This window comes from Ochotona princeps, chromosome 9, assembly GCF_030435755.1.
Source record: "Ochotona princeps isolate mOchPri1 chromosome 9, mOchPri1.hap1, whole genome shotgun sequence".
Taxonomy (NCBI): Eukaryota; Metazoa; Chordata; class Mammalia; order Lagomorpha; family Ochotonidae; genus Ochotona; species Ochotona princeps.
The window spans coordinates 45,123,597-45,245,492 of record NC_080840.1 but is presented as its reverse complement, the minus strand read 5'-3'; the positions used below and the strand labels follow the sequence as shown (position 1 = coordinate 45,245,492).

At 40.2% G+C, this 121,896-nt stretch overlaps 1 long non-coding RNA gene across 1 annotated transcript; it reads right to left on the bottom strand.

Annotated features, from left to right (window-relative positions):
* Window positions 1–4,109: 4,109 nt before the first annotated feature.
* Window positions 4,110–62,488, bottom strand: LOC131481143 (uncharacterized). The gene is made up of 3 exons (XR_009246078.1): window positions 62,158–62,488; window positions 30,711–30,806; window positions 4,110–4,203 (listed from the first exon to the last, which is right to left on the bottom strand). It is a non-coding gene; the product is annotated as an uncharacterized LOC131481143 (long non-coding RNA).
* Window positions 62,489–121,896: the final 59,408 nt, after the last annotated feature.

Sequence of the window (121,896 nt, the reverse complement as noted above, 5' to 3'; positions counted from 1 at the left end):
AACAACTGAAACACACAAACACCACCAATGAGAAAGCCTAATGGTATCTTATAAATTGACCCAAATGCCACTTGTATTATCCAAAACAGAGGCAAAAATACGTTCATAAAAAGCTTTATTCAACAATATTTGTAACAAATTTATTCAAAGCACACAACTGGAAATAACTGAAATGTGTATTCAACAGGAAGATTGTAGTACATTCACACAATGAGTGTACACACACAATACAAGTGTGCGTGAAAGGCATGACTTACAGATTCAGCACAGAAAATGAACCCCAAAGGCAGAATAATGAATAAAGGAATCAGCACAGAAAGTACTTAGTGCACGACTCCGATCACATAATACAAAGACACTTCCAACAATTTATGTAACAGATTGAAGAACAATGATTTCAAGCGCTAACAGGAAGAAAAACCTAGAAAGTGCTAAGAGAGAATTTACTGGGAGATGGAATTGTCCTTTATTAATGTGATTATTGAAATGTGCATATTCATCAGAGCTAACTGAACTTTGCATTTAAGATTGGTAAATTATACCTTTAAAAACTACTGTTGTATAAAAGACCAATATAGTACTACCACAAAATTTTAAAGAAGATTTTCTTCCTGCTTTTACAATCCTATAGCTTTCCCAGGCCACAAGCAGGGAGACAGATGGGAAGTAGAGCAGCCCGGATACAAACCAGTGTCCATATATGGGATCCTGGCAGATGCAAGGCAAGGATTTCGCCCCTAGGCTATTGCACCAGGCCCACTTTTATAATCCTAACAAAAAATATTTCAAATTTTACTGAATCCTTCTCTCTCTTATTAACATACAATGTATTATAAAATGAATGCCATTATATAGAAAAATACACGACTCAATCACATACAGCAATGAGTTTATGGGTTTGACTGTTCTATTGGGCTTTTAAAAAAAGTTTTACTTTAATTTTTAAATTTTACATCTTTTTATTTTTTTAAGGGATTTATTAATACATGAGATTTGCAGGGTCACAGTAAACTCATGATGATTACAACAACTCCAGTATACAAACAGAACAGATTCAATGTAGTTCATAGATATCCATCAAGCCTTTACACTGAATTTAAATTAAAATGACTTCAGGGGCCCGGCGGCATGGCCTAGCGGCTAAAGTTCTCGCCTTGAAAGCCCCGGGATCCCATATGGGCACTGGTTCTAATCCCGGCAGCTCCACTTCCCATCCAGCTCCCTGCTTGTGGCCTGGGAAAGCAGGAGAGGATGGCCTAATGCATTGGGACACTGCACCCGCGTGGGAGACCCGGAAGAGGTTCCAGGTTCCTGGCTTCGGATCGGCGTGCACCGTCCGTTGCGGCTCACTTGGGGAGTGAATCATCGGACAGAAGATCTTCCTCTCTGTCTCTCCTCCTCTGTGTATATCTGGCTGTAATAAAAAATTAATAAATCTTTAAAAAAAATAACTTCAGAATAATTTTTCCCAATTTCTACACAGGCCTTATTTCAGCACTAACTACTATTAACATGCATTTAAAACACTTTTTAGTTTTATATTAGTTGGAAACATAATATAAAACTAAAGAGACAAATACAAGTTGAAAACACAAACTAAAAAGTGTTTCTCATCTGTCCTATGTTTGTAATAAAGCAGTTTTTCTTTGAGAAATGAAAGCATATTTTGTGCAAATATAGCATACTCAATAGCACAACTCAATGTTGAGCATCTTAAATTAGCTTTCAAAACAGTCTGGGGTCCTATTCCACACCAGGTACCTGAATTTAGACTCACTTCGTAAAGACGTAGTTGCTTCATAAATAGAGTTGTCACAAAAGCTATGTGGTAGCTTCAAGATGGGAGGGGAGGGGGAAGCCACACCCCTCAGAACTGAGGGAAAAAGTAGAGATTTCAGAAAACAATGATAAAGACACAATGTAGACCTTTTAAAACATGCTAGGGACTAAAGCCTATCCATGTGATAAACCGTTCCCCATTACCTGATAAGGGAGGACACAGGGCAATTCAAAGTGGTGCAAGCTGGCAGCCACCTACGCTGAGTGAAGGTGCCTGTGCAGAGTAGCACAAGCTCCAGGTGAGTTATTCATTCAGCCACAGGACAGGAATAGCTGACCTGTGCCTGTGCTAAAACGTATTGATCATTTAATTTCTGCAACTTTCCTACCAAGCAGACACTCTCACCATTTCAGAGTCAAGGAAACTAATGGAGGAAAGATCGCTGCCTTTCTCAAGGCCACCAACTTGATCAGGATAGAGTGGGGGTCTACACAGTGAGCCCCAAGGCATGCCTTTGAACCAGAAGCCACAGGAATGCTGCCTTGGCCTTCCCAGGAGCTCAGTAGATGTCCTGGAAGGGAACAGGATGGGGAAAGAAAATTCACAACTTATAACAATCCATTTAAGAGAATATGGACCCTTAAAGAGAATAACAGAAGTACAATAAATAAGAGAAAGTAAATTAGGAATAAAAATCCTAATTATTACCAAAGTACTGTGATTTTTCTAGGAATTACAGATAAGCAGACTTACTAAAAATGGTGTGTTTTGCTCAGTAAACACATGCTGTGTGTGCAAGTGTGTTAGTTTTTCTTGGACCTTTTAGAAGTGCTGTATCTCCTTTTCCTTACAGCAGGTGTTGTTCCCAGGGTCCTCGGCTGGCTGCCAGGGAGAAGGAGCCTGCCAGGGAGCGTCTCTGTGAATTTCCCACTTGTGCTCATGAAAAGGAGAGCAGGACCCAGACAGGACTGGCAATGGGGAGAGAGCCCTCCATGCAACCTGCCACGGCAGGGAGGCAAGCCCAGTCCATTTTCAAGGCAGTGTCCTTGCCATTCCTCAGTCATGGTGTAAATAGGTAATTTACACCAAGAAGTAATTCAGTTTCATGGCACTGAACACAATTCTCTGTTGTCCTCACTGACCAGCTTTAGAGTAGAAATAAAGGCAGCTTATTATTCTCCCTAAAAATGTTAGCCTTTACCACTTTGAGCTTTGCATTCCACCTGAGCCCAGAAAGTGTAAGACAGAACTTGCAATGATATTACTGGATTCCAGACTATGTGACAACACTCCACAATGACAGTGAGGTGGGAATAGAAATTGCCCTGGGAGAGAGAGGACGGGATCCTCTGTCACCACTTTCAAGACACACTGCCATCAAAATCTATAATAAACTGAACATCAGTTCAAATATGTTGTGCATTGGCATTCAAACTCAACTGACTTACCAGTTATAAAGTTGAAATATTTGCAGACACAAACACACATACACATGTGCACATACACACGCCTACTTGTACAGGAACCTGAGCAAAGTAAGTCCCCAACATATTTTAACCAAACTAAATTCAATCTTCATGTTAGGCCATAAACATGTCTTCATGGGTGATAATGTAAGACAGATCTGAAGCGATATGTGAATTACACTTTCATTAAGATTTGAGTCTTAAATATTATCAAGCTCTATGGGAATGCAACCTAATATTTTGATATAAAATGCTGGTGTTCTATTTTAGACACACTCAATGCCTTTTATCTTACTAGATACTAAAATAATAGTTGAATTTGTAAAGTTTAAACACCTGTGAAAATCAAAATGCTACTAGAAAGTCAAACATTTATATTTTATTTATTTTAACCCACTGGTTAAATCCCTCCTACTAAATTTAAAAATTGAGTGATATCTGTTATTCCAAACTTATTTAAGGACTGAAAAACTTTAAATGGAAAAGACCTCTGGCTGGCACTTTTTCTAAAGAGCCAGAGAGTAAGTACATTATGTTGTACAGATCACTGTTAAAGCAACCAGTTGATACACAAAGGATTGCTAGTATCTGTATGCCAATAACATTTTACTTATAAAAAAAAGGGCTGGAGTTGGACCATGGGCCACGGTTTGGCAATCTTCAACCTGCACTGGACTAAATTATTGTGTGGACTTAATGTCTTGAAAATTGAGCATAACAGAACCATAAATAAGCAACTCCTTTTTTCCAACAGTGCAATACTCAGTATGGACCACGGTCCCCTGAGTTTCTGAAAAGTGTCAATCTTTCAACCGCGAAACCTAAGACTTGAGAGCATCTTATCTTTTCTTGCCCAGAGCATGTCCCATGTGTGACTCTTGATGGCTAAAGAGAGGGTTCTACTTACAAAAGGACGCTTCATTTAACCAGGAATGGCTCTCAACAGGCCCAGCGCACCTGCAAAAGAAAACAGTCACTTCTGTCATTTTAGAATACAATTGGTTCACTCAACTTCAAAAGGATACTGAAAATGTCATGCTTTTCAAAGACACAGAAAACAGTAAGGGAAGCAGACAAAGTGTGTTGAATCCTTCTCAAATGACAGGAAGAAATTTCTGTCTACAGGCTAAAGTTAAATTATCTAAAATGCAGTCTTTAAATCAGGAGTAATAAAATTTATATGCCTAAAAAGGAACATATCCTGACATAGGAAAAAATGAAAAACACAAAAAGTGCTGTGTGGAGGACAAGAAGAGTGAACACATTTAAAATGGAACATGCTTGAACAAGACCAATAGCATTACATATCCACCCACTGGTCAGACCTGAGCAAATGCTCATGGTGGGACAAGTGAATATTTCATGGGAGACCACAAACTGTGCAAATCCAGGTGCCTACTCTCTGGCCACACCACTAACTCATCCTAGGTAACAAGATAGTTGAAAGCCTCGGGTTGGTGACTTCATACTAGATCGCAAACCACCAGAGACACAAACTCTGAAAGGTCACTGTATGGAGTTTTCTTTTAGAGCAGGAGAGGGTATGAGTAATTATCTTAGTTTCCAAAGATCTCAATCCACCTTCTCTGTGATTCTTTTCAAAAATTACTCACTCTAAGAATTACCAGTCATGTGGAGCAATTCAAGACTGAACAGACCACGTGATACCATTATGTGGAAAAATGGGAAAGCAACAAGAAAAGAAGCCAAGAAGTTGCTAAGAAATACTTGACAACTTTTCAAAAGTTTATTTACTTATTTATTTGAAAGGCAGAGACAGAAAGAATCAGACAGCAACTTTCCATTGACTGATTCACCCTCTAAAGACTATAATAGCTGGGTTGAACCGGGCTAATGCTAGGAGCCAGAAACTCAATCCAGATCTCCCCACACGAGTGTCAAGGATCCAATTATCTGAGTCATCACCTGCTACCTCACAGATTTTACACTAACAGGAAACTGGAATCAAAGGCAGAGCCAGGATTTTAACCAAAGGACTCCCGTGTTGGACATGGGCATACAACTGATGTCTTAATTGCTATGTCAAATGCTTCATCTTAATTTCTAAGATACATACACACAAACATGCAACAACTTGAAAAAGAAATGGGTGAAATAAAGGGACTACTTATGCAAAAATGTATCTATCCACAGGTACAAGTCTTTCACTTTGCGGGACATAATTCTTCCACTGCCTAGCATCCATCCAAGCCTCTAGACAGAGACATACTGTCCACGGTTACTCAGACAGGAAATACTCTCACTGTCAAATATTCTGGGTTTGCAGTGTCAGTCGTTTCCACTAAATCCAGCTGTGAGTAATAAAAGTAATGTAGCAAATTGTATCCAGCTAACAATGGATCTTGTAAATCCCATTTTGAAGTTTAGGGCGAAATAAAGTTCCCCTGTCACATACATATAGACTCCACATTTTTTGATTCAACCAACCATGGACAGAAACAATAAAAAAAGTGTGTCTATACTGAATGTGTGCAGAATTTTTTATCATCCCCTAAATAACAAAACAATTTTTAAAATGGCTCTTCAAATAATTTGTGGAAAATTTATTTTTTAAAAAAAATGCATGTTCATCAAATGTTATGAATCAAAATGTTTCTTCTAAATTCCATTTTCCATATACGTTTGTTGATGTACACTCATGTTCACAAAGCATTTACACTATAATGTGTGCTCTACACATATGTTGTAGAGATGACTATTTGGGAGTTGTCTATGTGTTATATGCAAATAGTGTTATATGCAAATACTTTGTCATTTTTAAGGGACTTGAGCACTGAAGGATTTTGGTATTCAAGAAAGTTAAAGAACTAGGCTCTGGTGTATACCCAGGATGACTATATATGAATGCTTGCTCTTATTCACCTAAGGTTGGAAGAAGACTTCTGATTTGTGCTTTGTTTCAGGAAGCGGGGATCTGGCCTCTTGGTACTGACTACTCCTAGCTGGGGTAGAATCTTCCCATCAGAGGTCAAGTCCAGATTCATACTACCAATCCTTAGGTATGATATTTCAGAATGTATACTTAACAAAAATGTAAATTTTGTAAGTGAACTGAAATTCCAGAAAGGAATAGATGAGCATTTTAAGTCAAGCGAAGTACTTTATAAGGATATATATTAGAAGACAGAAAAAATGTTGTGATTGTGCCTGGTTTGATAGCCTAGTGGCTAAATCCTTGCCTTGCACATGAGCCAATATGGATGTTGGTTCATGTTCCAGATGCCTCAGTTAGCATCCAGCTACCTGCTTGTGGCCTGAGAAATCAGTAGAGGATGGCCTAAAGCCCTGGGATCCTGCATATATGTGGGAGACCCTGAAGAAGCACCAGTTCCTGGCTTTGGATTGGCTCAGGTCTGGCAGTTGTGGCCATCTGGGGAGTGAAATGGTGGATGCAAGATCTTTCTTTCTGTATCTTCTTCTCCCTGTATATCTGCCTTCCCAACAAAAATCAGTAAATCATTAAACAAAATCATTGTGATTGACAGGCCCTGCATTTTGGCAAAGTGGATGGGCCCACTGACTACGACATTCCATCCCATATAGGCACCGGTTTGACTCTGAGCCACTCCACTTCTGACTCAGTGTCCTGTTGATGCACCTGGAAAGGCAGTGAGGAGGGCCCACGTGCTTGGCTACTGCATCCACCATGGGAGGTCAGGGAAAGCCCCGGCTTGGTTTTGGCCTGATCCAACCCTGGACACTGTGGCCATTTGGTCGAGTATACTAGAGAATGGAGGATGTCTCTCTTTCCCTCTCTCTTTCTCTCTGCTTATCAAATAAATCTTGAAAAACTAATTGAGATTAAACAGCCTGAGAACATTTTTAACAGCACCAGGAACCTGGCCTTAAGCTTTTTATCTATATGTCTACAGTGACTTCCTTAGGAACACTGATTCATGGCTTTCAATGCCATACATGTGCTCAGAACACCATACTAGTCTCTCCCAAAGTCAACTCACTCCTTTCTCCATTTTCATGTGATTCACATCTCAACCAGAAAACTACTCCAGAAACTCTGCATAGTACACTCATCTCTATCTAGGTATCGGTAGTGTCTTTTTTCACTACCAGAAACACTAGCACCACCATTCACGTTCCTTCCATCCAACACAAGTTGTCATGAAACCCCACCCACACCCTCAATTTTGAAAATGTTCCTGGACTCTGACTCTCCTCATCACTTGATACCAATCATCACTCCCAGTTCCTGCACCCATCCCAGCGGTCTCTTGATCCTAACCCCTCAAGGTTCTAGCCCCTCTGCAGTCATAGCACAGAAACCTCAGTGGAGCCTCTCAAAACCAAGGCCAGAGCATGTTACTGCTCTGTCCAACACCTCAAGAGATTCCTACCACCTTCATGCAAAAATCACACCCACAACTATCCAATGGCTCTTTCCCCTCTGGCTCTAAGTGAACATTCCAACTTCACCTCCATCAGTAGAATATTGTCCCTCCCACTCTATAACCCAAAATTTCAATGCTCCTTCAACCTCTGCCACCTCTGCCAATACCTCCTACTCCAAGGGCTTCTTCTACTGCCCGAAACATACTCCCACAACTTGCCTTGACCCACACATCCCACCCTGAAAAGTTTTCTGTGACTCCATCTCTATTAATTTTCTACTGCTGAATAACCACCTCTGCCACTCAAAACACCATCAATTATTATCATATTGTTTCCAAGGATCAAGGGCCAGTTGTGTCTTACTGGGTTCTAGAATCAAGATATCATCTGGGTTGCTCCACTTTTAGAATGCCCCATGTTAGTACAGGTGCTCGATGATTGCAGTCCTTCCATGCCAGACTGTGTGCATCTGAATGTGAGCCAAAGCCACATTCAGCAAAGTCCCCACTACAGTGGTCCCCAAAGGCCCACTGGATGGAACACTAATAAGTTTGGCAAGACCAGCATACATACTCCAGGCTGCTGAAACATGGTCCTCTAGAAAATAATCTCGTCGAGCAGTGAAATCCATCACCCTCACCACATTCCACTCAACTTCACACCAAGGCCACCCAAGACTCTGCTTACCAGACTTTATCAAATCACCATTAGGGTTTTAAATCATCCAGGTCCCTGTTTTATTTTTTATTGATCATACTATTTTACCACTTGCAGCATCAAACACATTCTGTTTCTTCTTCTTCTTTTTTTTTTTTAAAGATTTATTTTATTTTTATTACAAAGTCAGATATACTGAGAGGAGGAGAGATAGAGAGGAAGTGGAGCTGCCGGGATTAGAACCAGCAGCCATATGGGATCAAGGCGAGGACCTTAGCCACTAGGCCACACTGCCAAGCCCTTTTCTGTTTCTTCTTCTATGTTCCCTGTTCCATCTGACTGAAAGACAGTCATGCAGGGCTTAAGGACAAGGATGTGCTCTGAGAAGTGTGTCATTAAGCACACCCATCACTGTGTGGACACTGCAGAGTGCACTTACACAAAACTAACTGGGTTAGGTCAATCACTCTGCGATTCAGAGACACAGTAAATATGAGCTGCATGAAGCTGCTGCCAGGTCACATTGTGCAGTTTTACAGTCAACTTTATTTTCATTAAGTAGAAGGTATAAACTGAAGTAATGATTTGGTAGAAACATAAATCAATAACATGGTCACTTATTATCACTACTCAAGTACTATGTACTATATACAATTATATGTGCCCTACTTTCATCTTAGTGGCCATGTAATAAATGTGTTTATACCAGCATCACCACAAACAGGTGAGGAAGGTTATGTTGGCATGACGTTGGGTGATATGAATGTTTCAGTTTCACTGTAACCCTAAGGGACCACTACTGCACATGTGTTTTTTCATCAACAGAAACACTGCATGCACTGCATGCATGTGCAAGCTTCACATGGATGTTACACTGCATTGCAATGCTCTCAGCCTGCAGAACAATGCCTGGTTCAGGGAAGGTGATCAATACACAAGGCTGCTGTAAAAATATCAGCATCTCAGTATCTCGGGTTTTACTCTTCATCTACAGATTACTGTGAACTGTTTCTACTGTCATTACACTGCATCAGAACTTTCAGTCACCAAAGATGAAATTAAATGTGATCCCTCCCATGGTAACAAAGCGATCTAGTTTTATTTTCATTTCAACTTCCATTGCAAACGTGGAAAATATCAGTCAACTATGCAGTGAGAACTCCACACTGAATATTTGTAAAGACAGCATTTTATACTTATGTGAAAACAGATGTGCTCACTCTCCTATTCCCAGGCTCACAATTTTTTTTTTTTTTAAATTTGCAATCCCACAGTGGAAAGAATGGGAAGTCAAAGCCAGGATTCTATGCAATGTTGACACTGTGAGTATGTGATGAGGCTGGTGGTTCAGCAAAGGAGTACAGCATTCAGAAGCAATGAACATCCTATCACTGGAGTAATAAATGTTATAGACCCATTACCCATCTCATTTAAAGAACTGTTGCTCTTTTACAAGAGATAGAGGAGCATGTAAGGCCAAATGCCATAAACGCGAAGTAAAGCTCCTTATAAATTACACATTTGGTATTCATTTTAACCACATATGTCTCTGGCTAACAACTGTTTTTAGATGATTTTAGAATCCCCAAATGTATATGCACTTAAAATGATACTCATAAACCCAAGTGCCATTGCATGATTCACAATCAATTCATAATTTATCTACAATGCACCCTGAAAGTAACAACCATTTCTCACAAAAGAAAGGCAAGGTAGATGATCCCAGGTCTAAAACAATCGCCTGGTTTTCTCTTTCACAAAACTCTTCATCATCCGTAGTTTTGCTTTCCATAATTCCAGTCAACCCTGGCTAACCACATTCCAAAAATAATAACTGGAAAACTTTAGAAATACACAATCCCTAAATTTTAAATCCCATGCTACTCTGAGTAGTATGCTTGTTCAGTGCCACCCAGGATGTAAATTAACTCTTTGTATAATGTACCCACACAGCATATGCCACCTGTCTGTTACTCGCTTTGGAACTGGCTTTGCAGATCCACTGTTGTGGTATCTCAGTGCTGTGTTCATGTAGCCCTTATTTTTTTAAAAGATTTATTTATTTTTATTACAAAGTCAGATGTATAGAGAGGAGGAGACAGAGGAAGATCTTTCTTCCGATGATTCACTCCCCAAGTGACCACAACAGCTGGTGCTGCGCTGATCCCAAGCTGGGAACCAGGAACTTCATCCGGGTCTCCCACATGGGTGCAGGGTCCCTAGGCTTTGGGCCGTCCTTGACTGCTTTCCCAGGCCACAATCAGGGAGCTGGATGGGAAGTGGAGTTGCCGGGATTAGAACCGGCGCCCACATGGGATCCCGGCGCGTTCAAGGTGAGGACTTTAGTTACTAGGCCACGCTGCTGGGCCCTAGCCCTTATTTTTTTTAAAGGCAACTTTTATTTTCATTACACTCCAAATCCTAAGAGTAGTGATGGCTGCAAATCAACTATGCCAAAGAGAAGCCATTAGGCACCCTTTAAGTGGAAAGTTCTTAACTTCACAGGGAATACAATATATTTTGGGCTGTGGTACCATCTTGGTTTCAGGCATCAACTGGAGATCCCGGAATATATCCCCAGTGGTTAAACGGAAACTTCCAGATTTTATCTAACTTCCCCACATCTTAGTATCTTTGCTACTACTAATGCTTCTCAAGAATCATGATGTTTTTCTAAGTCTTTTTTGCCCACAGATCTATGAACATTCACTTGGAACTCTCAGCAGATTTTTACTACCGACATTCCCCCTCCTACAATCTGTAAAAATTTCTGTATCAATTGCTATAAGCAGTGTTTTAGTTAAGTCATTTTCCTTTCTAAAAAAACTCAAGGCAACCCTCAATGGCCCAGCTGGCACAATACAGTGCACTGCTCTGGCCTCACACAGCAAGTTCTTAGCCTAGCTTAAGCTCTTCACCTGAGCCAGCTTGGTTTGTGTGCTCACTGAAGGATGCATAATTAACAACTCCTCATCCAGCCACAATTAGTCTGAGGTGATGGTTCAAATTATAAGATCAGTTAAAGAAAATCACAGGCAACAGGCACAGACGTTTGGAGCAGCAGCAAAAGTGCTGACTTATGGAGTGCTCACATCCCGTAGATCACGTGCTGGAAGAGGAGCTCTGACTCCACTTATTCCACTCTACTGCCAGTGTGCACCATGGGCAACTGCAGATGAATTAAGTAGCCAGGTCTCTGCCACCCACATGGGAGACCTGGATTGAAATTTGCGCTCTTGGCCTCAGACTGACCCAACATGGGCCATTACAGGCATTTGCGGGGTGAATCAGCAGATGGCAAATTTCTCTCCTGCCTCTCTCCTTCTCTCTACATTTCAAATAAGAAAACATTCAAATATTTAATTAGCAAGTCACAGGTGTCAGTTCTCCTGCCCTACTATGAATTACTAACATCCCTGCACACAAAAGGCAAAATTACTTTTTCTTTCTTTCCTTCCTTTTCTTTCTTTCTTTCTTTCTTTCTTTCTTTCTTTCTTTCTTTCTTTCTTTCTTTCTTTCTTCCCCTTCCTTCCTTCCTTCCTTCCTTCCTTCCTTCCTTCCTTCCTTCCTTCCTTCTTTCCTTCCTTTCTTTCTCTTTCTAACAGAGCAATGTTAGGAAAAAATCCATGAAGTATGGTGTCCAAGAATCTCAGAACTAGCATTTTCAGAACATCTAAACTGAAGTTACTGTGCAGGCAGGATCTAAGAAGGACCAGGACTTTCCATGTGTTGGGTGTCCTGTGTCATCTTTAGGACAGTAAATATCACAGATTTTTCTCTGTGATTAGTGAAAACCAGGATCTTTGCAGCACAAGAGAGACTTCACAAGAGGTCCTATTGTTTGGTACAGTGTTACTAAGGACACATATAAAAAGTACTAATAACATATACAAAGGCAAGTGATTGTAAGTGGCTCCTAGAAAAATCTAAAACCTGACAGCAGCACTGACTGCACAGAGACCACCACCTTCTCAACACCAGAATGAGCTTAGGTGCAGGTTCTTCGCCACGGCCTCACCAGGCCAATCTTCCCTTTGAGGTCTTGACAGGGAGAGCCCAGTTGAGATACTGTGGATATCAGGCATACAGTGTGGCTGAGAGATGGATGCTATTTGTGGAAATGTGTTAGACAACCAGCGAAAACACACATGCTTTTCCTCTCAGCCTCTCCTTATGGCACAAAAAACGACATTGTCCTAAAAGTGTTTCATAGCACTGTCAGCTGTCCTAGACAAGATTGTACAGTCCACAAAGGGACAAGGAAGAAGAGAAAGGCGCCCTCCAAGGAAAAGTCCATCCTGCCCACAACACCATGGAACCTGAGTAGGACAGCTCTCAAGATTACCAAACAGACATTTTTTCAGACATGTTAAGATGGGGTTTAGACACTCTGTGACATTTGAATGTTAATATCAATGGTAGGAACATCAGCAATATAATTTACTTAAGCTTCAATGAGACATACTGTTAAACTATTCATTGTTTATTCAACAAAACATTAGCCAGTACTCTGCTACAGATACAGGATACTTGGTAAGTATTTATGAAAAATTCCTAGAGAACATTAGTTAAAAATATGCCATAAACAGATTTTTACAAGAAAAGGAAATAGTAGAGGATGTTTTGCCATTGCTTTGCCTTAGGAGTAAACAGTAACTAAATATAATATTCCTATAGTTCTGGAGAACTAATAGGATAGATATCTTGTGTGTGTTCTTTGACTCTCAACACTGATCATTTCCACCTCCCTTACCAGGGTACTTGGGTTTAATCAATCCCTGAATCTAATTCCCAATCCCAGCCTCTACCTAATGTACATCTTGGCAGGTAGTGACGAGGGCTCATTTAATTGGGTCCCTGCCACCAACACAGTATACTGGGACTGAGTTACCAGGTTCTGCTTCTGGCTGCAGCCAGGCCCTGACTGCTGTGAACAGTTGGGGAGTAAGCCAACAGATGGGCACTCTGTTTCTCTCTCTGCCTCCTAAATTAAACAGGCAGCTTTTTACCATACATAAAAATCTCCACAATCACATTTACGAAGGATTTGACAAGTTCTTGGAAAAGAATATCATGAAAAAAAAACTATGCATGGATTTCCATTTTTTGCACAAAAATAATTCTATTTTTAATACCATCTTTTACAAACTATTTGAAGCTCCCTCATAAATCCTACAACTCTGACATGATAAATCAGTGATAAGATAAATATGAGATTTTGCAACAATGAAAAAGGGAGCAAGAGTTGAGGGATATAGCAGGCAAGAATCGTGAAGAAGGAGGGCAGAGCACATAGCACTGCAGGCTCTGTCAGGAGGGGAGGTGGTAAAGTACACCTCCTCTGAAGCAATGGGGAATTTCCCTGGTGACACAGTGTCCTGGATCAATGGCTTAACCATTCCAAGTACTGCAATGGTGAGATAGAAGTTCATAATATTCACTTCTCTTAAACGAAGAATATTCTGCAGCACCAGAACAGCCTCTGAAACTGGCAATAATGACAGAGTAAATAGTCCTATCTTCAATTATCATAAGGGCGAGAGATAATTTTTCAGCATATGCTGAAAATTTGAAAAATGCATCAAAGTGCAAGAAAAGCCATTGCAAAATCAAGGCTGCTGCATGCTTTACAGCTGCCTTACTTTTTTGTAGCCTGAAGTATAGCTAAGTACCCTCGAGTTTCATGTGGAGTTGAAGAATAACTAAGCCAAGTATTTGGAATGAACACTAAATTTCCTCAGCACACACATAACCTAAGGAATGCATATCTTGAAGCTTTTATGGCAATAACTGTTCTGGAGAAGTTGAAAGGGATTTAAAACAAGGAATCACAAGCTTAAACGAAGTCCTTCTTTGATGTAATTTTTTTCTAAAGTCTCAAATCGGTCACCAAGCATACTAACGCCTACATAGAAGAGCTATTTTTAACCACTCTAAAAGCTCAGGATTCTTTATGCACAGTCAACAGCCTAGAAAAAGCTCTCACTCTTACAAGAGGTAAGTCATTTACCCAAACAAGTATAAACTGTGCAAACTTAGCATTCCTCTACTACTGATGGATAGGAATTACTCTGCCAAATGCTTACTGATCACCATGATTGATCTGCATGACTGGAAAAAAAAAATGGGGGTGGAAGGACAAAGAGACAAAGAAAGATGATGCAGTACAACGCATCCAGTGAGGTCCATAGCATCTCTGATCAGCTTCTGGTCATCAGAGCCTAGACCACAATCCAGACCCAGTGGGCTCTGATGGATACATGGAAAACAGGAAGAGATCATGTTTTCATTTTACACTGAAACTTTTGCAGCAAACAAAAACAGTGACTTCCAGGAATACCCTTTATGCAGCTCCAGTGTATGAGAACAGCACTTAGTGCCCAAGCTTACGGCACATGTACTCAGCAAACACAGAGCGCAGAGCCAAAGCTTCAGGCACGAAATTCCATCTCCCGTTAAACACAGGATGGCAGCCCTTGCCTAGGACATAAGAATTACCTTCCCATTTGAACTCCTGTGGAATGTTTGTGCTACTCCTTAAGAAAAAAAAATGCCCAGTATTGCATCTTTCTGTTGTTTTCACTGTTTCACTGTGTACATTAGAAAGAAATCTGCAGTGTTTTCACTTTCAACCTAATGAGCTTCATTCCTAGAATGCAATGTCAGTATTGTTTGGCAATGTCCCTGCCATTACCAGTACTTTCTCTTCCTAATTCTTACATCTGACTTAGTCTTACTTTGAAAGTTTGTTAACACTGAGTCTGTGGGGAGCAGCAGCTCTCTGTTTTTGTTTTTGTTTTTTAATTTGAAAAGCAAAGAGAGATTCTCACACACACACACACACAGAGACAGAGAGAGAGAAAGAGAGAGAGAGAGAGAGAGAGTGTGTGTATGAGTGAGGGAGAAATCTTACAACCATTGTTACACTGCTCAAATGTGCATGACGGCCAAGGCTGGCCCAGGCCAGAGCCAGGGGCCCAAACACTTACGCCATCTTCAGCTGCTTTCCCAACCACGTTAGCAGGGAGCTGGATCAGCAGCAAAGCAGCCAAGACGTGAACTGGAGCTCTTATATGAAACACTAGGTTCCAAGTGATGGTTTATCCCACTACACCACAAAACTGGCCCTAGCTCTACAAATCTTGTATCTCATAATTACAAGACATAACAGTCTCTTCAATTCTAATAGATCATAAGACCGTATTTACGATGAGACCAATTCTCCACTATTCATAAAACATATGAATAAAAGTATATTATACACTTGGACCATGAAAGGCATAGTTAACTACACAATAATACAGTTCACCCTAAGACTACATTTAGTTGTAGCATTTAGAAATAGCCCTAAGTGGCTGCCCGATCCACTCACTGCTGACCACTTCCTTAAAAAGTGAGTATAAACTAGTGATACAAATTTAAGATTTAAGAAATGCTCCTGTTCCATCGTAAATATACGCATCTTTGTTTCTCCACTCTGAAACTTCAAAGTTCAACTGGCAAATAAATTACACACACACACAAACACACACACACACACACAGAGGCACTGCAAAAAGTTCATGAAAAATGAAATTAAGCATTTATTTTGCTGCAAGAAAATTTAAAAATACATGAAGCATTTCTTCTTTTTAAAGATTTGTTTATTTGAAAATCAGAATTAGAAAGTAGATACAGATAGAAAGCAATCCATTGACTTGCTTCCCAAATGACCACAATGGTAGGGGCTGAAATAACATCAAATTAGGAGCCTAGAACTCCATTTGGGTCTCCCTTGTGACTGCAGGTGCCCAAGCACTTACATCATCTCCCATTGCTTTCCCAGATGCATTTTCAAGGAACTCCTTTTGAAGAGAGCACCTTGGACTTGAACTGGCACCCATAGGGAATTCCTGCATTGCAGGTAGCAGCTTAAAGCACTACACCATAACACCAGTTCCAGTTTTGTCAAGGTAAGTATTGTCCATTAACTTCTTAAAAGGTTTTATTTACTGATTTTTGTGTTTGTTTAAAAGACAACACTAGGGCCCGGCGGCGTGGCCTAGTGGCTAAAGTCCTTGCCTTGAATGCCCCGGAATCCCATATGGGCGCCGGTTCTAATCCCGGCAGCTCCACTTCCCATCCAGCTCCCTGCTTGTGGCCTCGGAAAGCAGTTGAGGACTGCCCAATGCATTGGGACCCTGTACCCGCGTGGGAGACCCGGAAGAGGTTCCAGGTTCCCGGCTTCAGATCAGCGCAGCACCGGCTGTTGAGGCTCACTTGGGGAGTGAGTCATCGGACAGAAGATCTTCCTCTCTGTCTCTCCTCCTCTCTTTATATCTGACTTTGTAATAAAATAAATAAATCTTAAAAAAAAAAAAAAATAAAAGACAACACTACAGAGAGATCTTTCATCCACTGGTTTACAATTGCCAGGGCTAGGCCAAGAGGAGGCCGGAAGCTTGGCACTCCATTCAGTCTCAGAGTTTCGGAAATCATTTGCTGTGTTCCCAGGCGCATCAGTCAGGATTAGAAGTGGAGAATCCAGGATTTAGACTGCATCCATAGAACATGCTGGTATGGTAAGTGATAGCTCAACCAAGTGAAGCAATGGGTTTCACTTCACTTTTAAAGATCCAACCTGTGTATTCATATGTTTGATTGTGTGTGTGTGTGTGTGTGTGATTAAGGATTTCTATATCTTATGTTTGTTAATAGGTGACTATATTGAACTTGATAAGTAGTCTTGGTGTATAAAAAGCAGAATGAAAATAATGCATATAATCATGAATCTTGACTTTACATGTGACATTTAATGCCTCTGTGCCTCAGTTTCCTCACTTGTGAGATGGATGATTCTCAGAATGTCCACACAATATACAAAAGTTTGGGACTGGCACTATGGAATATTGAGGCTAATCCTCTGCCTGTAGTGCTAGCATTCCATATGGGCACCAGTTTGTGTCCCAACTGCTCCACTTCAGATCCAGCTCCCTGCTAAAAGCCTGGGAAAGCAACAGAAAATGATCCAAGCCCTTGGGCCCTTGTACCCATGTGGTAGATGTGGAAGAAGCTCCTGGTTCCCAGCTTTGGATAAGCCCAGCTCTGGACCTTTGGCCACTTCGGGAGGGAATTAGTGGATGCAAAATCTGTCTCTCTCAATCTGTTACTCTGACTTTCAAGTAAAATAAATAAATATATTAAAGTATGTACAAAAGACTTGAAAATCTACAAATTTTAGACTTGCTGATACTAATTTTTAAAGATTGTTGATACTATTTTTTATTTTAAATCTTTAGTTGTACATTAACATACAAGGTTACATCTAAGGATTGATGAAAAAATTGAATATGAAGGTTAAGTTTATTTTGGTACAAAAGCTTTTGAAATCCATACAGTTTTTTCAAATGTACAGTTTCAATAACTTTTTGAAGAACCCTCATATACATGGATTTCAAACACTTTTAATAAAACACCTTTTAATTCAATTTTCTGTGAGCTTTTTGGAGTAACTTTATATAGTACAGATTAGTGTAGACAATTTAACTGCATGAAACAGAAACTCAGTTACACCTAATCTGGTGACATTATGTCTTATGTGTCATAATGTGGCAAGCAATGCTCAACAAATAGCAAATATTTTCTTCTTTATGATGTTTTTGCTAAAAGGAGGAAAAATTCTCTGATAATGCCTGAAAAGTTTACATCCTACAAAAGTCCTACACTGAACCCTAGTAACCAAGTGATGATAAATGTGATTTGTAGAAAATGATTAGACTCCCGAATAGAAGAAACCAATGCCAAAAAACGTGGCTCCAGCGGCCGCCCCTTTCCCCTATAGGAGAGCACACAGAAGGAGGTATCTCTTATGAACAAGCCAGACAATGAACCTGCTATTGCCTTGATCTTACACTTCAGTCTCCAGAACTGTGAACAATACATTTTGATTTATATAAACTTTGCAGACTAAGATATTTTGTCAACAATCTAATTACACAATAACACAAGCTTTAGAGGAATGCTTCCCTTTGGCATTACAACTTTTGACATAACCCCTTCAGACAAGAACAGCCCTCAATGCACACCCCATACTAGAGTGATACCTGAGTTTTAATCATTAGATAAAATATGAATTTCTGTAACTGACTAGTAGAGATGACCATCATAATTCAGGACTCTGCGGCTTCAAGGCCCAATATAGAATGGGTCTGATTTCTTAGAAGGACCAAATAGTGAGCCTATAGTGTTGTCCACAACTTATATCAGTTTTTCTGGGCTGTAAGTCCACCTCTGGTTTCCAAATCCCACTCCCTGTTTATGTTCGCTTGAGGAGGCCACAATGGAGACTCAAATAATTGGCTACTACGACCAATGTAGGAGCCTTGGATTAAGCTCCAAGCTTCAGTACTTCTCTGACTCTGGCCAATGCCAGTAAATGAGGATGAAATAATCAACCAGCATTCTCTCTCATGTTCTCCATAGCTCCCAAATAAACAGTAAGTTTCAAAAGATAGCATTTATAAATGTGAGAATTCACAGGAAACAGGTAAGATGTAGGCCTCCAGATGTCACAGATTACAGTCCAATGAGTAAATAGCTCAATTCCTTCATTACCTGACTATCCTTGAGTACCCGCTATATACCAGGACCTGGGGTTAGAGCAGGCAAATCAAAGAACTCTCCATCTTCAAGACACCTAAGTTTCTCCTAGTTAGCTTTCTAGCTAAAGAAAAATACAGCAGGGGCATGCATTTATCTCCAGGTTTAAGTTACTAATTGAGATACCCCTATCCTATTATCAATGACCTTTGTCAAGTGTTGGCTACTCTATTTTTGGTCCAGCTTCCTACTAAAGCACATATGGAAGACAGGGATTGGGGTCTTGTTCATGTGGAAGATAGACTGAGTTCCATGCACTTCACTTCAGCCTGCTCAACCCTGGGTGTTGCGAGGATTTGTGAAATGAATGAGTGGATGCAAAATCAGTTCTCTCTCTCTCTCTCTCTTTCTCTGTCTTTCAACAACAACAACAACAACAAAATTCAAGAGAGAGAAAGGAGAATGTGATAATGCTGTCAGACACAAGACACCACTGACTTCCTGCTGGGTCGTCCTGATTCCTGTTGACATACACAACCCAATTTTGAGCCGTTAATAGAGGGGAATTCACGTGTGCTACACATTGTAGGCCAAATGCTATGACCTCCTTCCTAAATAAATGTAGCAATAACCACCCTATTTGCAATGACTTACACCACGTCGCCTACCAACAGAATACAATTAATTTCACCCCACTGATTTTTAAAACAACTTTTTAGCAGACTATTAAGCTTTGCCTTTTAACTAATTAAAGCTGCCTCCAAAGAGAGCCTTTTTATGTTAGCCGGTTAACTCATTATTTCCTAAAACTTAAAAGAGTAAGTGCTATGTAGACATCAGTTAATACTGAATACACCTGATAAAACAGATGTAAAGATTTGTTTCAGTTCATTCACACAATACTCTGCCATGTCTCATGAGAGGTGTGCTTCATCAAAGAGCATCTACGAATCTCTAAAGCCCAATACAAGGAAGAGTTTGGTTCCTTTATATCTGAATGATGCCTGAACTCTTTCAAAACAGTTTTCCATTTGTAATTGGATGAACTTTTAGTTTGTAAAAATTATTACTCTGGTTGCTTTGTTACATGTAACATCCACAATCTGCTCCATTGCTGCTCATATAAATTACACATGAGCATATGTGCTTATCTTGATCATTCTGTTGTGATTCTAACAGCTTCCTTACCTAGTTGCTGTTGCATTTATGTGGACATTTTAATATCCAGAAACTTACTCTGTACAATAGTACACTTATTTTTTAATTCACACATTTTAACCGATTGGTAGCTTTGATGCATTGAAGCGAACTTACAAAACATGAACTGTTATCACAAAAAAAATCAGTTTCTCACATAGCCAGGAAACGATGCACAGACAGCTGTTCACTGCATAAGCCCGGATGTCATCACCATGGTGTTCTAGGGGAGTAACACTACAGGACAGCGTGTGATTCCCTTGTCTAAGTGTACCTGCTATGTCTCAGCAGCACAAATGCACAGCTAGGAACTTAGGTTAAGCATCACTCCCCAGCAGCAAAGACACTGCATTCTATGGAAGACCCCAAGACAAATGCAAGCACCACAGAAATAAAACCAATTCTCACTAATAAATTTCTCCCATAAGAGGGCAAATATCTACTCATATAGTCAAACCAAATGAAAACTCAGGAAACTACATATTAATTTTTGAAGAGACAGAAGAACAAAACTCTGCAGCCAGTCTGTGTTCACACCTTCTCTCACTACATAAATCCTACAACCCAGGATAAGCTGTTTTACCCCTTTGTGCCTTACTTGCTTCATCTAAAATATGGCTTAGCAGAAGAATTTCAGTGAGAGCTGCAATGAGAATGTTATGGCACATGAAACAACGAGAACAGAATCTGAAGAGCCAAGTATTCAGATTGGTTGTCAGTACCAACGATTCAGAAACGCAAAGCAGGAAGGGCTGAAGTAACTTCTCAAGTGTTCACTAGTGCGTGATTTCTCCCAGTCTGGAAAAGAAGGCTCGTAATATACAGGAAGGTTTTTATGAGACCACATCATTTCACATTTGAACATCCTGACTTAACACAGTAGCAGTTCTGCCTTCTCTGTGGTTTCAGTCACCCACAATCAGCCATGCTCCAAAAATCAATGGAAAACTCCAGAAGTGAGCAATTCATAAGCTTTAAATTGTGCTGCATTCAGAGAAAGAACACATCCACTTAACTTTTATTATGGAATATTATTATAACTTTTCTAGATTGTTTTTTAATCTCTTCCTGTATCTACCTAATAAATTCAATTTCATCATTGATATGTATATAAAACACACAGTATAGTATATACATGAATTGATACTAGCCTAAATTTTTGGCATCTACTGGGTTCTCATACAACTCATTCCAGGGACAAGGGAGCACTAGAATATTTGGTGTGAAAAGCAAACTCCCAAACAACTGAGTACACTGGTTCCTGACAGAGCCTTCGTCATGCCACACCTGGACCTAGGCATCATTGCTGCTACACCTGGGCAGGCCTTTATCAGCCGCCACTCCTCTTGAGTAGGGACACTCCCTATAGACAAACAGACCCTGCTTACATAAATAACTGCCAGTAAGTCTCCAGTCCTGGGAGTCAAAACTGTGCAAAGGCTTTGCATATTGTACTGGTGAGATGTTTGCTGCTTTCATTCATGTTCTCTAAATATCAGCCAATCCCTGGTGCACTGCACGCCCACCTCAGAAAATCAGCTCATTCAGTGCAGTGCAAACAGTGCCCAGTCCTGGTGGCCTGAGAGAGGAGGGTATCTTCCTGAAGACTGCCAAGTGCCCCAGGTGGGAGGGCCCTGGGCACTTCTGTAGATTCTTGTGGTACAGCTAGAAAGGAGGAAGTGCTGAAAAGTTGACTAGCAGATACTTTCTGTCTGCTTCAATTCTCATACAAGGCTACCAAGAGAGGCTAACCCATTTTGATACATGTTAATAATATTTTTTAAAAGATTTATTTATTTTTTTATTACAAAGTCAGATATACAGAGAGCAGAGACACAGAGGAAGATCTTCCGTCCGATGATTCACTCCCCAAGTGAGCACAACGGCCGGTCCTGCGCCAATCCGAAGCCAGGAACCTGGAACCTCTTCCAGGTCTCCCACATAGGTGCAGGGTTCCAAGGCTTTGGGCTGTCCTCGACTGCTTTCCCAGGCCACAAGCAGGGAGCTGGATAGGAAGTGGAGCTGCTGGGATTAGAACCGGCGCCCATTTGGGATCCCGGGGTGTTCAAGGCGAGGACTTTAGCTGCTAGGCCATGCCACCGGGCCCAACATGTTAATAATATTTTAAGCTTGCAGGAAAGAGAACCACACACAGAAACATTTCCTTAAACAGAATTAATTATAGGCAACATGCTTGACTCACACCTGTTCTTATGGACTCAACAAATGCAGTTCTATCAACAATGGTGCATATATTTACTGCCCCAAGTTCCTCTTTATCGCTGATTATCTCTCCTAAGAATAAGACAGGAAAATCCTATTGGGAAAAAAGTTAAAATCCTATTGTATAAAAACAAGGTAAACCTCAAAAAGAGGAGGTGTGTTGTGTTAATCTGTGCATATGCAGCCCAAGGAACAAAGTACGCCACACCACCTTGTGTGCCTAATGCTGACATAGCATTCACAATCGTCAATATTGTTGGATCTAGCCAGAAAATCAGGAAGAAATGTCTAAACGATATATCTCAACAGCTTAATAAAAATGCATAAGCTCTATTTTTAAATTAATTAACATCTGTGATTTTAAAATGTCTTCATCATAAATGCAATTAGTGCAATCCACTGGATCAAGTGCATGAAAAAGAAAGAACATGAGCTTCTGGTCCAATGGCATTCCCTGTTCAAATTCACTGCCTGATTATAATAGTCAAATGAAAATTTCTAAGTCTTGAGGAAACACAGAAATTAAAATCTATTTTCATCATTCTCTTCACATTGAACAAGAGGAAATTGTGGCTTGCAAAGTTCATAGAGTGCGCCCGAGGCCACGGTCTACATAGAAGAGAGATAGACTCTTACTTGTTTCATACAAGAAAGCCAGAGTACAAAAAATTCCTTTCAGTCCTTAATTCTACCAGCACAAATTTCCTGGCTAACAGCACAAATGAGCTGACTGTTAACCATCTGGAAGGCAGGTCACTACGGGACTACCAAAACCTACAGGTGAAATTGAAACAGTGGAGACAAATGCATTAATTTATGGAAATACTTATCAAATGGTTAATACCAGGAATCTCTATTGAACCCAAATCTTTTTCCACAAATCAGTGTAGCACAAGACAGCAATGCCGCAGGAGGACGACAATTGCTGAGCCCCAGCTTGGGTGAATTTCACCATCTAGGGTAATACCCTTAGTGTCTTCTCCACTGGGCAACAGGACTCCCACACAAAGCATTTCTGTGACTGTGGTTCACACCACATAGGCAGGAGCTGGAGAGAAGTGACAACCCCAGCTTTGGGACAGGACATGCAGCATCATAAAAGGACATTTCTTAACGCACTTATGGGATTATCACTTGTTAAAGCTACACAGCCATGAAAGCTTGCTTTGAATGCAGACAGAAAGAACAAGATAAGAGAGTGGGCAGTATCATCAAGTTACAGAATAAAGGGAGGTCTGACTACTTGGTGAACAGAATACTTTTCACTTACTTCTGAGGTTTTTCTGAGCAATTAGTATTTTCCTTTTTATAAATCTTTGCTTTTAAAAAATCTTCATTCATCATTATACTATATTTTTTCACAGTAAACCATTATATGCCTGTATGTAACTCAAAGAAGGATAGTAGTAAAAGAGAGTATTTCCTAAGTGGACATTTGCAGCCTCATGAAAAAACAGGTATAAACCCATACGTGTGTACACACACACACACACACACACACACACACAAACACACACACACAGGTCTGCTTTTTAACTCACCTCCCATGATCTTAATGGAAGTCTCTAGATTGCCAAATTAAATAGTTTTTAAAATATTTGCTTGCTTGTTAGAGAGAACCACCTAGTGAGAGAATTTCTGTTCCCTGGTTCACTTCCCAAATGCTTACAACAGATCCTGCCTGGGGCAGAGGCCAAGAGCTGGGAACTAAACATAGATTACCCTCCTATGTGGCAGGAATGTCATCACTAAAGTTATCAGCAGTGCCCCACAGGGTTCTGCAGTAGCAAGAAGGTAGTTAGGAGTCAAGCAAAATACTAAACCTAGACACTCCATTAAGAGATATGGGCATCCTAAGCAGCATCTAAACCGCTAGGCAAAACTCATACCCCTTTACTATAGTTTTAAAATTCATAATGTAAATATTTAAAAATAGAAGCACATCCTTTTAGACTACATGGAAGTAAGCAAGGATCCCTAAAGCAGGAATGCTTGTGTTTTCTGGTGCAAACAGTCTTCCTATGTGGCCACTGTTATCCACATTCAAGTCTCTTTCTCCAGGACCAATCTATGGGACACTACTCCAAAGCTTGTGACTTCCAAGTATGCCTGCGACAGTGATAAGATGATGGGCAGCAACCATAATGTAGTATATACACACATCAAGTGCTCACCAAACCCCTCACATGAGCTTTTCTTCATGAAGATATTTCAGACATCAGGAAAATAAAATGCTTTAAAAAATCTAACTGCTTCTGCTGGCTTTATATTCAATAAATAGTCACAAAATGCAGAAGAGTTTTGGACAAGTTGGGTCCAAATCAAGAAAAAGACATTATTTGGCAGGAGTCAGAAAAAAGCAGGAGGGTGGAGTTCATCCAGAGACAACAGAATTGGGTGTAGGACAAAAGATGACCTTTAAAGTAGGAGGATGACCCAGCTTTAGGAACCCTGAACTTGAACCACCACCAAAGGAAGGACAGAGATTCTACTCTGAGATTCCAGCCCGCACTAGTCATCAACAGATAGACCTGGTACCTAAATGGCTTATGAAACAGAAATTATTTCTTAACTGCGGGGAGTGGGGTGCTAAAGCCACTCCTGGGATTGGGAGGGGCCGTTGCAAGATGGTGGCTGGCCCAGGGCCAGGAGGCAGAACTGGTCTTGCCAGCAGGTAAACAGGATAGGCTAGTTCCCCCCACAGTGATTACTGGCCTATCACGTAGCGCCAAGTGGACCCACGGGGAGAAGTGATTGGTGGAGAACTATATAAAAGTAGCCAGTAAAAGCTAGTGGGAGGACTGACAGATGAAGACAGATGAAAATGGACAGACGGATGGATGGACAGACGGAACAGACTAAGAAAGACTGGAGGCAACGAGGAGACTGGGGGGCGATGAGGAGAGAGACTGGGGAATGAAGCAGAGAGTACGGGAAGAAATGTGGGAAGAAGGGTGGCGGAAAATGGGAGGAAGGGTGGAGGAAGAAGCGGGTAGGAAAGCTTAGACCAGCAGAGCGGAGAGAAGGCGCAGCGGAGAGAAGGTTTTAAACGCAGCCGCTTTTGGCAGTGAGAGGTCTGGTTGCCAGCTTTTTCCGGACCCTCAAGAGTTTGCGGCGGCGACACTTAATAACTTTTTTCATTGTGTCAAAGGAGCAACCAGTGAATGAGATTTCATGATCATGGATATATGAAGGGATCCTACATAGACACAATTTTTCCTACATATACTGAGAAGTTTCACAGGGAAGGGAAGGAAAGTGGAGATTGAGACAAAGACCCTGGTCATGAGCACAAACTTAGGTAGTTGAGGTTAACATCTACCCCTGCCTTGGACAACCAGACAAGAAGTTGAACACATGCCACCTATTTAGGGGAAGATAAGTCTTTGCAGTGTGAGCATGATTCAGAAACAAGAGGCTCTCAGAGTGAAAATGACTCCAGGCCACAAGAGAGGTTGGTCCTGATCCCAAACAAAGCATCCAACAGCAGGGATGGATAAGGCCTTCATCAGCTCCCTCCTGGGCTTTCTGATAAAAAGAAACTAACCAGGCCAACAAGGTGCTAAATTTATAGAAGCACAGAATTATATAGCAACTCTGTGGAATGAACTGTATGCTTCTCAAAGACCAGGGCCATGTCCTTTCAGCAGGGTATTGTGGATACTCCATGTGCACCTGTTACAAGAACCAATGAATAAGCACCTACACACAATAAGGCTGTTCAGGAAATTCACGAATGGTGAACATTTTCCAGGACCAGCAAAATCTCTGCATTTTGGTTCAGCTGCTAAGGTAAGTCATTATGACTTGGTGCACTTACTATTTTTCATAAATATTTGTTTGTTTTTAGTTTTACTAGTTCATTCTCTAGATGTCCACAACTGAAGATGTACTAAGCCAAAATCAAGAACCAGAGTAGCTCTCCCATGCTGGTGGCAAGGACTCCAGTTCTTTTGCTATCACCTTCTTGCTTTCAAGCACAAGTAGCAGGAAATTGAAATCAGAGTGGAAGCAGCATTTAAACCCAGGCACCCCAAGCATCTTAAGCACTAGACCAAATGCTTACTGCCCTTCATAGATATTTTAGTTAGACAAAGTATATGTCTATTAAAAATAAATAAAGGAGAGGCCTATGCAATGGTTATAATTGGCTAATTCTCCACCTGTAAGCACCAGGATCCTACATGGATACCAGTTCCTATTCTGGCTGCTAAACTTCCTATCCAGTTCCCTGCTTGTGGCCTGGGAAAGCAGTGGAGGATGGCCTAAAAGGTTGAGACGCTGTAACTGTGTGTGAGAGCCAGAGGAAGCGCCTGGCTTCAGGTCAGCTAATCTCTGGCCAATGCAGCCATCTGGGGACTGAACCAGTGGATGAAAGATCTTTCTCTTTACCTCTCCTCTCTGCAAAAATCTGCATGTTCTAAATAAATAAATAAATAAAGTCAGAAGAAATAGCAAAAAAATTTAAAAACTCAAGCAGGTAAATTTTCAGTTTTCCCTTTTAGACACTTCCTGATTTCATTTGTGAAGTATGATACACTTTGGAACAAAAGAAGAGTCACCAACAAACAACCCAGTTCTGATGGTGAGGAATAACAGCATCTTTGACAACCGATCAAGAATAAATTATACCTGAGCCTTAATATTTAAGGATAAAGAGGCTCAAATTCACAAATACGTCATCAATCATCAATCAGCTAGGGCAGGAGGGCCTGCTTTCTGAAGAAGTAACACCAAACTCCTAACAGCACCTTTTGAAGATTAATTTGCAAAAACTGGATGAGCTAGCAAGCAGAACAATCTGGAATTCATTTTGTCCAGTACACCCTGTATGTCAACCCCAGACAGTCCTTGGTTATATCATGCCTCTTTGATGCCTATCTGTGCAGCTAACAGACTGCAAAGAAAGCAGAGCTGCCTGAGATGAAATGCTACCTGCTGCGGGTGGAGGCAGCGGGAGAAATCAAGATGATCCCAAGGCCTGGAGGCCTGGACAGCAATGAGAAAGGGAGAAAAGCAATGTTTGGTTTTCAATTCTAATCAACTGAGAAGCCATGTTGGGAATCACTGCCAGGGACAGTTAGGTCATTAAAACAATTAAAAGGGACTATGAACGGCCCCCCCTTGCATCATAGTGACTACCAGGTGCAACTTAAACTGGAAACACCATAAATTAAACCAAATTTAAAGCTCTTTTTTAGAGAATGACACATTCTCTAAATGATACATTTACAAGTGTGTGACATAAAGCAGGCTTTGTAGAAGGTTCATCAGCCTAGACTATAGACTCTGGTGAGAAACATTTGACATTTCTGCACTTTAATGCATTGACATAAAAAAAAGAACAACTTTAGTGGTGTCACTAATGGTTTCAAAAAGCTTAAAAATCTTAATATCATCAGATATTTCTTTCCTTTTACAAAACAATGAAACTAATGATAATACATGAGAAGATAATTAGATACCAATCAGGGAAACTATTTAGAAAAATCTAACTTGCACTAATTGAAAAAAAATGCATATACTCAGTCCTTAGAAAAGAAAAAGTTAAACTTAGGAGTTTGAAGAATTTGTACATGACTCCATATTAAACTATATTCATCCTTATATTGTTTGTCTTTAGTTGCCAAAGGCAGATAAGCAAATTCAACGAGAGTTGCAACTAAAGGTTCCCCCTGCAGTGTGTATTTGTGTGTGTGTGTGTGTGTGTGTGTGTGAGAGAGAGAGAGAGAGAGAGAGACAGAGAGAGAGAGACAGAGAGTCAGGATAGAGGGAGATCTCACCAACTTATATCATCACCATTCAGAGGAATGATGTATCTATATTTCTTGGTTTCAGAAACTTTCAGCATAGACTCCCATGAAAGGATGTCAAAAGGCATTATCACAAGAGAGAGTAAAACCATGACACAAACACATGTGTATTTCAACCAAAGACATGTGTAGATAATGGATTCTAATGTTAATCGAAATATTGTATCTCTATTCTTATTGGTGTTGAAATTTAATAATTTTCCAAAGATATACTTTCCTTTATGTTTACAAAATGGACACTAATAAGAACTAAGCAGTTTTCACAAAATTTAACAGTTTTACATGTTTGTGCATCTTATTATGTGTAAACGGAGAAGGAAAGAGGGGCAAGGAGAGAAAGAATGAGAGAAAGGGAAAGACAAAGAGAGAGGCAGGAACTGAGGGAGAGACAGATGGCTCTTCCACCTCCGGGGGCACTCCTCAATGCCTGTAACAGCCATGTCTGCTACAGGCCAAAGCCAGGAAACTGGAACTCTGCCCAGAACTCCCACAAGTACAGCAGGACCCCATTCACTCACTGCAGTCCCAGGAACATTAGCAGGAAGCTGGATGAGAAGCAGAACAGCTAGGACCCAAATTTGGAATGCTTGCATTTAAAGAAGTGGTGCTGCAACTTGGGTCCCAGAATTTAGCTTTTTACAACAGCCAAAGTTTTCATGAATGAATATTTGTGTTCTAAATATAAACAGTGATTTAATGAACTACTGTTGAAATTACAGAATTTGCAACTGTTCTTTCCCTTAATTGTTAGATATTAGCCTGCATTCCATGTCATCATATTCATCCTGTTCTGAACACAGCTGTCAACACCATTATTATCCTGCCATGGTGACTGAGGACTCATCTGAAAGTACATGCACTGTGCCCTCCCAACATATTGTACAGATATCACCTCATTCAATGCCTACTGAGGTCCGGAGAGGCACATATCAGTATCTCTGTTCTGCAGAACATCACAGTAACAAAAATGATTGCACAAGCTCAGTGCCCCTAACCTGAACTGCTTAGATGAAGTGGTATTTAGATTATGGGATGTTTACATATACACAACGAAAACTGCTTCATATGCACATCATGTACACAGGTGGAAGTTAGTTCTCTATTGTACAGCACTGACACTGTAACTCAGCAGAGGTGTAGAATTCACCACTTGTGGTCACGTTGGTGCTCAGGAAGAAGTTTTTAAGGATTTATTTATTTATATTGGAACAGTAGATTTACAGAGAAAAAGATCTTTCATCCATTGCTTCACTCTCCAAATGGTCGCAACAGTCAGAGCTGAGCCAATGTGAAACCAAGAGCCAAAAGCTTTCTTCTGCCTCTAACACAGGTGCAGGGGTCCAAGGCTTGGGTCATTCTCCACTGCTCTCCTAGGACACAAGCAGGGAGCTGAAAGGGAAGTAGAACAGTCAGGACACAGACTGGCACCCATATGGGATCCTGGTGCTTGCAAGGTGAGGATCAGCCAGTTAAGATATGGTGCTCTGGGTCTGGTGCAGTAGACTAGCAGCTAAAGTCCTCGCCTTGCATGTGCTGAGATCCCATAAGGCCACTGGGATCCCAGCGGCCCCACTTCCCATTCAGCTTCCTGCTTGTGGCCTGGGAAAGCAGTTGAGGATGGCACAAAGCTTTGCAATCCTGCACCCGCATGGGAGACCCAAAAACGGCTCCAGGCTCCTTACTTTGGACTGGCTCAGCTCCAACTACTGCGGCTGCTTGGGGAGTGAATCAATGAATGTAAGTCTCTATCTTCTTCCCTGTCTCTCCTATCTATATATGTAACTTTGTAATAAAAATAAAATAAATCTCCTAAAAAAAGATATTATGATATAAAATTTTTGATTTTGGAGAATATTTTGGATTTCAGCTCTACAGACTGGGGAGGTTCAACTTATATTAACTACTTCAAATATGCCAAACCCTGTGGTAGCTTGGTTCCCTAATTTTCACAGTAATTCTAGAATAGTTCTGCTTTGTTTTTATTTTTTGTTTTACTATTATCTTACAACCTATATATCATGTTAGTCTTTGAACAAAAATCTACCAGTCTACATTCAGTGGGGATGTTCATATATTCACTAGTTGGGGAATAAATAACACACTGATGTAGTTCACCTACTCCCATGGATTCTGATGCCAACTGTCTAAATTGCAGATGTTAACTATCTAGTGTTCAGAATTGCAAACAATACTCAGGGAATCCCAGAGAGGGTTGGGAAAAGTGCGTGCATCTTGGGACTAATGAGGGGCAGGAGCCAGGTCCAGCCTCTGCATCCAGCCATGGCACTATGGCAGCAGCATCTGCACTATCCCAGCAAACACCAAAGTTGAGGGCAGGGCGTAGCCAGCTCTTTTAACCAAGTTGCTCCTGCCAGGGCATGAGATGTAAGGCTAAAACACAAGCACTGAGAACCAACACACAAAGGGTAGACTCCAGAAATGCTTGCTAGTGTCAACCGATGAAGGGAAAAAGAGAGGGAGGCAATGGAGGAGAGAAGGAAGGCAAAGTGAGGAAGAACGACAAAGTAGAGAAACACAGGGGTGGGATATGGAATTTTCTGCGCAGCTAAGGATGAGGTATATTTAAGATCAGACAGATACATCTTTAAAAATTATAAATGTAATTACCTTGTTATTTCCCTTTTAGCTTTATGGAGTCTTCTCAGTTTGTAATCCAAGATGTAAAAAGAGGAGCAGTGTTCTGCACGTCTGCTTTTGGAACTCCTAAAAGGAAAAGAACACAGATTAAAAATTATGCTGGGGAATGAAATTGATTAAAAAGTATCACTCAAGAGAAACTGGTTGAGTAATGGAGACAGTTTCCTAATAAACCAGGGAAAACTTAGATTCCAAATCCTTTTCTCTAATTTAGCTGCCCTAACAAACTTTAAATTGGTTCCAGAAGAAAACAAACAATGGAGTATTAGGTAGCCTTTGTTTGTGTGTTTAATGGAAAGGAAACCAAATGAGAGCCTGTGTGACGACGCTAGCCTGGGAAGCCCAGGCTTGCAACACTCCAATGTCAACATCACTAAATGGGACTCCTCCATCTGCCCGATTTACAGAACTTGTAGGAAATGACAGCCTCCCACAAATCAGAAAAGGGAAAGAACTGTGAGCCATTAATGTTTGAAAGGAAAGAAAATACTAAAAGGTACTTTGCTCACCCTATCTCTCAAATGCAGTTTGCATTTAAACTCCCGAACAAGGACAAATTCCTGCATCTCTAGGAGCTGCTTCCTGGGACACATGCTGGAGTCCACAGTAAGCAATTTTCAAGTACACAATTTAACAATTTCAAGAGAAAAAAAAATTGCTTACCCAGCTCAGTCTGAGTTCAAGCAATAATGTGACTCCAAGTTACAGAGAGGGAAATAAACTGAAGCTCTTTGAGGGGAAGTGGCTTGCCTAGGCCCAACTAGCAGACATGTGACTGCTTTGCATGTACTTATAGATACTTGGATAAACCATGAAAGTGACTGTTTTACAGACATCTGGTAACTCTAGAGAAAACACTGTGGTAGCAGTTAAAACTGGCTTGTTCTCCTGCATCTGCTTTTAGTACCAATGCCATCAGTGCTAACGAGTGTATCTTTGTTTACTTGGGAGTGGGAGCAAGCAGAAGGGAGTGAAAGGGTGCTGAGTGTCAACCGAAACCCCTTTAGGAGATTCCCTATGTATTTTGCATAGTTAGAGAAGAACCAATATAAAACATTTTAATGAAGTACCTAGGATTCCAACAGTTGATGGCAAAAGTCAGTTCACTCAGATTTGTGTCAGATTCCTAACCAGCATCATCTTTCCAGGGTAATGTGTAACAAACATTATGCAAAATGTTTATGATTCAGACTGCAAATCTTGACCTAAATTTTGTCAAAATATCTTCAAATAACAACATAGACTAATACTTCTAACTGTCACTTTTTAACTTTCGAAACAGACTTCTCTCCTGCACAAGGCTGAATAAGCACGTTAAACATCACTGTTAACATTGAAGTAGAAACCCTAAATTCTATGGAGCTGATTGCTTTGATACTTATACTTGCAAAACTCATCCACTTGCTAAAATAAAATGCCAAGGGTACTTTCAAACACTTGTGGAAAATCAGCTTCAAAGGCAAGTTTTTTCTAGTGTGAAAAATTTTTAAATCTATGGATAGCTTTTTCATTATACATATTTTCCATGAAACCTACTCAGATTTCAGAAATCAAAATTAATAAAAAAATCACACTGTTACAAAAAAATAATCAAAAATATGTTTGATTCCCATTCAAATAATTTTGACTCTCCACAACAAAACAGAGGGGCTTGTACTAATACAATGTACACTCGGGATTTTTTTGTTTGGGCCAAAAATTTTAAACAAAATTTCCTTTCCATTTACTTTTTTGTTGTCTCCTCCACTGTTTACATGGTGTGGTGAGGTGCATGGGAATTGAAAAAAAGCACAAGATGGTCACCTGCTTCTTGCAGAAAGACAACTGGAGTACGCAAGAGAGGCAATCCCAGGGGCATTAGAGGCAGGGATTCCACAGAGAGGTATGTGTCGGAGTGTAGCAAGCTAGTAAAGTTACATGTGGTTTTCCCAAGAAACTGAGTTCACAGATGTGGCTGAAGGAAAATGCATATGCAAGGAAACAAGAAAGATAAACCAAAGCAGGCCAACACAACAGGAGAACGGCTCCACAAATGTCCAAAAAGGGAAAAAACAAAACAAACAAACAAAAAAAACCATCAGGAAACCAAAAAATCATGAGGGAGATTCCTTTCTTGAAACTGCCACAGCAAAAAAATAAAAGTGTTGTTCCTATATTTCTTCACACAAACCCATTAACAGTATTAAAATCCACTGCTAAACAACCCACACTAACGGGATGCAGGTGGGGTGTAGCGAGGGGGCAGGGCACGGCAAGACGTCCAAATACATTTTCAACAAAGAAAAAAAAAATGCCAAGTATGCACACGTAGACATCTTCATTGGGTAATTCATACTAAAGTCTTAATTAGATACTATAACACACCAGTAAGAATTGCTAAACTTTAAAAAAGATTTGAAAATACCCAGTATTTGGAAGGATAACAGAGCAACTGGTATTCACATTTAATTATGTTAGAAAGTACAAACAAGCACATTGGGAAACAATTTGGCAGTTTCTTATTGAGTTAAGCTCATATTTATCTATGACCTAGCAATTCCACTTCTCAGTATATACCCATGAGAAACTCAAACACTGATTCCACACAAAGATAAAAATGCTCATAGCAGCCTTAGTCATGAGAGCCCTAAACTGAAAGAACGCAAATGTTCACCAAGTGGTGAATGAATAGCCAAATTTTTGACGTGTTACACATGCAACTACTCACTGATAAAAATGCAACAGTTATTGATACACAAAACAACATAAAATTTTCACCACAAAAAATGATAAATGCGAATATAGGTATGTTTACTATAGTGTCAACATTAGACAATTTATGTATGTCAAAATATTGGCTGGTACCACACAAATATTTACAATTTTATGTACCAATTAAAAACAAAAGCAGCAAAAAAAAAACCCCACAAAAGAACCTCAAGAGATGTATATCAAAGCAAAGAAGGAACAAAAATTATAATGCATAATATCAATAATATGAAATTTTGCAAAAGACATCACTAATGCAGTAAGAAGGAAAGAAATTAACTGCAAAGAGACATAACATGACAGGCTGAGGTGAGAGAAACAGTTCAGATGTAATGGGCACAGGATCCTGCACATTCTGCAAATTCACTGCCTGTACTGTATCTTTAAAAATCATTAAATTAATGAGTTAGTGCCATGGCCTGTTAGACTGAGCCTCTGTTTGCAGCACCAGCATTTCGTATTGGTCTTGGTTCATGTTCAGCTGCTCCACTTCTAATCTAGGTTCTTTCTTGGGGCCTGGGAAAGCAGCGGAGGAGGACTCAAGTCTTTGGGGCTCCGTACCCACATGGAAGACCTGAAAGAAGCTACTGGCTCCTGCCCAGCTCCAGCTGTTAGGCCCGTTTTGGGAATGAACCAACAGTCAGCCTCTCTCTCTCTCGTTTTCCCTCTCTCCCTCCTTCCCCCTTCCCTCCTTTTCTCTGTGCTTTCAAATATTTAATCTTTTTAAAGAATCATTAAATCTAACTTCATGTATATTATACTTCACAGGGGTGATTCTAAAGGAATTCAGTGCAGCCACTATTTATCTTCACAATTTTTTGACTTCCTAATAAGACCTTACATTCCTTCAGCTATAGCCTAATATCTCCAACTGCATAAGGATTATCATTAATGATGGCCAAGTATTTAAAGTCCATCAAGAAATAAAAATGGGCAGTTACACCTACAGGGAGACTTTGTTATTCCATTGTTCTATGCTTTCTGGTAGGCTATAGATTTCAACAAAAACAGCCTGATAATATTCAGTCAATTATCTCTCTTCTATGTGAAAGTATAAACTTCCTACAGCTTTGGTGATAGAGAAATGGTAGCATCCAGAACAGAGAAAACTTAACAAAACATGTATAGAAAACAAACCAAAAAAAGAAGTGCAGATACTTAAAGGAATAAAAGCATTTTTATATTAACTTCAAAACTATTCTTAAAAGTACTTTGATGAGGTAAGTGGGAAACATCTCTCAAGTAGCCACAGACTTTGTCCTTCATTATACTAGGCATGCTACTATAACGTAAACGAAGATTAAAGACAAGAACATTGAAATCATAGGTGATGAAGGCAAGCTTAAAAATGGATAGATTGTTATGCAATAGAATCACAATTCTGAATTGATAAGTTGGAACAATATTGTAATATTGATGTGAAATATTAGTCAAAAAACCATTATGCTATGTTTATTCAATAAATCTTTCCTGAGGGGTATCACCAACCATACCAGATGGAGACAAAAATGTAGTCTCAAAAAAAATCAAAGCACGTATTTGTTCTGACCTGCAGGGCACGATGCTCAAACCCTGAGGGTGGACTGGGAATGCCCGGCTGCTAGCCCCCGGACTGCTGGACCAAGAAACACACAGACACAGTACTTGGTGGAAAAGAGTGCCTCATACTCTTTATTTGACTCCTCACATGTATACCTTCTCTAGGGGAGAAGGAGAAGGGGAGGGGTTTCCTGGAAGTAATTATCTTCATTGAAGCAGGGAAGGAACTAATCATCCATATTGAAACAGGGGAGGAACTAATCATCTGAACAGGAACAAGGGTGGAGGTTCTATTCAACTTGCTTTACACAGGATGTTCTGGCCTAGTGTCCTGCTTGCTGTGGCCCTGCTTGCCCAAGGCAGGTTGTCAGGCATGCCAAGTTTAAGGCCCATAAGTCTGTGGCTCCTAACACATATTTGGAAGATTTATTCATTCATTTATTCAAAATGTAAGACAACATAGCAGAGACATAGAGGGGGAGCTCTTCCATCAGCTGGTTCATTCTCCAGATGGCCACAACAGCCAAGGTTGTACCAGGTCAATACCAGGAACCAGGAACTCCGAACTCCATCCAGGTCTCTCACGTGGATGACAGGGACCCAAGCAATTGAGCCACTTCTGCTGCCTTCACAAGGGCATTATTAGGAAGTTGAACTGGAAACACAGCAGCAAGGTCTCAAACTGCCCCTGGTATGTGGGATTCCAGTGTCACAATCAGCAGCTTTATACCACTGTACAACAGCATCAGTCTTCCCTTACCAAAAAATTAAGTAACCACTTTCCACAATGGAAGTTAAAACATATGTGAGGAAAAGTCTACAAATTTGAGTTTAACACTAAATTGTGATCTCACTAAGTATAGCAAAAAACAAAAACAAACAGTGAAATACTAGAAATACTAGGCTGAACTATCAGACATACTGCTTTCAGTACAAATACATATAATTATTCTCTGTGTGCTGTAAACTGATCAACCTGTTGAAGGGTTCAGGCAATTTCTACCTTGTTCTTGAATGACTAATGGGAAGCCCCCTTCCAAAGCCAGCTTACCATTATTATGTAGCCAACCCTCCAGAGCTAAAGTTCTTAGACGACATACCTATCACTCCAAACTATAAATGCTGAAGATGATTAATCCTGAAAAACTAAGGTGTAGAACATATGAAGGGGACCAAGAAATATTGGTATCAATCAGAGAAAGACCTGGTAAATGGTGCAAGGTAAATGGCCTTGAGGCAGAAGACATATCATTTGCAGTAGTTTAAGTTACAGAGAAGGAATCTGGCTCCTGATCACAGCATTCCAGCGACTGGACTATCTCAAATTTTAACAAACTACCTCAAAGGTAGGCAGGCCTGGCAGCAACTAGAATTATGAATACTACAATTGTTATAGCTAATCTTAATTTGCCACCTAAGATCATTACCATTGTTTTGCAAGCATCTCCCAACACCCAGGCTTTCAACCTCCACTCTTTGTCATATGCAGCTATGATCATGCCCCTTGCCCCTCTGCCAATATATTAGCGCTGCAGTCTTACAGCACATTCTGTCACTTATAGCAGGATAGGAAGCTCTTTTCCTGCCAAGGTCCATTTGGGTAATTGTAACATCATTCACTAGTCACAGAAAATTGTCAACTTAAAAATGAGCCTGATACAGATGTATTGTGTGTAGAAGTTCCACATGTGGTTGCCTTGGTAGGGCCAAGCTACATGATTCCATGGGCCTTATGTGGCCAATGGAGCTAGCACTGCACATCCCCTCCCTGACCTAGGTGATCAAAGCCGCAGATCTCAAGATTATAGCAAGGCCCCTATAGATTTAGCAACATCTGCTCTTGGCACAGCTGTTCTGATGTACTGCGGTGCCCTTTCAATCGACACATGCATTCCCAAATAACTCCCCGTCTGAACTTGTCCTCATGTATGTCTGAACACACAAACCCTTTTATTCTTAGTCCAATCAATCACATTTTTGAGAATCCTTTCCTGTCTCTCCAACGTTTTATCCCCTTTCCCTCTTTATACCCACTTTACTTGTCTCATCAAAACATTCACCCCAAATAGAAAAATTACCTACAGCTGGATCCACTCAACCATGAACCCCTGCCTAGTTATCTTAATCCCCACAATGTGAAACTTCATGTATATATTCTGAATGAGTCAGGGATTCTAAGATAGAACAGTTAGCTTTTTTTTTTCCTTTTAACATCTAGTCTGATGTTATAACCTTCACCAGTGCATCAGCACGGGTAATGCAGCAGGCCCAACAAATGCGCTGCCATCTTGAAGTCACAAGGTGAACAACTTGAAATCAGAAGGTGACCAACTTTCTGAAGGATCCAGGCTGTTCTAACTTTCAGGAATAGGTAGAGAAACCAAAATGATTACCTAGTGAATGTCCCTGGACATTTCAATTTCAGTTTGGTTCAAATCCCGCCAAGACATCTGACCCTGAGTAAACAACTTAATGTCTCAAATGCCCCACTTTCACATCCACAAAATAAAGGCGATTAAGTGCCTGCCACAAAGAATCATTGAAATATTTAAATGTTAGTATATTACACAAGAGGATATAAAATAGTATGTAGTTATCAAAATACTAGAAATAGAATTGCTGTGTGATCTAGCAATCCCACCACTGGGTATATACTAAAAAGACACGAAATCTTTCTATCAAAGACACACCTGTTTCACCATGTTTATCATACCACTATTCACACAATCAACCATACAGCCAAGATACTAACTCAACCGAGGTATCCATCATCAGATGAATGGGCAAAGAAATGTTGGTATATATACACAATGGGATACCTACCGTTCATCCATTAAAAAATTAAATCCCATTATTTGCAGCAAATTAATGGAACTGGTAGACATCAAACCAAGTGAACTAAACAAGAAACATAAGGACAAATATTGTATGATCTTTCTTAGTGTGGAAGTCAATTTTTATACCTAAAAATCCTTTTAAATCTATTCAAACACAGACAGTTGACTACCACAGGCTTTGAGGGATACAAAGAGTCTGAATTATAAAAACGAAAGGAAGCTGGCTAAAGTTCATCCAAGTATTTATCAATAACAGGGAAAATTAGATGTTGGGTACATTGGAACTCTACTATGTAATTTTGATTTTGTAAATTTAAAAATATTCTAAACTTTAAAAATAAAACATTGAAAGAACTAACTAACAAGAGATTTACACAGAGCAAATGCTCACTGAAAGTTGGCTGACTTCTCAGAAGCAGTGTAGTACATGACCAAGGAGTGAGGTCCTGGCCACTATTACTCATCATGAACTTTGGGTAAAGTGATATCAGGAAATCCATTTTTTCATAGAATAATGAAAAGAATATCTATTTTGGAGGAAGGTATTATTAACAAATTAATACATGTAAAAATGTCAAGCACACACGCATCAATGCAAAGATATTTCTTCTATTCCACTTTCTTCATGAATCACAGATTTCTACCTAATCAGAGAACTTTTCTTTCCAACACAGGCAGAATTATACAATGCAAGGTATTTCCTTGAGGTTCAAACCAAACTACCTTACTGTAATTCACCTCATATACCACAATGACCCCTAAAAAGGAGACTTTTATGTATTCCAATATTTTATTCATCTGGACTCGGATGAAACAGATGCCTGGATTTCTCTGCATTTGACAAAGGAGAAAGGCAGCACTGAAAAGTTCCATTAAATTTAGCCCAATATAGCCCATCACTTTTGCTTATTGATTCTCTATAAACAGTAACACTTAAGAGGCCTACATATGGACAGAGAAATGTTGGATCCAAGACATTTCTGAAAAATAACATGATGGAAAAACCCATAAAATGCTTACTGCAGTGTCTGTATCGCACATTTTATAAAGGATAAGTGTATCTGGTTGCAAATCAAAGATAAATGGACCTTGTTGCAAAACATACCATTTATACAAGAGTGCTAAGCATCTCATCTATTCCTTTTTAACACTCATAAAAGCAACACATAAAGACAAACATAAATCTAGCACACTTCAACTGAGTATGAACAATTAATAATTGCCATTTACTAGGATTCCAAAGATTGTGAGTCAGTGGCTAGAAATAACAACTCAAAAAATTTATAAAATCACAAAACAATCCAAGATTCCCAGCCCACATTCTACGAGCAGCTGGGTAGCACTGCTATTACAATTCTGATATATGAATACAAATCCGAGTAACTGTGATGTATTCCATGGGGTCACTTCGCTATTCCAGGAGTTGGAGAGAGACAAGGGGAGCCACCACCTTTGAAAATCTTTGTAAGAGGCAGGTGTTAAGACTTGGCTGGTTTTTCCATCCCTTGGGACACCTGCACACCACCACAGAGTACCTGCTTCAGTCCCAGCTCTGCTGCTTGTGATCCAAGGACAAAACATGATGGCTTAAATGCTTGGGAGCCTTACACATACATGGAAGACCCAGATGGACGCCAGGACTGGGTTGCAGACTTCAGCCCAGTTCAGTTTTGGCCATCTAGGAAGTAACCTAGCTGATGTAAGATCATTTTGTCTCTGGAAATAAATATCTTTTGAAAACATTGTTGAACTTCAATAACACCAGAGATGTTCTAAATCCAAAATACATTAATGAAGATTTACTCTTTGGTCACTCCAGCTCTTTCTAAATACTTCTCTGCCCAGAGGAAAGTGGCAAAAACCATGTACTTTGTAGTTAAACACATTTCTACATTCAAAATCCCTTATTAACTTCCATTATGGAAGTTATTTCCCTAAGGAAAAAAAAAAGAGTTAAACTCCCCACCACCTAAGACAGAAAGCATTTATCTCATCTGGCAGCTGATCTTTGCATTTCTATTTTTAAAATGACAATGTATTAAATCTAGTCACTCTCTTGCTTGCAAAATAAAAATAAAAGTTGCATAATATTTTTTCAGCAATGCGATAATATCTTGCCAAGAAATTATGTCAATAAGTTGTTTTCCACTCTGATAATAAACTGGCAATTTCCCATCACTCAAAGCATTGTCAAACACCAAAGAAAGTTTTGGTGAAATTTAAGTATACCTTTTCTATCTTCTTCCAAAAATAAAGAAAATCTCCACAATATCATGATCCTTGGGACGAGGGGTTCGAAGCCTCACCTAAGCTTTCTGAAAGATACACAGGCTGCTCTGCACGTGGCAGCTTTCCCACGCTTCCCTCTGCTCCGAGACTAACTGCCATCGAACATTCCCTCGGCATGGACTCTCAAGTTAGAAGTGCAGTCGGGGCCCTCTTCCCGTGCTTTCCAAATGGCAAAGATTTCAGAGCAGAGAATCTCTACACCTGCTGCTCTTTAAGAAAAATAATTTACCTCAAGAAGCCAAAGTAGTACAACACCAACATCAACAGCGGCATTCTCTGCTATCCTAGACAATCTATTACACACTTTTGTTAAAGGATGTTTTGTTGAAACATGCTTTCCTTACATTTCTCAAACTGTAATAAAATATACATATTACAAAATTTATCATTGCAGCCATTTTTAAGTAGCATTCAGTGCACCGACTCTATTGTGCCATCATCACCACCATCTACCCCCAGAACTGTCTTCTGTAGTTTTGTAACCCACTAGTCCCAGATTCCCCAGGCTCTGGCAATCATCTCTCTACTTTCTGCCTATAAGAATCAGATACTGCACACCACCAGAATCCCTTTGTGACTGGCCAATTTCACTCAGCTTGACATCTCAAAGTTTCGTCATGGTATAGCATATGCCTGCTGTGCTTGTCCTCCTACTCTTGGCATTAAGAACAGAAACACAGAGCCAAAGTCTTCTCACCATTGAAACCCTTTATATCACACTAAATATAAAGCCCCATGCTCATGAACCAAAGCCTGGCTACAGGCAAGACCAACACTGAGTCCCCACAAGCAGAATAGTGCTCATGTTCCCTTCTCAGAGAACATCTCAGGAGTCTTCAATGCCTGCTCCCAGCAACTGAAGGATGCCAGTGAGCCTAACCACACAGCATATCTGTCAGATCAGTTGGGGTTAGATTTTCTGGGTCACTGAACATTCCATGTTTAAAGTCGGCTGTTCGCATTAGTGATATTAATGCCAACAGAAATGACTTGCAAAAAGTTTTTACAATGAATAAATTTCCAGTTAATGTCCCCATTACATTACAGTCAACTTTACTATCTTAATGGTGACACTAAATTGTACAAAATATAATACAAGCTACTCCATAGGATATAAATATGTATTATACCATCCTTTCTAGCATCCTTTAGCTGTAAAGCCTTAGTGTCTCAACTCTATATGTTCCACAGTAACTGAATTTCTCCATGTCCATCATGCTCTACTCTCAAATCAATAAATCTAATAACTACAATAAAGTAGGTATCAGATAAAACACTACTGGTTCATCAATAAGTGGTTGAAAATGCAATAATTATAGCTTAGAGCTTCAAAGTGCACATTTCCAGCCAAATGGTCCCAAACTGGAATCTCATTTCTTCTAGTCATAGTTTTTCTGAATATTAAATGACACTGCATTTAATATCATTGCTAGAATATTTGAAAGTTAGTAAACAGTTACAATTCATCAATTAGAAGCAGAAATGCAGGGGTCGGTGCTGTGGCACAATGAGCTAAGCCTCTGCATGTGGCACTAGCATCCCACATGGGCACTGTCTGTGTCCTAGATGCTTCACTACAATTCAGCTACCAGCTTGTGGCTTGGGAAAATCCTTGGGACCCTGCATCCACCAGGGAGCCCTGGAAGACACTGCTGGCTCCTGCCTCAAATCTGCTTAGCTCCCGCCATTGCGGCCATTTGGGAAGTGAGGCAGCAGATGGAAGACCTTTCCCTCGGTGTCCCTCCTCTCTCTGTAAAATCTGACTTGCAAACATAAATAAATAAAATTTGTAAAAAGAAACAGAAAGTCAGTCAACCCATTTTATGCATGTGTCTAGTTTTTATGTTTTGTAACTCAAATGAGAACAAACAGCTTCATAACTAAAAAGCATTCCAGGGCAATCCAAAAGACCCACATTTGGTTCTATTTTTCCCCTTTTAGATTTTCCAATTTTGTTGGAAGAACTAGTAACCAGTGGTGGCTCTTCAGCACAGACACAGATAAAAAGGAAACAACTGGAAGACTGTTACTTTAGTTCATTCATCTAGGAAATGTTTCCTATTGTTCAACAAGAACCCACAGACAGACAGACATTTCACACTGATGGGGACTCCAGAAGCTCCTGGGAAGGAAAAGAAGAAACATACATGGGTAACCCTCCAGGAGCCCTGAGACACAAGAGAAAGACATACAATGCAACCTTCAAATGTCATCATGCCTGGTCTTACCTATTTTCCAGCTGACTGAGTGCTGTGCAAGCTTCTAGACAAAACAGGCTACTAAAACATCAGGCACCAAACACGGCTCACTTGAACGCTTCATTAGAATGAATTTCAAACAATCAGAGAAACTTTCTCCTTTTGAACCATAAAACCCCCATTCACAGCCCTTCGCTGGCAGCCCCATCAGGCACAGCACCTCCAGGCTACCAGCATCTTTTCTTGGCTTTTTAAAATAAACTTATTTTGCTTTGTTTATTCTTCCTTGTCTATGTACCTTGTTCTTCAAGGTCATAGCTAAAGAACCTAGCAGAGAGGAGAAGCAGTGACATAGAAACCTACAGCATTCCTTCATAAATCTGGCAGAATAGCTGTGACCCAAGAGAGGAGAGGCTGTTAACACAGAGCTGCAACACATAGATTTGTACAATGGGAGCTGTGCCATTCCTAAGGAATCCAAGAAAGGAATTTTTCACATTTTTGGGAGATGAGAAACAGACCCAAGCTGTAAGGAGCCACAGCCTCCTCCTTTCATTATACCTACAACACTTTGGTGTACCTGTTTGAAAAAAAAATATTTAGTTATTTATTTATTTTTATTGGGAAGTCAGATACACAGAGAGGAGGAGAGACAGAGAGGAAGATCTTCCATCTGTTGATTCACTCCCCAGGGGTCGCAATGGCTGGAGCTGAGTTGATCTGAAGCCAAGAACCACGAGTTTCTTCCAAGTCTCCGACACAGGTTCAGGGTCCCAAGACTCTGGGCAGTCCTCAACTGCTTCCCCAGCCACAAGCAGGGAGCTGGATGGGAAGCAGGGCCACTGGGACACAAAACTGGTGGCCACATGGGATCCCGGCACATGAAAGGCAAGAATTTAAGCCGCTAGGCTACTGCGCCAGGCCATGTGCACCCGTTTTTAAAAATGCTTAGGAGACTTCACATTTAATTAGGATAAAGAGTACATGAAAGGCCTTTAGTATTGTGAGAATTAGAATTTTACCTGAGAAAATGGAAAACCGTACTCAAAAAAAAAAAATTCTCAAGTAAAAAATTCAAAGAAGCCTTGATGACCCTAATTTGGCCAAGACAAAGCCCGTACTCAGTGAGCTAAAGTCTTCCTGGTTACCTTAGCTTAGAGAGACAACTAGGAATGGAGAAAGTCTTATATGATGATATGAACTAGGGCGGGAAGCTGAAGAACAAAAATGCAAATACAATTTTTATTACAAAGCCTTCTAATAGATCCCTCCCTTTCCCTACTCCAACAGAAGAAGAAGAAGTCAGTGGTGGAAAGGCAAGAAAGCCAAGAGAAACAATATAGCGCAAAGACTCGCACTGTATTTCCATCTGTGAATCTAACCAAACATAAAAAGATTTACAGTTGTAGTCAATCCCTTTCCCAGCTAAAGTGCTGACAAAAACTGTTCCTAAAGGCTGATCAATATGAACCCATGTGCATCTCAAGCCTCAGCTGAATTCTAAGGGCTCTAAGTGTGGGCCTCGCCCTATCAAGAACAGAGAACACAGGGCATCCATTTGTTTAGGCTGTCTCCAAAGCATCAGCCTCAGGCAGGAACTGTTCAAGAAAAGTTTCATTTACTTGGGACAAAACAAGAAAGAAAGAAGGTAGATATGCCTAAACTGCCTCCTGGAATAGCAGTTTGCTGGGCTTTTGTAGCAAGAGTTAGGGGAGTGTCCAGGATGCAGGAAAGTGAGAGCCAAGAGCTGGAGGGAGGCACAGTGTTGAGCACACAATTTATACATTGTATATTGAAAGCTTGTATCCTGACTGGTTCCTGAGGCTGTCTTTGTTTGGTGCAGAACTCCCTCTGAGGATAATGTTGCAAAATAAGCTCTCCTGCAGTATCCTCTGACCTACACACAAAGTTCCAAGCTGCCTAAGGAATCTATTCTTGTCTTAACCCTATACGTTGACTCAAGAAATCAAAATATTGTTTTATAGTTTTATATATGTGTATTATATTTTTGATCCCAACAGTTTTTAGCTGCAACACCTGGAATACAATTTTTAGAATTATGAAACATAAAATAAACAGTAAATGTAAACCACAACTAAGATGAAAAACAGTAAGAACCATCACAGATGACTCAGCAAATGACATTAGTAACCAACAGCTTTAAAAAACTATAACAAGGGCCTGGCACAGTAGCCTAGTTGAAATCCTCACCTTGAATGCACCAGGATCCCATATGGTTGCTCCATTTCCCTTCAATCTCCCTGCTTGTGGCCTAGAAAAGCAGTAGAGGATGGCCCAAAGCCTTGGAACCTTGCACCCACTCGGGAGACCCAGAACAAGTTCCCAATTCCTGTCTTTGGATAAGCTCAGCTCCGGCCATTGTGGTCACTTGGGGAGTGAACCAGCAGATGGAAGATCTTTTTCTCTGTCTCCTCTTCTCTTTGCAAATCTGACTTTCCAATAAGAACAAACAAATCTTTTCTTTAGAAAAAATTATAACAAAGTTGTTAGGTAATATATAGAAAGATAAGGGTCTAATTGATTAAAAAATGGAATATTTCAGAACAAACACAGAAACTCTAGAATTAAATAAAAACTGAGGCTAAAATTATCTTTGAAATAAAACATTAATTGATGGGTTTGATAACTGTACATTGTAGGAAAAATGAATCAGCCTACTTAAGTTTCCTAAAGACAAAAAGGGAAGCTCAACTGGCTTACCCTTGCTTACTTTAAGTGCTGGCATCCCCTGCCCCTGCTAATCCACTTCAGATCCAGCTCCCTGCTTATGGCCTGAGAAAGCAGCAGAAAATGTGGCAGACCCATAAGAGATCCTTGCTCCTCATATCAGATCAGCTCAGCTCCAGCCAATGAGACCATTTGGGAAGTGAAGCAAAGATGGAAGATATTTCTCTGTGTATCTCTGCTTCTCTTTATATATCTACCTATCCAACTTAATAAATCTTTAAAAAAAATGAACTGGTAAGCCAACATGGTGGCACAGCATGCAAATCCTTAGCCTGCAAGCACCAGCATCTCATATGGGTGCCAATTCAAGTTCCAACTGCTCAAGTTCTGGCCCTGCTCACTGGTTATGGACTGGGAAAACAGTAAAAGATGGTTCAATTCCATCTGGGAGACCTGGAGGAAGCTCCTGGCTCCTGGTTTTGGATTAGCTCAGCTCCACCTGGGTAGTGAACCAGCTGATGAAATACCTCTCTCTGTCCTTCTCTCTGGAAATCTGCAGGTCACATAAAACTAAATAAATCCTTTTTTTTTTTTTTTAAAGAATAAGTTGAATGATACAATAACAAACAGTTCAATATCCTAGGAGTTGACTTAGTTCCAAATAGTACTTACTTAATTATGAGCATATGTTTACCTAGATTTCACTTCAAATCCTTCCAACATTTCAAAACATGTTTTATTTGATAGTGGGTAATTTCACACGAGGAACTAAGGCTAAATTTTAAAAAATGAACTTCACTATATTTCTCCAAATTAAATCAACTTAATATTAGCTGTATCAACATTTGTTGAATTAAAAAACATTCCAAAAAATAGTAAATTTCATGTAACTTCAAAAAAAAAAAAAATCCAAGCTTGGTGCCAGAACTGTGGAGTGATGGTTAAAGCATTTCCTGGCCTCCAATAGGGTCAAAGGTTTCAAGTCCCAATCACTCCACATCTGATCCCTGGTAGTCTGTCTGGGAAAGCAGCAGTGGATGGCTGAGCTGCTTGGGCCCCTGCATTAGCAAGGCAATCCCTATGAAGCTACTGCTTCCTGGACCTTAAATCGCCATGTAGCCATTTGGAGAATAAACCAGCAGACAGAAGGTCTCTCCCTCACTGTCTCTGTGGCTCTGCCTTCCCAGTAAAAAAATAAATCTTAAAAAAAAGCTTTCAAAAAAGATATATCAACTCAGCAACATAGGAATTAAAATTCCTAGCAAAGTGTAGCTATTTTTGTAAAAACAATTTTAATTCCAAGTAAACATATCCATTTTCATGGCTGAAAGTCCTGATCATTTCTTATCATTACTACATTTTCAAGTACTTTTATTTAGATTACATTTATTTATTTTTATTGGAAAGTCAGATATATACACAGAGGAGGAGAGACAGAGAGAAAGATTTTTCATCCAATGATTCACTCCCCAAGTAGCTGCAATGGCCAGAGCTGCACCAATCCAGCCAGGAGCCTATTAAAGCAACTTAATAGCAGCCGTAGCCTATTCTGGGTCTTCCACACGAATGCAGGGTCCCAAGGCTTTGGGCTGTCCTTCACTGCTTTTCCAGGCCACAAGCAGGGAGCTGGATGGGAGTCATGGTCACCGGATTAGAACCAGTGCCCATGTGGGATCCTGTTGCATGCAAGGTGAGGACTTTAGCAGGTGGCTACCATGCAGGGTCCCATTTTCAAGTTTTTTTTTTATATATTTTTGTTGACATGTTAAGGTTTTTTTGAATTCTGGATGTGTATATGTTCAAACTGATATAAGAAAACACAATTCAGGACATGTACTCTAGAAGTCCAATGGAAACATGAGTGAACTGAGTAGAAATATCATCTGAGCTGCCTCACTGAGTAGAAAGTTCTTTGTTACTGCGCCCTTGAAGCATAGCTGTCTCTCAGCAGGGTCATGCTAGTTATCTAAGCACACCTGTGAGTTGTAGAACACCAGTTCCTACAAACGAAGAGTGAGATCCCAAGCAAGACCCAAGAGCCTTGATACAGAAGAACAGGTGTAGTGCTACCTACAACATCTGAATAAAAAACTTGGTATTCAAAAGTAGGATTCTGACTCAAATCTATCCAGTCATAAAGCTGAGGATGTCAGAAAGCAGAGTATTCGTATTCTATCAAAACACAATTTCTTCTTAAAATAAAAAGTGAAGATCATAGGCTTACTTAGAAATGTCTAAGATGCCTCAAAGCAAAAATAATATCAAACAGATATTTTAGTTGTGAAAAGAAATGCAGACTAAATACAAATGCGAAAAAGTTAACGGAACTGTTTTGTGCATATGGCTTCTTGGGAGACAGCACTCAAGGTTTCTAACAGGAAGGTGGCACCACAGCTCCTCTGCTCCAGAACTTTCATTGCCCTTTGGGCTCTCTGTGGCATTTTCCCACAAGACACTCACCTTTGTAATCCTACCTCCTGCCCAAGATGCTGCAGTTTGCAGCTTCCAGAGGCTCAAGGCTATCAGTCTGCACCTCTCCAATAAGGACATGACCCAGAGCAGCTCAGCATTATCAGGAGACACACAAGAAATGCACATTCCTAGATCCTCCCCCATACCTCTAAAATCAACTCCAGGACAGCCACAATTTATGTGTGAACAGCAATGCCCTCATGACTCAGATTGCTAATGTCTGCAAAGCACTGACCCAGATCCAGGGTTCTAGGGGCGACCTGGCATCAGCCTCACCAGAGTGGTCCCTCCAAAGGGATCACTGGCTCCCACTCAGAACAGAAGGCCTGGAAACTACAGATTCCCGGCTGCTTCTGGGGTCACAGTTCGGACTTTCAACTTGAAAGCCATTTTTAAATGTTTTGTGTATTTAAAAGGCAGGAGAGAGAGAGAGAGAGAGAGAGATCTCCTATAATCTGGTGCACTCTCTCTAATACCTTTAACAGCCAGGAGTGGGATAGCCCAAAGTTAGGAGCTAGGAACTCATCCACGTCTCCCATGCAGGTGGAGGGAACCAACTACTAGAACCATAACCTGCTGCCCCTCAAGGTGGGAAAGTGGGAGCTGCAATGAAGATCAGAGCCTAGACTTGAAATCGAGTACTCCAATACAGGACACGACTGTCAACAACTGACAACTGTTAGGCCAGTTTTACCCTGACAGTTCAAAGAGAAGGGAAGGCAAAACCATATACTTCATGAGCCAACACGAGGACCGTAACACATGCTCAGCTTCTGTTCACATTAAGACCTCGGCTCCAGTCATATCCTGGGCAAGAAAACAGCCCTTCCAGAAGCGAAGGCAGCAACTTCACTCCTCCTGCACCCTACCACCAGCATTTATCAGTTTCCTTCGGTGTTAAGGAGAAAAGTGACCTTGCTTTCCCACACTGTGCCCCTGGGAGTGCCCTGAGCATTCTGTGAATTCTGCAGTGCAGCTTTGAGAGTTTCTATGGCACGATGAAATAAACCCAAAATGAGAAGAAAAAAAGATGAGGCTGCAAATAGCAACAGCAACTGCAGTTTGTGGGTAAGGTCGGTGTAAGCCAGGATAAAATACCATCAGCCTCTATGTGCAGGATGAGAAAGCTAACTGTCCAGTCCCAATGGAATGCCCTATCGGCCCCACGGCAGCCCATATTTGCCTGGTTTGTCTCTGACCTTCCCTTAAATTGAAGCAGAGCTTGCTACCACTTTCTTTCCTGGGACTTTATTCAGTAATATGGGGAACACGTACAATCCACTAATCCCTCCAGCCGAGAAAGTAACAGTGACCAACTGCTGACAGAGCCCTAGCATGCATCCAGCTTGGACAGAGGACAGCACCCAATCACCAGCCTCCTTCTCTGGGTCCAAGGACAGCCACGTATTCCCTCTGTGCTGCTTGACATTCCATGCTCCCATCCTGTACTTTGGATCCACTTTCGCAAAGAGTTCTGCAACATCTGGTGTCTGCCACCTTGTTCAGCATTGACATAAATCTATTGGTAAGTAAGGGCCAACCAGTGTTCATTTCAGAGGGGCAGCTCCATTGGTTCTACACACAACCTTTCAGGAGGCTGAGATAAGTTAAGGAAATCCATGCCAAGCCTTCAACAGCCTCTCCTGTACCTTGGGAGAAGGTGGAGTTGTTAAAAGTGATGGCCAAGTTGGAGCGAGTACTTGGGCCTCCACTGACACCACACACTGGAACCACCTAAACAAGGCCCAGAGCCAGCACTAAGTTATCTTTCAGATTTTCTACTCAGAAGAAACCATTCAATGGGAAAACCTTATTTATTTCCTTGGGATTCAATAAAACTTTGACGTTTCAATGGGGACTTGTCATTATTTTGTGTCACTGACAATCACACCATTAGCCCCAAATACATATTCTCTAAAACACTCCAGGCTGTCAGAGGATGTGTTTCTAATGTAGTTCAAACACACTACTACCAGAATTGTTCTGGTCTTTCAGCATGACAACATGATGAAAGGGGCAAAACTGTGAAGCCTGCTTGGCATGATTCGCTCTTGACGAACCCATTTTTGCTTTCAGCTATTACTACTTTCCTTTTCTAAAAGTACACAACCATCTGTTCAATGTTTTGTTCTAGAACACTGCCAAGGAAATGGATTAGAATCAAGGAATTGCAGAGCCTAGAATGGCATCATCATATGGAAATGCAATGAAACCACGAATGCAAACCACAGGTGTTTGCTTAAGTTTTCTCACAGCCGTCCTATAAAGCATACAGAAACAGGTGAAATTAATGTAGATGATGCGTTCGCTTTAACACATAAGACCCAAATGGTTTTTTCTTTGCAGTTCAGCTTTCTAGTTCCCTGTGGGTCCAGCACAGTAGCCCAGCAGCTACATTTCTCGCCTTGCAAGCACCAAGATCCCATATGGGCACTGGTTCATGTCTTGGCAGCCCCACTTCCCATCCAGCTGCCTGCTTGTGGCCTGGGAAAGTAGTTGAGGATGGCCCAAGGCCTTGGGTCCCTGCACTCATGTGGGAGACCCAGAAGGGGCTCCTGGCTTCAGCTCAGCTCAACTCCAGCCATTGCAGCCACTTGTGGGGTGAATCATCGGGTGGAAGATCTTCCTCTCTGTCTCTCCTCCTCTCTGTTTATCTGAGTTTCCAATAAAAATAAAATAAATCTGGAAAAAAAAAACTTTCTTGTGATTTACTAGAGACTCACAGTCACTCTCCTGGACGGTGACACAGCCATAGCATTGGTCACAAGGCCACCCACACTGTCACAGATCCCAGGACTCTGTATTCAACTGCTGCCTGCGTGTGATTTTAGCCCCAAAGCAACTCCTAAGCAAAAGAGGAGCAGGTGTGGAACCATAAGAAAGCCCTGAATATTCTAGATAAGTAAGACTCCAATGGAATTCTTGGGCACTTTGAGCTTTAGTTAGATGCAAGTGGGTAAATGATTCTTCACCTCTTGAAACCAAGTGCCTCAGAAATCAAAACTGTGATTGTGTACAAGCAAAAATGCATCGACTACTGGAACTACAAAATGACACAGTGAACATGCAAAAATGACGCATTAGTAAAGTATCAAAAACAATTATATATCAAGGGCCATTTGTGAATAAGCAAGTGTTTTTGAGAAGATGATATGGCACTGCCTTCCTCACAATCAACTTGTCAGGCAACACATGGCTACTACCCAGTCAATTAACTAACTTCTATTGAAACATAAATGACAGATTTTTGCATTTCAATAATACCGTCCTTCCTGGCTGAAATCAGAAAACCAAGTAAAAATGCAAATGATAAATGGGACGTAATTTCTACTGTGTAAGTCTTGTCTGACCCCAATGCTTTCATCCCACAGATCATACTTGCCCTGCAGAAATTAAAAAACCGTCTCACAGGAGACACTCACAAAGCCAAGAACTCACCTGGAATGCAGCCATTGGTGAAATTACAGAAGGAAGTATAGGTAGGCAAGGAAAAGCACCCTGTTGCCACCACTGCTGAGAAAGCCAACAGGACCTGCAGAAGGGGTGCCTCGCCTCAACACTCTGCATACGGAAACACAGTGGAGAAATGACTTTCACCAAATGTTTTCTTTTAAAAAAAATTTACTTGTTATTACCGGAAAGTCAGATATACAGAGGAAGAGAGACAGAAAGATCTTCTGTCCGATGATTCACCCTCCAAGTGGCTGCAATGGCCGGAGCTGAGCTGAGCTGAAGCCAGGAGCCAGAAGCCTCTTCTGGGTTTCCCACGGGGTTGCAGGGACCCAAGGCCTTGGGCCATCCTCAACTACTTTCCCAGGCCACAAGCAGGGAGTTGATGGGAAGCAGGGCCGCCAGGAAATGAACCGGTGCCCATACCTGGTGCCCATATGGGATCTTGGTGCTTGCAAGGCGAGGACTTGAGCTGCTAGACTACTGCGCTAGGCCCCACAAAATATTTTTAAACATCGGCCTGAACCATGAGCCCCTTTAATCATGTTACAGGTATGCAATGGTTTAATTTCATGTGTCCCTCTGCCCAGACCACGGGAACCAAGGTATATGGTAAAGTATTACTTATGGCTGTGCTCTGGAGAAATGAGCAAAGAACTCAGTAAAGTAGATGTCCCTCCTCAATGTAGTGGGGGGGGGGGGGAATCCCCAAACAGGTAGCAGATCCAAGATCCAAGTAGAACATAAACGTGCAGAAAGCTCAGATTCTCTTTGTCTACCTGAATGTTTGAGCCGACCAGTCTGTGTTTCCTCTTGCTGGGCCATTTCCTGCCGATTCTGTTCTCTGGGTCTCCTGCTGCAGAGGGCGGGTGATGGCATTTCTCAGCCTCCCCACTCTCTTGAACCAATTCCTGTCAATGAATCCCCTTTCACATGTGTATCCTACTTGGTTCCGTTTCTCCATAGAATCATAACTAGCAGAAGGTAAATAAATGTAAATAACACTCTAGTAAAGTGGAAAAAAAAAAGTCAGATAAAATGAAAAGACTTAGCTATTCCAGACTCAGGAAGTATAAAGATATCTGACAATGATGCATTAGTATACTTAGTCACAAGGTCTTGCAATGAGGCCTCATTACTACTAATTGCAGAACCTCAACCGAGAAAGCTTCACACTGAAATGATCTTGTGGAAGTAACAACCGTGGGTTAACAAAGAATATCACTCAGTCCTGTGCCAGAAAATTCTGGGAGGAAAATTACCTTTAGGAGAAACCAGAGAAAGAAATAACAGCAGAGGAGAAGAAACACATGTCTCCCTCACGTGAGGACAGAGCTGCTTCTAACTGGAGCAGATGCTAGCTCAATGTTTCCATCACTTTCAAAGAAAATCCATACAGAATCAGTTTCCAAACAACATTGATAGACCACAAGTATTCTTTGGTAGTATCAAAAAGAATATCTCAGCATTGATGTCCATGACACTGTAGCCTAATCCTGCGCCGGCATCCCACATGGGTGCAGGATCTAGTCCTGTCTGCACCACTTCCAATCCAGCTCTGCTAACGGCCTGGGAAAGCAGTGGAGAAGGGTACAAGGCCTAGGACCCCTGCACTCACATGGGAGAACCAGGAGAAGCTCCTGGATCCCAGTTTTGAACCAGCCCAGCTCTAGCTGTTGTGGCCATTTGGGGAGTGATCCAGTAAACAGATCTCTCTCTCTCTTTATGTCTCTCCCTCTCTCTCTGTAACACTGACTTCCAAGTCAAAACAAATAAATCTCAAAAAGAAATTCTCTCAACTAGCACGGAGTGCCTATTTTTAAAAATGAAATGTTCTTCCTTAAACACCAGAAACATACAATTACTAACAAGAACTAGAAGGCAATAAAATCATCATTAAAGAGAAAAGTTACTAGACTATCTGTATACTCATATTGACCAAAATGTGATAAGACGATTTACACACCCCAACAGGGCTCCTGAAAATCAGAACAAAGCAAATAGCAGCTGTAGAGAGCACACATACACAAAAGCACACACAAAACCAACACGATGAATACTCTCATGGTCACTAAACAAGAACAAAATTTCTAGAGAAGAAAAACATCTGACTTTAAAAAAATCACAACATTCCAATTAATGATCATTTGAAAGCACACAGGGCAGGGCCAGATGCAAAGGATTTTTTCAAATAATGCCCGACTCCCAGTTAAGTAGACAATGCATCTCCCTGTGCACCGGGCTGTTAGTGTTGCAGTCAGAACACAGAAGTGCCGGAAGGATTCCTGGCCATTGCTCAACATTGCTGAGTGCCTGTCTTCCAGTTTTCTATTTATTTGAAAGGTGGAGAGTCACACAGAGATTTTCTATAGCTGGTTCACTCTCCCTAGGCCCACAGCAGTCAGCCTTGGGCCAGGCTGAAGCCAGGGACCCAGAATTTATTCCAGGTCTCCTACATGCGTGGCAGGAATGCAACTACTTAAATCAGCACATGCCACCATCCAGAATGTTCATTAGCAGAAAGCTGGAATCAGAAGTGGAGCTGCAACTGGAACCCAGGGACTCCAGTATGGTAAGCAGACGTCCCAAACAGCAGCTTCGTTGCAATACCAGATACTTACCACTCACAGTCTACAGGGAAGATCTACTATTCCCATAGTGGCCAAGACAAAGAACTAACACACTTGCAAATATCAGTGACCAAATACACATATATCTAAACTTGTGGAGTGTCTATACAAGGGTTCGAAGCTAAGTCTTTTGCATTTGACTTACTAAATGTTATCCAAAGAGTGTTGTCAATAAGCAAATATGCTGGAAAATTGAACAAATATGACTTATTTCCTTTTAAAATATTTCTTCATTTAATCAAAAAGTAGAGTTGCAGAGACTGAAGAACAGCCAGGAAAAGAGAGAGATAAAGAGAGATGGGGAGGGATAGAGTAAGAGAGACAGAAAACTTCCATCAGCTGCTTCATTTCCCAAAATCAATGGCACAATAGCCAGGACTTGGCCAGGTTGAAGCCAGGAAGCTAAAACGTCATGAGGTCTCCCAAATAGGTGGCAGAAGCCTCAACAATTAAGCTGTCTTCTATTTTCTCAGGTGCGTTAGCAGGAAGCTACATCTGAAATGGAACAGATGGGACTCTAACTGATGCCCACACAGAATGCTAACAACGCAAACAGCAATTTTAACACCTCACCACAACTCCTGTCCCCACATATGACTTATATCTAGCTCCCACATATGACTTATATCTAAAATGAAGGGGCCTCCTTTTGAAAATTATGGCAGTGTCAAAATCAATGCAAAAATGAGACTTAAGAAAAATCCATGATCCACAGTTACAGCTGTTCTGTGTCAAAATGGGACTTGTCCTAGGAGTATTTAATGACTCCAACCTCTGGGATAAACAGAGCACAATTTAGCCCCCTTTCATGACCGTAACTGTTTACTACATAACAAATGGAGTGTCTGTACACTGACCTCCCAGGCATTAGGTACGGTTTCAGCTTGAAGACCAAGCAGGTGACATCTTCTAAAAAGCCAAGGGTATGACAATAAGCCTGTCCTATGATCCAAAAAAAACCCAGGCTTCCAAAAATAACTGTCCCCTCTACTCCAAAAGTACCCCATCAAAACCTGCTTGGAAGCTGCTCAATAGGCCTCAGGTTTATACAACTGGACTAGAAAGCCAGTAATCTCACAGCGCAAAACACAAAGGTGAAAGAACCCTGTTTAAGATGAGCCTTGCAGGCAGCCCTTAAGGCCTCCAAGGGCAAGGCTTGGCACTTCCAATTCAGCACCAACCTGCTGGCCAGTCCTCATGCAGCCTTTATGTGAAAGATGGAGCCCACAGCATAAGATCACAACCAAGGCACTGCAGATACAGTAGTCTTACAGAGCTATATTCAACTTGTGGAAATGCACCATTGATAAGCAAACCAAGTGTGCAGTTTCAGTAAGGAATGAAGGCTGTGAACAAGATAAAACAGGGCAAGAAAGAAGATGCTGCCTGGAGAAGGAGCTGCTTTAGCTCTGCCAGGTCAAGACATGTCTGAAAAGTAACTTTTGTCCTGGGACCAGTATGATGAGCCTAACGGAGTCAGATGGAAAGTATGAAAACAGAGACACAAAACAGCAACTAACTCCATAAAGTGTTCAACATGTTGCAAGCACCATTTACTTAACACTTAAAATAATCCTAGAGTAGGTAATACAATCATACCCATCTTAGAGCTAAGTAAGTAGAGATTCTGGAAGCGTCAGTAATCTAACCACGTAGACAGACTCAACTGCAAGTCCTGTCTCCCGATCACCTGCCACCTGGCCATCTACTGGCCTATGACTAGGTTTTTTGCTGGAGGATCACCAAACCCTCACCCTTTTCCAATTCTAATGGTGTTACAGAAGGAAACCAAGCTAGGAATTCCCAGATCGGTGTGCATTTAGGGCCAGTCACAGACACTGTCCAGACCTTGAATGTGCACACAGGGTCAGCATATCCTCTTGGACTCCGTAAATTCAAGGCTTCTGGGCTGTTTCTGTGACATCAACATCTGTGATGCACATGGAGATAGTATAATAAAGTGAACCCTCCTCTACACCCTTTTTAAGCGCTGGAAAGACTATTTACATCACCACAGTTTTTTTCCTCCAGTTTCTGATCTTGAGGTAGGTTCTGCCATAAGGCATGACCTGATTTCCCAGGTTCCCTAAATACAAGCTCCAAATTGTATTATTCAGGTGCAAATAGTAATAAAATGAAAATTAGCAAGACCTCTCGGCTTGATCTCCAGAACACAGAATGCTTCCCCAAGACACACGCATTTTTCTGTTTCAATGCCTGAGATAAGGCTACATATCCCAGTGTCTCAACTTAATAAGCAGTGTGTTTTGTTTCTCAGTGGTACCCAGCAAGATGCATCTCAAATCAGTGGTGCACGGGGGAGGAGAAATGCCTATCCTGGTGCATGCTCAGGTCGTTCCAGCTCCTGCAGAGCTGGCCCCTGTCTCTGCCTTTCGCCAGCAGTCAGGTCTTCACACCACAGGCAGAGAGAGGTTCCCAATCCACAAACCAAATCCTGACCCACCTTCCATCACATCACTCTCACTAAGGAAACATAGAGCGATTAGACTTTCGATTTAGAAGGGTCAACTGATGTGGTTCCTTTGCGGCTATCTGTGCCTCCTCTCAAAAGGCAATTTATACCTGCCATGGTACCTGTGCCTGGCCTATGCTCCCACACCTTCCAGAGCTTTCCTTTTTTACACTTAAATCTCAGTTCTAAGTCTCCAAGAGTTCTTAAGACCATCCAGCACAAATGGAAAAGTCACCCCCATTCCTGAATACATGTACTGCTGCTGTAGAGGCAGGAGTTTGGTCTACTGAAGTACCTGGGTTTGGATTCCAACTCCACTTCTTTTTTATTCATTTTTTAAAGATTTTTTTTTTAATTACAAACTCAGATATACAGAGAGGAGAAGCGACAGAGAGGAAGATACTCCATCTGATGATTCATTCCCCAAGTGACCAAATGGCTGCGCTGTGCCAATCTGAAGCCAGGAGCCTGGAGCTCCATCTGGCTCTCCCATGCAGGTGTGGGATCCCAAGGCTTTGGAGTGTCCTCTACTGCGTTTCCAAGCCACAAGCAGGGAGCTGAATGGAAAGCAGGGCTGCCGGGATTAGAACTGGTGCCCAAATGGGATCCTGGCACGTTCAAGAAGAGGACTTTCGCCACTAAGCCACCACGCCAGGCCCCCAACTTCACTTCTAACTGATACATGTACTGTGAGGCAGCAGACAATGGTTCAAGTACTTGAGTAACTGCCACTTGGGTGGCAAACCCAGATGGAGTTTCTGGTTCCTGCCTTTGACCTGGCCCAGCACCAGATGCTGGAGACATTTTGAGAGTGAACCAGCAGATAGAAGATTTCTGTCTCTCTCTGTCAACCTATCTTCCTGCCTTTCAAATAAATGGAATTAAGTAAATAAACACTTTCAATATGCGTTTTTAATGTTTGTTTTTCACTTTTTAAAGACTTTTTTATTCTTTATTTGAAAGGCAAATTTTACAGCAGGACAAGGAGAGACAGAGATCTTCCACTTGGTGGTTCATTCCCCAAATGGCTGCAACGGCCAGAACTGGGAATATTTGAAGCCAGAAGTCAGAATTTTCTTTCATGTCTCCCAAATGGGTGCAGGAACCCACGGACCTGTGTCAGCCTCCCTTGCTTTCCCAGGCCACAACCAGGGATCTCGTTTGGCAGTGGAGCAGCCAGGATATGAAATACACCCATATGGTATGCCAGTGCTAAACACAGATGCCTGTTATGTTAGCACAACAGCCCCAGCTCTTCATTTTGTAAACTGTATGTTTCTGTCTTACACCATAAAGCCTCAAAAGAGCAAGCCTCTCTCTTACTACCCCTCTGTCTTCCAGGTGCCCCATCTATAACAGCATCTTCTTTTAATATCTACCAACATAAAAAAATAATGGAACAAATGAGCAAACTACATTCTTTGGCATAACTGCCAGTTTTGCTACTCAGGTCCAGCTAAAGAGACAAGAAATTTGTTCTCAAGAACACTCAGCTAGAAGGCCTCCTGGCTTCCTCCTGGAAAGGACAAGGCACTAACATTTAGTGTTTATGAGGAAACACACTGTGCACCTCCCCACACGTTAAAAGCCTTAGCTGGCACTGCACAATCTCAAAGCCCCCTTGCCGTGACACGTGAGACATACCACAGGACATTCTTCCAGAAACCCGCCTTACCAAATGACACACTGCTTCCTTTCCGTTTGGTATTCCTCTTTGAACCACTATCTAAACTGTTTGCAATTTTCAAATCTCAGCTGCAACATCAGCTTAAAATGGTTTAATCAACCACATGCTCACTATGTATAGTTTATATCACAAAACAAACCAGAAAAAAGGTAGTAAGCTACTATTAAAGTTGCCCAGGAAAACAAAAGCACAAACAAGGTCTCTGATTTTGAGAGCTGGGTTCTGGAGTTATCCTCCTTATGAGGCCCAAATCCCACCCGGTGTCTTCTCTTCTTACGAGGAAACCCAGGTATCAAAATCTACACGTGTAGGACGTAGCTGCTTTAATATTACAACAAGAAGGGTCAGTCTGAGGAAAATCAGGTGCTTTAATAACAAGGTGAAAAAGAATTCCCCGCCAGTCAAAAGTCTTGCTATAATCTTCACTTGTTGTAGTTAATCATTTGTAGGATGACATTCACAAACAACAACAACCAAAAAAACCTAAATTTCCAATTAAGTTCCCAAAATCTTATATGCCAATCATCCCATGATGCATCCTGTCAAAGTGTTGATTCGATGCTAAGATTAGCTTTTTTAATAAACACATTGGGCATAATCTGTGTTTGCCTCTGGACAGTTTTCAAATATTACTTCTTTGGTCATTTTGTTTTCAACACAAATACATGGAATCACCATGTCCCAGTTAAAACTAGGATTTGTCTTAGTGCAAAATAAAAATTTCAAATAAATACAAAGAATGACAATTTGTTGCAGTATTTCATTGATTGTCATCTTCCCTTCTGAAGTATGTAAGTCACCAAAATAAATGAACCTACTTTAATCCAAGGGAAAGAATGTGAATGGAGGCAGAGGAGCTCTGACTTTTCCCAGGTCACCTGAGCCATGAAGCCAAAAACAGGACAACTTTCCTTACACCCTTTAAAATCTCAGCCACCTGAACTAGTGCGTACACAGTCCAATGAAGTTAAACCTGCCACGGCACTCTCCAACCTCCCTAAAATTACTGGTCCTTAACAAGGTAAAGCGAAGTAGACACCAGGAAACAAAACCAGCTTCAGCTCTCTTATGTTGGACTCTTTGATGGTCGCATGCTACACCTGAAATCCTCAGTACGTCACTGAGTTATCAAGAGGCGTTCATATCAGACCCAAGGGGCACACTGTGAATAACGCCAACAGCAGCACGCGGAAGGCAGCAGTGCTTTTGCTCCTGTACAGAAGGACCTGGGGACACAGAAGACATCAGCACCGTGCTATTGCCTGGCTGTGTGCCTGCAGACAGTCCCTCCAGCTCAACTGCAGAAAGACAGAACAGGTCTGGGCTCGGTGAAGGAGACACTTGGCATCTCCAACCCGGGCAGTTCCACAAACCCTGCTGTGCCAATGAACCGTAAGATCCTTTTTCTGCTGTATTTTCTAGCCCTGACGCTTGCTCTGTACTGAGTGAATCTCTTTTCCTTGGATGAGTCATGATCGCAAAGCTTCAGAAGCTTCATCCTGATTATCAATCCTGATTGCATCATACCAGGACCCAGCAAAGTAGCACAAATCAGGAGACACACAACCTGACCCTCGAAAGTTGTTTTCTTAAATAAATTCACAATGCAAGTAGGTTTCTTCTCAGTTGTTTCCTCTCCTCTAAGTGTTTACCATTGCAGGAAAAAAAGTCTGGGTTAACTGAGGATCCTCCAAATTGGAGTGACCAATCAGACCCTAATACAGAAAAATGAGAGTGAGCAGTGCATTAACTAAGTAATATTTCTACAAGCCTTGGTCATCTAACACCTACAATACCCTGGTTTTCAAAAGGAAAAGCCTGGCCAATAGCCTAGAAAAAGTCCAAACCACAGAAAGCTTTTTTAAAAAAACACAAAACCGGGCCCGGCGGCGTGGCCTAGCGGCTAAAGTCCTCGCCTTGAAAGCCCCGGGATCCCATATGGGCACCGGTTCTAATCCCGGAAGCTCCACTTCCCATCCAGCTCCCTGCTTGTGGCCTGGGAAAGCAGTCGAGGACGGCCCAGAGCTTTGGGACCCTGCATCCGCGTGGGAGACCCGGAAGAGGTTCCTGGTCCCGGCATCGGATCAGCGCACATCGGCCCGTTGCGGCTCACTTGGGGAGTGAAACATCGGATGGAAGATCTTCCTCGCTGTCTCTCCTCCTCTCTGTATATCCGGCTTTCCAATAATAATAAAATCTTAAAAAAAAAAAAAACACACACAAAACCTTCCTTCCCAAAAAGAGTGCTAGACAGTGTCTGTGAAATGAGAATAGGGTTTTGGGAGGTGCAGGCAATGGGTCTGCTAAATTAATCCCTGTTGGTCCACCAAGATTATCCACAGCACCACCTACTGCCCCACTGCTATGTCTACAGCAGCTGCAGCTCTTCAGGCCCCAACAGTTAACACCATGCCTCATGCAGCTTGGCAAGTTATTCAGGAAAGAAAAAAGTCTGGCTGTGGGGGAGGGTTAGATGGGGGAAAGTGGGACAAGAATGATTTGTCCTGATCAATGCATAGTTAGCAGATATCTGTAATTTGCTTTTATCACAGTGGGACCCACCTCTGTTGTGGCAACAAGTCCTCCCAAGAAGGAAGTACTATTCTAATACTAGACATAACAGCAGAGAGGGGCTGGGGATGGATGCAGACCCCATGTTTTCCCTAATACCCAGGCCTCTGCTTAGGAAACTGGGCCATGAAGGATTATGAAGTCTCCTTATTAAGAAATGTACTAGCACTAAGGTTGTGTTCACGGTTGTGTCCTCTCCCTTCCAGGCTTGCTACAGGATGTTTATAAATCAGATCACACCTATCCGCAGAGGCAGCAGTTTGCTAGGCACAGGCCAAACAACCAACCACCCTCATCTCCAACTGGAATCAAACTAAGGACTTCAACACAACACGATTCTAAACACCCGGGATAACAACAAAACCAAAATCATCATTGAAAAAATAAAAAACACATGGGCCAATAGTAAAAATAAAAGATCGCACTGCTGATGCTTACTTAGTGCTGTAAGCCAGGCCCCGTTCTAAATGTCTAACAACCATCACACTGACACAGCACTGCCTCCTTTCCGTTCAACTAGTGACTTCATGGTGCACCACCATTAGCAATACCACAGAAGAAGCATCTCGATGCAAAGCTGTGAGATTTCACCGCTGAAAAAGTTCAGCTTACCACGAAGTTGTATACGTACATAACTACCCTTATTGAGTAGTTTTTCTGAATGGCCAGAGCTTTGCAAAGCCAAAAGTACAACAAATTAATCAAGATTCTCCCAGGGAGTGACTCTAAACAGAACCTGGGGGTGGGAATGGTTATCTTCCACACCAACCAAGGAAAAGAAAATGGAAGCCATCCTTATCATAGTGCAAAAGTGCTTCTTCTACAATCATATCCATGTCTTCAAAAATAAACCAGGATGCAGTCCTTCCAGCTCCCGACACGAGATGTTATCACAGATGTGTGCCAGATTTTTCACAGGACATAACTTGGCCGTGAAGAAAACCCACAGTTTATCTGTAACGTAGACAACCTCAGAGTGTGTGTGTGTGTGTGTGTGTGTGTGAACAAGCCCGAAGCACAATGGAAAGGATTAACAATCTGTGCACCAGGTGCTTTCTTACCACCTTCAGAGTTCACTCAAGCAGGTTCAAAGTTATCTCCTTGGTCTTCTCCACAAACCAGCTTAGGAGAGGCTTGTCACTGCCATTTACACAGTGCAGCTCCGGATTTCAGGACAATACGAGAGCACCGGGCAGGGCAGGGCAGGCACTGGGTTCCCACAGCCTGCATGTGCTTTGTTGCCAGTTATGAACTCCGCGGGGTCATGTGGGCAAGAATAAGCCAAGGGCAATTTAATTATATCTCAAATCTGTATGCTTTCAAAGAAAGTAGAAACAACTGAGGCACTGGAGGGAATAACCCCAGAGACAAAAACTTTCAGAGCCCTGGAATCTGCCTGCCCTCCAATCACTCCCAGCCAGGCATGAGATAACTGATATTCCCAAGGTATCTGGCAGGGAAATCAGAGACGGTGCAAGGAGCAGTGGCCGAGAGCCCCTGTCCCTCGCTGACCCGCTCCTCCACCGTCAACTCGCAGGCGCACCTTCGGGGCCCAGTCCTATTCCTCAGCGTTGCCGGCTTCACCTGGCCCTGAGCGCACGGCAGTCGGGACGCTGCGACTCCTGAAAATGCTGGCCGGGGTCTGACTGTGCCAACCAAACCCCCATCCGGGTTGGACGGAGAGCCGGGCCGGGCTGGGAGGCTGCAGGCGCAGAGCCGGCTTCGCTCCGCCCGCGCGCGGCTTCGGCATTGTCCACTGTCGGAGCGTAGAGCGACCACCCGACCCGGACCTCAAATTGGCTGCAGCCCTCCAATCCCCCGGGGCCCAATCTTACCTCAGCCGTGCTCCCCGGCTCAGGGCGACGCGGGCCGAGCCGGCGGCCAGGCTTCCAGGAATGGCGAGGTGGGAAGAGTCGGGGCCCAACGAGGACTGAGCACCGACCGCGGGCAGTAGGGGCCGCAGAGTCCTCACCGCGCCGCCAACGCCACCGCGGGGCTGCGCGCAGGGAGCGGACGGGGTTGGCCAAGCCGGCCCAGGACGCGCGGCCGCGGAGGGCCCAGCTGGCGGCGGCCGCGGCGGTTCGCTCTGCACCGAGTGGGAGGGCTCAGGCAGGCTCCGCTGGAGAGCGAGGGAGGGAACTTGGAGGGACTTGCTGCGGCCGAGAGCGCGTGTCCCTGAGCGAGGGGGACACGCCCCTAGAGAGCCCCGCCCCGCCTCGCCTCCATCCCGCCCCATCCACTCGCCCCGCCCACGCCCCTCCACCCCGCCCCCAACCCCTGCTGCACCTGCGCCCAGGTGGAGATGCCACCAGCTCTCGGGCTGTGACCCCAGTTCAGGCCACACCACTCGCGACCTGGAGCCTGAGTACTGCGTGTGGTAACTCGCTTGGTTAGCCAACCCGTGCAGATCGTCTTGACTCTGGGCAACGGTCTCTGGTTATTTTTATACACTTAAGTGGGCCATTTCAGTATTATTTGCAGGTTTCATTTCTAGAGTCATTTTCTACATGTTTAAGTAAAATAGTGAAATAGAGTAAAATGGGAAATCTCAGGCAAAATGTACTGCCCATGGGCCAGCTGACATTTTTCATTAAGTAAATGTTTGGAGTGCTTCATTATTCATCTTATAATATTTCCTTAACACATTTAGAATCTTTTAAGATTTTCTTAATAACTTGGTTAGTTTTCTTCAGGGACAATATCTTGCTTTAGGAAGACTAGACAGTTTTGCCACTAGAAACTCTAAAATAAGAAGTCTGTATTTACCAAGTGACTGAATTTAACTGAGATAGGAACTCATCATAATAATTTCTCCTCAAAAATATTTAGGAAAGATTTTCTCTGGCTTTTACCACATTAGAAATACAATTGCAACCATTTTATTTTATCTAAAAGGCTATCTGCCTATCCAGGCAACTAAATTATGTGAGTGTTGTTTCATTACAAGTCAGAAATTATCAAATAAATAAGGGTCAGACTTGCAAAATCGAGTTGTTGCTATTTGCAAGAGGATCGGGTTGAGGAAGTGAGATGACACTGAGTTCTACATGTAAGTTTCCTGTGGCATCCTACTGAATTCCTTCTGATCATAGATTATACTGTTTTCTCTGACTCCACACATCATGTAACAATGGAATAGGGTTAGTTTCCGTCAGTTCCACAGCACATGAAACCAGATGCCCCCTTCCAAAGTAGACCTTAAAACATACACACAGTCAGACATATGCACACACAGGAAAATGCTACTTCTTTGCATCCACTCCTGAGTGTGGAAGTTTGGTCCATGGTATGTCAGGAGACCAACCAGAGTGCATCTCAACCCCTGGGTACAGAGACAGGAGTAAGGACACTTGGAGTAGAAGGGAAAATGGGGATCTTATTTCAGACTACGACAGCTGCAACTCAGCCTGGACTTTGCTCACCTGCAGTGGCTAGAGTTGTCTCACTAGAGAAGAAAAACAAGCAAGCATGGCTAAAACCAGTCAAAACTCCTTGGCTCCGAGAAAATGCAGCAAAAATGCTGTCTTTCTAGGAGCCTGAAACTCTGTGCGTCTCCCATGTAGGTGGAAGATGCTCTAGTACTCTGGCTGACCATCGATCAGAAGCAACATAGTTGGGACGGACACGGAAACTCCAATCTGCAAGTGTAGCCAACAACAGCTCAGTCAGCTGTACCATAATAGCGGCCCCCTAAGTTGTTTTTCTTCCTTTCAGCATTTTCATTTAGATTTCTTTTCAACATATCCAATAATAAATCACAAAAGATTTCCCTATGACCCAGGATTTGATCAATAGCAATACAACCAGTGAATTCTTTTCAATGGTGTTAATTAATTCTCAATAATAGAGTATATGCTAAGGAGGCCTTTCAGTAAGAAGTCCTACTTTTGATAAAAGTCAGGTTCTCATGTAGGTTGTTACAAATTCTCAATGTAGATTTAATATCCCTACACTTCCTCATCTATCCCAAATCCAATAAAAGATGGGGCTAAAGAACCAGAGGGAAAATAACACAGCATCTATCCCAAACATCCTTGTAAATACTTTTCTTATCTATCACTCCAATAAAACATGCTCTCATAACCCCCAATTCTTGCTGGAAGAGTACATTGCTTTCTTTTCAGATTAGAAATTTTAAGACCTGCAGCAAATTTTTGTTGTAATTAGTTTGTTGTTCTGAATTTTACAATTGAGTGCTGTTCAGAAGTAGGGCATTGGTATATGCTTGGAATTCTTTTGTTTCAAGGATTTCTGCCTCTTAAAAAGTATGTAGCAATATTAGACCAGTACTAAAATGATCATCCGCGCATTAATCACTACATCGCTACGGCATTCTCATAGGTCACTGCACATAGTGAGAGTACAAGTGTTCCTAGTTTTTGGGCGAATGGAAGCATGAGAGGGGATTGTATTACCTCTACACCTCTGACCATCCATTCTTTTGAGAAGACAATGTGATAATGAACAAATGTACATTCCAAGTTTTTACTGGTTTTTTCCAAGATGGATATATACTTAGTCTTCTACAAAACTTGTGGGATTTCCAATGCCCACAATGGAGTGAGAATGCAGCAAAATCAGATGCAAGCTCCCCAAAAGAAGAGTACATGGGTACATTGCAGATTAGGATGGGGAAAAGGAAAAGTTAATTCTGGAATCCAAGCCTAGCTCAGACTGACACTTGTTCAAAGGGCTGACTGATATCCCCAGCTAACATTTCTGTTAAATCTGTAGTTCTGAAGAATCTAAGTGTTTTCTGCTTTTGTGGTTTCTGCCTCGCTTGGCTGTGTGCTGTGTGAACTCCAAGCCTGACAGTCTACAGTGATACCTGGTAGGTCAGGTGGGCAGAGCACTCCTCAGGAAGGAGACCCCTGGTGTGCTTGTTAGATAAGGTGCTCACTGCCCTCTAGCCCACCAGTTTGTACTATTTGAAAGTTGCTTGCTTCAAACCCAATAGAAGCCTGCCAACTTGCTCTTTTAAAAGTTAACAGATAAACTAACCAATCACGACTAAATAATTATATGGAATTGGCCTGAAATATATAAAAATCCAATGCTGTTCGAACCCAGGTCCTTCTTCTGCCCTTTCTGCTGCTGATGCTGATTCAGCTGTTACTGCTCCCCCATCCTGCTGGGCAGAGGTGCTGGCTGGGAACCTAGGTTAGCCTGAATAAGTTTCCTTATGCGTTTGCATGACTTCAGACTCCTGATGATTTTCTGGAGATCGCAAAATCTGGGCACAACAGTTCCTCTAATAGTTCTGTGATGTTGGTACCTATGTCCTTGCCCAAGAGTAATACAACAGTCTCTCGGCTAATCTGGGGTCACACAGAGCTGACCTGAAATTTCTACCTAAGCGATTGCTTTTCATAGCACCACCCTGGTCACTGGCATTGTACCTGACTAGAGCAATTCCTAGGCTGGGAGGTAGAGGGTTTGCGAGGAAGACACAGGCATGTCTGCATTTTCCAAAACTGTCTGCAAGAGATTGTGAGGATTGGTCATAGTGGTGGTAAAAAAAATATCTGTGAACACGAGCTCTTCATTGAGCAGATAAAAATTTGGAAAACACAACCATGTTAGGCACACATGCGGTGTGGACTTCGAATTGTATGTAAAAATCAAAGTTAATAATTAAACATGATCCATGTTTCTTGTCTCCTTACCTCCAGGTATTCCCAGGTTATGGATGAAGCAATGTGAACCTTCAGAGGAAGAAATATTTCCCCAGAAGCAATCACACTAAAGGAAAGGGGGCGTCTCCTGGTCAGGCCCAGATAAGGTAATCCTCAAAGAAAAAAAGCATTGTCAGTTGCTGGACCAACATAAGCTCTTCACTCTGCAACAGTGCCTGGGCTAGCTACTTCTGTTTGTTTCAGTTTAGGCTGATGAACAAAGGAATCAAAGCAATGAATTAACTTTGCGAATCCTGATCTTCATCTTATCAAATAAAAGCTATCATTTATGAGATGTTTACACTGTACTCCGCAACCCACATTCTTTTTTTTTTTTTTTTTTTTTTTTTTTTTGACTTGCAACTCTCCTAACATAAAGGTTATGATTCCCATTTTATGAACAACAAGTTCAGCCCTGGGAAATGCGAGGGACACATCCAACGTCACAGAGTTTGTAATTAGAGGATTTAAAGGCTGGTCTGTGTGACCCCAAAGCCTGTGTATCTTATCCTTTAAATCAAACTTGCCTGTGAATCACAGAAATCTCTCCAATGAGTCTCTAGATGTTGGAGGCTATTTACATTTGAATGTATTACATTTTCATGAAATCTGAATTTATTGGATGTAGCTTAAATTCACGGAATTAAAGTTCTTAAATTCTAAATGTAAATGAGTTGAACGCTCTCAGTCACACTACCACTTTTTAAGTGGTCAGTAGCCACATACAGTTGTTTATTACTTTTCTGGATAGAGAAGATAAGGAAGGGGATGAGGAGGGAGGAACCTCAAAACCTGCAAAACTGTCATGGAAAATAATTTTAAAAAAATTTTTTAAAGCACCACTTTCATCATTGCAGCAAGTTGTACTGGAAGACATGGATGACTCATGGTGCCTGTAACATCAGTGTTTTGTGTGGCTGGATTTCCCGGGTAAATCACTCAAATCCCACTGCTGCCATTGGATGATGTCAAAAATTTATAATTCATCTCTGTGCCTGTCTTGATACACTGAAGAGAGGGCTGCTGTTGGCACACAGGGCAAGGAGCCCACCCTCACTGCACCCCTGTGGTGTGCCTGGAGCGTACCCTTCTGTCTCCTGCCTCTGCTGTTTCTAGTTCCCATCCTAGTGTTTCATTCTTACAGAGTACTCTTGGTCATTGGAGTAGTTACGGTGCTTGGCAATGGTGTACATCAGCTGCTTCCATCTGTCAGTATGTGTTCTCTTTGTTGCATAGGTCCGTGTCTCCACCTACCGCTATATATTGACTCTATTATTTTTATTTTTGAGTCGGACCTCTTTTGCTGATCTTCAGAACAGTTTTTTTTCTTTCTGGTTCTCTCAAGCCTCACCTTACATCAAGACTTGGCTGTGAGCCAGCAGTGGTACATGAACCACATGGGACTGTTCTGGAACAACATGAGTGTAGAAAGAAAAGTCTGTGTCCCGCAGCTTTCACATTAATTTGACATTGCATTGTGCAATATTGTTTTGAGCTTCATGAACACTAAGTCATACATAAGTAACAGACTGTAAGGGTCTAGAAATTAAAACCCAACAAAAACAACCCCAGAAAAGCAAATCTATACCTGATTGAACCTGGGTATCCCTGCACTTGGGTATATCCTATGCCCCTAGTACTTTTCACTGTCGACTATCAGCTATCAAAATTCAAGCCATTTTCCCAAAATACATTAGGCAAGTTCCAGACAGAAACAGGGAGTCTAACATAGAGAACTACATGCGAACGTGTTAGAGGAGCTAAAAGGACAGACATGGAAGGGTGATTTAACCTGGATTTTGGCAAGAGCAGGAAACTGTTGCCAGGAGAGCACAGATAAAGGAAGCAGAGAGCCTGGTACCCTGGAGATAGAACTAATCAACAACAAGGACTAACAAAGGCTGACTCCAGCCCACCAAAGTCCACCACGGAATACATAGATACTGTCTGTTTAATTGAATTGAACCGAAATAAGTTGATTTTCCTATTCTGTTACTGACACCAAGCAGACTGAAACATTCCTGAGGCATTTTAGTTTTCCAGCTCTTACGTGTTAACCAACGAATTAAGCAGAGGGCAGTGAAATTGTTGAGATGCTCTCCATCTATCAAATGCACCAATACTTGAGATATTGTATCCATTTCCATGAAATAAAAAAGTGATCTCTTATTTTTATTTGTAACAAAACTTTCACCTGTTTCCAAATTTTCAAATATTTTGAAAGACTTATGCAACCAAGATTTGCCTGGATTGTTTATGACATAATTAGGTCCATGTATAAACCTTCCATATTTTCTCAGAAAATGTGAAAGAAGACACTTGATGCATAGAGTGTTTTTGTTAGTCTCATTTATTTTATCTATTTGAAAGGGAAGAGAGATGGAGAGAACGCCTCCATCTGCTGGTTTACTCCCAATTTGCCTGCACCAGTTCAGAATGCCATAGGAAGCCAGAAGCCAGGAACTCCACCCAGGTCTCCCACATGGGTTGTAGGACCCCAAGTACTGCAGTCTGTCATCTGCTTCCTCCCAGGGTGTTCATTAGCAGCACACTGTACTGGATGATGAAGGCAATATGCTGATCCCGATCACTGTGATATGGAACGTGGTAACCCAAGCTGCAATTTCCACTGCTGTGCCATTCCAACCTGGAGGAATCTTCTTAAACTGTGAGGAAATGAACTTAGAACATTAGGCCACTTACTTATAGCCCATTTATTTTTTACACTGCTCAGTGATTCTCATTTTCCCTACAATCAAACATCAAGGGTGGCATGAAAAACTGGAGCCCCTAACTTCATTCAAACCTCTTCCTAATCAAATATTAAACCAGTTCATTAGTCACTAGATAAATTAGTCAATTTGAACTTTTCTCCTCCCTTCTACTGTTTTGGAGTAGAGATGCTAATGAACAAAATAGGTAATGAGCAGGGAAAACAAGGAGAAAAGGACAAGGAGGGACTTGGAGGTCTCAGAGCCACAGATGGTGCCGACGTACAGAAGCCATTGTCATCTATTGAACACGTTTAAAGTAGGTACACAGATCTGGAGCATTGTGTATTTCTTTCCCTGAACTCTTCTGAATGTGTTTGCTACACTTTCTAAATGCTGGGTAAAGATATATTCAGAACGTCACGTAGGTATTCTGTTTTTCAGTCATCTGGTGTTAATCTAAAGGATAAGCAATGGTATTTCCCACATTTCTGAAAAATCACCTGCAAGTTACAGTGAAATTTTAACAAAATGATAGTGTGATTTAGGCACAGATGTACAGCTTAGCTCATTCACCAAGTCCTTCTGCCCTCACTTATTCTGCCACCAAATCTCTCATTTTTGCTGTTTTCACTCACACATTATATCTTTCTTAGTACAAAAGCTTTTCCAGGTTTATGCATAATCACATAGCCCATCAGGTGCATTCTTTATTCTCTGCTCTACAATTGTCCTTCCATTCCACTAAAGTGGTAAAAATCAATCATTCTAACAGTAGATTAACGACATTACTTCATTTTATTCACACATACCCTTAATTTTCTGCTAGCTTCACTGTCAACAGCCAAAGTTTCTAAGTAGATGGCCTTTGAGAATATCAACATTTGCAAATTCCCAGCCTGTTTGTCATAGGAAAGGAATGGAATAAAGGAATGAGGTGGGGGTGGCGGAAAATAAAGGAATGAAGAGACAGATGAATGGGGGAAAGGGTATCTCCATTTTTGTTCACTCCATTCATAAAGTTTTCTCTACCCTCTTCTGATGAACATACAGAAAGACTAAATGCAGGCTGTGTCACACACGGTGCCACTGTGATTTTTCCAAAGGAAGTGTGGATGCACATGCAGTCAGCCAGTCTGCCAAAGCAATGCTGTGGTACTCGGATGGTGACTTGTAACACACAGATCTTCTGGTGATATCCTCTCCCTCCTAGCTAGTCATTCGTTAGACATTGTGTGTTCCATAGTAAGCAGAAAATTTAAATACAAACACTCTCTTATAGTTGTGAAGCATAACCCCCCCCCCAAGAAATTTTGGAGGGGCACAATTCCCAAACTTGTAGTAAACATGTTAAGCACTTTGTTCTTAGAAGGCCTTCCTAGCTTACATCAGATCTAAACTGCATGAGAACAGAGGATGCAGTTAAGTTAAGCCCTCTTGAAATTTCCCACATTATTTAGCAACATCACAGCAGTTGCCAAAAAATGCATCAGCGGTTCATTGAAGAAAACACTAAGGCCTTTCAAAAAGTTCAGAGAAAAATGCAAACAAAAGCTATAGCTTTGAATGCAAATGTATATATAAAAGTATGGATTTCATCACCTGGATTTCTAAAGCACCAAAATAAGCTGATGTCCTTAGTTCTGGTTTCCACAGGCCTTAGAAGTATGCTCATATGTGCTCTGCTAGTGTTACAATTCTTGTGTCACTCTAGGTGGAATTCTCATCTCTAGAAACTGGTGTGGAGGCTCCACTACAACATTGCCAGCACAGCCAAGTCCTGAGCATAGGATGCATTGTCAACCTGGATAAACCGTTAGTCTGAGTGCAGCCATAATCAGCTGCCAGAACATCTTCCACAGCTAGGTACCCACAACTGAATCCAGAATAGGTTGAAAATGGGGGAGTTCATGGAATATTTAGCTCTTTCTTGGGTTCCAAAAGATTCCTGAAGCCACATACCTAAGGAGGGGACTAATACGGTGTTCTCATTCCTCCCCAATGAGCAAAGTGTTAATCTGTCTCTACAGGCAATTGCTGTTTTTGAGAAAAGAGTCGTAAGGATAATTTTGAACCAAATAAGGTGTAAGTCACACAGGCAGGGCTATAGGCATGGTGGCGAAGCCACAGGAAAGTGGACTTTTCAGAATGCTAGAAACCTGAAGATCTAGATATTTTCTGGAAGTATCTGACAACTGACTCTGCTTTTTGCACTGCCCGCTCCACCGCTGCCCCAGCCGCACGCACACATAAGCACATGCTCTTGTAGAACATGGTCCAAGTCCTTGGCTCCCTCCACCTATGTAGAAGACCTGATAGAAACTCAGGGTTCCTGGCTTCAGTCTTGCTCAACCCCCAGCCACTGTGGAGATTTGAGAAATGGATCAGTGGATGGATCTTTCTCTCTGTCTCTTTGTAACTCTGCCTACAGACAAATAAATCGTTTTTCCTTTTAATTAAAAAACAACATAAACAGAAGAACTCTTATTGAGCTTGCCAGATCCTGAGACTTGCTTTCCTAAACAGCCTGAGTTGCACGTACAGCACATTATATTTTTTGTTAATTACATCGGGTTAATTGAAGCGCGCACGCACACACACACACACACACACACACACACACACATGCACATCCTTTCTTCTGTCTATAAGCTGCCTGGAATATTGTATCTTCCATTGAACTTTAAAAATACCAGATGACTTTAAAACCTCCATGGAAATAAAATTTAAAACGTTAATTTTAGCACAAAAAGTAAATCCATCTATTTTCATAATGTACATTACCCATGAACAATTTAAAGATCACCTTTTGTGTAGAAAGTTTGTTATATGATCACTTACAATATGCTGTTTGCCTTGAGCTCAACCAAGATGCTTATAAAGTTAAAATCCTAATATGAGAAAGTGGCCTGTAAGTCTATATGTACAGCAGCGTAATCCATAATAGCAAAGACATTGAAATATCCCAGATGACAGTTGAAAGAGGAACGAATAAAGAAACTGTGGTACATTTACTCCATGGAACAGTACTCAGCCTTTAAAAAGAATAAAATTCTACCATTTGCAACAAAATGTCCTCAACTAAAGCCAACTATGCTCAGTGAAATAAGCCAATCCCAAAGGGCAAATGTCACATGTTCGCTCTGGTAGATGGCAACCTTCAAGCAAAATACAAGATTAGTACATACGTACATGTAAATATACATGAACATAGAGTTATCTAGAGGAGGTTTATTTATCTAGTTGGAGACAAGTATACCATGAAGTGAAAATACACTGCAGTATGATTCTCTATACCCACATCAAAGATGGACTCCCAATGAAACTGTTAAAAATATCTTGACAACAGGATGCTAGACTTTCTACTATTGCTTATACCTACAATATTATGATACACTTAAATAGCAAGATGGACTTCTGGCTGATTTTGAAGGACTGTATCATTGTCATAATATAGAAAAAAAACAATTGGGTTGGGGGGAGTGAGGAGGATGAAACGGGAATTCCTGAGCCTAAGGAATGTATTATAAAAAATAAAAATAAAAAAAATCAATGCTATTTTTGCTCGTTTTCCTATATTTCAACTTTTTCTAAAAAGTTTTGTATGCTTTGTTTAGTAACATGCAAAATAATAAATTTTGATTGCCAATATTTCATGTGATTAAATAATATTTAATGGATAGTTACAGAGCTGGAAACTAACCCAGAACATACACAGTCATGAATAGCTGAGAAATGTGCTACTCAGCAATTTCATTGCTATGCCAGCAGCACAGAGTGTTTGTACACAAACCTAGATGGGCTAGGTCAATCACTTCTTGTGACCTCTTGATTGTTGGTTGGCTCAACACAGCGTATTTTTTTGTAGTAAACATGTTTTATAGGTAGAAGGAAGGCACCCTAATGATAAAAAAGTTATAACAATATGTAAATAAACCAGTATCATAGCTATTTACTGTCATTATCAGGAGCTATGTTATACATAATTGCATATTCTGTACTTTATGGCCACATGGCAATGCTGTGACAGTTACGATGTCACCAAGTCACAGAAATTATCAGGTCCATTATAACCTGATGATACCGTCATTGCATAAACAGCCCATCACTGAATGAAATACTGCTATACAGTGCACGATTGTTAATGTGAACACTCGTAAACTTTCATTCACTGACAAGATTAAAAACATTTTTTTCAGATTCATCTATTTGAAAGTTAGTGGGACAGAGAAAGAGATCTTCCATCCACTGACTGACTCTTCAAATGATTGTAACAGCAAGTGCTGGGCCAGACCAAGCCAGAAGACAGGAATTTCATCCAATTCTCCATCATGGCTGGCAGGAGCCCACACACTGGGGGCATCATCTGCTGCTCTCCCAAGTGCATTAGCAGGGAACTGGATCAGAGATAAAACAGCTGCGGCTTGTACTGGTACCCCTTAGAGGGGATCCTGGAGTCCCAAATGACAGCTGAATCTTACTGGACCACAACACTGGCCTCAGCACAAAGTAATTTTGACTTTCTCAAATGATGATCTTATTGTCCTATTTTGAAATGTAAGCTTTAGACAGCATTATATATTTCAATCACTATAATACTATCTATTTGTAGATGGTTTAAGCAGTGAAAAATACCTAATATTTGGCTGCTGGTCACAATTTTTGTGTTAGGTATTTCTTTCTGATAGATAATGTGATTTGTAAGGTTGTTGCACTTTTGGGCATCATGGATCATCTGTAAGACTGACCAGACATCCTTCACACTCTTCATTCTGCTTACTGAAGAGTAGTACTGGAGTTGAAACTTTGACATCATCCTTCTCCACAGTGCCTTGCTTCTGCAGAGTCTGTCTGTGAACCACATAGCCAACGTTGCTCTGCCATGTGCACTGCGACATTCGTGACATCCCCTTGTAATAATGTACACCGTGACTCTGGTGGCAGAGAATTTAATTTTGTGGATTTCTTTTGACAATATCAGAAAACAAAATAAAATAATTTTGATTGATTCTGGATCAAAAGTTCAAAGTGGGTCAAAGTGAAGAAGGTGCTAAAAGGATCGCAAACTTCTGAGGTTCTGCATAAATTTATTTCATTCTCTTTCCCCAATAATAGTAGTGAAACTATACTGTTGCAACTAGCAAAGTTGTAAAATTACTATTGTAAGCAAATCTGATATAGTCACAACTAAGGAGTTTTCCTCTTTATCTTTTCTAATAGACAGTTCCGATTTACTTCACATACTCCCATAGTGTAATGTCCTCAGCATACCAAAAGATATTTTTCCATGGTTTTGGAATAATAATTGTTCGGGAAGAGAAGAAGAAGGAAATACATTTATTTTTAGAAGAACTTTAAGCAAAACAGATATTATTTATATAGAAAAATTCAGTATATTGTGTATTTATCATAAATTATTTGCCAGAGAGCAAAAACCATCTATGTTCTATGACGCTGTAACTGTACCCTGAAGTAGGAAGGACTTACGGTATTTTTCCACATGTTGAGGTGAACCACATAATGTACAAGTAGTAGAATAACTCTAGCCACAAATATGCCTGCATATTTCCAAATTGTTTCCTTGACTTACTTGGATTCTTTTACTTGCAATGATAAGAAAAGTTTTGAAACTCTTTAGAGACACTTTTGAATATTTCCAATAAGAGGAATTCTCAATTAATTTATAAAATTTCTTGGATGGCAGCAGTAGCAGAGATACCTTGGGTTCCTTAACAAATAACAAATAACAAGTGAAGACTGTCAATCGTTTATAATAATATTGCTAATAGATGACTAAAGAACTTTAAACAATCACATGTTGAAGGTCATATTTGTGTGAGCATAATAAATAGATTCAGAATTTATAAAGCAAGTTGAGAGCTTAGCAGTTCTGTGCTTGACAAACTCTAAGCATAAAAATTATATGTAATGTTTTTGCAAGAGCAATCCAGAATTAGGAGAAAAGCATTAATGGAAAATGCAGAATAAATGGTCACATTAAAAAGAGTTCACTCGCTCCTTAATATCTTTATTAATTTAGCAAACACTTATTGCAAAGCATCATTGTCCAGTCAGTGCTTAAGGCTCTGAAAACTTGCTGGTGTTCATATGACACAGAAAAAAATGGAATAATTATACACAAACACAATCATTTCAAGCCTTAATGATATTTTTGTTTTAAATAAGTAATTATAAAAGAATGACATTTAATCAGTTGGTCCAGAAGATCTTACTAAGAAACTAGATGGAACCAGCTAGGAAAAAAAAAATTACAAAGGCCCTGGGGCAGGAAATAGCTGTGTGTGTTTGAGAAAGAGGAAGATGAGGATAAGTAGAATTGAGTGAGGAATGGACAGGTAAGCCTGAGGAAGAGGAAAAGTCATAGTAAGTCTTTTATTTTTATTTTTATTTATTTTTACTGAAAAGACAGATTTACAGAGAGAAGGAGAGACAGACACAAAGAATTCCATCCACTAGCTCACTCCCGAAATAGCCGTAATGGTCAGAACTGAGCTGATCCAAAGCCAGAAAACAGGAACTTCCTCCTGGTCTGCCATGTGCGTGCAGAATCCCAAGGCTTTGGCAATCCTCTGCTGCCTTCCTAGGCCACTAGCCTTTTGTTCCAGTAAAAACTGGAAAGAAATATTTGGAAAACAGTGTTAACTTCAGTCTGAATAGTGTAATCTGTTTCACCCAGCCTTTATCATAGGATTTTAAAGGTAGAGAGTTTAAGAGAATTGAAACAGGGCACAGGAGGACTTTTAGGAGAGGCAGTATAAAGTTTTGAGAGTTTGGCTCGAAGTCTAGACAGCAGGCTGATTACTTGTACATTTCTGTGAAGGATTAGGAATGAAGAATAGACATTAATGAGAAATAGAAAATGTTGTACTTTGCAGTCAGGAAGAATTTTGTGGTTTTAAGAAGCAAAACACTTCAGTATTATTTTGAGTCTGCTAGCCCCATAGGACTAAGTTGGAAAACAATTAATGCTGGGTAATTAAGGTCATATATCAAAAGTGGAGGGCCTCAGGATTCTCCAGACTTAAACAGGTTTATATGTCTACTAAATACATTAAAATTCCCAATTTCCAAATGTGATTAAATATGGGTCAAAATGTACCAGAAATGAAGTAGATTTTATTGGGGCTCTAGTAAGCATTTCAGTCTGGTTAACAGTACAGAAGAGAGGAAAACAGATTTTATCACACAAATGTGAAATTTTCATAATTGTGGGCCTGGCTCAATGGTTCAGTGGCTAAATTATTTCTTTGCATGCACTGGGATCCCATATGAGCATCAGTTTGTGTCCCAGCTGCTTCACTTCCCATCCAGCTTCCTGCTGGTATCCTGCGAAAGCAGTAGACAAGCAAAATGGTCCAAATTAAAACTAGAAAATCTTTTCATTAAAAGGTACACCAAAGAATAGAAGATATTTAATAATTTCTGTATGATGACAGAGGCTCATATGCAAAATACAAGTGGATAAAGAACAAAGTAGTATGTGTAAATACTTCAATGAACATTCACCAAAAAGAATATGTACCAAAAGCTCACAGTAAATGATTCAGCCTTAGTAGTAACCTGGAGAATACAAAATTGTGCAGTGTATGTTATCACTACATAACCACATGGATGGTTAAATTAAAAAATAAAGACAAAAAGCTGTCAAGGTGTGAAACAGCTGCGGCACTGACATACAGCAGTTATGGGGTACAAATTTGTACTTGCACTTCATCAGATTTGACTGAACAGGAGCATGCTCATACCCCGAGATTCAGCAATTCTGTTTCTATGTTTATGCCTTAAGATACGTGTATATATGTGAACCAAAAGACATACACAAGAATGCACATAGCAGCAATATTTATAAGAGCCAAACATTGGAAAAAAAAAAAAAGAAAAAGGCCAAACATTGGCAACAACTCACTGAACCCTCCACAGTAGAATGGAAAAACAGAATATAAATAGCATGAAAGTAAATTAGATATAGGTAGATGAAATCACACAGACAGAACTCATGAGCAGATCATTGTTCAAGGAAGCCATATATATTAAAAATGTGTCATAGATTCTACTTACATGATGCTACACAATGAGCAAAACTGATAAATTGCTTCAGAAATGAAAGCAGGGGTTACATCTGGAGAATAGGTTAGCATTCATAGTCGGAAGACTTTAAGAGAACCTTAAAAGTTGCTGGAAATCTGGGGCCAGGTGTGGTGACCTAGTGCCTAAAGTCCTTGCCTTGAGCATGCCAGGATCCCATATGGGCGCCAGTTCTAATTCTGGCAGCCCCACTTCCCACCCAGCTCCCTGCTTGACACCTGGGAATGAAGTCGAGGACAGTCCACAGCCTTGGAACCTTGCACCCGCATAGGAGACCTGGAGAAGGCTCCTGGCTCCTGGCTTCAGATTGGCTCAGCTCTGACCCTTGTGGTCACTTCGGGAGTGAATCATCGCATGGAGGATCTTTCTTTCTGTCTCTCCTCCTTTCTGTATATCTGACTTTTCAATAAAAATAAATAAATCTTTAAAATAATAACAATAAATAAATCTTAAAAAAAGAGTTGCTATAAATTTGATATTTTAATGGATAGTGGTTACATAATTTAAGATTTATATATTATATATAATTTATACAATTGTAAACTTGCCTGCAAGCTATACTTCAAATAAAAGTAAATATATGTATATATATACATAAGCTACATTTTAGATGAAATTTATAAAATGTTGAAAGAGTTAAATAATATAAAATGTCTAAACATAGACAATTTTATTTCAGGAGATATGAAGCTGTGTATAATGAGGCAAAATCCCTCAAAAGTGAAAGCCTAATTCTAATTCTAAAGAAACGGCAACAGACTGGAACCATAAACCAAACCTATACAGTGAAAGTTCGATACAAGTATAAAGTCAGTCTTATTTGTTTAAAGGACCAATAAATAGGACTCTGTACATAACCAATAATTCATATTAAATAGGTACAGGGGCTATTTCTGTGATTTAAATCTCCCTAGGATAATAGTAGCTAAAGGTTAACAGTGACCCTTAAGTGATTCACCTTAACTTGTACCTCCAGTAAGTGTAAAGATGTTACAAATAGAATCTAAAGACCAAAAGCCTCAGCCAACCTAATGCAAAAGTGAAACTATTTTCCACGAAGCGTTAAAAATCCGTGACATTGAATGTGAGCCTGAAGCTATTTGGTCAAATGAAATGGGGGAAAGCTACCCTCTGCCAAGAATGAAGGTGGGCATTCAGCAATTTCTCCTTACTTCCTGCTAGCCAAAACAGAAAATAAGAGTCTTCACTGTTCAGAGAACACACCGTGACCTCCTAATTTGTTCTCCCTTTCACCAATGACTCTCTTTGTAGTTTGCAGGAAAAGGTTAGATATTGCCACTTTCTGAAAAGAAGGAAAGAAGTTGAATATGGAGCCCATAGCACATACTCTGAGTCTAGGCAAAGTCTAAATTTGAAGAACCTGGTTGCTATTTGTGAATGTCAACAAATATTGTCATAGAAACAGGATTAAACAGAAGAAAACACCAGTTATGTTCCAGCTAAACTTCATACAAAGAAAAACTGCTTGACTTTGATAAATACAATGAAAGCAATGCTATAAAGTAATATGAAAAACAACTTGTAGGAGATGGGTAGAAAATGGGGCTGTTTAAGGTAGCATGCTCGGGGCCCGGCGGCGTGGCCTAGCAGCTGAAGTCCTCGCCTGGAACGCCTCGCGATCCCATATGGGCGCTGGTTCTAATCCCGGCAGCTCCACTTCCCATCCAGCTCCCTGTTTGTGGCCTGGGAAAGCAGTCGAGGATGGCCCAAAGCTTTGGGACCCTGCACCCGCGTGGGAGACATGGAAGAGGTTCCAGGTTCCCGGCATCGGATTGGCGCGTACCGGCCCGTTGCGGCTCACTTGGGGAGTGAATCATCGGATGGAAGATCTTCCTGTCTGTCTCTCCTCCTCTCTGTATATTCGGCTTTCCAATAATAATAATAAAATCTTTTTAAAAAATAAAAGAAAATTTATTTATTTTTATTACAAAGTCAGATATACAGACAGAAGAAGACACAGAAAGAAAGATCTTCCATCCGATGACTCATTCCCCCAAGTGACCGCAATGGCCGGTATTGTGCCAATCCGAAGCCAGGAGCCAGGAACTTCCTCTGGGTCTCCCACGCCTGTGCAGGGTCCCAAGGCCTTGGGCCATCCTCAACTGCTTTCCCAGGCCACAAGCAGGGAGCTGGATGGGAAGTGGAACAGCCGGGACTAGAACCGGTGCCCATATGGGATCCCGGGGCTTTCAAGGCGAGGGCTTTAGCCTCTAGGCCACCCCACCGGGCCCAATAAATTAAAAAAAAAAAAAAAGGTAGCATGCTCAAGGAAATCTCTTCAAAGTGGTGATCTCTGAGCTGTGATCTGACCCAATGGAACCAGTGCAGGGACATAGCCCTGTCCAGGGATACAGCCCTGGACAGGGAGAAGTAGTGCAAAGGCCAGAATCCAGGAATTAGATAAACTGTTTGAAGAACACAAAACAAGTTAATATAGGTTAATGCTCTTCTCCTCTTCCTTCATTTCCTCCCCCTCCTCTTTCTTCCTCAAAGTTCAGCTAACTGTGTTTACTTTTATTATCTGTGACAGTTTTGTTTCCATTTTGCACAATTCTTCTTCTTTTTTTTTTTTTAAAGACAGAAAAAGGCAAAGGCAAACGAAGATATACAGAGAGAAAATCCACCCACTGTTTCACTCCCCAAATGGCCACAATGGCCAGAGCCGAATCCATTTGAAGCCCAAAGTCTTAAGCTTCCAGATCTGCAGTATGGTTTCAGAGATGGTATGGGTGCTGGTGTCACAGGTGAAGGGTTAACTTGCTGTGCTACCATGCTCCCCCCTGCACAATTCTAACTTGTCATCAAATGCGCTTTTCTTCCAAGCTTTGTGTAATTTGCAATTAATAAGCCTGCATTCTACAAGAGAACTTCAAAAAGTTCACAGAAAATGAAATTCAAAGATTTTTTTTTGATGTAAATTATTTTTCCATTTATGCTTACAATGGCTCTTCCAAAAAAAGCTCATGGGAAAGATGTATTATAAAGTTATTGCTGATATTTTAGCTAGGACTATGTCACAGACAATTCGGAGAAAAATCAAATTGAGGTCCTATTTCTAGATAAATGTCTATGCATTACAAAGAGATTTGTAAATGTTCAAAACTATGTAATTTTTCATTAGCAAGTATAATGACTTACATATTATAATAATTATATAATTATATATTATATTATAGTTACAATGATATATAATATATTATAATTACCATTATAATGATAATATATATAATATTTCTACTATTAGTAATTATATTGGCTTACACTAATGGGCATCTAATCCATGAGGTCATAGGATTTGATTGGAGGGGGAGGTTCGGTAAATAATCTTCAGAATATTGTGGATAGGAGGACTGGAGAAAGGTAAATGAATGAAGACATTGAAAACACTGCTACAAAGCACAGCAGATAGATCTGAGTCTCACTGTAGGTACCAGAGTTTTTCAGAATTGGATGAAAACAAGCTATTCTTTCCTGGGCCCTGAGGTTTCCCAGAGTTACCTTGTTAATCACTCTGATTTTTTTTTTTAAAGATTTCTTTATTTTATTACAAAGTCAGATATACAGAGAGGAGGAGAGACAGAGATGAATATCTTCCGTCCAATGATTCACTCCCCAGTGACCGCAATGGCCGGTGCTGTGCTGATGCAAAGCCAGGAACAAGGAACCTCCTCCGGGTCTCCCACGCGGGTGCAGGGTCTCAAAGCTTTGGTCTGTCCTCGACTGCTTTTCCAGGTCACAAGCAGGGAGCTGGATTGTCAGGATTAGAACCGGCGCCCATATGGGATCACGGGGCATTCGAAGCGAGGACCTTAGCCGCTAGGGCATGCGGCTGGGCCCCCACTCGGATGGTTTTAACCATTATGCTTTGTGTGTGTTCTGAGCATTCCTGAAATGAATCTCTACCATCACTGTATGCCTATAGTGTTCCTTCCCGTTTTCCACATCTTCTAAATATATACATTTTCTCAGACTATGGATTACCAATCTTTGAAAATTCTTCCCTAACTCTGGTCTTAAGCTGGGCTAGCTAGGCTACTTCTTTCCTTCTTAGCTTCCTCAAGTTATAAGGGCCACCATTTCACACCCATTAAGGAAAAACTGTGAGCTTCTCATTCGCCACCCATTCCCCCCTGATCTTTCATACTTGAGTCACAGACATCTACCCATGCTGTGAATCTAACGACGTAAGTCTTTTCCACAAGCCCAAGTCTTCAATGGCTTTCTTCAAGGGAATTTCATAAAGTCTGTGGAAAATAGAATTAAAGGGTGTATATTTTGCTGCGAAATCTTTGGAAAATTTTTCATTTTCCAAAAACTTTAAAAAAACTCTCTGAAAACATTTCAATAGCTGTGCAGAATTTGTAAGTAATTAAGCAATTTCAATTGAATATTGAGGCCATTTTTATTTTACATAAAGTGAACAAACTTCATGTATTACATATAGGCAGATATAAGAGCATAATGATACCTGAGGCCATGTATTATACACTATTCTCAGGGTGGTGAAAATGCCAATTCTCTGCAGAAGGATGAATGAATAATGTAAGGGAATGAGCAGGGAATCTGGATATGTTGTATTTCACATAATTTATTGAAGGGTGACTTCAGCAGAGGAGAACCTGCTTACTCAGGCACTCTTATCGTTGCCATATGGGCTGATGAAGAACTGGGCTATGGTTGTTACACATGGGCTTGGGATCATGGACTTCCACTCACAGAGGTTGAATTTTTATAGCCACTGCATAGTGTCCCATCTGCAGCAGTCCAACACTGAGTTCTGGATACAGTTCTGTATCCTAGGGTGATCACTCAGCTATCTGGTACCAAGCAGATTAATTTGAATTACTCCTATTGTGGAATGATAGAGCTTTACTCTTGCTTCAAAGGACAATTGCTCTAGACTTGGTCTTGCTTTTGCTGCCCACAGATTTTCGCATCAGAATAAATTTACCATTTAATTTCATTTTATTTCATCTGAAACTGCCTGCCATGGACATTCAGAATGTCTGTGATTCACTCAACATGAAACTTACTTCATGGCTATTGTGCAAGGGGCCAATGCATATGGAATTCATTGGTCCTGCCATCTTCTCCACTACCATAAAGCAACTGATGCATGGGTTTTTGTATCACTTAGATGATAGTACCTTGGAGAATTGAAGAAATTTCCTCCAGGATTTTGCATAAGCTCAAAAGCAGGGATTTCTTCCCTACTCAGCCTTCAAACATTCAGGAATCAGGGATTGGAAATGTCTTTCAATAGCATTTAGTGATCCACAAGGAAAACATATCTTCCCTTTCTGCAAATTTTAGGCTATTTTTTGTAATGGTCTTTATTTCAAAATGAGTGAGGTTTCTATCCTGGGCCACAACAGTGGTTCCATTGAACTGGATATTGAGACTGTCACCATTGAGATGGGCCACTTTGAGATCCTCAAGCTGATGCAACAACGGGCAGGGGAAGACAGTTATTGCATTGGCTGGGTTGATTGATTACAAGCATTTAGGGGCTATTAGCTTACTACAGCACAGTGAGGGGTGGAGAGCATGTTTATCTGGAATTCAGGACATTCCTGTGGGCATGTTTTAGTGCTTTCAAATCATGAGATTGAAGCTAACAGAAACTACAAAAACTTAGTTCAGATATGGCTGTTAATACCCATACTTCAGGATACTCAAGAGGAAAGAAACTACCACTGCTGAGGCACTCCCTGAAAGCAAAAGAAATATAAAGTAGGTAGGGGCAGAATCTAATTACACCCATAGCTACAACCATGTGACCAGAGAACTGTGTGCTGTAACAGTTGAGTGGTCGTACCTTATTTTTACAGAGATGTGTACATGTATATTAAACAATATCTTTGTTTTTTTCTTCTTTCGCAATCTTCTGGTTTGTGAGCATATACTAATGACAGTTTACCTTGTATTTCAGTATTTATATTGCAATTTATTAAATGAGGGGTGTGACTCAGCAGAAGAAGAAAGAGCATCATCCTCGGATCAAGTAGAATTTACACATACAATTTTGGGGAAGCATTTACCCTGTTTTTAATGTTTGTTTCATATTTGGTGGAAACATAATTTGGTTGTTGCTTTCCTTTGGAAACTAAGCACAGTCTAAATTGGTATGTATTAGCGACAAGTTGACAAAGAGTGAACCCAAGTGGTTTGGTAATGTGTCAACGTGTCTAACATGCTGGAATCCTCTGCGCTGTGTATTTCCAGTTAGGGTGGACCTCGGGATGTATTTTCAGGCAAAGCTTGAACACAGAAGTGAGGAGGCAGATAATGCGAATATATGATTGAATATTTGTGCAGAAACATGTGTAACTCACTCCTGTTATTGTTCATCAGCTGGCCTAGCTTTTGGGTTTGGGTAACACTTAGGCATGGAATGATTCTCCTCATTTGAATCCTCCTCACACTTTTACTGAGTGCCAGAAAAGTCTTGAATACATTAATTTAAGGTATTAGCTTCTCTTTGAGAATGTGTTGTTCATTATGTTAACACAGTGAGAACAGATAGGTCCAGTATATCTTCATGGTTCCAGCCAGCTCACGCTACCAACTTCCAGCTAGTTCTGATGAAGTCCAACTCTCCACCTGTGTTCTTCAGGTTCCAGTATTAACCTTAATTACAGTGACAGAGCTTTCCACAATTGCATTATATCAAAGTACTGCTAAATTTCCACACATACACAGGATTTCATATGACGTACATACAGTGGGAAAACTATGCACTTATTTCTTAATGCTTGCACCAAAATAAGCTTTTTTCCCTGTCACACACCCACCTGGGTGGAATTTTCTTTTAATTTATTTTATTATTTTATGATGCAGCTCCATGGGTTCAGGGATGTTCCTTCCCACTTCCCCTAAAGTCTCATCCCCCTAAACATTTTATTCCCTGTATCATTACAACAGTATAGTCCTTCGTAATTAATAAAATTCAATCATTCTGCAATTTAAGTGTATCCTGACATTATAGGTACAGACAACGGCAGACAGTTCGGCATCTTATTCCTCAAGGTATATTTATCACTTGCAATGGGAGTATTTTTGTGCATGATTCGGTATGGTTATATGCCCTATTTTTCCCCCTTGAGAATTATCTGAAGTAGTATGGCTTGGTTGTTTGGCAAGTTTACATTTAACTGTTTAAGAAACATCAGCATGGTCTCAAAATGTTTTTACATTCTTGTCAAATTCATTTTATGTTTCTGCTACAAGTGCCCTAGAGTTCCTGCTGCTACATATTTTTGTTACCGCAGGACAAGGGGCTGACAGTGCAGTGTCATTATTATATCATGTTGCATTTAAATTACATTGATAATGAGCATCTTGTAATGTGCATATTGTCTCTTCTTGTGCAATGTATTCAATTATCTTTAAGTAGTATTATCCAGTATTTCAAACATATTTTATGTTTTTTTCTGAGTCCTCTGAATATACATCATATTCTTTTCAGTATTTATCATTCCATTTTTGATTACTTACTGATGTCTTTCAAATAATGAAGTCTCAAATTTTCAGTATAATACAATTTATCACTTTTTCTTGTTTCTCTTTTTATGTTTTTAGTAATCTAACATATTTTTGCCTAAGCCAAGCTTTCATTACTACATTTTATTCTGAGAACTTCACTGCATTAGATTTAGCTCTACCACCAATATTGAGATACATTTTATTTATTTCATGAAGCACTGAGATCCATTTTCCTTTTTTCACACATATAGCCAGTTAAGCTGGATACTGTCATTTGTTAAAAACACTTAGATTTCTTCCATTGAATTTGTTTGTTATGTTTGCTTAAGCAAACTGATAATAAATGCATGAGTTCATGTACAGAATATGGAGCATTAATAATTGTTTCTATGAATATCCTACATTCTGATCATTAGTACATTCTGTTCCACTGATCTGTAGGCAAAATTTCTCACTAATACCAAATTTCCTTTACTGCTACAAAGTTAGACTGAACCCTAACATTAAGTAGGATAAGTTTCTGATATTTTCATTTGTTACAGAATAGTTTCATCTGTTACAACCTAGTTTATTTTAGTGCGTATTTTAAGTTTTTGATTTTAACAAAAAGACTAGTTTTGATTGATGGAGATTATGTTAAATCTGTAGATCAATTTGGGGAGGCTTACATGTTTACTATGTTGTCTTCCAGTCCATGTTTAGAGTATCATATATCTCCCTCCACCTGTTTACTGAGATCTTCTCTGTTCCCTGTGTACAGTTGGTGTAGTTTTGGGTGTGAAGGTTCCTAACATCTTTGTTAGATTTCTTCACATGTTTCTCTAACACTCAAGTTTCCATCAGTGGAGGACCATTCTTACAATGTGGGCATGAGTATTTTAGTTTTATTTCAGGTTCGTAACTCACACAAAGGCAAGAATTCTAGGTATACAGATAGGAAAGGAATTTATCAACTGTAAAAGAACCTATACATAAGTATGAGCTGCTCCACATGGAGAAATATCAGGTATGAGTGGGCCAGTGGATTGCCTGGAGAACAGAGGATGTGGAAGGGAGACAGCACCTAACTAGCAAAAAGAGAGAATTGCCTAGTCATGACCTATTTTTGAGAAAGGGAGTGGTGGCTCTTCAGGCATGAAGTTATCTGGAAATTTTATAGTACTTCCACAAATTCCACATGAAACTTAGCATCCATATTTTCATGTGGCCCACTATTTTAGGTTTCAGATGTAGCTGGTGCATCCAGGGAAATAGATTATTTGACTATCAGGTAAAAGGACAGCATTATCTTTTAGGTTTGCAGAGACTTCTAGCTCACAGGATCTAAAATGGCTGCCTATTACAGCAGATCAATTTTCAGTTCTCCTAGTGCTCTCCGTACTGACTTCCATAGGGGTTGTACTGGCCTACACTTCCAACAGCAGTAAAGGAGGGTACCTTTCTCCCCCTATGCACGCCAGCAAGTGTTGTCAGTAGAATTCTGAATATCGGCCAATCTCACTGGAGTTAGGTGGAAGCTCAGTGTCGTTTTCATATGTAGTTCCCTGACAGCTAGGGAGTCTGGGTATTTTTTTTTTTGTATGTCTATTAGCCATTTGAATCTCTTCTTTTGAAAAATATCTGTTCATTTCCTTCTCCCATTTCTTCACAGGATGGCTTGATTTGCTGTCACCGAGTTTCTGAAGCTCTTTGCAAATCTTGAATATTATATTAGTTCCCTATCAGTTGTATAGTGTGCAACCGATTTTCTCCCATTCCATTGGTTGCTTCTTCACTTTGCTGGTCATTTCCTTTGCTGTACAGAAGCTTCCCAGCTTGAGGCAATCCCATTTATAAAGTTTGGCTTCAACTACCTGTGCTTTTGGTGAGTTTCGAAGAAGTCTTTTGCAATTCATATAATTTGTGAGTGTTTCCTATGCTTTTCTCTAACAGTTTGACTCTTTCTGGGTCCTTTATCCATTTGGAGCTGATTTTTGCATAATGTGGGAGTCTTGCTTTTTACCTCTGCAGGCATGAAAACAACACAGATACCTGTCAAAAAAGAAGTGGATAAAGAAACTGGTATATCTACCCCGTGGAGTACTGCTCAGCCATTAAAAAGAATGAAATTCTACCATTTACAACCAAATCACCCCGACTAGAGAACCTTATGCTCAGTGAAATAAGTCAATCCCAAAAGACAAACATCATTTTTTCTCTCTGATATAAAAAACCATCATGGAAAATACAAGATCAATAGCGCTTTCAATACTGTTTTGCTGTATCTCAGGGGGGTGTGGTATTTTTGTTTTTATTTTTATTTCTTCAAACAATTTTTTTCCTTATTAGTATCTTTACTGACTTCATATGTCTCACAGTAACATTGTTTGCTTCAAAGTTTTTGATTTTCTTATTCATTGCTTCAGCAAAACATTGGTCATTCAGTAGCATGTTATTTAACTTGACATTGTTGTAAATTTTATATTTTTCTCTCTGTTTTTGATTATGTTTTATGACTTTTCATTGACAGGGATGTATGGTAACTGTTTAGTAGTGACTATCACATACAGCTGTGAAGATAGAATGCAGTATATTTGTACTTCCAAATTAAAGATAATAACAAACTGAAAACTAAACCAAAATCTATCAACATTTGAATAGATAAACCATGGTATAGTTGTACCATGCAATACAATTCAGCAATAAAAATAATCGAACTGTTGTCATACACAACAGGCCTAGTAATGGTTCAACTCATTTTTCTGAGTGTAAGAAGCCAAACCAGGGATCTTGTTTCTGTAAGATCCTGGGACATGCTAACTAAGAAGTCTATTGGGATAGTTAGTAGGCTGGTAGTTTCCTGGGTAAGGGCTTTAAAGATAGATCAATTACCGAATTTCTAGAAAACTTTTTTGGGTGATGAAAATGCTTGTTTTCTTGATTATGATCATAATTTCAAGGATGTATACAGATGTCAGAACTGACCAAACTGCATATTTTACATTTGCAAAATTTTGTACCTTCTGATTACAGCATAGAGGGTTGTGAAAACAAAACAAAAACCAAAACATAGAATGACTAATACTGATTTAGCAATTTCTGTAGCTTTGCAGGCATTTGTAGTGAACAAATTAACTACCTCATATTTATTGCACAAATATACATGTATCATAAACGAATTCATATAAGTGCAAATATGCCATTTATATAAAAATACATTATGTTCCTTCTAACAGCATCTCTCATTTCCTTTAGTTACTGACTTCCTCCCACTGCAACCATAGAGACACGGCTGTGTGACCCAGGTCATACTGATCCTGTTACTCTCTCTGCTTTCACAGATTGGCATATGTAATGCAAGCCATGCTACGTTGTTGCTGTTGTCCTTCAAGAATCACGTGGAGATAGTGGAGGAGAAGACAGTTTCTTTTTCATAACTTTATTTACATAAAATGAACAAATTTCATGTGTTTCAGAATACAGATTTTAGAGTATGGTGACAGTTCCCACGTTACCCTCCTTACTGTCCACATTCCTCACCCACTCTTCTTATTCCTTCTTTCTCTCTATCTTTAAAAAAAATTTACTATAGCATGCTTTCATTTCACTTTGGAATACTCCATACAAAACAACAAAACAAAGCCCACTCTTTCTCAGGAGTATAGACAAAGGCTGTAGACAATCACCAAATCTCTGAAAGTCCTGCACTAAAAGTTCTGAAGATGTGAGTACAGGATTGCTGGAAGATTTGTTCTGCAACCAGGTGGAGGACAATCAGTACGAAAGTGACATGCCTAAAGCACAGATGCAGGGGGCGACAGAGGGATGAGGAGGTGGGAGCAAAAGAGGAGAAGGAAACCAAAAAAAGGAGAGAGGAAGGAAAACCAGGTGACAGAAGAAGGAACAAAAAGAGGGAGGAGAGATGCTTGGACATGTGATGCATAGAAGTACCTCAGAAAATACCTGAAAATGGAATTAAAATATATTTGAATGCAAAATTGAAATCTCTGTAGTTTTTCATAATACATTTCTATGAACTTTCTGAAACTCTTGTACACATGATTTCAAAAATTCTTCGTATTTAAAAAAGTTGCATCTTTTAACTCCACCGTTCTGTACAGCCTTTTAAATCCCCTGAAGTGGCTCCAGGGCATCACCTCTGCCCTTTACCAGATGAGATTATCCGAGCTAAGACATGTCTCTGTTTGACGTAAAATAATTCGAGTCTCTGTCCTTCAGATGAGAGTCTTAGGTAACATAACGTGACTCATTGTCCTTTAAGACGGAGGGGGACAAGTGAGCCTGGTGCTCTTCTCTTTTACCTGCCTCATCCTTGCTTAGAAAGTAATTGTGCTGCAGACTTGGTAGATGAAAGCTGAGATTCTTTAGCATGCATGTTTTTTTTACAGATTTCTTTTTTTTTTTTTCTGACATGGGATATTTTTTCTGAAAGTTTCTTTGCCTTGTACGATGTGGGCTCTATATTTTTTTCTGGCAGCTTCAATCTCAGGTGGGCAAGAGATTAAAATGTAAGATGAATGAATTAGCTAGGGACGAGATGGTGGGAATAAATCAAAAGACACTCCTAATTTCTGCTTCCCCGATTACGTTTTTCTGGCCTAACTGTGGGATGATCCACAACGTTTCATTGAGCCTTATTCATAGTTAGCAGTGATATTTTGTCCTAGAGCATAGCAGTTGCTATCTTTAGTTTACTCTGCAATCTATGTATCCTCTGAGGATGGAAATTTGGGCGAAGGTGAATCAAATGGTATTCAGATCCCTCTTTGTTATGGGACCACTGCAAGTTGTTCATGTGTGTGTGTGTTAACCCTTGTTTCCATCCCACCTGCAGTCTGGAAATGCAGCCTTTCATTGGTGTTTCACTGCTATAGAAACCCAAAGAGGGGCTTACACCTGCAAGGCATACTCTATACCTTGGTCTGTGATCTCTATATTTAGCCCTGTTCCTAAAAGGTCAGAAGTAGAGCATAGCAAAAGGCTACCAAATGAAGAGTTTCTGCACACAGAAGCTGAATTTAGGGGATTCAGTTCTCATGGATCCTCTGTTTTGGTTGGTGTTCCCTGAGTCTGATACACCCACCTCAGCTCAGCAGAAGGTAGCTAAAAAGGCCAGTAACAATGAGAGGCTGACAGAGCCTGAGAAAAGTCGGAGGACAGGGCTTGCTCCAGGATCATTTCTATTTGGGAGCTTAGCACATATTTTCCCCAGGGGTTTCCGGTTTCATAATTTAATCATGCCTACAAGGAAACACTCTTACCTGAATTTAGACTTACTGAAAGAACATCATGTGAGAGTTATAACACAATTCTGTAAACTTCTTGTACTACACTTCTATAATAGGAATGCGTGTGCTTATTTAGGGGCAAAACAACCCACAGGGGACACTTGGAGAACTCAGCTGGGGAAAATGTGCAATGCAACTGACTCTGAAAAGCTCATCTGTTGACTCTGTTACCCCCAGGCCCCAGAGACTCGCTCGAAGATCCTGACCGCATCCTTAAAACTCATAGCAAAGGAAATCATATGAAATTTGCAGTCAGAATACTTTCATAAACACTGATTTTTTTTCATTATATTATGTCATAAGATCTGCTTTTCAAAACAAACACCAATTACCCTTTTGCTGGATGCTAACTCTGTTTTTGTATTCACGTGTAGAGAATTTATCCTTGAAGAATGGATTTCTCAGTGAGCTCCAATTTTATACCGTGAAATTCAGAACATGAAAGAATACACAGCAAACTTTTACTCTTGGTTAATGCTCCTTGATTTTATATGCTGACTAAACTCAGAGAACATAGCATACAATTAATAAATTGCGTAAAGCATGCTTTATTTTAAACATATGTGCCTAAAATACATTAAAAGTTAATTAAATTTAGATCAGTGAGATCAAGACCTTATAGACTCTAAAATAATTATAGGTGAATTTATGACATAGTTTTGGATTTGTAAATCTTAATTACTTCCGTAATGCTTCTAGACACTATTTATGTGACTTAGGAATTATACATGTATGTAGCTTGCTGGTGTTTTATAAGGCTATTGTGAATATGATTTATTTAGAAAAGAAAGTAAGGAAACTATATTGTTAATCCTTGTGACTCAGTCATAAATCTTTACTGTTTTGCAGTGAAGCACATCTCCAATAATGCTGAATATACTTTCCACTGCAGCTCATTCTCTTGGGATTTAGTCACTCTACAATCTTAGAATTATAGGTCTTGTTAAAATGTGTGTGTATGTGTGCCTGCGCATGTGTATGTGTTCTCCTGAGTGGAAAAATGATTTATGATAAAGATTTTCTAATGATTTATTTATTCTCATATTTAATCAGAGTATAGCTCTATTAAGAGACAATGCTGGACAAAATGATTGTAAGAAGATCTGATTGATTATGTCTGGTAACTGTTTCAACAATGTACTTCTGTCTTTGTATGCTTTCAAACATTTAATGACATTTATCATGAAATCCTTGAAGCTATTGGGTCAGATTTATGAAAATGACCCAAAGATATTCTTCTGTATTCAGATATAACAATCAAGCAGAAAGTTCAGTATGTGGAGAAAACCATGTATGTAAGACAAATAATACAAGGGACTTCACTAAAATCATTTTCATGTAAACTGTTTTAATATAAAACACATATAAGATTTCAACATTACTGGTTGTATTAGCTTCTCACTGATATTTCATATATGGGCAGCTATTCATAACGTTGAACAATAGTGTTGGCTAAATGTGTAAGCATATACCTATTTTCTTTGAATAATGCAAAATCTTGATGCACAGATACTGAAGGACATGGTCAGCCAGTAAGGAGAAGGTGACTTAGAGGTCATGAGGTCTTAGGAGTTATGGAAATACCCTCCTCCCACTTTTTTTTCAGAGGAGATGGGAAGAACTGGGAGAATCAGGGGATCATTTCAGTGCTCTGACATGCATAGTAAGAGGGTCATTCTGAAATGAGTTTTTCTTTGCTGTCTTACCTCAGTCAGTTTGCACTGAATCATACACTGGGTGATTTAAACCACACTGATTTCTCCCACATCTAGAGGCTGAGAGTTCAAAGTGCTCACCTATTTGGCTTCTATGAAGGCTTGCCACCTGGCTTGTGGATTGCTGTCTTTTTGCTATGGTGAAGAAAGAGAAAGCATTCCAGTTTCTTTTTCTTCTTACAAACAGGCTAATGGTGCTGTGGTGGCCCCATTCTTGTGGCTCCACCTCTTAGATGAGAGCCCTGCTCCCAGTAGCACATGGGAGTTATAGTTGCGAAGTGTGAATGCTGGGAGACATAGACATGCAATCTGTAAAAATCCCCCTTTAGCAATCCAAGTGTAGTTCTATTTCGATACAATTCTATTGATAATTTAGCTCTTCTAAATGGTAACCTATTACCATATTTTAGAACATGTCAATGACTTTGGAACAACTTTTTTTTTTTGGCTTATCTTGCATCAGTTATTGAGTCCATAGATTAACACTGTGTCAAACTGTCCATCATTTCTAATTTATCCACTGCAAAGATTTTTTTCTTAGCAAGTGTTTGCATATGGAACAATACATCATATTAAAGCTTTACTCTTAAAATTCTGTGATTTGGTTATCCAAGATTATTTTAAAAAACAAGTTAACTAAGTATTTCATTGTTATAGTGCATTAACTTTTGTGATATTCTAAATATGCTATATAAAACAAAGATTACAATTTCTACATAAAGTTTTTCTACGAGAAATTCTAGCCTCTCTGAATTTACTACTGAATCAGATCAATCATAATTTGTATTCAATAAAAGTGAACTATTAGGTTGTTCCTTGTAAAGATTAGAAAATCGGAAACTTGAAACTGAAACTTGAATTAGGAATGGCAGTTGGCAGGGGTTTTCAAAATAAAAAAGGAAGAAAAATAAGTAAGAATGCAAAAGGTATTCACTTCTTTCTTGCAATTCCATCTGTTTGTGATGTTGGTGGATTGCTCCTTCCTGGGATGGTTTTCAAAATATAGCTTTACTGAGATGAAATTCATGCAACATACGATTCACTCACTTTCAGTATGTACATTATTCAGTGACTCAATGGCTTTTAGTAGTACCATAGTTTCTGTGCTCGACTTTAAATGTTGCTCAGCCCTGTCTGAATTCACTGTGAGTCCTTTTACTCATTCCTGGCTTCATCGTGATAGCTCCAAATTGGTGTCCGCCCTGGTCTTTCTCTGTGTCAATTAATAACATTATCTCATGCCTTCTGTTTAGCTGACAAGCTTGGTTAAAGAAATGAAATAAGTAAATAAATATCTCAAATCTCTTCCATCCTCTGCCAAATAACGTCTCTGAATTCAGCTTCACCCAATCCAAGCCTCATTTCAGGCTCAATGAGTTGTCAGTTGCACTGTTACAAAGGCCCTGAGAGCGATTTGCTGCCAGATGGTCTTTACCCACTTTCGTTGACTCCCCTATCCTCCCTAAATCCAAGATCATGTCCCTCTTTCTTTTTGGCATTCTGGTGTCTTTCAAAAACTGGAAAGTAAATCTAGACTATTTGGCTGTTAGGTACTTCCCCACCTGGCATTCATCTGTACTTTCCTCATTCTTGCCCTTTACTTTAAGTTAAATCTCCAAAGTCCTATCCATCCTAAAACTGTTCCAAATCACTGGACCGCAGAGCATTTGTGAATGTGAGAGACTAATTTCCTTTATATTAAGGTTGCCTTTTTTCTATACTGAGAGGAACTCTTACATATCCCTCAAACACACAACATACAATATCAGCCAAGAAAAGTATTTCTTGAGTGTCCAAAACTGTTTTAAAATTCTGTAAGCCACTGGGTCAATTTTTGTGCAGTCACATCTTTCCACATGGAGAAAACAATGTAATATGGCCCAAGTTCCTTTCTGTTGCCAAGGGAAGTTCAGAGGCTCTCTTGTCTAACTCAGCACCCCTTGTTGTTCTCAATTCAAAGTGGAACTCAATGTACAGTTCTGAGTGGATGAAAACCAGTGTCATATCCATCACCCTAAAGATGGTGTCACATTTATCATTGACTGGTTAGGACTCTTTTTGAAGATTAACCTGATTTTGTGGTTTTAATTTCAAGTTGGTTTTTCTTCTTTCTCTTTTCTTCAGTATTTAAAAATAGTCCTTCCACTAAATAGAAATTAAGGCATCTGGTGTCTATTTTAAACTAAATTTTTACATAGCTGGGTAGAGGGTAAGAAGAATCGTTCTTTGGGCAACAAACCTTGCAGCTGGGGAAGTCAATGAGAAAAGATTAAAGGCATGGGAGAGTTGGAAGGTAAGACTAAGATAGCAGAATCCTCATTCAATTTCTTGAGAGAACTGTGATATACTGTCTGTGACATTAAATTTGAAGTATAAGAAATCCATTTCTTGCAAATGCTTACATTATACTAACCAGATGGTATTTTTTGCTTTTTAAGATTTTTTAACCTTTACATTTATACTTGCTTTATATGGAGTCATTTGAATTTTAATGAAACAAAATTGCAACAGAAGACTGTAGCTGATATAGGTTAGCAGCTCTGTGTACCCACAGACGTTTCTAGGTAGGAAATGTCCTCTTTGTTGACACGTCCCTCTAATTCAGTGGTCTGTTTTCTTACCCGATGACCCTGACTTGAATGTTTTCTCATCCTACTCGTGGGTGGAAAATGAAAGAAAAGAATCCCAGAGACAGCCAACCCATAACTTCTGGATACGAGTCTGATTAAAAACACAATAAGCTGAAATGATCAAACATTGAGTCTTGTGAAATCAGTGAATCATAAGGGAATTATCATTAGTAAAGAGAAGAACTCAATGAAATAATCAGCACGGGTCATGTTCAAACACAAGTTATGAAGAATGGGTGCCTTTAGAGCAAAACATTGATTATTTGCTTAAAATTATAGAGACAAATGCCCAGGGTCAGAGACAGGATGAGAAGGAAGAACTTAGAATTTGCCTGGTGTTCAGTTGCAGCTGTGCTGTGTATATTCCTGCTATGACTCCATCCCAATCCTTGTTCCTCAGTTAATCTCTGTTCCCTGCAACAAAATAGGCCTTGCAAAAATACCAATAGTCTGATACCATTTCTATAATTTTTCCTGTGATGAAGCAAATAGGGAATACTATTTCCAAATCCTTCGTCCTGAGAAAAGTGTATCTATGCATCATTCTCTGACTCAGCTCAACACTGATTTTATGGCCTTCTCACTGTGTGTTAACATCTGTGCAAGTGAAATTTAACTCCATGGACATACTTACATGGCCTTAAATTAATAGTTGTATCTTTTTAAATACTGTGGTACCGTTAGTATGTTTGTGGCTTCTTGGCATATACAAATAAAATTTATAATATTTACTTACTTATTATTTATTTATTTTAACTTTTTGAAAGGTAGACACAAACACACACAGGACAGACATGGATCTCTCACAGACTGGTTGTAGCTGAGCTAGAACATCATGGGCTCAGAACTCCAGGTCTCTCAAGTGTATGGCAAGCAGCCAAATACTTGAGCTATCGTGTTCTGCCTCCCAGGATGTATTAGCAGGAAACTTCTTTGGAAGTAGAGCAGCTTTCCTGTTTCTGATTAAATTAAGGATGCTAATCTGGAAAAATGACTCCGTATACCCAGGTGAGCTTTAAAGATGATCACAAGATGCCTTTTAAAGAGAGGGGCTGAGGCTAGCAGCACAAGGCTGAGGGCAACGTGATGTGACCGCAGAGGTAGAGATTGGAGATCACACACCAAATGATGCAGGCAGCCTCCAGACACTGCAATCGATTCTCTCATAGGGTCTCGAGAGGAAGCCAGGTTCTTTTGCTAGTACCTTGAATCTGTTCCACTGAAGCGAATTGTCATATTCTGACCTCCAGGACTGTGGGAGAGTTTGTTTCCTTTGCTCTGAGGAACTCACTTTGAAATAATGTGTCTCAGGCATTTTGTTGAGAGCCATAGGCTTGCCTTTGTCTGTAATGAGAAACCGAAGCTCTCAGTTATAGAGCAGGACTGAGAGGAGCTTCTGGAGAAGCATCTCTGAGGTAAGCCCAGAACACCAAAATTTGCTCCAGCTAGGGTTGTCAGTGCACAGCGAGTTCCTGGGCTTGAGTAGCTGCTTTTGGCACCAAGCTCACTGGCTACAGCTCACCCCTAAATTCTAGTTGAAGGATTGTGCTACATGCCCCAGGCTGATTTGGGTCTCTAAAATTTGCATCAGCTTTGAGCCACAGAGATCGTTTTGGACTGGTGCTCCGTGTTCGATGTTTGCAGACTTTAACAATAACCTGAGAGCCTGGGTATACAGAACATGCCCCGTGGAAAATAAATGAGTGTGAGGGGCCCTGTCTGCAGAAGGTGGCACTGCTGGCTGGCAGTGTGGCTTTTGGTGTGTGGCATCTGGAAATCTTGCATAACATATACAGATTTTGTGTTTAGTGTTCCAACAACAGCATGGTCTGATAATGATGGTTTCAGACATCATTGTCTAGTTCCTGATGCCAGCAATTCATTGTGAAATAGAGTGGTTACTCCTGCCTGTGGAGGTATGTTCTAAGATCCACTCAATGTGTGGCTGAAAGTATTCAAACCTACACAAGCCATGTTTGTTCCTATAAAAGTAGATCCATCATAAAGTATAATTTATAAATTAGACACTGTAAGATGAACAGCAATAACTAATCATAAAATAGAATAATCGTAACAATATCCTCGGTTACAATTATGTCAATGTGGTGTCTTATCACTAACTTCAAATTGTTTGTTATATTTGCAGTCATACTTAAAGGAAGCACCTTATGGCTTCTCATTGGCATATCTGAATTACCATTATCACTGCTTTTGCATGTTTGAGGGAAAATAAGGCAAAATAAAAGTCGCATCAGTACTGTGGTACCATTACAGTCAATCTCACAACCATGACAGCTGCTACATGACTAAGAGACAGGTAGTAGTTACAGCTGGACAAAGGGATGACTCATGGCTATGATGGGAAGGAGCTGGAAAGCACAAGATTTCATCATATTAAAAACTCATGGATTGCTTACTTCTGGAATATTTCTTTTGACATTTTTGGGCCAGAGTTGACCATGGGTAACTGAAACTAGATAAAAACAAAACCAAACAACAGAGACCTGCTATAGAATATTTGCATTCTAAGCTGTCAGAATGCACTCTTCTCTTTCTAATTTGCCATGTTTTGAAATTTGCTTTTATCATGAATAAGTCTTGATTTTTATCACATAATATTTTTGGAATCTCCAGATAATAACATCTTTTTAAAAATATTCTCTTAACCTGATATGCTGAGTTAATTTAATAGATTTTTTCATGTTGATCAGTCTTGATTTCTTAAAGTGTTACAACTTGACACAATAGCACGCTTACGTATATTATTTGTGTATATTTGGCCGTTGGACATTTTGAATCTGGTTACATGACTGCATTGCCTGTACATTTTTTATTTTTTATTTCTATATAATTTTGGTGTCAAGTTAATTTCAGTGCTATAAAATGAGATTCAACATGCTCATTTTATACTATTTTTGGAAGCCCATGATATAAAAATTAAATAATCCATAGAGGAATCAAGTTTGATATTTTCTTTGTGGGAATATTGTTAACTATTGATCCAGTTTTTACCTACTGCAGGACTGTTAAAGTTGTGTAATTTCGTTTTAGCCAATGCTATTCCGTGATCTTTTTGAGAACCTATTTTAAGTTTTGTATTAAGAGATTCAAAGTTATCTGTATAATTTTATTATTTCCTTTATACTGTTTGACACTTCTGTGCTATCTTCTTTTACTGTGGGTAGGATATTTTTTGTATTTGTGTATGTTTGCACATCACATCTTTCGTTTTCTTGATGATTTTTAGCGGAAGTTGTTTTTTTTTTTTTTTTTTTTTTGTCTGTAATGGCCATTTTAAATAAGTAGTTTTGGCTGTACTGATGCTTACATAAGCACAGTTTATTTTTCTTTCAATTTCTATGGTTATTTTTATTATATCATTATTTTCCTTTTCTTTGAATCAATTGCATTTTTTCCTTCAATGTCTTAACTTTGACACTTAACTCATTAATTACAATTTCCTTGTTTTCTAACATATAGAATTTAAGACTATATATCTCTTTAAGTTCTGGGTAAGTAATATGTTATCAATCTCATTACAATGTATTTACATCCAAATCTAAGTGTTAATTTACCACTATCTGAAATTACAACTTAAATGTTAAAGCATGTTTTTCTTAATAATTCATTTATTTTGTTAATTTGAAAGGGATGAAGAGAAAAAGTTAGGGGGTTAGAAAGAGAGAGAGAGGGGGAGAGAAAGAGAGAGAGAGAAAGAGAGAGAGAGAGAATTGCTCTATCTGCTCTTCATTTCCCAGATGGGCTGAATGGCTGGGTCTGTGACAATCTGAAGCCAGGAGGAACCCAGAGATTTCTCCAGGTCTCCATCTAAGTGCACAGGCCCACATGCTGGGCATCTTTCACTTCTTGCCCAGGAACATTAGCAGTAGTGGGATAGGAAGCGGAGTAGCTGTGCCTCCCCTGATGCCCATCGAGTCTTAATTCACCATGACACAATGATCACCTCATTTATTTATTCTTTTTTTTATAAAGGATTTGATCTTATCTATTTGAAAGCCACAGTTACACAGATGGAGAGAAAAACACAAGACCTCTTTTTAAAAATTCCCTTTTTGATTTGGTAGCTATACTCATAAGTTTGCATGATAGTAAACAAACATGATTAACATTTATAAATGCTCCAGGGATGCTTAAAAAAGATTTAAAAGTTGGGGAAAGCTTTGTAATTAGATATATTAAATGAACATTTTCATCTCCACTTACAAACTATTACAAAATATGTATTCTTAAGTGATAGAAGGCCATGTCATCCATAAATTCCTTCCACTTCCTTGAGCTTTATTTTTCTTTGTGATTTCTCCTAAAAAAAAAAAAAGCAGTATTATCAGGGATATCACTTAATATTCAACTATATGGGAACCATTCCTCAGAGACTGAGTATATGTAAGATCCCAGTACCAGAAATCTGCAGTGTAACTTGACTTTTAAGGTCTGAGAACCAATAGTATAAAACTTGCTCACTGTAGGATGGTTATGTTATGTAGGAGATCGCCCCTGGATCTCTGGGTGCTTGGCTTATGTGAGAGGTCATAGGAATGGCATACCATGTCCCCGAGGAAACCTCCTGAAAATGGTTTTGGCTAACCTGGCCTGATCACTGGCCAGACAAGCGAGAGTGGTGAGCTGCACTCCAGTCTCTGCTCTGTGTCCTTGGATGAGCTTTGTTGGGACTTCCTTGATAAGCGACGCTGAGAAGTCAGGTGCAGCCCATGTTACCTGCCAGCCTACCTGGTATATGTAACACAACCTACCTGCCATCCGTGACTGCTGTACATGACCTATGACATGATCGGAGGGTCCTGAGATGTGCCTTCTAGCCAATTACAGTGCTTGTTGGGTGAGAGGACTGTTGGTAGATACCACTCTGCCTTTCCCTTTCTTATTTTATATAAATTTGTGCCTGCATTACAATAAACAAATATGCTTGATCAGACTGTCTTCAGTGGTTCGTGCTGAGGAACACCACCACCACCTCATCCTTTTGGTGGGTTCGGGGGCCTGCTGGTCAGGAAACCGCGGATAACTTGTCAAATGCTGTGTTCTTGTTTAATCAGAACAATTTTCTAATTTATTGTATCAGTAATATATATTTTCTCCAAGGGTGCCTAATTAGATTTATTAGAAAGTTTTAAAGATAATGATTATCATCAAATCAACCAGGAGAGTAACTTCTTGTAACAGGCATGTATACAGGGTCAGAATATGATACATTCAGTCTGGTACTAGAGTCATTTATTTTAGTTTGATAGTTTTTTCTTGCTTAATGAGAATCTTTTGTTTTGAAATAATACCAAAGAATGCTATGGCTTCCATTTATGGTGGTTTAATTGAATTCTCATTGGTTTCAGCTTGGATCATGGCATTTTGTTTTACATTGCTCCCCAACTGTTTTGTATGCATCAGTCTTTTTTAAATATAATGTACCTTCATTTAGGAGTTCTTTGTGAATATATATACACTGTAATATCTATTGTGAGGAAGGCACTTATTCTACATGGTAAGTGTAATACCTTCAATGTGCTTTTTTAAAACTTTTTTCTCCTAAAGACTTATTTATTGATTATCTTTATAAACTTATTTTTATTCAAAATGCAGAATTATTAAGCAAAGGAGAGGAGACAGAGAGAAGAGATGAGAGAGAGAATAGAGAAGAGAGAGAGAGGCCTTTCATTTGCTAATGCATTCTCAGAATGGCTGCTAAGCCAGTCTGAGGCCAGAAGCCAGAAACTTCTTCCAGGCCTCGCACATGACTGTAGAAGTGCCTCCTCTTCTGCTTTTCTAGACCATAAGCAGGGAACTGGATCAAGAGTGGAGCCCATATGGGATGTCAACACAACAGGAGGAGGTTTAGCTTACTATACCGTGGTGCTGGCCTCTGCATTCTTTTTTTTTTTTTTCTATGACAAAAATCTTTAAAAAGTGTATAATAGCAAGGGTTTATAAATAATTCATAAAATGTTTCTGCATTTTGTAATCATAACAGCATGTCTGTGAAAATTAGCTTTTTTTTATATTTGAGCAGTAGCTCAGAGAGAGGTATAAGCGACTGACTTGAGAACAAACAGATACCTTTAACGTGTCTTCATGCTCCAAGATTTATATACATAGAAAATTATAAGCACAAAATTGTTACCAGAAAAATATGTAGAATAAATGATAATAAGGACACAAAAACGAGTAAAAGACAAAATGAATTTTTTTCTACTTGCTGGCAAGAAGGAATTCATTTGGAAACACAGTCTTAGCATAAATGGGCAAGATTTAGACAGAAATTAAAAGATGATGACTGGTTCAACTAGAGGAGGAAAAGATTTCCACTGTGGCAAAACAGCAACTGTGCTGAGCATTCTAATTTGTCCCAGCACACAGCACGCTTATTCTGTTCTCTAGCCACTGATAAGGTTTTGAATGCAAAGTTCTCAAGGCCTATGATTTTAAATAGTAAGGTCATCTAAAACCATGTCCTTGGTCATGATATGATTGAACAGAATTAGGATTACTAGCATGCTAATATTAAACTTATTAACTGGGGCAGGTTTTACAGATTTGCATAATATCCCTATATTTCCATGCCAACTTGGCATTAAGTCAATTTTTAAATTCAGAATATTGAGGCATCTCGGCATATGTTAGTAAACACGAATGCCAAACAATAATAACCTGTTGGTAAATGAAGAATAGACTATATAAAAGCATCTACTTAAATTCTTCGATTTAACCTGTTGGGCCTGAATGGTGGTAGAGATGTAACAAGCCTCTGGAGAATTTCTCACTACTATGTCTAAATGCTGCACATGCTGAGGTTCTTGCCAATAAGCTTACTTGAAGTGGTCACCTTTTTCCTAGTTCCTTAGAGTCAAACTCAAATGGAGGCTTCCTGCTTGCTTGCTTTTTCTCATTCTTTTCTATAATTTCTCTCCCTTCCCTTTCCTTCCTTCCATTGCTCTTTATGGTTCTCTCTCTCTCTCTCTCTCTCATTACTCGGGAAGTAAAGGGCAGGCATGGGGGAGAGTGAGTTCCCATCTTTGTTCTCTCCCCAAACATAACAGCAGGCAGGATCCAGCCAGAGCCCAAAATAAGAACTAAATCTTAGTCTCCTATGCAGGGGGCAGGGATCCAACTAGGTAAGTCGTGCCCAAGGGACTACTACATAAGCAGGAAGATGTAAACAACAGCTGGGGCTGAGATATAGAACCCAGACGCTATGAAAAGGGATCTGGGTATCTTAACATTTTTTTTTAATGCTAGGCCAAATACCTGGCACTGAAATGAATATTTAAAGCATTCTTCCAAGCTAAACTTCAGATACAATAAGGGAACCAAAGAAACACCGAGTTATACTGATTTGTAAGATGCAGTCTGGGAAGGTTCAGTTCATATGGTCAGGTTGACACCTGTAGAGGAAACTCCCAGTATTCCTGTTACAGCATCAAGTTTAGGAGGCAGCTGTATATTTGAAGCCCTAATTTTCACTATACTCTATGTATAAACGTATTTTTAAAATGTAAAACATCAGCTGGCTAGATATTAGGCCATTTGTTGGCATTCTTCAATGCATCAAATTCAAGATCTGCAATGGTGTTTGGTACAGAAGTTAGGACAGCACTTAGGATTCCAGTATATCACATCAAGGTGTCTGGCTTGAGTTCTGGTTTCTCTACTTTAAGTATAGATTCCTACTCATGAGCACACTGGGAAGGAGTAGCTGATGGCTCAAGTACTTAGGTCCTTGCCACCTACATGAGGGACCTAGAATGAGTTAAGGCATGGCTGTGACAAGTATCTAGGGAGCAAAACAGTAAGCAGAAGCTGTGTGTGTGTGTATGTGTGTGTGTGTGTGTGTGCCCATCTCTCTGTTTTTCAATAGAATGAAGATAAAAATTAAAAACTTAAACATTACAAATTCAGTATTTATGACAAGTGATTGGAGAAAAATCTAAAACTTCAGCTTCAAAATAACACGCACAGTTTGTAATAGAAACTCTCATGACTAAGTTTGCACTGCCTTAGCCTGTGAAATAGATTTGAAAATGGTAAACAGATATGTGATTAGAGTTTAAGTCCTAACAATGTATTATAATTAAGGGAAATCTCTTTCTTCTTCATGTAGAAATATTGATTTGAAGCTCAGCACAAATACTCATCATCCAACTGAAGCTGTGCATTTCAATGATATACCGCGTTTTTATCGAAGAGAATGCTTATAAATTTAATGATGTCTTATAAACCACAAAAATATTTTCATAAGTAGATTCTTCTTAGCTAAAAGCCACTTCATGAAGATTTCCACTAAGAAGCTTTTTTAAAATAATTTTTTTTCTGTTATTTAAGTGTAACTTAAGATCTTCCAATGATATTTTTCTTTTTTTATTAAACCACTGAAATAAAAACAGAAGAGGAGTATTTGTTTAACCCCCTAAAATTTTTTGTGAATGGTAATTATCAGCATAATTTAGCAAACTGATGGCAATGATACAAGTGAGCAATATAAACTTGTATCTTTTTTATTTAATTAGGCAATTTGAAATATTTTAACATGGTATAACTTGAGATTAGAGATAATTTATTGCTGCAGTCACTGGAAATTCATGCATTTGATTCAAGCACAATTTTGTGGCCTTCAGCACAGAGTAAGAGAGTTCTGACTTGAAAACGTTCCAAGTTCAACTGAGCCTGACTGGCTGCTTGGGGTGAGGGACGCATTCCCGAGGAGGGGAGTTGATACTCCCTCAGAACCTCCCAAGGTCCAAACAATGAGCCCTAAGAGGCTGGGGAGTGTGTGAGAGGAGGCCCGTGTGTCTCTGAGTGCAGAAAAATGGCACAGAACCACAGAACCTGCCAGCTCTTCTTGGTGACAGGATTGAGTTTGTTCCTCCCAGAGTAAGCTGAAAGTTAAGTTCCATGCATCTTCATTAGTGCTCTGATTTCTGGAGAGTGGGTGGGAGCAGAATTTTTCTTGTATATGATGCAGATAGGAGAGGAAAAGAAAGATCTGTCTGATGGAGCAGTGCCACTGTTTTCTACTGACGCTAATCACAGGGGGCTTGGAGAGCCTTTCTAGAATAAATATAGAAAACAGAGTCTTAGACACTGAGGATATGAATCCCGCAAAAGGACTGCCTAATTGACACTTGGGGTGATTTAATCAGAGGAATCAAAGGGCAAGGAGAAGGAAGAAAGGGAGAAAAACAATAGAGAAGAAACCCAGGATGGCAGCTGTAGCACACACTCCTTAGCTATGGAGATTTCACTCTGAAGAAAGAAAGAGAATTACAGTCCCTGGGAGTAAAATTTGACTCAAGTTTCACATTCATGTATCTTCTTTATCTTCCAGTTTCTCATGAATTCAAGTCAAATGAAATAGTTCTTTTGTTATTTTTTTTTTTTGCAAGAATGAATCACTTTAAACAGGGATGATTAGGATTTTCAGAGGTCCTGTCTTCATCATCTGAGTGTGTAAGAACAGTTCTTCATTTTCAAGTTTTCCCACTCCATTGTCTGGCATTTTTGAGATGGGATTATACTCAAAGTAGTAAAAACAGTTGAGTAAAAATCCTTCCAATAGCCTTCATAGCTCAGTGGAAAATTGGAAATCTCAGAAATTTATGAGGAGAAAAGTGTAAATTTAAGCTTTCTCCTGTAACTCGGTTATGGCTTTTATATAAAACCAAGATTTAAGGAGAAAGCAGTTCAGTAAATGATCATTCTAGGAATTTCTACAGTTCCAAATAAATAGACAAGGTAGGTCAATGGAGGTTTACTTCTTCTTGTGTTATAAATTGCTTCCATGAATTAACAGCAAACACTTGGCAAGCAGACAGTCCTGACCTAGTAGACAGTATTAGGAACTTCACCTGCTATTCCCTTCTGTGACCCCTATATGGGAGTCCTACAGGCAAAGTTCTTGGGGAGGTCTTTTTTTTTTTTTTTCTAAGACTTCTCATAGATTTACTTCTGTGTCATGTTATATATAGCTATGTACATACAGACCTTTTAAAATACAATCTATATCCCTTTCCCTTCCCCCACCAAAGTCACAACAGGGGACTCCAAGCCTTGCAGGACCACCACCAGGCTTTCCAAGATGCTCAGGGCTAACAGAACCTTCGCTCAATATCTTCAGAACAGCCGCTTCCTCGGGCTTCTGGGGCGTCACTCGCAGCAGCATTCCCAGGATCCCAGGGGAGAGGAGGGCGGCGAGGAGACAACCGTAGTGTGAGAGTGTGGCAGGCTGGCTCCCGGATCTCAGGGTGGGCATCCAGGGAAGGGCCCTCCGGCTCTTGAGATGCGATCCACACAAAGGGGGAGGTAAGCAGATTGAGGGCGGTGATGGCAGGACACAGAAGGAGCACCTGCAGGCTATGCTGGAAGCAGAGCAAACCTCGGCAGAGCTGCTCCCTGCTAGGGACAGGGAGGAACCCGTGCTCTCTTAAACACAGCACAATGGGGAAGGCGACAAGGCGACACATTAGAAAAGTCATGTAAAACCAAAGTACCAATAAACATGTGACCTGTACTTGCCTCCTCCCCAGCGAAGGTGTGATCTCTGCTTGGGCTCAGGGGCTGGGGAGTCGTGGGGATGAAGGGTCATGACTTGAACATTATCAGTTGGCCAGGGGCACAGGAAAGCTCTCTGAGAATTCCTAAGGGCAGGCAGGCAGCTGGGACTCCACAGTCCCAGGCATGGTATGGTAGATTACACTTTCTCTTGTGTCCCGACCTGCAGGACACGTCGCTCAAACCCTGAGGGTGGACTGGGAATGCCGGGCTGGTAGCCCCGGGCTGCTAGCCCAAGAAACACACGGACACTCTTACTTGGTGGAAAAGAGTGCCTCTCTCTTTATTTTTTCTCCTCATATATATACCTTCTTCTCTAGGGGAGGGGGAAAAAGGGAGGGGTTTCCTGGTAGTAATTATCTTCACTGAAGCAGGGAAGGAACTAATCAGCTATATTGAAACAGGGGAGGAACTAATTATTTGAACAGGAACAAGGGTGGAGGTTCTATTCTGCTTGCTCTACAGAGGATGTTTTGGCCTAATATCCTGCTTGCTATAGTCCTGCCTGCAGGCTTTTGCAATGCAACAGGCTGTCAGGTAGGCCAAGTCTAAGGCCCATAAGTCTGTGGCTCCTAACACTCTTGTGGCACCACATCCCAAAAGGCACCAGTTTGAGTTCCAGTTGCTCCACTTTCAATCTAACTTCATGCTCATGTGCTTGGGAAAAGCAGTGGAATATTACCCAAAGCCTTGGGCCTTTGTGCCCATGTGGGAGATCCACAAGAAGCTCCTGGTTCCTGGCTTCAGATTAGTGCAGTCCTGACAAAAGCAGCCATTTGAGGAGTGCACCGGAGGTTGGAAGATCTCTCTCTCTGTGACTCTCCTTCTCTGTTTGTAACTATCAAAGAAAAATTAGTGAGTGAATCTTTAAAATTAGCGTTACCACCAAAATTCACTCAGGTTAAACTGAGAAAATGCTTGCTTGATCTGATTAGTATAAATGTGATGTTAAAAAATTCTCAGTGGGGCCTGGTGTAGTAGCCTAGTGGCTAAAGTCCTCTCCTTGCATATGATGGGATCCAATGTGGCATAGGTTCCTATCCCGGCTGCTCCACTTTCCCATCCAGCTCCTTGCTTGTGATCTGGGAAAACAGCAGAGGACGGCCCAAAGCCTGGGACCCTGGACCCACATGGGAGACCCAGAAGAAGCTCCTGGCTCCTAGCTTTGGATTGGCTCATCTCCAGCCCTTGTGGATACTTGGAAGAGTGAACCAGCAGATAAAAGATCTTTTTCTCTGTTTCTCCTTCTTTCTATGAATCTGACATTCCAATAAAAATAAATAAATCTTAAAAAAATTCTCAGTGAGCAGGACTACTGGATGTTTCCAAGTTAAACTGCAGGGTTGATGATGTATGTAGGAATGTAAGCAAAGATTCGGGTCTATCTTTCTGGCATTGACATGCTGACAATGAAATTAAAATTGCAGTAGATCAAGGTAAAAGGCGTGTTAGTCAATCAGGGCACACAAAATAGCCTCCTGCGACACCAGTCACCTACTTCTCAGCTGGAAGGTGATACATGTGAAAGTTCTTAACAGGAGGCTGTTTTAGGAAAGCATATGGAGCCATGAGCGATGATCAGGCCCATTGTCTAAGCTAGGGACTCCGCAGAGCTGAATTTTCTTCCTGAGGTTTAGGCCTTCTGAAAATTCTCATGAAGGCTTTGGACCTTGTTACAAGTATAATGAATGTGTGTGGAAGCAGTTTAATGGCTTCCTACACTGTCTAATTGTTAACCACTTCTGCAAGTAGGATATACTTTCTGTTGAAGGTGAGAGGTACTTCCCAAGTGGGTTTGTCTGTTTTACGAAGCAGGAGTCATGACTGGCACAGCAGATTCACAAGAGGAATAAGGAGGGAAATGTTGGTGTCAAAGCTAAGCATCTGACAGTCATCTGGGGTGCAATAGGAATACTGTTGAGTGTGGCGTAGCAGAATATAAATGTTTGTGGAGAGCCATCACAGCTGAGATTATGTAGGTTTCCTATTTGCTTGCACAGTCCCTAACCTCACAGTACTCTACTCATAGGGCCCAGAGGTTTTGAAATTGGCAGCATATGCTTGGTAACTGACTTTCTATAACTTTCTATGATTTATACTGTCAATCCATAAGTTCCTCTTCTCACAGAAATGCCTATGTTTTTATTTTCCTGAGCAGTGAGTGCTCCAGGAAAATTCACAGAAACCGACTTTATCATGCAGGACAGAACCCACTTGTCTTCTTTAGATTACACCATGAAAGTGACACCATCATAGACCCCCAACTCTTGATGCAATAAACACCTGATAACAGTGAGGACAGAATTAGAAAATGAATTCATACTAACATACTCTTCTTTATGGAAAAACTCACTTGATGTCCATGTTATAGAGCACTGGAGCATCTGGTGAGTCTGGGATGAGTTCTTGTTAGCAATAAACTTTTGATGACTTTCCCTTCTAGCGACAAGTTCTTTGGGTGACAGATGGATCAAAGACAGGCCTTGCCTTCTCCCAACTTCTGCTCAGGCTGAACTGCCTCAGAGAAGAAGGTAATATGTCTGAGGATGTGAACCATTCTCTTCAATAATACCTTATCCTTTGCATCATTCCATTGTCTTATTTCTCAATTGGCCAGAACCTTGAGAAAGGCCAAAATGGTGTTGATGATCAGCCTGTGTCAGAAACCCCAATAGGTAGTGCAGTACAAAGCACAGAAAGCATGAAGCATTCAGTGTAACTATTCTGTTCAACCAAGAAGGATTTAATTGAATTGCCCAGAATCCTGAAGCTGGACAGGTTTTCCTAATTAAACCAAATAATGTTTGATACCTTTTCTCTGGGCAGAGGTAATAGACTATTCCCATAATCCTAAATTTCTTTGGCTATATTATGATCTTGCCCTCCAGGAGTGAGTGTCAATCAATCCAGGAATAGCTACATATTTATGCCCTCAGAATGAAGACTCATAAATTTGATGAAAATGAAAATTACTCATTTAAGTTGTCAACATATCATATTTATTTATCTCATTAGTTTGATGAATGCATTCAAATATTCTTCAGGAATTTTAGAAATATACGAATTGTAATTCGATTTTATTTTTCTTTCTTATGGAAGGCTCCTGAGCAGCCTTTTACTGTGCTCTCAATCCCCCCAAATAGTCTCCGCCTAGGTCAGAAAGTTGGCCCCTTACACATATATATTTATTTTCATGTGATATTCTAATTGGTAGGTGTTACAGTATGCCTGACTTACTGAATAGCCTGCAAACGTTTATAAGCAACAATATATTTTGAAAAGCTTGTGGTTTGTAGATTTATATGATCGAATACTATTCTTTTCTTCAAGTGCATAAATTTTGTGTGCTCTGGTAACAAATTCTTGATTCAAAAATTCTAATTCATAAAGCTATATATTGCAGGCAAAGTAAGAATTGTCACCAGAACTAGTGTATTTTCCTCTGTTACATCTAATGAAGAGTCTATGAAGGGTAATCTCACTGAACATGCTTCCACCAAGTGCTGTGCCTCTCTCAAGTAGACAAAAGGCAATGACCAGAAGGAAGAGCCCATGCAATAAAGTCTCATAGAGTTCCACTCGGCAATTGTTTAAGTTGCAATTTACCACTTATTTACTCTCCCACAGATAGCAAGATGTGTTATAAAGCTTTTCCTTTACATGGAATAGGACAAACAAAAGGAAAGAAGCGGGGCTTGTGTTTTTTAAGTCTAGGGATCGGACTTTGGATTGCTACATGGATTGTGCTGTCTTACCCATTAATTCTCTCTGAATACTCATTCATTCATGAAAATATTTCCTGCAGGACGAAAAGGTGCATTTTTTTATCGTCAAAGACTCACTTCATCATATGCAGATGCTCTTCTCGGATATTGATTGTGACAGTGACAGAGCTAGGTCCAGAGCATTTCAAATATCAGATTTTCCCTTTGGCATTAAATTCAGTTGTATCCACTTCCATGTGAACTAAAGCAATCAGGAATTATTCGGCAGCAGTTCGTAATGCAGCTTTCAAATTTCTATAGAGATGATGGTGGTTTTTTTTCCCCTTCCTTCTACAACCAGGTGAACTTTAAATAAAGTTTGTGAAGGCAGGTGTTTGGCAAATGGGTTTAAGTTGATGTCTGGGATGCCCACATGTCCAAATGACTGATTTGAGATCAGTCTGTCACTTTTGATTCACTCTCTGCTAATGCACACCTTGGCTAGCAGCAGCAGCAGGTCAAATATTTGGGTCCCTAAAACCTGAGTGGGAGATCCAGATTAAGTTCTTGGCTTTTGGCTATAACCTGGCCCAGTTCTGCCTGCTACTAGAATCCAGGGAGTGAATTTGCAAATGGAAGAGCTCCCTCAAACTTTCTCCCTGCTATTTAAACTAAAGAAAGAAAATAAATTAAAAAATTAAAAAGGTTGTGGAAGACAGGCTGAATAATTTCGATTTAAAAACCCTGGAATATAATATAGAAGGTATCTTTAAAAACATGTGAAACTGTATGTTATATTTCACCAGGAAGAGCCACAGTTAAGACAGCATAGAAGCAGAGCTCACTTGACTAAGCCCTTTTCAATCTGATATTTCCATTTCCAGTGTTAAACCAGTCAGGAGCAAGAAGTGCCCAAACCTTAACTTTTTTTAAAGATTTTTTTATTATTATTATTGGAAAGCCGGATATACAGAGAGGAGGAGAGACAGAGAGGAAGATCTTCCATCCGATGTTTCACTCCCCAAGTGAGCCGCAACAGGCCGGTGCGCGCCGATCCGATGCCAGGAACCAGGAACCTCTTCCGGGTCTCCCACGTGGGTGCAGGGTCCCAAAGCTTTGGGCCGTCCTCGACTGCTTTCCGAGGCCACAAGCAGGGAGCTAGATGGGAAGTGGAGCTGCTGGGATAAGAACCGGCGCCCATATATGGGATCCCGGGGTATTCAAGGTGAGGACTTTAGCCACTAAGCCACGCCGCCGGGCCTGCCCAAACCTTAACTTAAAAACATCCCATACTTTCTATTAGGGACTCTGTCCCACTGTATGGCTGCCATCCAATGAGACCCATATTTACTCTTCCTGAGGTGAAAGCAGTAAGCAACACCACCATTTTGAACATGTTGCAAGAAAAACACCAGTGATCACATAGAACACGGGGCTGGAGCTAGATCAGAATGTCATGTGATAAGTGGGACCTACCATACCTCCCAACTTGACAAAGTCCCTGGGCCAGATCTCTTTGTTGAACTAGTGAGGGAACTTCTTCTCGTGTCTTTTTTTTGTTGTTGTTACTGTTGTTATTATTGTTGCTTTTTTGTTTTAAAGATTTATTTATTTTTACTGGAAAGGTAGATCAGATTTATGGAGAGAAGGAAAGACAGAGAGAAAGATCTTCCATTGCTGTTTCACTCCCCAAATGACAGTAACAGCCAGAGTTAAGCCAATCTGAAGCCAGGAGCCAGGAGCTTCTTCCAGGTAGCCCACATGGGTGCAGGGTCACAATGCTTTGGACCATCCTCTGCTGCTTTCCCAGGCCACAAGCAGGGAGCTGGATGAGAAGTGGAGCAGGAAGGACAGGAATCAGTGCCCATATTTGTCCTTGTGCTCAAGCATAGCTCCCCCTAAACCCTGTCTGAGTTGCAAACTTGCCTCTTGTCAAGTTTGTATGCAAGGGCGTTCAAGAATCTTGGGTCCGTATCCTGGCTGTGGAAGATAATCAAAACGGATGTAGCATTTCAGTTCAATTCATTAACTGATTTTGTTTGATATTTAAATTTATCTGTAGGTCAACAATGTTCAATAGAAATGAAATTTTAAGTGTGTGTGTGTGGTGTGTGTGTGTGCGTATGTGTGAAAGAAGGAGGGGGTAGAGTTATCTCCTATTCATTGGCTCATACTCAAAATGCCTGTAACAGCTGGGGCTGGAAGGAGCCAAATATAGGAGCTAGGTGCCCAGTCTATGTCTCCCTTGTGGGTAGCAGAGTCTCAGTTACTAAGCTATTAGTTGGTACCACTAAGGTTGCACATTAGCAAGAAGTTGGATCAGGAGCAGAGCTGGTACTCCAACCCAGGCAATATGTTAGGGGCTGCAGACATTCCAATAAGCATTTTAACCAGTGGACATTCACCTTTTGTTTTCATATTTTTCTTACTTTCTTATATCTATTTATTAATTTACTACTCCTTTCCTGCTTTCTAATGTGATTTTTCAGGTCATTGACTCTAAATGTTCTTATCTAAGCTAAATATTTCAAGTTTTGATTTCTTGGTTATATGGCTTTAACTTTATGTCAAAAACATTCATATTGTGCTAATTTATTATTATTTTATTTATTTATTTATTTATTTTATTATTATTTCTTTTTACAATTTTTTCATAGGTTGGGATTCCCCGCCCCCAAATTCCCACCCCCAGTCAGATTCTTCCCATTTTGTTACAACAGTGTAGTCCTTCATTAGGAATCATAATTATATCAGTCTCTTATTTAAGTGTACCCCAACATTGTTGGAACAGACGATGTCAGACAGTGGCATAGGGGTCTTATGAGCCAGTGTTGGGACCCTCTGTCAGACATTTGCTGCTAAACCAATGAGACTAAGTGCCTTGCTTACCTATTGACATATTTCTTTATTATAGGACATTGGGAATCATTTCTCTCATTTTCATTCAGAAAGATGCTGATGTTCAAAAAAGAAAGACATCTTTGGAAAAAGTACTTGCTAAAATAATTTTTGAGTATGATTAAAAACATTATTGAAATCTTTAAAATGCAATAAATAGAAATGAATAGAAAAGCAGCCAGCACTTGCCATGGCAAACTCTGTCCTGAGCCTGCTTGCTGTAGATTCCAGAGACAAAACTGTGGCTCACCTCTAGCCCCTCTGGGGCATTAAGCAAGTCAGTGCACAATGTCGAAACAGCTTTATCATCTGGAAAATGTAGATAATAATAATAACGCTATCCTAACTTGTAATGTGTTTGTAAAGATTAAATAGGAAACAGATGTAAGTACATAGCACAAAATTTTCAGGCTCACAGGAGACAAACAGAAAAATAGATGCCTTTCCTCTGCTATCCTTTTAAAGTGGGAAAAGGAATCTAGAAACCACTAACTGGCCAGTGTTTTGCTGCTGCCTAGTAAAATACACAAAACACATAATAATTCATTGATGATATAAGCAAAGGGTATGAGTTTTGATTTTTTTTAACCAAGTTGAATTTTCCAAGAAGAAAGTACAACAATAAAACCTCCTGTCTTCTGAGTGTAGATTTTTGGTGGACAAACTAGACTCCATGACCAACCTGTGGAGAGGTTGTTCTGCTGGGTTTGGCTGATGGCTGAGTGCAGAACACTTGAGCTGCTTCCAGCAGTCGTAGGTGATCTTTTGTGCTCATCTGAACAATTACTATTTTTATTTTCCCCTTCTTTTCTGCCAGGCTAGGAATAACACAGAGGGAAACAATGAATGACAAACATTCTTTTTCTTTAGTCTTCCCTCTCCTTGTTAATTGTTTGGGGTTAGCTTCCAGGTAAAACTGCTGCAAAGAGTGTTTGGAGTTTCTGAAAAACCCATGAAATACATCATTAATCATTTCTGCTAGTACCAACAATGTCAGCAAAGGACTTGGCAATGTTCCCTGTGATACAAAGGCATATAAAATGGAATCACAGTCTGAGAATTAGAATTGATTTTGAAAGGCTAATTTTCAATGAGGGATTATTTCAGAAAGTTAGATCTTCTGCAGAAATTATAAAAATTTCATGCATATATATATATATATATTCTTCCTCTTGGAGATATATATGATAAATCTCCAAGAGTTAGAATATATTAAACTATATTTTACCAAATATCTAGAGCATTAACCCATTTCCTGATTCAACTGACTGGTGTTGCTTAGCATACTTGCTGAGAATTCTTAGAATCCTGTATTATCCATGTACAAGATTCAGGAATCCTACATGTGAATTTCTACTAGAGCTGTTCTTCTGTATTTGAATATTGCCACTGCTTGGGTACTCATGATAGGGAATTTCTCATCTTATAAAATAACTAAATTTGAGTCACCATTCACTTTCATACTGTGAACTTATTGATCTGCTATATACTTGTAACCTAAAACTCATAGTTAGATAAATTATTAGATAAACTATGCAATTGTACTTGTCAAATGATTTCATGTTAGTCCTCGCAGAGATTTGATGTCCCACCACTGAATTTGTAGGTATCCTTGTCATATTACATTTATCACAAAATTAAAGCAAGGGATGGCAAAGATTTTCTTTAAAGGCCAAAGGATATATGTACTTGGCGTTCCAGGTCATATGATCTCTATTGCAACCATTGCATTTTGCTACTAGCACACTTGAAAAATGAGCATGGCTGTTTTCCAACAAAGCAATGAACACAGGCAACAGGCCAGGTTAGATCCATGGGTTGTGGTTTGCCAACCCGTCACTTAAATGAAGACAAAGAACATAGTTCTCAGATGTACAGCTAACACAGGGCCGTGAAGGAGTGGGTGTATGTTACTTTGAACCAGTATTATGTTGGCTATACCTAAAAGAGTAGCTTTCAAAAAATTGTTTTTGTTGTACCGCATGATTGAGCTTCAAATTATCCTGAGGGAAATTATGGCCAAAACCCACAAGATTAAAATTACAATGGATATATCTGCTTACTCTTTATCTTGAAGAAATAGTTTGGCCTCAGCTGCAGGCTACCTGGTACTTAGAAAAGTATTTCACTGCTGGGAGAAAAGCAGCCAGTAGTTGGCAGGCATTCTGAGCCTTGCTGATGCTAACTCTGTTATAAGTATACCAGTCTGTCCGCATAATTATCTATTCTATTAAAAAAAAGATTTGGGGTACAGGTGGAAGTTCAAACCACCTACAGTGCCAATGAAAGCTCATGTCAACCAGGGCTGTCCAACCACCACAGCTTCATGTCCGGAGCAAGGGACTGGGAACAAACTGGAATAGGGGTCACTGAGGGCTTATTTGTCCTGTGTAAAATTATCTCTGGGAGCTTCAATGGATCATGCCAGTGCACCAGCTGATAATTGAGACAGCCACTAAACCAGCCTGCCCAGGATAGTGGGAACACTGGCTGAGACAGCTGACATATTTCTGTTTCATGTTGGACACACCCCTGACAAAGCACTGGTATTAACAAACCATGGAAAATGATTGAAGTTGCCTGATGCCTGCATTTTAAGAAGCTGGTACCTCCAAGACTTTATTGCTGGTCAAGCACAGGGCTGCAGATGGGTTTCTGGCGAGCATTAAACAGCGTGCCCCTGACTAGACAGGAGACTTCGCAGGCAGAGCTGAAAGCTGCTATACTTCATTGAAAATAAGGGAATTCAATGAATCTGGAGACCTGGACTATGCAAGGCTGCTATCACCCTTAACCTCCTTCCCCCAGCCTGACCTCAGACGCCAGATTCTTCACTCCAGGCACAGATTACAAAACTCCTGTCCATCAAGTAAATCACTCCTGGACAAAAAGAGTGATTTAGAACACTGGAGATTCTCTAATCAAATGGTGAACCAGGTCACTTTACAGTGAAACTCATAATGGACAATCTCCATGTACTTTTGTAGAGATTCCATGAATTTTTGGTTCCCGAGGAGGACCAGTACAAGACAAGCAAAAGAATACATTGGGAAAATATGAAACAATATAGAAAAGTAATAACTTAAAAGATAAAAATGAAAACTATTATCAGAAATACAAGAGAAACTATTGATTAGTCAAGAATGATGTACTGGGAGGGAGAGGGCCATGTAGTGGCTCAACAGGCTAATCTTCTGTCTTGCAGCACAGGCATCACATATGGGCACCAGTTCTAGTTCCTCCGCTCCACTTCTGATTCAGCTCCTCTGCATATGGCCTGGGAAAGAAGAAAGATATAGTCTAAGTTCTTGAGCCCCTTGGTCCACATGAGAGACCCAAGAGAAACTCCCGATGCCTGACTTTGGATCTACTCAGCTCCGGACACTACTCTGGACATTTGGGGGAGTGAAACAGCAGATGAAAGATTCTTTTTTTCTTTACTCTGTCAATCTGTCTTTCAAGAAAAAAATAAAATATGTAAATCTAAAAAAAAAAAAAAAGGCTGGCATACTGCGGCTGGCTTTTCATAGCAAGTGAATAGAACCGTTGCCTGCAGCCCCTGCATCCCACATGGATTTTGTGTCCTGGCTGCTTCACAGTCAGCTCCTTGCCAATGGCCTAGGAGAAGCAAGGAAAGACAGTGTTTTCATCCACATGGGTGACCTGGAAGAAGGTACTGATTCCTGGCTTCAGCCTGGCTCAGCCCTGACTGTTACACACATCAGGGGAATGAAGCAGTGGGTCAAAGATTTCTCTCTCTGTCTCTCTCTTTCTCTCTGTAAATTTGGCTTTCACATAATTATTTTCTTAATGATGGGGGTGGGGTGGGGTAGGGTGAGTAGTACTGTGGCATAATAGGTAAAGCCACTGCCTGTGATGCTGGCATCTTTTATGGGCACTGGTATGAGTTCCAGTTGCTCTAGTTCCTATCCAACTCTCTGCTAATGACCTGAGAAAAGCAGTGGAAGATGGTCCAAGTCCATGTGCCTTGCCCACTCATGTGGAAGATATTGTGATGCTCCTGGCTTCAGCCCTGACTGTTGCAGCTACTTGGGGAATGAACCAGTGGATAAAGACTCTTGCCAAGCACCGTCTTTCCCTCCCTCTCCAGGACTCTGACTTTCAAACAATGGAATAAAGCGCTTTTTTTTTTAACCGCTTGATGTCTTTATTAAAGAAAATCAATTTCTTTATTTGAAATTTGGAGTTACAAAATGGGAGACACACACACAAACAAACACACACTACACAGGAGTTGGGAGGAGAGAGAGAGAGGTACCTTCCATCCACTGCTTCACTCCCCAGATGGCTGCAACGGCTGGGGATGTGCTGGGTCAAAATCATGAGAGAAAAACTTTTTTACAATGCTGACCCCTAATAAATAAAGCTATGTTTTTTAAATGTCAGTGCCATCAAACTTTAAATAATGGATGCTACAAAAAGACCATCAGTGGATCTAAATAATAACTAAATACTTGTGGAAATAAAAAAATATATATATATAAATGCTATGAGGCAGCGAGTTAAACTACTGATTGGCACAACCGAGTCTTGCCTGTGATCCCTATAGTGCTCCCTGCTGATGCACTCCCCAGGTCACAGCAAATGATGAGCCAAGTCCCTGGGTTCCTGTCACCCACATGGGTGACATGGATGGAATTTCTGAGTCATTGGTTTGCCTTGATCTGATGTGGTATTTGGGAAGTAAACCATGCAAATGCAAAGTTCTCTCTCTTTCAACATTTGCAATAAAAATGAATGAAAGAATAAAAAATATACATAAATGCAGAAATGGACACCTCAGTAGACTGCCTGAGAGATAAAGTTAAAAATAGTTTTCAGAGAGTAACAGACAAAATATTGAAAATGGGGAGAAAGTATAGGACAAAATGAAAAAAAAATTACTCCAGGAGTTTCAAAATATCTGTAATAGGGTATGCAGGAAGGAACAAATATGAAAATATAGGCAAGAAAGTTATTAATGAAAGTTCTCAAGTGATAGACATTGTATGCCATGCTTAATGATGTTGGGATGTTGCATCCCAAAATGGAATGCCTAAGTTGAAGTGCTGCCTCTATTTCTGATTTCAGCTTTGTGCTAATGCATAAATTAGGTGGCAGTAGGTGAGGGCTTAAATACTTGGGTCTCTCCATACTGAGTTCCAAGAGTCTGGCTTCAGTCTTGCAAAGCCCTGGCTTTTGTAGGAATTTGGGGGAGCAAAGCAGTAGATGCAAGATTTAGTTCTAGGTTTGTCTCTGTCTCTACTTTTCAAGAAAAAAAATGTGAATATACCAAAGATTTCAAGGCAGAGTCCTTTCACTGGAGCACTCAAATTCTTCATATTTGAGGTGTTCACAGCATATCCAGATGTGGTGAGGGAAAACAAATTATTGTGAAGTTTCACAGCCAAAGAACAAGGAGATGTGTTTCAAAGGGAAAATTCCAAGACTGCACATACAAACTCAACAATCTGATTAATATCAGACTGCTCAATTGCACCCTAGAATCTGGAAGACAATAGACCAGTGCCATCACTGGAATTTTGTGTTATGAAAACCATTAATTTCATGGCATTGTAAATTTCTACTTTTCTTTCTATTGTTGATTTTGTATTATGACTTTTCACTTAAGGGGATGTACAGTAGCTGTGAAACGGAGACTAACATCCAGATGTGAGGATACAATGTAGTATGCATTTCTACTTCCAGACAAAGATGGACTTACAATGAAACTGTTCACTATATGTTGACAATAGGATGCTGGACTCTGCCATTGTCCATGCCTGCAATGACGGACATATGACTGTGTATGAAGAACTGTATTTTAGTAATGATATAGTGGAACTAGGTGAGGGGGGAGGGAATTGGGTCTGGGATAAGGGAAATGCCATGAGCCTATGGAACTGTATCATAAAATGCTAATAATAATAATAATAATAATAATAATAAAATGTAAAAAAATAGTGCAAAAAAAAGAAAACCATTAACTGAGCAAGAAGGCAAAATAAGGACTTTTTTTTGCCATTTGCAGTCTCAAATAGGTCCCGACATTGAAATAACAGTTAAGCTGTCGGCTAGGATGCCTGCTGCCCATATCAAAGTGCTTGGATTCAATACATGGGTTCATTTTCTGATTCACTTCCTGCTGGCATGCAGCCTGGAGCCAGCATGTGATGGCTTCAATAGTTGTATCCCTGCCACCCACCTGAAAACCCTAGATTGAATTCCTAGCTCCAAAATCTGACCTAGCTCAGTCCTTTGTGGTCATTTAAGGAGTGACTCTGTATATGGGAGATTTCCCATTGTCTATCTGTCCCTCTGCCACAAAAACAATCTCAAATTACTGTCCCTACACCACTTCATAAATAGCTACAAAAAATGTTTTCTAGCAAAATAAGGGAGTAAGCCAGAAAGGAAGATGTCTTGGGGTCTCATAAACAGAGGGATATTAAAGAAAAGAAGAAGTAGAAAAAAAAACCAGAAGGAGAAAGGAGGCCCTGGGTGAACAACTGGGTCTGATTAGAGGCTGTCAGAAGCTCTGGAAAAGATTCCACAAGGAATTATCCTGATAAGTATAGCATGTATTGGAAGAACTGAGAGGAGGTTTATACAATGGGGAAGAAAGGAACATTGAAAACCAACCAAATAAACAAAAACAATGACTAACTCCAGTGAAAACAGAAAGGTCCACAGGAGATGGATAAATGACTCAGCTGAGTATTGCACTATTGTCACAACTATGTGACACTATACATGCATAATGAAAATTGTGATATAGCTACTTTGGGGATATTGTGAGGAATGAAATATGCATATGCATGTTGTGAGTTGGGGATATGTTAGTGAAAGGGAAACCTTCAATATTTGTAGATGAAGTAAGTAGATCCTGCTTAAAACCACAGAACAAACGTTAATTAAATCAAGGTGACATCAGAAGAATCAGCTGAAGAATTAAAAGAACACCTTTTCCTCCTGTCACTCCATTGTTCACCAGTAGCTGTGTAGATCTTAAGTAACCCTCAAAAAAAAAAAAAAATCCTTGAACCTAGCTGTTCCATTCTTTCCCAAGAGAAAATATTATGTGATTTACAATATTTTACTGGCTTTTCATTATAGTTTAATCAGCTATATATGAATTCATAGAAAGCTCAGTTTTTAAATTGATATGAATTAAGATCTACTATACTCTCTGGCATTTTTGTATTGTGACTGAGTATTTTGTCAGTGAGATTTGCATATGTTTTACTTGTGGCAATAGATCATTTACTTTTGCTTATCTGTGTACAGTACTTTACTGTCTGAATAATTTTTAAGAGGAACATTCACAAAATGGCCATAGAATTTAGTGTTAAAAAGACAGTAGATGGGGTGGAGGGGAGAATCCCAGATTCTATGTAATTACAACACAATGTAATTAATGAATAAATTTAATAAAAAAATAAATGCACTATTACTACCTACAAAAAAAAAAGACAGTAGATGAATGTAAGCTATTTCATGTGATGAAGTGGTCATGCTTGAAGGAGAACACACTGTTAACGGGAACAGGAACGCTCTGTCACAGGTTAATGATGGTCTCATGGGGGAGCATTTTGTTTAACTCCAGGTAACAGAATGTGGTTATGTAGAAACCACAGTAATATTTCAGCTAAATATAAAAATGTTTTTTCTAACAGTTCAAGCGATGTGAAATAAATGTGCTGCCTTGGGAATCTTATATCCCCTGTTCTGGAAATGTTCGTGTGGAGGCCAAGGAAGGTCCAAGCATGGAAGTTGCAGAAGGACCCTTGCCTCGGTGGAAATTGGATTTTATGATTACCAAAGCACTCTCAGCGCCCAAATTCTTTCCCTCTCTGACCTCTTCAGGTATTGAAGGTGACCTTAAAGCCCTGACAGCACATTGCACACAGAGAACCTGTTGTTCAAAGGATTGGTGAGCAGCTGTTTTCAATTTCCATTGTTGACAGACCCAGAGGAAATGGCCTTTGGTTGGAGCAGTGGAAATGTCAGAGCAGAGGAAACAAGAACGCTGAGAATCTGACACAGTAGAATAACTCCTGGAGCTTTTTAGACATTTCATACTTGTCTTGTTCTAATGATCTAGGCACACGCTGCCTTTTAACTTGTAGAAACTATGTACCCATTCACCTGCAAACACATGCATACACACAACCTTATGTGCACCATTACACAGGACAGTATTTCAAAAAGTTCACATAAAAATTGTAAGAAAAAGAAAAGCTTAATTTTGTGCAACATATTGTGACATCTAGGCATGCATTTTGCATAAGGTGCATTTTACAGTAAATTTTTGGAGACGGCTCACATGCATGATTTCATTTTTTTGGACTCAAAATAAACTTATTTTTTAATCTTATTTTTCACAAGCTTTTTGAAATGTTCTGGTGTGTGTATGTGTCGATAGCAGATAGATAGACGACAAATAGATAAATGGACTGCTTTTTAAACATTAGGAGCTAGTTTCTAACAAGTTGGTATAATCTGAACCTATTTCCCATAAGATTCCAATCACTGGAAAAAGTCTCAGACTTCAGGACTACGATATTTGGGTGAAATCACCTCTCATTAGGGAAGCCCTTCTTTCCAAAATTAGGGAAGTACAGAGCTCTGCCTCCACTTTGATTTACACAGAAAATGTAACTTTTTTTGTTGCGGGCTCACCTTCAATGAATTGTTCTTTCTTGCTTTTTGGCCTCACCCCGTTGTCAAGCTTTCTTCTCCTCTAGGGCCATTGATTAATTTCTTTTTTTTTTTTCCATTTAATGTTCTGGACTAATTCCTCAAAACTTTACATATTTGTGAACCTATGTTACTGAAAGCAAATTGTGTGTCTCATACCCTTGCTTAAAATCTTATTGCAATTCACTGCTTTGTAGGTTTTTTTTTTTTTCAGGAAAATTCTCTTTATAGCTTTGTTGTGTATTACTGTTTGTAAATATCTTGGATGGAACATGAAAAGCTCAAATGGAAAATAACCTAAAACATAAATACAAAATGTGAAACTGGAAGGAACCTTGGGCATCATCTCACCAACCTATTTTTTCATGAATAAGAATATGAACATTAATTTTTGGATCATTTCATTAAGTATTTCACAGAGCAAACTAGTGGAAATCCTATCATCGCTACTACAAACCCACATTTACTCAGTCAGTGGCATTAACACAACTCTATTTTGTTCCCTGTTTTGTCAAAAATGATTTTCGGCACCCGTGATTTCTTTTTCAGCAGACACAAAATCCCCAAATTCCTGAGGAATCCATTCTCAATGTGTAACTGATCAATTATACGTTTTACTTAATTTGACTTCTCTCTTAGAAATATTTGTTAACTCCACCTACTTGACTCTCTGCTTGATATTACTGGGATACTTTAATCACCTTAAGCAAAATTTAGTCATGATACTGAGATTATTTTTATCTGCATTTGTAATAGTCAAAACAACAGAGTCAGTAAAAATAATGTTTAGTTTTCGCAACATCCCCAATCTTTTCCATTTTAAAACACATTGTTGAAGAAATTGACATTTTACACAACTATCAGATGCCCATAATTTTCTGAAAACAACTTAATCATATAGTTTGCTATCATAGCCCCATGAGTATCTTCACATATAGTCTAGATAAATAAGCAACTTTACAGATTATAAAGAAGTGCTATACAAGATAATTTACCTGTTGATTAAAGCATCTTTTAATAGAATTAAAACTACCTGTGATTCTAGTTTCAATATAAATTCTGAGGGTCACTATGTGTGGTTGGCTGGATTCAAAAGCTACCCCAAGGAGTCTTGTCCTCTGGTTATTAGTCAAAAGCTAATCTAGGTACTGCACTGAAAGGATTTTTCAAACGGAATTAATCAACTAACCTTAAAATAGGGAGATTATGCTGGATTATCTGACTATGTCCAGTGTAATCCATGAGATTTTAAAAGACGGGAGGAAGGCTGAAGTTGGTTAGAGTGCCAAGCACAGAAACTCAGAGATGGGAAGTTTGAAAAGGGGCCGAGTTTGCTGATCCTAGCCACAGCCTGTAGGATGAGAGTTATGAACCAGAGTGTGATGTATCAGAAGGACCCTGCTGACAGCCAGCAAGGAACCAGGGCCTCAGTGTTGCAGCAGCGCGAGACCAGAGTATCCTTGACACCTGTCTGGTTTGAATACCAGTTCTTCCTTAGAGCTGCAAGGAGTAGCAGAGCTCCATGGATGCTGTGATGGCAGCCTTGGGAAAACATGGGGCAGAAAAACAAGCTGAGCCCGTCAGAGGGGTATGTGAGTGACCTTGGATGTGTGAAACATCTCAGTGTTTAAGTTTGCGGTGATTTGTTCTGACTGCTAGGGGAAGGCTACAAACAGATACCGAAATAGAGCTAGAAAGACGGCATTTTAGTGTAGCCTATAACAATGATATATCTTTTTATACATATATTATATAGTGAAAATGGAATGATGAGATAATAAAAATTTTTCATGGGTTATCAAGCATCATTGTATCCTCTTTTGTGGTGAGAAAGAGCAAGAGAGAGAGACAGAGAGAGACAGAGAGAATGAGATGGAGGTTCCCTTTTGCTGGTTCACTCCCTAATCCTGCAATGTTGGACTGGGCTGGGTTGGAGCCTACAGTCAGGAAATTGCTTTGGATCTCTCTCCATCAGAGTAACAGAGAACCAAGTGACTGAGCCATCCCTCTGCTGCCAACGAGGGTGTGTGCTAGAAGAAAACTGGAATTGTGGTGGAGCCCAG